This window comes from Hibiscus syriacus, unplaced genomic scaffold (assembly GCF_006381635.1).
Source record: "Hibiscus syriacus cultivar Baekdansim isolate YM2019G1 unplaced genomic scaffold, ASM638163v2 tig00111621_pilon, whole genome shotgun sequence".
Lineage (NCBI taxonomy): Eukaryota > Viridiplantae > Streptophyta > Magnoliopsida > Malvales > Malvaceae > Hibiscus > Hibiscus syriacus.
Window position 1 is genome coordinate 1,889,961 of NW_024063138.1, and position 144,179 is coordinate 2,034,139.

Sequence of the window (144,179 nt, forward strand, 5' to 3'; positions counted from 1 at the left end):
AGTGATTTTACCTTTTTAATTTCCAACACTAACTTTTTGGTTTATTTTCTTAAAAGCCCTTCTACTTTATGCGTTTTACATTTCGGTCACTAGTTCTCTATTTATTTTATTTCTTTAACTTTGTTCTATAATTTGTGATTATTTTAATTAAGTCATTTTTTATTATTTTAGCTTATTCAAATTTATTCACTGATTTTTACTTTTATTCATTTTAGCCACTATTTGTATTTTGTTTATTATTTAATTATAATTTAGATACGATATTTTGAGTTTATGCATTTTAGTTACTGATGGTTTATGATTTGGATTTTGTATTTATTTTTATTTCATTTTAGTCCCATTTCACTTTTTGTCTTATTTTTTAGAAATATTTTAATTTGAGTGCCTTACTTTAATAATTTCCATTTTGGTCTTGAACGAATAAAGTTGGTGTATTTACGATTGTAGTACTTGGATTGTGAAATATTCGTAATGGTTGCCTTTATTTTTGTTGATTGTATTTTTAATCCCTAAAGTCATCATTTTTTATTATTTTGGTCCATTATTTATATATTTTCTAATTTCTCAGTAGTTGTAATATTTTCAAATGTTATTTTACTCGAGGAATTTATAGGAACGCGCCTTAACTGACAAGGAGTGTGTTTCCAAGAATTGTTTGATCCAAATAATATATTTTATTTTCGAATGAATTTTTGTTTTAATATATTTAATATATGTATTTGATCTAAAAACTTGGGCAATATTATTTTGTATGGGAAATTCATGGAAGTGCCCCCTTAATTGACAATGAAGGTATTTTCGAGAATTGTTCGTGCAAAATAATACCCCTGGTATTTTTCTAAAAAAGATCATGATTTAAATGTATATTCAAATTTGCCAATTTCAATATTTAGATGACGCATAATTGTTTAGGTACCGATTTTGGGTTTTGTGTGGGTGTTAATCATTCCCCACACGTAATCGACTCCCGAACCCTTTTCAAAACGAATTTCTGGTTAATCGTAGATCAATTTTTATATATTAAAATTATTTTAAAATGTATTTTTAGGTATTCGATCTACTTAACCCAAAGGTCGATGGAGACTCCAAAAATATTTATTTGTTTTATTTTAAAACCTAACATTTTCCCAAGATTAAGTTGGACCGATCCCCACGATGAGTCCTAAAAAGCTCAAGGACCGTTTCGACAATTCCTACACGCTTTTTTTGTTCTAACCTAAGATATATATATGAATTGAAAAGTGAGATAGGTAAACGACTTAGGAAGTGGGATAGTTATAGTATTGGAGATAATTAAATTTAAATAAAATATAGAATTTATTTTATTTTAATTTAATGAAGTTGACCAACGACTTAGCAATTTTGGGTATTCGAAATATTAGGTACACGGGGTTTGGGTACCAAAATGTCAACCCGTGTCCCGACCCGTTAAGTTCAGTAGCTGTAAGTCGGATACCTGTAAAGCCTGAGTACTCTTATTTTCGGGTCACACGTACTCGGTTCATATATTTTTTAATTTTTTTAAATTATATTATTTAAAAAAAATCACATAGATAAAAAAAATTTAAAAATCTATAATACATAACCCACCATAAAGTTTAAAAAGTTCAAAGTACATAATTGAAAGATAAAACTTATTAAAAAAATAAGATAAAGAAATACAATTAAATTTAAAATATTTTGGAGTTAAAATAAATAATTGAAAAATTAATTTAGAATGTTAGGATGAAATAATTTAAAAAATTAAGAATTTAAAATGTTATGGTGAAATAATTTAAGAAATTAGTAATTTAGAATGTTGGAGTGAAATAATTTGAGAATTAGGAATAAATTTAATACAAAATTAAAATAAAAAATATATAAGAAGCCGGGTACCGGGTCAACGGGTACCCAATTAAGCATTATTCTATGACCTGGATCCAACCCCAAAAATCATAAAAAATAGCGGATTAGGTACCTAACCCGAAAGTTCATTTATTTTCACTATAAATACCCTATAATTTTAGATCGGGTCGATAGATCGATGGAGTGGGTCATCTCAGTCAAGTATTTTTGAACACACCTATTGAAAAGTAATGACAAGCCTATGATGGGAGGAAAAGCTCCCCAACCACTTATTTGCCAAACGGACTCGGTAAACTACCTAAGTAATCTTAATTGTCATCGTGTGGTAAGTAGAAACGAGATTTGCCTCCCCATCAGTTTTACAGACTTTCTCAAAATTAGACAGGGCTTAGATTAAAATTTAGCTACCTTTCAAACAAAGGTAGGATTGAGCGTTTGATCCATTTTAAGTACTAAAATCTAGTACATTTTAAGTACTAAAAAATTCTACAAACAAAAAAAATTCTCTTTGGGCTTATGTGTTGAGCTGCCTCTACATTAACCAATTAAATGGGCTAAGATGTCTATTACCTATTTACAACGAAATGCCTCTACTCCTTAATATCGTTGAGATATATCTGTCAGACGTTGAGAAGCCTCCACCTCAAACTTACAACTTATGGAAACTATTCAAAGGGTCTGAGAGTCTCCATTCTAGCAATAGGACTGATTTCAATGTGCCTTAACGAGCATTCGAATGCCACTTATTCTACCGAGAGACATTCCAACTCTTCGCTTTTATCAAGGAAAAGATGTCTCAATCACACTAGTAAAATTTTCTCAAACAATACTTGTTATATGTTATCACAGACTATGTTATCTCATTCAACCGATCAAAGACTTCGAGTTATCTGTGGACATCAATACGAATACCATTATTCTATCCAATTTTAATTTTGAACAAATTTACCAATTATTCAGATAACTAATCATAAATAAATTTTGCACTAACTTAGTACATAATAAATCGTCCGTTAGCAAAATTATAAAATATATAATTCTGTAATATAAAATAAAATATTATCAATAAAATAAGTGTAGACACTCGTTTTTGTCCGGGTTTTAATTACGTTATTACTACTACTACTATTATTATTATTATTATTATTATTATTATTATTATCATCATCATTATTATTATTATCTTAACAATACAATACATTTTTGTAGACCCAAATGGAGCCCAACCCAGATACAACCCGAAGCCCACTTAGCAGCCCACTAGGAACCCAAACTGGCCTAGGAACCAACCCGATCCGAAGCCCACTCAGTAGCCTAGATTATTTTCAAAACCCTAATCCAATCGTCGCCACCGTTAGCTAAAGTTGAATCATCCATCGTCGGCGACCTTTCGTCTTCAGACCGACGCGTGAGCTTCACCGGTCGCCTCCCCAGTCGCACACCACTGTCGTTGTCACCAAAACCTGTCGAACAGTGCACCAAATCTCATCTATAGTGCAAAATATCACCAAGTCAAAAAACCCCTAAAAATACCTATATCCCAAAAATCCTGGATTTTTCACCAACCCTAATTAGAGACCCATACCCTATCTCATCATATCTACCCAAAACAACCATAAATCAGGGCAACCACGATTAAAAGAAAGGAGATAGAGAACGGAGAAAGAAAAGAACATTCAGGGGAAAGAAAAATCAGAGAGAGAAAGCAAAAAGTAAAAAAGAAAGAAAGGGTTTTCGAGGGAGAGAAGGAAGATTCGAACGAAAAACAAAAGGGGAAATACATTTCAAAGAAATCTGAGAGGAGCAACATACCTTGAGGACCGAGCTGATTGACGGTCCAACAGCAAGGTCGAAGGCAAGAAAGTCGAATAGTCTCAGCCCCGATTCATCGGCATCGAAGCATTTTCTTCAAAATAGAAGCCTAGATCCATACTAAGGAGGTGGAGATGCTTCGATTGGTGGTCATCTCGCTCCCCTTTGTCGTTGGAAAGCGGCAGCAAACGGCGGTTTACGACGGTCGTCACGGTGGGACCTCACCGATTTTTGGAAACCCATGAACCCTGATGAGGCATTGAGAGAACTCTCCCAAAAATTTTTGGGGACAAAGGCAAATGAAGAGGAAGGACCAGTTTTATCATCGTTTTACTCATTTATATCATGCCTGGAACGACATCATTTTGAGAGGAGGGATGTGCGTTTTCAGCACTTGGGTTATTTGTAAGATAGGTCCCTATGGCTTGTAATCTTTCTATTTCGATAACCAATTCAACTTTATCTTTCTTTTACTTTGAGCTCATATCTTAGTTTATGTTATAATTTTGTCCCTGTTTACTTTCAAATCCTTTCATGGTCTTATTCAAGTTTGTGTCATTATATTTTAGTTCATTTACATTTCAACAATACATGTTTCGAATAGTTAATTTTAGTAATTGTTCCTTATTATTGTGATTTTTATTAAATTGTGATTGGTGGTATTATGATTTTATTTCTTTTCATTTTGGTCCTACCCGCCGTTTTGGATTTATTGCCATTTTAATACTCCTGTTATACACTGTTTGTAGAAAGATCCTGACATGCTTACTGTTGTTCATTTAAAATTATGTCTTCAATTTTTAAAATAAACATGAACAATTCTTTGGTGGTATTTTGTTCTATTAGGATTGTATGCATGATTTATAGTCCAAATTAAAGTTTTGTTATATCAACTGTTTATATTAGGGTTCATGATTTCATATGTATGTATATATATATATATATATATATATATATGAATCAATTAAATGTTGTTTGCCACATTTGTACTAAGTATATTTTATCCTTAGTATTTTTCTTTTACTTTGTGTATGTATTAAATCGTTTTTTTTATATTCCAAATCCTATTCAGTAAATTATTATTTCATGCTTCTTTGTTTGATCTAAGATGTATATTTTAATGTTACTCAAATTTATTTTCAAGAAAACCAATTTGTAGAATGGGCATTGCTTGATCAAAATACTGTGATTCGATACGACATTCGAACGATAAGTGAACTTGAAATTAATCAAATTTATTTTAATTCATTCTTTTATTTTAGTTTAATATCATTGTATGTTTTCTTAAATGATATGTCATGTTGTTTTATGAAATTACAAATAATTTTTGTTTGATTTGTTATCTTTGATAACAATGAAGAGTAAATATTCTTTTACGGATAAGAAATAGGCGAGATAGCTTTCCCGATGGAGAATTGTTAATCTTGAAATTTCTTTTCAAGTTAAAGAGTTTTTCCTAATAACTAATTCAAAACAAATTACTTAAACTTTAATAAATGGATCATATTTTAACTTTATGTTCGATGTACAATTTCCACCATTTATGACAACATGTAAGCGATTGACTACCAATTTTGGGCGCTGGGGGTGCATATCCTTTCCCATTAGTAACCGACTCCCGGACCCGTTAAGTCGAGTTTTTGGTAAACGCATACCAATTTTTGTCTTAAAAACGATTTTTCCTTAAAATTGTTTTAAAAGACGTTTTCAGGTATTCGACCTACCTAGTTCAAAGGTAGATGTCGACTCCTATTCTATTTAATTCAAATTAATTCCTAAATCGCCAACTTTTCAAATAAAGCCATAAATTTTTTAAAATAAACTTATTTGTTGTTTTTAAAAAATGGTTATGACAATAAGGTTAAGTGGTACGAATTTTTCTAAAGTTAGTACAAATATAATCAAAATTTATTCAAATCGTGAAATGAAGGTGGGTGGGATAATATGCTGTATTCACATCATAAAAAATAAAAAAAAATATTTAATGAATTAATATTTGATGCATTTGTAGAGTTATTTATTTATTTATTAAACGTTTGTTGAGATTATGATAATATATACTGTTAGTAAATAGACAAATCATCAAAAAATTTAATATAAATTCACTTAAATAACATAATGATATATCATCTATAATTTTAAATTAAATTCCCCTTAATTTTATTTTTTAATAAGTTGTCTTCTTACGTATTAATGATACATAAAATTATACTTTTTACACATTAAATATTAACTATGAATTTATTAATAAATTTATGTTGAAAACATTTTGACATTTTGATATAACAAATAAATATGTTAATTACTTTTTATAAATTTTAAGATTATATTCGATTCAATTATTCGAATATTACAAATATTACTCAAAGTTTTAAAATGTCAATTTTTACTCCTTACTTAATGAAAAATTGAGATTAATTCACACTAAAAATATTTTTGAAATAATTTTTACTAAGTGTTTCGAACTTTAATTGAGTCAAAAACCCAATTTCAAAATGGTAGTACCGATACTGCCTTAGCAGTATCGATACCGTGCCAACAGATTGCCAAAATGGTACCGATACCATGCACACGGTATTGATACCATGCACTATAGTAGTACCGATACTACCTATGTAGTACCGATACTACTCCTTTGGTTTTGACTTCAACTTTTAACAGAATATCAAAATGGTACCAATACCACGGTATGGTATCGATACTACTATATATAGTAGTATCGATACTCCTTGGACAATATTGATACCATTGGCTTCCAAAGGTCAAATTATTTGAATAAATAACAGGTAATATCAATACCCCTTAGTGGAGTACCGATACCAAGACACTCCCAGCAGCCATTTTGAGTGGAAAACATATCCCAACGACTCTATTGACTCCCACAACATCTCCAAACATTTAGAATTGATCTAAGGAGTATATAAACAAGTTTTGAAGCCATTGGTGAAAAAGAGAAACAATTGAGAAAGCCTTAAACATCAAGTTTGAGCAAAATCAAGTCAACAGTCATTCATATTCATTTTGCTTTCCAAAGAGCACTACTTGTGCTTATTTGTATTCAATTCTTGAGTGTTCTTATTTGTTCTTGAATTGTGCAAATAATCTTTCCTTGTGAGGCTTCTTATAAGTTTACAAATTTGTAATTTTCTCTTTGAGAGAGTGTCCCAAGAATTTGGGGTATAGTTCTTGAGGGATTTGTAAAGTTACTCTTTGTCCTCAAAAGAAAGACCAATTAGTGAATTTGTGAAAATCCTTAGTCTGGATAGCTAAGGTAGTGGGTGGACCTAGACTTTGGTTGAGAAAGTCGAACCACTCTAAATCGTTGTGCAAATTATTTCTATTTTTCTTTCAAGCTTCCACAAAATTTTTAATTGCCAATTCACCCCCTCTTGGCTATTTCATCCTATCGATTGACTCAACAATTGGTATAAGAGCTAGACTTATTTGAAGGTTTTACCACCTTTTGAGAAGATCTTAAAAGAATTCAATCGTTATCAAAGTCATCCATGGCATCTACTTCAAATTTTGAGTTCGTTCTTGATTCTCAGCCATCAACAAGCCTCCATACTTCAATGGAGCCAACTATTCCTATTGGAAGAATATGATGAAGTTTTTCATTCTAGCTAGTGATTTGGGAGCATGGAACATAATGATGAAAGGTTACTCTACTCCAACCCAAGATATGGAGATATGGAGTGATGAAGAGAAGAGAATGTTCCAACTCAATTCAAAGGCAATACATATTCTATTCTATGCACTTGGACCAGATGAATATGAAAGAGTATTATCTTGTTCAAATGCCAAGGAGATATGTGATAAGCTTCAAGTCGCGTATGAAGTAACTGATGAGGTAAGAGAAACCAAGATAAGTCTTCTTAATCATAGCTATTAAAATTTTAAGATAAAACCAGATGAAGACATCAAAGCTATGACAGATAGATTTTACGTAATTGTCAATGGTCTCAAGGGATTTGGAGAAATAATCCCTAATGAGAAACTTGTGAGGAAGATGATCTATTCTCTTCCAAAATCTTGGCAATCAAAGAAGACAACAATTATCAAAGCTAAAGACCTAAAGTCTTTAACTCTCTTCTTACTCATGAAATGATGGTTAAAGAAGAGGATGGTTAAAGAAGAGGAAGATCAAGAGAAGAAACACAATGCTAAGAAGAAAAAATATTGGTGTAGCTCTCAAATCCACCAAAGATGAGAGTGACTCTGATGATGACAATGAGGATGAAGAAATGTCAATGTTTTCCAAAAGACTCAGAAGATTAATGAAGTGAAATAGAGGAAGAAGATTCCAAAGAAATGAATGCTTCAAAAATGAGTCCAAGGAGAAGGACCCCATAATCTGTTAGGAATGCAAAAAGCCTGGGCATATTAAATTTGATTGCCCACAATTGAAGAAAAAGGGTCTTTCCAAGAAGAAATATCAAGCACAAGTGGCTACTTGGAGTAATGATGAATGATCCGATGAAGAGGAACAAGAAGTAGCTAACTTGTGTTTAATGACCATCGAGGAGGAATCTTAGGTAACCTCTAACTCATCTATGTTAGATGATTATTCTTTTGATGAGTTACAAGAGGCATATTATGAGTTAGCTTCGGAGTATGAGATCTTACTTTCAAAATACAAGAAAATATTTCAAAGCTGAAAAATGAAAAAGATCTCTTATCTAAGACCAACAGTGAACTCGAAAGTAAGTTAAAAAATATGCAAATCAAACTAGAAGAGTTTGAAAAGAAAAATTCTGATTTGCACAACTTACTTTCAAGAGTTAATGATGATTATCAAAAGAAACTTGATGATCTTAAAGTTTCTTTTAATAGAGTTGGAACAAACCGTTTTGAAAAAGGACAAAATTCAAATTCCAACTATGTTAGAAAGAACTTTAAAACTTACAATCATAGAGGTCCCCAAAGAACCTCAAATGGTAAGATCATTAAAAGTGTTTGGACCCAAGGGGACTAAGCTATTAGGGACTAATAAATATGGACCCAAAAGAATTTGGGTACCAAAAATAAAAAAATAATCTATGTTTGTAGGTGAAGGAGCATTGCTTCAAGGCACAAAACACAAGCTCAAATTCATGGTACATTGATAGTGGATGCTCAAGACATATGACCGGAGATAAGAGTCAGTTTTCAGAACTTAAAGACAAAAATGAAGGAGCAGTAACCTTTGGTGACAACTCAAAAGGTCACATAGAAGGTATATGTACTATTGGTAATACCTCTTCCATACTAATTGAAAATGTTTTGTATGTTAATGGGTTAAAGCATAATCTTTTGAGTATTAGTCAATTATTTGATAAAGGATACAATGTCTTATTTGAATCAAATGGGTGTAAAATTATTGACATTACATCTAATAAGATTATGCTTATTGGTCATAGAATATGGAACATATACATGGTGCATTTAGATAACATCAACATGACTAATTTATGCTTAGTAGCCAAAGATGAGCATGATTGTTAGTTATGGCATAGGAAACTTGAACATACTAATATAAGTGTTTTGCAAAGACTTGTTCAAGTCAATTTAGTAAGAGGTTTGCCAAAATTGAAATTTAATCATGATAAATCTGTGATGTATGTGCAAAAGGAAAACATAAAAGAACTTCCTTTAAACCTATTAATGATGTATCATCTAGTAGAGTATTACAATTGATTCATATAGATCTTTTTGGGCCAATTAGAACTACTAGCTTGGGTGGAAAAAACATGCTTTTATGTTGGTAGATGACTATTCTAGGTTTACTTGGGTTCTTTTCTTAAGTACTAAAGATGAAGCTTTAGAAAATTTTATTACTTTTTCAAAAGTAATCCAAAATGAAAAAGGTTACTCCATTTCAAGTGTTAGGAGTGATTATAGAACTGAATTTGAAAATCTTGGATTTAGTGATTTTTTTAATTCAAATGGAATTAGCCATAATTTTTCAGCACCTACAATCCCTCAACAAAATGGAGTTGTTGAGAGGAAAAATAGAATTTTAGAGAAAATGGCTAGAACCATGCTTTGTGAAAACAATTTGCCAAAATATTTTTGGGCGAAAGCCACAAATACTGCTTGTTATATGATTAATCGAGTAATGATTAGGCCTATTTTAAAGAAAACTCCATATGAACTTTTCAAAAATAAAAATCCTAACATTAGTTATTTTCATCCTTTTGGAAGCAAGTGTTTTGTTTTAAATAATAGAAAAGATAATCTTGCAAACTTAATGCTAAAAGTGATGAATTAATTTTTCTGGGTTATTCCTTAAATTCTAAAGCATATTGTGTGTTTAATAATAGAACTTTAGTGGTAGAAGAGTCTATCCATGTTGTTTTCGATGATAATCCCCTTCCGAGGAAGGATTCTTGTGTAAATGATGATGTAGCTATATTAAATTCAAATGACGTGGGAGAATCATCATCAATGGAAGAAGTGAAGGATGAGGAAACTCAAGATGCCTTCGAGAATCTAAGCATAGAGGAAAGGGAAGTCACATACCCAAGGGAGTACAACTATGTCAAGGATGGTGAGATTTTAGGTGATTCATCCAAAGGGGTAACTACTAGATATTCTCTTAGAAATATTTGTAATTATGTTTCATTTATCACATGCATAGAGCCTAAGAATGTTATAGAAGCATTAAACGATGAAAATTGGATTATGTCTATGCAAAATGAGTTAAATCAATTTGAGAGAAGTTAAGTATGGACATTAGTTGAAAGACCAAGTAATAAATCTACTATAGGTACTAGATGGGTATTTAGGAATAAACTAGATAAAAGTGGTAACATAGTGAGAAACAAGGTTAGACTTGTTGCTCAAGGGTATACTCAAGAAGAGGAATATATTTTGATGAAACATATGCTCCCGTAGCTAGGATGGAAGCAATTAGAATGTTATTGGAATTTTCGTGTTTTCATGAATTTAAATTATATCAATTGGATGTTAAAAGTGCATTTTTAAATGGTTTTATAAAAGAAGAAGTGTATGTGGAACAACCTCCTGGTTTTGAGGATTCAAAATTTCCTAATCATGTTTTCAAATTGACAAAAGCTTTACATGGTTTAAAGCAAGCTCCTAGAGCTTGGTATGAAAGATTGTCAAATTTTCTAATTGAAAAAGGTTTTTCAAAAGGGAAGGTTGACACTACATTGTTTATAAAACGAAAAGGTAAAGATTTATTAGTAGTTCAAATTTATGTTGATGATATAATTTTTGGTTCTACTAATGATGTGCTTTGCCAAGAATTTGCTAAGTTAATGCAAGGTGAATTTGAGATGAGCATGATGAGGGAGCTTTCATTTTTCTTGGGGCTCCAAATCAAGCAAAGAAAAGATGACATCTTTATCAATCAAGAAAAGTACATAAAAGATATGCGCAAGAAGTTTGGATTGGAAAATATAAAACCCCAAGCCACTCCTATGAGCTCATCTACAAAGCCTGACAAAGATGAATAAGGTAAATGTGTAGATGTTAAACTTTATAGGTCTATGACTGACTCTTTGCTTTATCTAACTGCAAGTATATCGGACATTATGTTTAGTGTTTGCTTATGTTCTAGATTTCAATCATGTCATAAGGAATCTCATCTACAAGCCATTAAGAGAATATTTAGATACCTTAAGGATACTCGTAGTATAAGACTTTAGTATTCTAGAGACTCCAGCTTTATCTTGCATGCCTTCTCGGATGCAGATTATGGAGGATGCAAATTAGATAGGAAAAACACCTCCAATACTTTTCAATTCATAAGAAACATGTTAATTTCTTTGTTTTCAAAGAAATAAAATAGTGTTGCATTATCTACCACTGAAGCGGAATACATTTCAATCGATAGTTGTTGTTTACAAGTTTTATGGATGAAACAACAACTTTTGGACTATGTAATTGAAGTAGGTACCATTCATATCAAATGTGAAAATACTAGTGCTATTTGTCTCACTAAAAATCCAATCCAACACTCTAGAACTAAGCACATTAAAATTTGACATCATTTCATTAGAGATCTTGTCTCAAAAGAAGATGTAGTTCTAGAATATGTAGATACTTTGCACCAATTAGTGGATATTTTTACAAAACCTTTAGATAAAGAAAGATTTTGGACACTTAGGAGAGAATTAGGTCTAACCAACCTACCTTGATTTTGTGTTTAAAATAATTTTAGCACTTTTACGAATAAAAGAAAAATGCATGCAAAAATGACATTTTTAATGTCTTCTATGCAAATAGTTAGGGGGAGTTTATGATTTTTCATGAGAATTAACAATATGTTCAAATTATTCTTAAGAATACATTTGATTGATTGAACATAATTAATTTTCTCAATTAGAGTTGCCTATACCACTACATTTAATAAATGTTGCATGCTATGTGTTTAATTGCAAAATTTTGACCATTTTGTGCACTTGGTATCGATACTACTCACATAGTATCGATACTTCTCTTGCTAGGTATCGATACTATTAGCCTAGTATCGATACTATTCTTATCGAGTATCAATATTGTTCATCCAGTACCGATAATACTTGAATAAGTATCGATACCATGATATCGATACTACTCAAAATACCTTGAAGTATCGATACTCCTCGAGGAGTACTGATACTACTAGTCGGTTTTAGGATATTTAACCCTAAAACTTCACATTTTTGCCAAATCCCAAAACTAAAACACTCAGCTGTATATTTCCTCTCAAAACCCCAAATCTTCTTTGCTTCAATCCAACGCTTAAAAAATTGGATTTTTATTGATCTTCAATTTCTAGACCTGCTAGAATCATTAAAATAGTGAAATCAACATCAAATTCCTTCTCAATCCTAAGTTTCAAGGTAAATTTTTTTAACACTATTTCATTGATTTTTGAATCTAGGACTAGATTTAGATAGTTTTAGTTTAAATTAGTGAATGGCATTTTGTAGATTGTAGTTTTACACTATAATCTACAATTAAATTTTTCAAAAACATCAAAATTTTTAAAAATAAAAAATGTTTTGTTTTGATTATATATATATATATATTGTTTTTTTTCACAAAAACTATATATACTATAGTTTTTTCAAAATTATTTTTAAAAAAATTGCCCATTATAGACTAGTTGTAGGATACCTTGAATTGAGGACTCATATTGAGTTTTAGAATTAATTATTTAATTGCATGTATACTATTCCGATTTCCCTAAAAATGTCTCATAAACGTCCTAGGTCATCTTTTAGTAATTCCAATAAACCACCAAACCCACCTCCAAATCCTCTTCCAAATCCTCCTCCCAATCCTCAAGAAATGATTATCCAAAATTCATGTTTTAACAAACCTAATCGTAGAAACCTCTACTCTAGGTACGTTAATCACTTCAAGTCTTATTCTATTAAGGATGATCGTCTCCCTTCGCGTAATGCTATGAAGAAAATGAACTTTAAATATCTCCCAATTCTCCAAGCTTTAAAATTCGACAACACCTTTAAAGTCAAACCCGTTGTCTATAACCAACTTGTTCATATTTTCTACTCCAATGCTGTGTGTGTCCAAAAAGAATCTCGTATTGCAACAAAAAATATTTGTTCCTATCTCTTGGGCGAATATATCACTATCGATTCTGATTCTATAGGCCGTGCCTTTGGACTATGAAGATAATCAGAGAGATTTTGTGCCATTACCATATGAAGTAAATAAAAGTTCTAGTGTCCTAGATTACCAAGAACGTTTTCTGCACTTAATGATTTCTTGGTGGTTTAGACCATCCGGAGGTAAATACTCCTCCTTCCATAGCATAGTCATATGATGGATACATTGTATACAAAACAATAAAAGAATTAATCACCCTCAAATTATCTTTGGAAAGTTAGTAGAAACCGTTAACAACGTATCCTCTAAACGAGTTGAATCCTTAGTCTACGGTTGTCTACTAAGTAACATGTTCATTAAAGTCGGTCTTAGGGTAGACCACGATGTAGCCATCCCTCTTAGTACTCAAATAGAATTTACCTCACTATGTAAATCGGGATGGAAAGGAGACAATGAAAATTGGGTTCGATCAACCAAGAAGACTCCCAGTGCTAGTTCTTCACGAGCAGCTCCGGCTCCGGCTCCTGAACTCGATGACGTATTACGGGATGTCGCTATCCTGTAAACCAAGTACTCGACGACGATTCTCCTAGTCAAGGTAGTGCAATGCCTCTATACTTTCAGTCGCTTATGGAGACATTGGACTTAAGGTTCGCATCCTTGGAGTCCCATTTAACTGCTATGGGAACTCAACTATTACAAAATCAACATGAAACTCGAGCTCAATACGAAGCAATGAATAATAGAATCAATGCAGTAGATGATAGGCTCGATGCACTTACCATATATATTACTTCCTTTAGAGCACATCAATCCAATCCCGACCCTCCTACGGATGAATGAACTCCCTACTTTGCTAGTGATTCTTAGGTTGATTTCTGTTTTTGAACCTTGAACATTGTTTAAACATTTTGATATTTTGGATTTGGTTGATTATGTTTTGGATAATTGAATGGTATTTTGAATTTGATTGAATAATTATGATGATTTAATTAGATTTTGCATTTATTCATCATTATGCATCATAGTACAATTATGACCATACCCAAATACATATTGAATATTGATAATGTTGACTAACCTCTCTTGGATTTCATGATATTCACAACTATATATATATCTTTTGGCTATCTTGTTTATAAGAGTATTTTTGATTTAACAAAAAGGGGGAGAAATGTTAAAGTAAGAGAGAGTAATTTTTCAAAGTAATTTTTCAAAAGAAAATCTTAAAATTTCTAAAATGTTTTGTTATATCAAAAAGGGGAGATTGTTGAAAATATTTTGATATTTCGATATAACAAATAAATATGTTAATTAATTTTTTATAAATTTTAAGATTATATTCGATTCAATTATTCGAATATTACAAATATTACTTAAAGTTTTAAAATGTCAATTTTTACTCCTTAATGAAAAATTGAGATTCACACTAAAAATATTTTTGAAATAATTTTTACTAAGTGTTTCGAACTTTAATCGAGTCAAAAACCCAATTTCAAAATGGTAGTACCGATACTGACTTAGCAGTATCGATACCCTGCCAACAGATTACCAAAATGGTACTGATACCATGCACATAGTATCGATACCATACACTATAGTAGTACTGATACTATCTATGTAATACCGATACTACTCCTTTGGTTTTGACTTCAACTTTTAACAGAATCTCAAAATGGTACTGATACCACGGTTTAGTATCGATACTACTATATATAGTAGTATCTATACTCCTTGGACGGTATCGATACCGTTGACTTCCAATGGTCAAATTATTTGAATATATAATAGGTAGTATCGATACCCCTTAGTGGAGTATCGATACCAAGACGCTCCCAGCAACTATTTTGAGTGGAAAACATATCCCAACGACTCTATTGACTCCCACAACATCTCCAAACGTTTCGAATTGATCTGAGGAGTACATAAACAAGTTTTGAAGCCAGTGGTGAAAAAGAGAAACAATTGAGAAAGACTTAAATATCAAGTTTGACCAAAATCAAGTCAACATTCATTCATTGTAACACTCCAACCCGTTCCCAACCCGAATACGAGTCTGAGGTGTCACATTGACTTTTCAAACTTTGACTCTTGACAAAATTCAAAGAAAATTTAAAACTTTCATTAAAATAAAAAACGGTTTATTTACATAATTGACCAAAATAGCCAAAATCTATCAGAGCATATTCAACTCAATTAATTAGTACATGCCAACTATATTCAAATTAACCAAACAGGTTTAAATTATCTATTTTCTGATCTAAAATTTTGTAAGGGAGATGCTGACCTGTCTTGCTCTTCTTCTCTTCCCTTCTCGCTTCTGTAACCTACGTGTGAAACAATCACATGCTAAGTCTATGACTTAGTGAGGCATTAAACTTATAAAGGAACTCTAAATGCTTAAACATGTATGAACATATCACTTCATGATGTCACACAATCATTATATATAATATAATGTACACATATACACATTATTTCCATCATTAATCTTATTCTATTATCCATATTATTTTCATTTATATCCTTTAATCATACCTTTTTATCAGCATATGACTCATTCAAACCATACACACATCATCATATCAATCATATAATACAGTTCATATCACTAAAACATATACTTCACAAGTACTATCTTAATTGTTATCTCTTTGTTTAGCCCATGTACACTTTTGAGAACTATAGATATGTGAGTCTATTGAGGTTGTGCACTATACAGTCACCACAACTCGTATGGGGTCCCACTAGGGGCTATGAGATTTGTCCCGAAGGATCACTATGAAATATCCCGAAGGATCACTGTATGTTCCGAAGGACCGTGTAAACCCTCGACTCTTGGCATGCCAACTATACCTCTAGTTCTCTTTACACATAACATGGGCATTAGTAATATATCATGTCATATATTCATATAATCACATAGCTCACTTTCACCTGTCTCTTATCTCTTGTGACCATATAATCACAATACTTTGTATCATATTCCACATATTCATATCACATAGTTCGAGTCACTTGCATGGTTTCTCATAATCATATATATCATATCTTATTCTTATATAATCTTGCATATCATCTATGTTCATTCACTTAATCTCTTATATTCATATATCACATATGCATATTATTCATTATATAAACATATATTCATACAAGTCATATCATTCCTACAACAACATATAATTCATAACAAACACATGTTCATGTTCATGAATTTATGCATAACACTATAGGAAATAGACTTGTCGCAAGTCTTATTTCCATTTTATATCATATACGATCTAATATGCACTCACCTTGGCCTCACTACGTTCCAATCCACTTATGAGTTCCTCCCTTTCAATCGAATCTTAACTTGATAATCATTCCAGAACTTGTTCATGTTCGATATCTACATAATCACACATTGATACATATCAATATCCAATTGATATACTCTAATATATAATTTTTTAGACCAAAAGAAAGGTCTATTTCTATTTCCCCTTTGAAGTGCATCGATGCATTCTACAGTGCATCGATGCATTCATTAACATGTGCATCGATGCAGTACCCATGCATCGATACACAAATCACCTTCGATGTTTTCATTTTAAGGGGATGCATCGATTCAGTCCTTATGCATCGATGCACTAATTGCATTCGATTTTTCCATTTTTAATAGGTGCATCGATACACTTTCTGTGCATCGATACACACTAAACAATTTTTGGAAATACCCTTGATGCATCGGTACACATTGAATGTGCATCGATGAACATAGCCCATAATTCATTTTTATGCCCGAAAATCCACTCTTTTCAGCTTAATAACTTCATATATCATCTCCTTTCTTATTCTTAACTTACATACTCATATTCAAACTCATTTCTATTCCTTAATCACCTCTTTAACATCAAAATCCTATTCTCCATATGTAATTCAAGAATTACACTAAATTTTCAACATGTTCCAAATTCAATTCTATTGCTTCTAACTTCTTAATTAGACCCTTGACAAGTCAAATTCATCCTTAGAACTTCAAAAACCTTTTTATAACAAAAGTTCATTTATAAACTCTTAATAGAAATTCCTTTCTAATTCTCTCTTCTTGGTATTTTAAACTTATATAAGCTTTCCTTAAGCTTATATAACCCCCAAAGACTCAAATCCAACTTAAAAATTTAAGAAATCAACAGCTAAATCAAACTTACCTTTGCTCTTGGCTTCCACGAGAAGAAGAGAACTCTAGAGAAATCTCTCCCTTTCCACGTGGTTCCCTTTTCTTATAAAGGAAGAATAAAAATCTTACTTGTCAATTGACCATTTTACCCTTTATTTCATTCTATAATTATTAAATAACATTCATCATATATTTGTAATAAATCATTGAACTATTCAATTATCATACTTTAATCACCAATTTCTAAAAATTTTCAATCTAGTCACTAACCCTATATTGAGGATGTTACAAATCTCTCATCCTTTTAAGAAAATTCGTCCTCGAATTTTCACTGAACATATTAATAAGAACATATCTTCTAATGTTCTCATGTTACCTTCTTTACTTAATCTTTCATTCCTTTAGTTCTTCAACTACCTTTTTCCCTTATATATTCATCTATTATCACTTATCATATAAACAATAACTAGTAACTTTAATCCATTTCTGTCTTTTCGCTCATTCCATTATGCATTTTCTTCTACTATTTCTGAAATTTCATATAATGTCACTAATCAAGTAAATAGTAACATCCATTTCTAATTACCTTATAACCTTAACCAAACTCTTTTTCCATCATCATTTAACCAATAACACGACCTTAAATCTTCTTTAAATATGATTCAACATACACCTTAAAGAATCTTTTCACATCACCTTGCACACTTTTTTTACTTCTATATCAAAATTATCATCTACACTTCCATATACCCTTTATCGTATCTGATCCTTTAATTCAATCCCTTTCATTTCTTTATTCCATTATTCCTTTATTTATTCCTTATACCCAAATCATATATTTCCTTTCATGTTCACATACTCTTGTCTTATCACCTATACTCATCTCTATGTATCAATCTTCATTGCATCCTCATAACTTTGATAACCCATTTACTTATATAGAATTTCATTCTTTATCAATTACTATACTTATATTTTACTTCCTTAAGGTTCCATCAAATACTTATCTCCTTTTTTTTACATCATAGTTATCTGATCAGAATACACAACTATATTCAGATTCACATAATAATCAATTAACTCACTTTATCTTTTCCTCCAATCTTATAACTCTATCACCTTTACTCTGACAACTAGTCAATAACATATGTTCAATCTAGGGCACAAGCCCTAGTCAACCAATCATATACATTCTTTCCAATTGAAATTATCTCAAAAATTAGTTTATTTAACTTATCAATTTCACCTCTATTCTCATACATCCTGTAATTTCTGTTTCTCAGACTCAACATTCTGACTTCCTTTGTCTTATAATCTGATCATCGATATACTTATTCTTAAACTCTTCTTATCAATCCTTAGCTTTACTCAAATATACAAATCCTTACTTTCTTTTCCTTTACTATACCACATTACTATGATCCAAATATACAACTGTGTCCAGGTCCATTTCATATTTGGTTATCATATCCTGACAATAACTTATAATCTTATAATCTTATAATTCCAGTATGTTTTATCACGTACTCTGGTTAGCCAACACTAATTCTTTCCGTCTTAACTGCAAACCCTTATCATATAAACACTCTTGCTTATACACAATACTATCCCTTCATTTTGAACTCATAAGCTCTGACTTTATACATTTTATACGTTTGTCACTGATACACTTATTCTTGAACTCTTCGACCAATTCTCACTGCATCATTTGATCTTTTAACGCTCTTATGGTGACACTTGTTCACCATATTCTATCTTATCCACGAAATAATAAAACTACTCCATATCACATTTCTGATTCAAAACAATGAAAACCTGTTATCACTATTCTAATATGATTTCAACTTTCTGCAATCGATCTTTGATCTTACGAGGCATTTCCTAATGTGTTCACTCTTCATCCTGTCTGGCCAGGGTAGGTAAATTGCTATTACAATCAGATTTAACTCTCACTTCATTTCAAAACTATTGCAATCATATTTCTACAATATCATACTATTCTTATTCTATTAGCAAGACAACATACTCCTTACACTATCAGATCAGAAGTTTTCACTTTTAGTTGGCATGTACACATTTGTAAACCTCATTTAACTTTAGTTTAAGCATAGAATCGGGTAAACCTTAGCTCTGATACCATTAAACGTAACAGCCCAACCCGAATACGAGTCTGAGGTGTCACATTAACTTTTCAAACTTTGACTCTTGACAAAATTCAAAGAAAATTTAAAACTTTCATTAAAATAAAAAACGGTTTATTTACATAATTTACCAAAATAACCAAAATCTATCAGAACATATTCAACTCAATAAATTAGTAGATGCTAACTATATTCAAATTAACCAAACACGTTTAAATCATCTATTTTCTGATCTGAAATTTTGTAAGGGAGATGCTGACATGTCTTGCTCTTCTTCGCTTCACTTCTCGCTTCTGTAACCTACGTGTGAAACAATCACACGCTAAGTCTATGACTTAGTGAGGCATTAAACTTATAAAGGAACTCTAAATGCTTAAACATGTATGAACATATCACTTCATGATGTCACACAATCATTATATATAATATAATGTACACATATACACATTATTTCCATCATTAATCTTATTCTATTATCCATATTATTATCATTTATATCCTTTAATCATACCTTTTTATCAGCATATGACTCATTCAAACCATACACACATCATCATATCAATCATATAATACAATTCATATCACTAAAACATATACTTCACAAGTACTATATTCATTGTTATCTCTTTGTTTAACCCATGTATACTTTTGAGAACTATAGATATGTGAGTCTATTGAGGTTGTGTACTATGCTATCACCACAGCTCGTATGGGGTCCCACTAGGGGTTATGAGATTTGTCCTGAAGGACCACTATGAAATATCCCGAAGGATCACTGTATGTCCCGAAGGACCGCGTAGACCCTCGACTCTTGGCATGCCAACTATACCTCTAGTTCTCTTTACACATAACATGGGAATTAGTAATATATCATGTCATATATTCATATAATCACATAGTTCACTTTCACTTGTCTCTTATCTCTTGTGACCATATAATCACAATACTTTGTATCATATTCCACATATTCATATCACATAGTTCGAGTCACTTGCATTGTTTCTCATAATCATATATATCATATCTTATTCTTATATAATTCTGCATATCATCTATGTTCATTCACTTAATCTCTTATATTCATATATCACATATGCATATTATTCATTATATAAACATATATTCATACAAGTCATATTATACCTACAACAACATATAATTCATAACAAACACATGTTCATGTTCATGAATTTATGCATAACACTATAGGAAATAGACTTGTCGCAAGTCTTATTTCCATTTTATATCATATACGATCTAATATGCACTCACCTTGGCCTCACTACGTTCCAATCCACTTATGATTTCCTCCATTTCGATCGAATCTTAACTTGATAATCATTCCAGAACTTGTTCATGTTCGATATCTACATAATCACACATTGATACATATCAATATCCAATTGATATACTCTAATCTATCATTTCTTAGACCAAAAGAAAGGTCTATTTCTATTTCCCCTTTGAAGTGCATCGATGCATTCTACAGTGCATCGATGCATTCTTTAAAATGTGCATCGATGCAGTACCCATGCATCGATACACAAATCACCTTTGATGTTTTCATTTTAAGGGGGTGCATCGATTCACTCCTTATGCATCGATGCACTAATTGCATTCGATGTTTCCATTTTTAATGGGTGCATCGATGCATTCCTGTGCATCGATACACACTAAACAATTTCTGGAAATACCCTTGATGCATCGGTAAACATTGAATGTGCATCGATGCACATAGCCCATAATTCATTTTTATGCCTGAAAATCCACTCTTTTCAGCTTAATAACTTCATATATCATATCCTTTCTTATTCTTAACTTACATACTCATATTCAAACTCATTTATATTCCTTAATCACCTCTTTAACATCAAAATCCTATTCTCCATATGTAATTCAAGAATTACACTAAATTTTCAACATGTTCCAAATTCAATTCTATTGCTTCTAACTTCTTAATTAGACACTTGACAAGTCAAATTCATCCTTAGAACTTCAAAAACCTTTTTATAACAAAAGTTCATTTATAAACTCTTAATAGAAATTCCTTTCTAATTCTCTCTTCTTGGTGTTTTAAACTTATATAAGCTTTCCTTAAGCTTATATAACCCCCAAAGACTCAAATCCAACTTAAAAATTTAAGAAATCAACAGCTAAATCAAACTTACCTTTGCTCTTGGCTTCCACGAGAAGAAGAAGAAAGGAGAAGAAGAGAACTCTGGAGAAATCTCTCCCTTTCCACGTGGTTCCCTTTTCTTTTAAAGGAAGAATAAAAATCTTACTTACCAATTGACCATTTTACCCTTTAATTCATTCCATAATTACTAAATAACCTTCATCATATATTTGCAATAAATCATTGAACTATTCAATTATCCTACTTAAATCACCAATTTCTGAAATTTTTCAATCTAGTCACTAACCCGATATTGAGGATGTTACATTCATATTCATTTTGCTGTCCAAAGAACACTACTTGTGCTTATTTGTATTCATTTCTTGAGTGTTCTTATTTGTTCTTGAATTGTGCAAACAATCTTTCCTTGTGAGGTTTCTTATAAGTTTGCAAATTTGTAATTTTCTCTTTGAGAGAGTGTCTCAAGAATTTGGGGTATAATTCTTGAGGGATTTGTAAGGTTACTCTTTGTCCTCAAAAGAAAGATAAATTAGTGAATTTGTGGAAATCCTTAGTGTGGATAGCTAAGGTAGTGGACCTAGACTTTGGTTGAGAAAGTCGAACCACTCTAAATCGTTGTGCAAATTATTTCTATTTTTCTGTCATGCTTCCACAAAATTTTTATTTGCCAATTCACCCCCTCTTGGTTATTTCATCCTATCGATTGACTCAACAATTTATTTATATTCCAAAAAATTAAAAAGGGAAATAAATAAAATAGAGTAAATTGCATATTTTATCACCCACTTATTCTCACGGTTTCGTTTTGAATACTCTATTATTTTTAAAATCAAACCTAATATTATATTTTTGTTTTGTTTGATCACCCATTGTTAAAAAATAAATAGAACTGTTAACATATAAATTCTTTTTATTTAATGTTTTTCAATGATGCCATAATAAATCTTTTTATTTTTTTCAATAAATATATAACATTATCTTGTGATGACAAATAATATTATTTTTTAATTTTTTAACGACAAATGAATAAAATAAAACCACGTAAATAAATAAATAATTACAAACGTAATTTACCCGATAAAATATTGTTACAAATTTCAAATAACAACCATAGAACTAAAATTATAGCAACAAATTTCCCACTAACCTCAATAAATAAGAGAAATAATAAATAAATCACATTTTCTCGTGAATAAGAAGCGCCAGGAGCGTTCCTTGTTGCTACTGCTGTGGGACTCTATGAGTCCACATTCATTGCCGCCCTCTATTTTCGGGTTCTCCTCTTGTCTTTGTCTTAAATAATCCGATTTAATTCGTGTCATATTTTTTGTGGATAAGTATTTGGAGAGGATTTTTTACATATAACGTCTCGATTTCAATATCTATTTAAACCATATTAAACTGATTACCACTTGAGTCAACACTGTTAGTCCTTGCCACCCTCTTTACCCACCACGATCTCGTTCTTTATAAAGTTGAAAATCATGTGCATGATTCCATTCCAGTGGAATGCAAAAATGAGGTCTCCTACTACACCAAAGCTTTCTCTATATTCATTTCCGAGTAAGGGGAAAGAACCGTTAGGAATGATAACACCGCCGATCCATGTCTCAGTTTCGATTCCATTCCAGTGGGAGGAAGCACCGGGCAAGCCAAGGCGGCCATATCGAAGTAGCGATAACGAAACCGATACAAGCAGTCGATCAAAACCGAACGCCGCGAGATGCTTGGAACTGCCTCCGAGGCTGTTAGCCGAGTCCAAAATTGCTAACATGCCATCTCCAACAACTTTCCTGGACGGGCCTGATGAGTGTTGGTTTGTGTCCAACTCCTTATCGTTTCGAAAAAGTGGGTCTTTGAGGAGCCTGGACAACAAGAGGGTCAATAAGGAGATACCTAAGTCTGGATCCACTAGGTGGGGGAGCTTTAAAAAATCTGGACGAGTTGTTCAGGGAAGTTTTAGCTCTTCGACTCCGGTTGCCGACGGTGGAGATACGGAGGTGAAGATCACAAGGATTAGCAAGAATGCCGGTTCTCTGAATCTATCTAAAGCTAGATCACATGTATTAGTATGTTTCAAAACCACCATTGACCATCATTTTTTGTTCAACTCCTCACCATCGTTAAGTATAGAACAAACAATTTATCATCTTCTTAATCTTCTTTGCTGTGTCAAACTTTCTGCTTTAGGTTTCTTAATTTTCTGGGAATTTTACACTCTTCACATTTATCTGCAGGCAAGCATTTATGAAAGCTTTAAGCAAGTGGTCCCATGGAGACGTAGGAATGAGAAAATGAAGTAAAAAGGCTTCCCACCGTCAGATCTGGGAGATCATTTGTTTAACTTTAGAGCACTTTTAAGTAATATTAAGGAATAATTTAGAGCTTTTCACATACTGTGATGATCTGATAGTTCACTTGACATATACCATTGAGAAGAAATTTAATCTCGACCATCTGCTTGATCAAGGCAAATTATCGCTATGGTGTTCATGTATATAAAATTATCTCTTGAGTACTAATTGAATATATTATATTTTATGTATGATACCCAAAAATCATGGTTTGGTCCAATTACAATTATTTACATTAATGTCTATATTGTTCTTGATTCAAAACATGATATGCGCTCAGTGGTATGCAGTCAATAATAGGGGGCAAGGGACTTCTTTCAGAAAATGTATTAACGTTTAATTAAAAAATTATTTTAATTTACATTCAGTTTTGGAGTATTGTAATTTAATATTTCAATTTTTAGAGTAAAAAATGTAAGTATACACCGAACATAAACGCAATAAAAAAATCGTTTATAAATACCTTCAGTTATTGCCTACACTCAGAGGCGGAACCAAGAATTTATTAAAATGGGGTTTAAGTATTTTCTATTTTTCTTAAATATAATTTTTTAATTGAGAGCATGGTAAATTTTTCTTTATTTTTTTTAAATTTCTATATTTAATATTAATTAATATTTATAACAATTGACGGGGCTAAGAGGAGGGTCCGCCCATGCTTATATCATATGTCAAAATCCGGGATATGGTTGCACCACCGTTCAATACGTCAAATCACCCTTAACCATAGCTAATAATCGTCAAGCAATCCAAATTTAGATGCACAAAAATTCGAACCGTCAAAGTTCTTATAAGAACTCAAAATCTCACTAGATGTTGTATTGGTTTCCAACTCCCTAAATATGGAAATGTTTTGGAATATGTTGATATTTAGGGATCTTGGTTAAACTTATATTTATAGTGTGGTTTTACCATAAAAACCACCTAAAACTATCCATGTCATAGAACGTGGAAGAATGTTAGTCCCACGAACAGCAGTTTAGCAATTCCACGAAGCAGCAATTTAATGCCACCAACGACTATACAGGATACAGCAGTTTAGGAAACTGTCAACCAACACAAACCCCATCGATGTTTGATTAAATATTTATTTTAGTTTTTATTATTTATTTTTAAAGCATTTTAGTCTCAAATGTCTTATTTTAAGATAAAAATATTCTTATTTTAAAGTGTTAATCGTTTGTTGACTAACAATTTTAATCTAAAAATTAGTTTTTTTCCCAAAATAAAATATTAAAAGTTAAAATATTCTAAACAAATAAAAATTAAAATGACTATTTAATAAACATAAATTTTTATCATTATACCTTAATTGTAATTACCTTCTTTGTTCTGTCGGTCAATTCCATATATGATAGTTTCTCGAGCATCTTTTGGTACTCTTTAGGGGACGGATGTAAGATTTCATATTAGAAGGAATGAATGTATAAAGAAATAAAAAATAAAAAATTTAAAATATATAAAAATATGAATTTTTTAGGAGGACAATCGCTCTCACCTATTTTCCTTTAGGTCCATCCGTGGTGCTCCCCCAACATGTCTTTCTGATTAGTTAGTCCAAGCTCCTAAAATTAGTAAAGAGAATGATGACATAAATTCTTCACATCTAGAATGGGTAATTAGAATTTAGGAACCACACATTTTGAAGAGTTTGGTCAGTTGGCATCATCAATCTCTGCTAATGCCAGCCATTAATATTCATGTGTTTTAATTGATGACGACGTTTTATAAATAATACAAAACTAAAATATATTTAGCTTCATCATGATCATGTCATGTTAACCAAACCCTCATCAGGGATGAGCCTAGAAGGAGACAGACGGTAACGATCGTCTCTTAAAAATTTCAAATTCTTATATATTTTATATATTTTTCTTTATATTTTTATTGAAAATATGTTTTCGCCCCCTAAAATTTTATATGTTCCCACTTAAAATTTTTATAAATTCAAGTCCTCTAACATGAAATTCTACGTCCGTCTCTTACATCAAGCAACATGGAATGTTTAATGTGAGAACCATATATAACTCTACTAAATGTAAACACAAGACACGTGCATGCATGGATATGAATATAACTTGACATTGTGGACGAGGGACTACAAGCTATGATTTGTGTGGTTAAAAAAATGTAAATAACGTAAAGAAGTAAATCTTGCATTAATTAGATAATAACTTTTTAAATTATTTAAATATGATCTTTTAAATTTGACTCGGAGTTTCAACTAAGTTACAAGGTCGATGTAACTTGATCCATTTATGACTCATCAAAGTTAAATTAAAAACCATTTCTATAGATTTTAACTCAACTAAATAATTTGTGAAAACTTAAAACATGCTTTTATTATTAATCACAGTAAAATATGGTAACACAATACCTCTTATAATATCATTATCTCGAATAAAACCCTAAACCAAGTTAAAAATCTTGTCGAATCAACTTATCTATAATTTGTTTGATGAAACAAAACTGCAGAACACCCGTAAGAAAAAGTTCGTAGATCGTGTAGTTTTCCTAATAGCAATGATGTTAGTTTTCATGGTAGTAGTGCAGGTTTATGTTTGGCATGATGAAACGAATGTGATGTTTTTATTGCGGTCTTATTCTAGTATGCATATTAATTTATTCACTTTTTTGGGTTCACTCATATGATGGGTGGTAGTGCGGTAGCTAATGACTGGTTGTTTACTCCAACTTTTAACATGGGGAAAACTCTGGTTTTAGTTGGACGTACGGGCAATGGCAAAAGTGCTACTGGCAATACCATTCTTGGAACAAAGTCCTTCAAATCAAGGACTAGCTCCTCTGGGGTAACTAGTGAGTCGAGGAGGGCAATTTTAGCCAAAAATCATCGAAAAAAATAAAAATATCCGATTTAACACCCTTTCTTGAATATTACTCGAAGTAGCACCCTTTCTGACGTATTAAGACGGAGGCGAATTGTGTGAAATGCACCTTGCTGAGGTGGAGGAAAGAAGCGTTGCAGGGGACGCTTTCCACGGGTTTTTGCCGATGTGACACCACGGTGGAAGGCTCGTTTCAATGGAGGCGTCTTTGAAGGCGCGTTGTGGTGCATGCTCTTTTTGATACCGATTTAAAGTTGGTTAACCGGATTAGGGTTTTTTAATGTTATAATGGTTTAGGAGTTTTTATGTTAAAGTGATTTAGGGATTTTTAGGTTGGAGTAATTTAGAGTTTTTTTAGGTTAAAGTGGTTTAGAGTTTTTTGTTTAAATGGTTTAAGGTTAGATCAAAATCAAAATCTTAATCACATGAACTAAACCCTAAATTGAAAAAAATAGAAGAAAGCCACATATTATAAAATAAAATAAAATCACATACATTGAAATATTAGTAAATACAATTACATAAGTAATGGTCAACAGTTAAGTGATGATAAAAGAGATGAACAATTTTTTTATTATGGCCTAGGTTTCTGCAATGCACATATTTTTTATGTTCTTTTGATGTCTCATGAATATCCATATTACAATGAATTCGAGTGGATTTTGGATGATTTGACTCCCTTAATAACAACATATCTGATATAATTATAAGCCAAGTCTGAATCTCATTTAGGTCTTTTTCACTAACTATGGGGGAAACTCAAATTCATATGCCTTGAATACTTGTAAAAGTTGGTATACAATATCAACATAACGTTTATAATCCAAAGGGAATGTGAGCAAGCTATTATGACATGAGAGCACGAATACTTTGGTGCTTGAAAAAAGCCACAATCACACCACATTTCTTATAGATTAACTCTGAAAAAGTTAGATTCGACATTCTTGTCACACGAAATAATTCACAGGTGCGAGAAAAATTCATTATTGTAATCACCATTTTTTTTACCATTATCTTTAAACCCAAACAAAGCCAGCCATGTGCACCACAACAACTGCCAAACTCATCCCCAACACTCCACGTCACCACCTTGCCCTGCTACCAAGAATCAACAGCCTCCTTACTCCATCAATAGCAAGAAATAACATTAGTTTTCCCTTTATTTTACATGTAATTTGGGTTACAAAAAACCAAGGAAACTGGTTGTAAAAAGGGCTTTTTTTTGCTCCCAACATATTCAAATACAAGCATGCTGAAGGTTTTTTCCTTCATCTTCATCTTTTATTTCTAGCATTTTTTTTCTTTTTCTTTGAACTAAAATAGTAGAGATGAGAGAGTCGTTTACCTGAGTTCATCACCGGAGTAGGGGTGCTGTCGCTGTCAGAGTTAGAGTTGGGGTCAGTTTGGCTCTTGGTTTTAACAATTTTAAAGGTTTGGCCTTAAATTAGGGCTTTAGGTTTTCGTAGAGGGTTTCTTTTGGGTTTATTTGGTTTAAATCTAGGGCCCAACCATCGCTGGTGGTTGTCAGAAGGTGTGGGTGGCTGATTCACTGTGGTTTGGGGCTTGAGAGTCTCCGCTCGAGCAAAGAAAAGAGAGAGATTGTTGTCGTTTCCTTTTTTACCTTAGGTTGCCTTCCCGGTTAGAGTTGGGAAGGATTGAAGTGAGGCGAGGCCATTGTTGGGAGTGGTGGCCATCCTTGGAGGTCTTTGGTCCTCAACGGTGGCGGCGGGCTCTTGGTTTCTCCGGGGTTACTGGTCGTATGGTAAGAGGGAATGGAAGAAAATGAGGAGAGAAAGGGGGCTGGGTTTAGGTTAGTTTAGTTTTTTAGGGTTAATATAATTAGGCTTAGGGTCAAATTGCTTCTAGGTCCCTCTACTATTGCCACATATTTTTGTTTTAGTCACATGTTGTGACTCTTTTGCAATTATTTCAATATTTATGGCCTAATTTTGTTATTTTACCAATTATGGTTGTTAGTATATTTCAGGTTGAGAAAATTCACATAGGTCATCGATGGTTTAATATGTTTTTATATTTTGGTCATCATTTTAAGGGAAAATCACACTTATGTTCCTCTATTTTTGCCTTGTTTTTGCATTATGGTCACCATGCATCTTTTTGTGTTGTTTATTGCTATAATGACCCCCTACTTTGCTTTATTTTAATTTGGTCATTGATTTATGCATTTTATATTTCTAATTAACTACTAGCTTTCATTTTATTGCATATTAACCATTAACTTTTATTTTATTGCACTCTAACCACTGTAATTTATTTATTTATTGTTTATAATATTCGATTCGATCTTGCGGTGACCCGATCCGGGGTATGACACACATTATTATGATCTAGACCTTACTAATTTCTAACACAAAACTTTTTTTTTGAATTGTTATACGACCTTGCGTGACCCGATATGGGGTACGACCCGCATTATTACAGTCCAGCTTCTATTAACAACTAACTTTCCTAACTTCTAACCGCTAATCACTAATCGCTTACGACCTTACGTCGACCCGCCCAGAGGTACGACTCACATTATTTATAGTCCGAGTTAAATATTAAAAATTAATGCTGACATTTTATTTTATTTCTCTTTCATTTTTGTTTTTTTTTTAATTTTATGCACATTTAAATTTCTACTCTTTTATTTATTTATTTAATTTCAGTCCTTAATTTCATTACTTTAATTTACTATTTTATTTACTTATTATTTACTTTTACCCTTCATTTTTAGTACTTTAATTTTAGTCATTTTATATTTTAATTGCGTGCAATATTTGTATCCTTTTAATTTAGTCCTTGATGTATCACTTTTTTTTAGATTTAGTTCATAATCTTTTAATTATTCGATTTATATTTAGTCATTAAATTAAGAGAATTCTTAAATTGGTCCTCACTTTTGTTCGATGTTTCAATTTAATTATTTGAATTGAAATACTGATTAAAATTAATTTAAGTTAATTTTAGAACCTCTACTTTAGCTAAATTTCAATCTAGTCCTCTTAATTTACGAAATAATTTGAGTCGGCCCTCGCCTAAATGCTCAAGGGACCATCTCGGTTATTCAAATCAATAATTGATTAAAAATAAAATAGGGTTAATATTAGAAACTACATTTCTAGGTTTGTGCCTTTAGATTCTTTAATTCTCATAATTTGACACTTTAGGATAGAGAAAGCCTTAATTTACCCTTAGCTTAATTAGGATGAATAAAAAAATTGTTTGGTTACATTTTATTTTTAAACCAAAGTCAATGTTCATTTATTAGAGAATTAATAGTATATCTCCCGCAAGTATGCTCAGGGGGTGACTGCTGGTGATTTTCGAAATAGGTCGACATCATTTTCAAAACCGCATCATGATTTCTAAAATATTAAGACAATGTCCGATTATTAGGAAAAATAGCTAATCTCCCATATTTATACTAGGGGCGAATGCTATTGGCATTAATAAACGAATACCCTTTTCAACTCTACATCCGTAATGATTTTTAAATTAAATAAAGTTCGAACTAAAAATTTTTGATTTTAAATATAGGGTAATTATCTAGGTACCAATCTTTGGGCGCTTGTGGGGGGTGCTAATCCTTCTCCACGCATAACCGACTCTCGAACCTGATTTCTGGATTTTTGCGAACCTTAAAACTTGGTATTTTGATAAAAATAAAATGTTTTTATTAAAATCACTTGATTTTTATGGTGCCCCATTCGCACCTTAAACGATTGGTGCCGACTCCTCACATTTCAAAATTCTTTCCAAAGAAAAAACCCAAAGTCAGTACTGGTCTTTCCCCGCCCGGGCAAAAAATGATGTCGGCAACTTGGAGACTTCTCTGGCGACTTTTATTTTTAAAACAACTTGATAGTCGAGCCACGAGTTGGTTACCCTATATTTAGGTTCCGAAAGTTTTGAGTTCGATCTTATTTAATTTGTAGTTCATTATGTTAGTTCAAAAGGAAAAAATTGTCTCTAGTTAATGCTTACACTTCAGTGAATATTTAAGATCGTTGCATATCATTGCCTTAAACCCGAGCTCAATCCCATTTTACCTAAGTAGGGAGAAACATCACACCTCATGAGAAGCATTGCGCTTGCTTGTGTGGGTTTGATAAAGTATCTCTGGAAAACATCCTAAGTTTCCTTTCGGATATCAGTTCCGAGATACGCTTTTAGCGGTGTGATCCCTTGAGCCGAATCTGATTCGTAAGTCTGTAATGGGCCAGAATCGGAGTCAACCTTTGCAGATTGTAAAGATGGCTTGGGAACCCTTTGCTAGAACCCATCTTCATGTAGAAAATTTAGTAAACCTACCCTGCTAGAGCCATGTGGATAACCTAGGAGAACTAGAACACATTCGGTTAGGACTATTAATTTCCTTTGTATGCTTTATTTTTCAGTCTCAAATTTGAGTCGTATTTAATTATTTTTTCTAAGATTACATTTCTTTAAATAATCATTTTAACTAACTTGAATATTTTTTGTATTGTTTCTACTAACCTGATTTCCTTTTGTCTTGTCTTGTGTTTTGTTGTATTTTTTCATGAACATGATGTATCCTTCAAAGGTATTGATCCCTGAAATAATTGATCTTTTATAAGGTTCTTGAAAAACAATGCCCATAACAATGCCTTTCACTATGTTCAATAGAATTTCAAAGATTCTCTATGTAAATCAAGTACCGTGAGAGAGTCTACCTATTAAGGAGACAAGCCAAACATCTATCTACTAGGGTAGCAAGTTGGACTCAAGAAGATTCGACGTTGAAGCCAATAGTTGAAGGTCACGAACCAGCTAAAAAAATTTATGAAAATAGGAGATGAAGTAGAAGCTTTGAAGATGATGCAATACCCAAACGCTCGCAGGAGCTAGACAACTTGAAGACAGACCAAGCTTTTATTTCCCCAGTGTACCGAGACATTGTCGGTTTCTTAAAATTTTTTCAATGAACATTTACTTTTGGGATCAATTCCTTGTTTCATTTGCATTTCGCATTTTGCACTCCCATTTTTACATGTGCATCTTTGTATCTTTGCATTAGTATATATACATTGTACATTACATGGTATACATTGCATCTCAACATGCATTAATCACGGATCCTGGGAGTAACTTGCAGAGAATCTTGTGATAAAAGTTTTATGGTAAAATGAAGTCACCCCATTCGTTCCTAGAAAAGAATTGAGAGTTATGGACGTGGTGTTAGCATTGTCTGAAGTTTGAGGCACATCATTGAGATCTGTGGGCTCCCAAAGAGCAATGTCCATAATTTAATTAACCCAAGATCATAAACCTTTAATAAAGAGACATCCTTGTGCGAACCGGAAAAATTCTTTTATCCACTGTGAAACCTTATTGTATTGGCTTTGTCCTGTTTGAACGTGTTTTTGTTCTTTCTTTATTTTCTCAATAAATATTTTTTTTGATTGAATTTATGTCGTTTACCAAGGTTATGAGCAATAAATCAAGTTTTATATTGTAATTCTTTGACTATAAAATGAGTTAAGGGTTTTTTAACTACTTCATTAATTATAGATCTTTGACAAGTGGCAAAATTAGACCTTCCATATCCCATCCAAATCTGAAAGAACCAATACTTGATTCTTTTCCCAAAATAACATATGCTTACTACTAAAAGACTGAACCTTGACATCACTTCCCCCTGAAACCATAAAGTCATGCCCTTATCCTCCCCGAGGCACCAAAATCTGTACTTTTACATTTCCATGCAGAAATAACCTTTCCATAACATTACCTTTCCAAAATTATGACTTTAAAGTCACATATTTCCCTTCCTGGACACAAGACTAGCATTCATTTCCCAACCTCAATAAAATCGGGAGGCTTAAAGTACAAGATGGTCATGTGTATGAGAATCATTCCTGTAAGAAAAACAATATGGAGTGTTACGGATCATGTTTTTACAAAAGAATTCGAATAATTGGGGTATACTAGGAGTAAGGTGAAGTAAAAATAAAGGAAATCATTGAAATAATTCTATCATGCATTAATTACATTGTTTTCATGTAAGTAAAGTTAATCTTGAATACTCGTCCCCCTGGGGATACTTCTTTTACAAGGAATTCTGTGTATGGGATGATGAACGACTTTGCTTCATTTATCATTTTTAAAAAATAAAAAGAAAAAATATATCCCTTATTGTCCCCATTTAAGCCTGAATTATTTTCGTCTGATTCAACCCTAACCAATGATCACCCTCCACACCGGGGGCAAGGTGAAAGAAATCTACTTGCAAGAATGAAAGCCATCAATCCAAATTTTGTTACTAAGGCAAGTCATGGTGAGAAACAAAAACATATTGCAAGGTAGACCAAATAAAAAGTGCTCGAAGGTCAAATCAAGTTGACAACACAGAAAAGAAAAGAAAATAAATCAAACACTTCAAGACGAGTGACTCAAATCAATTTGCCAGAAAATCATGGAACACCAAAGGAAAATAAAAGAAATTAAAAGACGCACAAGAAGATTTAAATCGAGCAATACAAGATTTTAGACAGCAGAACAAATTGATCATTGATTCAACCCCCTTAAACACTTATTTGAGCCTATTTATCCCTTTCTTTCATAAACGTGAGCCCTACCCTACGTTACGTGCCTGAAATATCCCTTCTAATCATACATGGATTTTTAAGTGGAGAGATTATCTTTAGATTTCATTGCACCCCTCAGGGTTAATTTTATTTGCAAAAAATTAGTTTTCTAAAATCTTTAATGCATGATAGGGAAAAATAACAGAAGGAGGGTTCAAGACGTAAAATTTTAGATGATATCTTGAAATCCAAAAGGAGAATTCGACTTAAAAACCTACAAAGGCAGCTCGAATATGAAGATTGTCAACCACTACACAGAAGGCGATCTTATACATCTTGATAAAGCACTGCACAACCCAAAGGCGCTCACGAGGGCTGGGAACTAGTGAACATTTCCAGAAGATAATAATAACAACTACTTCATCATATCAATCAAGGATGCAAGATTTCAACCAAAGAAGATAACCCAAAACACATTACCTCCCCAAATCAACCTGGAACACTTCACTTTTCCAAGTTAACCTAAGCCTTATATCAGCATTAATCTTTACACTTTTCAAATGTATATAATTTTTGAAGGATTAAAAGAGAAGTTGACTTATTTGATATTCAATGAACTCTTGATTTACAATTTTGTTTGATTGTGAGCCGGAAGAAAATGACAACACTTTTTAAATTTATTCAACATTTTTTTGTAAAGGAGAAAAAATACTTTCAAACAGGACAATCTCAAGTGAAAAAGGACCTTGAAGCTGGTGAGACTCATTTTGCCTCTGTCGGAGAAAAAGAACAAACGATGCCAGAATAATGAAGCATTTCTTGAAAGCAATAGTCCGAGAGATCATAAGGACTAGAGGATAGAACTTCTAGCACCTCCTTGTGACATTGTCAGTAATCCATCAAGAAGCAGATGATCGCCTTAGTTGAAAGTGGCACACATATCAGGTCACGACAAAGATTCAAGACATTTTTATTAGATGTATTGATCATTTCTTAAGTGTATATCTGATTGTGGCATCAAGAAGAGAAGCCCTCAAGCTATTCGATAAAATTGTTGAGTAATGACACAAGAATGAAACCATTTGATATTAAGATTTTGGTGCGAAAAGAGTCATGAATACCCACATAGGGGCATTAACCAAAACTAGATCTCACTGAGATAACAAGATTCAAATCAAACAGACATGGCGAATCACCCCCGTCGCTTAGAGTGCCAGGGTCAAAAGATGAAAATAAAAAGGGCTTACAGACCATTCATGCTTCAGTTAGAAGATTTGTCCTGAGAAACAAACTTGATTGAGCGGTCGAGTCAGGGACAAAAATTACGTCAAGGCCATGTACCTGGTCATAACAAAAATTCGAGAGAGAAACATTTCCTCCGAAATGAAGATAGAAAAAAAAGACCACAAGAAGATCAGGTTGATCCTCAGAAGATTACGAACCTAAGCTGGCTAGATGCTACATCGATATTGAGGCATGTTTAATGCAAAGATGATCAAGTGAAGGAAGACTGAGGTCTCCACTTTGATCTAGAAGAAGAATTGATGATCAATATTTTTGCATTCAAGAACCTCATGCATTACATATTTATACATATTTATTGCATTCACATTTCATGCATGAAGATAGATTTTACGGATTGTCCAAGGAAAGGATAGAGCGAAGAAATAGCATGATTCGAGCCTCAAATGGAGGAGATTTTGTTTGAAGTGGCTAAGCCTCAAGGATTGAGGAGCCTAATCGAGAAGAATTATTTTATTTATACGGGGGCACTTTACCCAAACAATGTGATGTTTTCAAATGAATTTGGAAATAAACTAAGCCTGATTTTCAAGGGTTTCTTGATGTTTTCAAATAAATTTTGGGAGAAACTAAGCCTGATTTTTAGGGTTTCTTGATGTTTTCAAATGGAGTTGGGAAGGAACTAAACCTGATTTTCAGGGGTTTTGTGATTATTTCTGATGAATTTCAAAAGAATCTAAGCCTAATTTTTATGGGTTTCTTGATGATAACTATAAATGATTTTCAAAGGTTTCTCGATGATGAGTTCTTTGGGCCTCGTAATGTACAATTCCATCATTCTGGTAATTTGCTATGCATAAATGTCAAATCCACAAGAAATGATGAATGCTTCCCGTACTAGTAGTTATGATGTTGAGCCGACAATATGTTCATAAGGGATTTCTATAAATTCTAATTTTACCCAATTTGAATGTTGTGTGCTATCTGCGCGAAGATTAAAAATAGATAACCGAGAAGTTCTCTTTCTGCTAAATAGGTAGTAGAACTTTGAAAAAATCAATGCAAAGCTTAGAGGGTTGAATTTGATGTTAGCAATTGAGTAAGAACCTTCAATTCCAGTTGTTTCTAAAGTTCTAACTACCATCCTTGGTATGGAGGTATCGTATTGACTGGTCAGAGAACGCGATTGTTCTGTCAGTTTCTATGGTGGTTAGTTCCAGACAGTGGCAATTGATTTTCTGTTAAAAGGTGACAGCGAATACACAGTCTCCAGAGCTTGAGATAATAGATTCTCTTTTCAAAACTTCATAGCCAAGATGAAAGCTCTATTGGATTTCTATACAAGTTAAGGAGAAACCAAATTTATTAGGAGCCAAAATTTATTGGAGCAAGATACACCCGTCCACAAGCAAAGATTAGCAAGAATGCACTCAAGTGCAACAGAAAAATGAGACAACCGAACCAGGAAAAGAATGAAGACTGCTCTAGCAATGAAGAATGCTCTTGCAACCATTCCTAAAGATCAAGAAAACATGCATTCATACATATTGAATGAATTTGAGTCTTTGCATAATATTTTTCATCAATTCGTATACATGATAAATTTTGATTTCCCTCTAATGAAGAGGAATGTAAAGTTTATCTTGAAAAACTATTTTATCCTTCCTAGGATTATTTTTCTAGAAAAATTGTTTGAGTCCTTCTTAAGATCATTTTTCTGGGATGTCGTTTGAGTCCTTCTTAGGATTGTTTCTCTAGAAGCCTTTTTAGAAATGCCTTTCTTCAACTTGATTTTTTTCGTATAGAGAAGTCAAGCATTTACCCGGAAGTGGACGGATCACTTCAATGCGAATGAACAGTGTCGTTTCTAGGAATTCAAAGAGTCAACAAATATTTCATTTCACGACTTCAGGAGGGAGAATATGATTTCATAAAAGAATCATTCCACATTTTTCATCATTGAAAGAAATGGATCTCATAAAAATTGAAGACTATAGGGTCATTACCTTCTGGTACTTTAAATACAAATCACTGACATATGATAATCTTTTGCATGTTTAAAACTCTTCAAAGAGAAGATAAACCATTTAACATTTCCAATGGAGAGTTCATAATGAGAAGAACTCATCCGATAGAGGGAGAAGAAGTTCATAATGAGAAGAACTTGTTCAACCTTTCTTCAATTCACAATATTTCGAATCAGCGATGCCTCACTTGAGGGATTAACATTTCCAATGGAGAGTTCATAATGAGAAGAACTCATCCGATATAGTGAGTAGAATTTCATAATGAGAAGAAATTGTTCAACCTTTGCTCAATTCACGGCATTTCGAATCAGTAACGCCTTACTTGAGGGATTAACATTTCCAATGAAGAGTTCATAATGAGAAGAACTCATCCGATAGAGGGAGAAAAAGTTCATAATGGGAAGAACTTATTCAACCTTTTATCGATTCACATCATTTTGAATCAGTAACGCCTCACTTGAGGGATTACCATTTACAATTGAGAGTTCATAATGAGAATAACTCATCTGATAAAGGGAGAAGAAGTTCGTAATGAGAAGAACTTGTTCAAACTTTGCTAGATCCACGACATTTCGATTCAGCATTTCCTCACTCGAGGGACCAACATTTCCAGTATAGAGCTCGTAATGAGAAGAACCTGTAGTTTGAAGAACAGGGATTGAGCTGAAAAATGGTACTTACTAACTTTGTTTCATTCTTGTTCCATAGTAATAAGCAAAGAGGGGTAGTTGTAATCACCATTTTTTACCATTATCTTTAAACCCAAACAAAGCTATCCACTTGCACCACAACAGCTGGAAAACTCATCCCCAACACTCCACGCTACCACCAACTTCCCTAACACTCCATGCCACCACCTTACCTTGCTACCACCAATCAACAACCTCCTCACTCCATCAACAACATCAGTTTTTTCCCTTTATTTTATATGTAATTTGGGTTATAAAAAACCCAAGGAAACATGTTGTAAAAAGGGCTTTTTTTTGCTCCCAACATATTCGAATACAAGCATGCTGAAGAATTTTCCTTCATGTTCATAATTTATTTCCAATATTTTTTTCTTTTTCTTCGAACTAAATTAGAAGAGAGGAGAGAGTCGTTTACCTAAGTTCATTACCAGAGTAGGGGTACCGTCGTCATTAGGGTTAGAGTCGGGGTTAGTTTGGCTCTCAATTTTCTCAATTTTAGAGGTTTGGCCCCAAATCAGAGCTTTAAGTTTTTATAGGGGTTCTTTTTGGGTTTATTTGGTTTAGATCTAGGGTCTGACCACTGCTGGTGGTGGTCGAAAGGTGTGGGTGGGTGATTCACTATGGTTTGGGGCTTGAAAGTCTCCAATCGAATAAAGAAAATAGAGGGGGTTGTGGTCGTTTTCTTTTTTACCTTAGGTCACATTCCCGGTCGGAGTTGGAAAGGATTAAAGTGAGTCGAAGCCACTGTTGGGAGTGGCGATCGTCATTGGAGGTCTTTGGTCCTCAACAGCGGTGGTGAGTTGTTGTTCTCTTTGTGGCGACCGCATGGTAAGAGGGAATGAAAGAGAATGAGGAGAGAAAGGGGGTTGGTTTAGGTTAATTTAGTTTTTAGGGTTAATATAATTAGGTTTATGGTCAATTTACTTCCAGATCACTCTACTCTTGACACATAATTGTGTTTCAGTCACCTGCTGTGACTCTTTCACAATTATTTCAATATTTATAGCCTAATTTTGTTATTTTACCTATTATGATTGTTAGTATATTTCAAGTTGAAAAAAGTACACATAGGTCATCTATGGTTTAATATGTTTTTATGTTTTGGTCATAATTTTAAGGGAAAATCATGCTTATGTCCCTCTATTTCTTCCTTGTTTTTGCATTATGGTCACCATGCATCTTTTTGTGTTGTTTATTGCTATTATGACCCCCTACTTTGCTTTATTTTAATTTGGTCACTGATTTATGCATTTTATATTTCTAATTAACTACTAGCTTTCATTTTATTGCATATTAACCATTAACTTTTATTTTATTGCACTCTAACCATTGTTATTTATTTATTTATTTATTGTTTCTAATATTCGATTCGATATTGAGGTGACCCAATCTGGGGTATAACCCATATTATTATGATCCTGACTTTACTAATTTCTATCTCTAACCTTTTTTATTATTTTGTTTGAATTATTATACGACCTTGCGGTGACCTGATCCGGGGTATGACCCGCATTATTACGGTCCAGACTCTATTAACAACTAACTTTTCTAACTTCTAACCGCTAACCACTAATCGCTAATTTTTATTTATTTACTTATTTATTTTATGTTAGAAATATCGTACGATCTTGTGACGACACGCCCTAGGGTATGACTCGCGTTGTTTACAGTCCGGGTTAAATATTAAAAATTAATGCTAACATTTTATTTTATTACTCTTTCATTTTTGTTATTTAATTTTATGCACATATAAATTTATATCCTTTGTTTTATTTATTTATTTAATTTTAGTCCTTAATTTCATTACTTTAATTTACTATTTTATCTATTTATTATTTATTTTTACCCTTCATTTTTAGTACTTTAATTTTAGTCATTTTATATTTTAATTGCATGTGATATTTGTATCCTTTTAATTTACTTCTTGATGGATAACTTTTTTTTAGATTTAGTCCATAATCTTTTAATTATTTGATTTTTATTTAGTCATTAAATTAAGAGAATTCTTAATTTCGCTTTTGCTCGAGGTTCCAATTTAATTATTCGAATTGCAATATTTATTAAATTAATTTAAGTTAATATTAGAACCTCTAGTTTAGTTAAGTTTCAATCTATTCCTCTTAATTTAGGGAATAATTTGAGTAGGCCCTCGCCTAAATGCTCAAGGGACCATCTTAGCTATTAGATTCAGTAATTGATTAAAAATCAAATAGGGTTAATTTTAGAACCTATATTTCTAGTTTTGTGCCTTTAGATTCTTTAATTCTCATAATTTGACACTTTAGGATAGAGAGTGCCTTAATTTACCCTTAGCTTAATTAGGATTAATAAAAAAAATTGTTTGGTTGCATTTTATTTTTAAACCAAAGACAATATTCATTTATTAGGGGAATTAATAGTATATCTCCCGCAAGTATGCTCAGAGGGAGACTATTGGTGATTTTCGAAATAGGTCGACATCATTTTCAAAACCACATCATGATTTCTAAAATATTAAGGTAATGTCCAATTATTAGGCACAATAGTTGATCTCTCGCATTTATGCTAGGGGGCAAATTATATTGGCATTAATAAACGAATACCCTTTTCAACTCTTCATCCCTAATGATTTTTAAATTAAATAAAGTTCGAACGCAAAATTTCTGATTTTAAATATAGGTTAATCAACTAGGTACTAAATTTTGGGTGCTTGTGGGGGTGCTAATCCTTTCCCACTCGTAACCGACTCCCAAACCTTATTTATGGAATTTTGCAGACCTTAAAACTTGGTATTTTGATAAAAATAAAATTTTCTATTAAAATCACCCTGTTTTTACGGTGTCCCAATCGCACCTTACACGATTGATGGTGACTCCTCACATTTCAAAATTCTTTTCAAAGAAAAACCTCCAACTCGGTACTAGTCTTTCCCCGCTCGGGTGAAAAATGGTGTCGACAGTTTGGCGACTTCACTGGGGACTTTTTTTTTAAAACAATTTGAGAGTCGAGCCATGAGTTGGTTACCCTATATTAGGTTTCAAAAATTTTGAGTTCGAGTTTATTTAATTAGCACTTCATTATGTTAATTCAAAAGGTAAAAAAGATTTTCTCTCTAGTTAATGCTTACAATTCTTTGAATATTTAAGATTGTTGAATATTTAATTAGTTAATCCAGTTTTCCTAAGTAGGGAGAAACATCACATCTCATGAGAAACATTGGGCTTCCTTGTGTGGGTCTGATAAAGTATCTATGGAAAGCATACTTAAGTTGTCTGTCCGGATATCAGTTTTGAGACACGCTTTTAGCAGTGTGATCCCCTGAACCGAATCCGATTTGCAAGTCTATAATGAGCCAAAATATTAGTCAACCTTGGCAGGTTGTAAAGATGGTTTGAGAACCCTTTGCTAAAACCCAACCTCATATAGAGAATTTAGTAAACCTACCCTACTAGAGCCATATGGATAACCTAAAAGAACTAGAACGCATGCGTTAGGACTATTAATTTCCTTTGTATGCTTTATTTTTCAGTCTCAACTTTGAGTCGTATTTAATTATTTTTGCTAAGATTACATTTCTTTAAATAATCATTTTAACTAACTTGAATCTTTTTTTGTCTTGTTTCTACTAACATGATTTCCTTTTGTCTTGTCTTGTGTTTTGTTTTATTATTTCATGAACATGACATATCCTTCAAAGGTATTGATCCCTGAAATAACTGATATTTTAGAAGGTTCTTGAAAAATAATGCCCACGGTAATGCCTTTCACTAGGTTCGATAGAATTTCAAAGATTCTCTACGTAAATCAAGTAGCGTGAGAGAGTATACCTATAAGGAGACAAGCCAGACATCTTCCTACTGGGGTAACAAGTTGGACTCAGGAAGATTCGATGATGAAGCCAACAGTTGAAGGTCACGAACCAGCTTGAAAACTTTCTGAAAGTAAGAGATGAAGTAGAAGCTTTGAAGATGATGCAATACCCAAACGCTCGTAGGAGCTAAATAACTTGAAGATGGACCAGGTTTCTTTTCCCTAGTGTACCGAGACATTGTCAGTTTCTCAAGAATTGTTCAAGGAATAGTTATTTTTGGGACCAATTCCTTGTTGCATTTGCATCTCGCATTTTGCACACCCATTTTTGCATATGCATCTTTTCATCTTTACATTAGCATATATACATTGTACATTACATGGTATACATTGCATCTCAACATGCATTAATCACGGATCCTGGGAGTAACTTGTTGAAAATCTTGTGATAAAAGTTTTAAGGTAAAATAAAGTCACCCAATTCATACCTAAAAAAGAATTGAGAGCTATGGACGTGGTGTTATCACTATCTGAAGTTCAAGGAACATCATTGAGATTTGTTGGACACCAAAGAGCAAGGTCCGAAATTTAATTAACCAGAAGCATAAACTTTAATAAAGAGACATCCTGGTGCGAACCAGGAAATTTTTTTCATCCACTGTGAAACCTTATGGTAATGGCTTTGTCCTGTTTGAACGTTTTTTTTTCTTTCTTTATTTTCTCAATAAATATTGTGTTGATTGAACTTATGTTGTTTTCCAAGGTTATGAGCAATAAATCAAGTATGCTCAGGGGGTGACTACTGGTGATTCCCGAAATAGGTCGACATCCTTTTCAAAACCGCATCATGATTTCTAAAATATTAAGGTAATGTTAGGTTATTAGGCCCAATAGTTGATCTTCTGCATTCTGATTGGGGGCGAAAACTATTGATATTAATAAACAAATACCCTTTTCAACTCTACATTTGTAATGATTTTTAAATTAAATAAAGTTTGAACTCAAAATTTCTGATTTTAAATATAGGGTAATAAACTAGGTACCAAATTTTGGGCGCTTGTGGGGGTGCAAATCCTTCCCCATGCGTAACGGACTCCTTAACCTAATTTTTGGATTTTTGCATTCCTTAAAACTTGGTGTTTTGATAAAAATAAAAAATTTATTAAAATCACATGATTTTTATGGTGTCCCAATCGCTCCTTGAACGATTAGTGACGACTCCTCATATTTCAATATTATTTTCAAAGAAAACTCCCCAAGTTGGCACTGGACTTTCCATGTCATGGCGAAAAACGGTGTCGACAGTTACTAATATCCCATTTGATGCTGCAACTTTTTCTGTAGATCAGCTACTAATCTTGGATGATAAAAATGGTTGTTTTGCATCCAAGTAAGAGATTGTCACCTAAGTTTCACAAATGCTTACCCAAACGAAAATACGTTTTTTGACCAAAATATTGATTTTTAAATGACACACACCCTTTAAGGTTGAATTGATAGACTCAACCAAGTTGGTTATCATATGACCATATCAATGCCCCCATCGTATGCATTTGTTCATATTTCCTTTTTTGATGTCTCAAATATACTTGTAGCCCTTTTTATTTTTTCCTAGCAATTCTTATAGAATAAATTCAAACCTTTGAGGTAAGATTTCATAACCTAAGCTATATGTAATAGTTAGTGTGAACTATAAATAAAAAAATGAAAATGACTGAGAAATGAGATTGAAAAAAATAACATGCCCATGAGTATGATTAATTGGCGTTCATCATTCTTCTTATATTTTTCATGGTAGTTTGTAGCAATATGTCGGATACTGTAACAATGTTGGACACGAAGGGGTTTCCACATTGGACATAAAGAGTCAATTACTGCTTTAAACCCAGTTCCTTGGTCTGAAAAGATGCAAATGCGTTCCCTCCTGACAACATGTAACCGTAAAATTTTCAAGAAAAAAGCCCAAGACTTTGTATATTCTCCTTCATAAAAGGCAAATGCAACGAGAAGAAAGTTATGGTTAACATCTTGACAATTACCAATAATAAAACTTGCTTGTATTTTTCATATAAGAATGTATCATCAATTTAGACCATCGATTTGCAGTATTTCACCGCACTAATGCACTGTGAGTAAGTCCAAAAAACACGATATAATTTACATCAATCTCGAACCCCTCGATCATTCTCGTACGCATGGCGAGTTTTGAGCTCATTGTAATATAAATCTCACTCGCCGTGAAGTTTTACAATGGTATTCTGTTTTTCATTCCATGCAATTTTGTAGTAGACGATGTACCCATATTATAATTGTATAGCAGAAATCAGCGTTGCAATAGTTATGTGTGTGCTTCCTTTGACCATGGGCATGATGGCTTGGCAAATAATGTTATAGTCCAAGTTTAGATGGTCTTGGTTGATCCCTCTTACACAACATGTATGAGGACTGTTGTATCTTGTTAGTTCTCATATGTTATTCTTCCTCTTTGATACACAAACAATCCAGTTGCATCTTGTTGAGTCAATCGAATGGATAAAATAGCCAAGAGAGGGTGAATTGGCAAATAAAAGTTTTAGTAGAAGCTCAAAGAGAAATTAGAAAAATGAACACAAGAATTTAGAGTGATTCAACTTTTTAAACCAAAGTCTTCTAATACCTTAGCTATCCACACTAAAATGTTTCACAAATTCACTAATTTGTAGCAACCTTTGAGGATAAGGTGTAATGTTAAAACTCCCTCAAGAATTATAACCCAAATTCTTGAGACACTTTCGTAAAGAGAAAAATACAAATTGCAAACTTATAAAAACCTCACTAGGAATGTGTTTGCATAATTCAAGAACACTTGAGAAAAAAAACAAATGAGTACAAAAATGTTCTTTAAAAGCAAAAAGAACATTGACTTGAATTTGGCTTTAACTGATTACTTTTTGTCTTTGTCTTTGATCTCTTGTCTTCACATATGACTTGGAATCTTGTTTTTATACTCCCTCTATTAATTCTATCCATTTGGGTTGTTGTGGGAGTTAATAGAGAATTTGGGAGGTAGTTTCCCGTAATAAATTCTGCCCAGGCACTTGCAGTATAGATACTTGGGCTTTGGGTATCGATACTCCATGCATTAAATACAAAATAAAAATATAACAGTTGGGAAGGAAAGTATCAATACTGGTATAAAGAGTATCGATACTACTGTTATAAGTAGTATCGATACCAAAAACAATATATTGTATTTTGACATTTTCAAAACCAAAAGGGCGATATCGATACTAGAATGAGACATATCGATATTACTGTTAAAAGTAGTATTAATACTGAAGTAGTATCGATAGTAAAATAATATTAAGTTTTTGTCAAACCTACATGCATTATCGGTACTATAATGTTATTTTAAGCATTAGCATCGATATTGTACCAATATTTTATGAGCATATATCGATATTGTTGTTGTAGTATCAATACTACTATGCTTAAAATGAGTTTTTGACTCGATTAAAGTTTGAAACCTTTAGGAAAAAATTATTTAAAAAATAATTCATGTATATGACTCAAATTTTCAATAGATTGAGGAATAAAATATAGTTTTTGACCTTAAAAAATTATATATTTGAATGACCGAATCAAATACAATCTTAAAATTTATTAAAAATATTGATCATCTTTTGGTATATTAAAGTATGTTAAAAAATCTCCCCTTTTTTGATATAACAAAACATTTAATAAAATTTAAGATTTTCTTGAAATACCCCCTTTTTGGTATATACATATTTTGTGTTATCTTTTGCAGATTATTTTTATCCCGACTTTTCAAAATGTCTCACAAACATCCTTGTTCCTCATCCTCTCGAGGTAATCTACCTCCGAGTCCTCCTTCTAATCCTAACCCACCTCCTAGTTAACAGACCATTATGAACTTTCGTTTCAATAATCCAAATCGTTAGAACCTTTATTAGAGGTATATCCAGCACTTTGAGGCCTATCCTTTTAGAGGTGGGTGTATTATGTCTTTTCCCGTTATGAACACCATTAATTTCAAATACATTCCCCTCCTTAAGGTTTGGGAGCTCAATAACACCTTTAAAGTTAAGCCCATTGTTTATCACCAACTTGTCTGTATTTTCTACTCTAATGCCGTTTGTATGCAAAATGAAGGTAAAGCTCATACCAAGAGTATTCACTCCTATCTTTTGGGGCAATACATTATCATTGATTCTGACACCATAGCCACTGCCCTTGGCATAGACAATGAAAAAGACTATGTTCCTTCCACCTTATAAGTAGGCAAAAGTGCTAATATCCTTGACATAATGAGAGATTCTTGCATTTGATTATCTCTTGGTGGTTTATTCCATCCAGTGGTAAATATTCCTCTTTTTGTAGTGTTGACATTTGGTGGCTTCACAAACAACAAAACAATAAACATTGCCAAAATTATTTTTAGTGAGTTAGTTGACACCTTTAACAATGTCCCTTTTAAGAGAATCAAGTCACTTGTCTATATTTGTATTCTGAGTCATATCTTTTTCAAAGTGGATCTCAAGGTAGAACTTGATTCATCTATCCCCTGACCATAAGTATTGATCTTAAATCTCTTCATAAGTCAGGTTGGGAACAAGTTGGAAATTCACGACAAAGAAAGAACAAAGGGCATCAAGGTGCGAGTTCTTCTAGAGTGACTACAACTCAGCCTCAAGATGATGACGTGATGCATGACATTGATGATGTGGTGAACCACGTTCCCGATGAGCCTCCTTGAGCTGGTGGTGAACATGATTCATCGATAATCAATGCCGTACATCACTTCATCATCTTGACAGTGAGTTGAAGCAGCTCTAGAAGAACTTACACCTTGTTGCCCTTTGTCTTTTTTTGCCACAAGTTTCCAACTTATTCCCAATATGACTTACGAAGAGATTTAAGATCAATAGTGGTGGTTAGGGGGATAATTGAATCAAGTTCTACCTTGAAACCCTTTTTGAAAAAGATATAACTCTGAATACAACCATAGACTTGTGACTCGATTCTCTTAGAAGTGACATTGCTAATGGTGTCAATTAACTCACCAAAAATAATTTGGACAAAGGTTATCCTTTTGTTGGTTTGGAAGCAGTGAAGCCACCAAATGTCAGCACTTTAGAGAGAAGAATATTTACCTCTAGATGGTCTAAATCACTAAAAGATAATCAAATACAAGAATGACTCATGATAGTCAAGGATACTAGCATTTTAACCTACTTTTAAGATGGAATGAACATAGTTTTTTTCATTGTCTATATCATGGTTATCTATACCAAGGGCAGTGGCTATGGTGTCAGAATCAATGATTATGTATTGTCCCAAAAGATATGAGTGGATACTCTAGGTATGGGGTTTAGCTTTGTTTTACATACAAATCACATTAGAGTAGAAAATATAGACAAGTTGGTGATAAACAACGGGCTTAACTTTAAAGGTATTATCGAGCTTTCAAGCCTTAAGGAGTGGAAGGTATTTGAAATTGATGGTGTTCATAGTGAGAAAGGAAGAAATACACTCACCTTTAATAGGATAAGACTCAAAGTGCTAAACTGATATATTGAAATAGGAGTTCAAAATGGTTTGTTCACTAGGAGGTGGGTTAGGATGGGAGGAGGATTTGGAGGTGGATTGGCTCGAGAGGATGAGGAATGAGGACATTTGTTAGACATTTTGAAAAGTTGTGATAAAAATGACTTTAAAAAAATAACACAAAATATGCATATGTATATACCAAAAAGGGGAGTATTTCAAGAAAATCTTAAAATTTCTTAAATATTTTATTATATAAAAAAGGATAGATTGTTGAAAATACATTGATATTTTGATATAGCAAAAAAATGATAAATATTTTTAATAAATTTTAAGATTATATTTGATTCGGTCATTCGAATACATAAATATTTTAAGTTGAAAAACTTTATTTTACTTCTCACTCTATTGAAAAATTGAGTCATATACTGAAATTATTTTTGAAATAATTTTCCTAAGAGTTTCGAGCTTCAATTGAGTCAAAAACTGATTTTAAACATAGTAGTACCGATTACTACAAGAACAATATCGATATTATTCCTGAAACATTGATACAATATCGATGCTAAAGCCTAAAATAACAAAGTAGTACCAATACTACTTGTATGTTTGACAAAAAAAATGCTATTTTTATACCGACACTACTTTTAACAGTAGTATTGATAGTTCTCATTATAGTGACGATATTGCCCATTTGGTTTTGAAAATGAAAAAAAATCAAGTATACTCTTCTGGTATCGATACTAGTCCAGTATCGATACTACTTATACTAGTATCGATACTCTCCTTCCCATTGACTATATTTTTGTATTTAATGTAGGGAGTATCACTACCCAAAGCTTGATTACATATACTACAAGCGTCTAGGAAACATTTATTGTGGGAAACTACCTCCCAACGACACTATTAACTCCCACAACAACCCAAATGGATAGAATTAATATAGGGAGTATAAAAACAATATTCAATGTCATATGTGAATCCAAGAGATCAAATAGAAAGCCAAAAAGCAATCAATTAAATCCAAATTCATGTCAACTTTCTTTTTGCTTTCAAAGAACACTTTTGTACTCATTTGTTGTTATTTCTCAAGTGTTCTTATTTTTTATTATAGTGATGTTTTTATAAGTTTGCAATTTTTAGTTTTCTCTTTGAGAGAGTATCTCAATAATTTGGGATATAATTATTGAAAGAGTTGTAAGGTTACACCTTATCCTCAAAGGTTGCTACAAATTAGTGAATTTGTGAAAATCTTTAGTGTAGATAGCTAAGGTAGTGGATGTAGACTTTCATTTAGAAAGTCGAACCGCTCTAAATTATTGTGTTCATTTTTCTAATTTCTCTTTAAACTTCCACCAAAATTTTTATTTACCAATTAACTAAATCCCTTTTGGTTATTTTATCTATTCGATTTACCCAACACATTCGTTATCACGTTGGACACAGTAGTAAACATACTTTTCGGTGGTAGATCGATTGACTCTATAGTGAACTAAATTACGAATATTGTAATTCTTAATTGCAATCATTGCTTCATCTTTGGATGTGAACTTCATTTCAATATATAACTCACCGTCATTGATTGATGAGTTAAATCCACAGTTTCCAACATTATACATATTCGAAAATTTTGGCTCGTACATTGTATCATAGTCAGCTTCATGCATATGTGTTTGATATTCGATTGGTTTTATTTATGGAAACTTCATCCACATCATCATCAAAGTCCATGTTAAATTGTGGTGATTCAGGATCAATGAATAATGTTGTCTCAGCACCATCTTCACTTGGCTCATGAATAGGTTTTTCTTGTGGGATGAGGGTTCATCTATCAGTCCAATGTTCAGGTCAAATAAGATGATAGATGAATGTGGTCCCCTTGAACTTGAAGGCATTATGTCATATGAGTTTTGAACATACTGTTGTGTCGAAGGCATCTTCATATTAAGGTCCAAGAAGTTAGTAGATAAATGTCTCCCCTAGAACTTGAAGGCATAATGCCATATGGGTATTGAGTAGACTATTGTGTCGATGGCATTTCCATGTTGAGATCAAAGAAGTTGACTGATGAATGCTTTCCCCTTGAACTGGAAGGGATGTTTCCATATGCAGGGGCACATGAATGTTGTTCTAAAGGGGAGCTATTTCATACCTATTACTTTGGAAAAAATGTTAAATTTAGTAATTTGTTAATAGAATGAAAAAAAATAATTGGATTTCATATCCAATTCTTTTTAGAATAGAGTACTAACATTTTGGATCCCCATTTTTTAATTTCTAAATCTGCCACTGGCCATATGGATTGTTCGTAAAGCAATCTAGGTAGAGATCGTAAGCAGTTTCTGATGAATATCTCCCATTTGAACTTGATGGCATATAAGCATGAGGTGGATTTGCCATTAATGACTTAAAATCATTATAGATTATTTGAGTTGAGCTGTAAACTCGATCAACTTGATGGGCCAACCTATAGTGAGAGCATAATGGCATATCATTAATCGTACAAACCTCAACAAATATGGCATAAATTTATGTAATCGCACGAGCTCGATCAAAAATGTTGTATATGTCAATAGAAAAAGTTCAATAGCAAATTTGTACTGAAATGAAGTTATCTTCTAATACTATCAACAAAAATTTTATGGAATTTTTTTGATTAACTCCTAAAGAGTGATGTTTCTCTGGAAGGTTAAGGGGATATAATGATCTGAGAGATACAACCTATTTTTTAAGAGATGAGTTTGAGAGTTTGAGGGTTTGAGAGCATTCTTTAGTTAATTATATGTGTATATCATATTTTTAGTCGAGGAATTATTCACGTAAACCTCTTCTTCGGGGACAATATGACATGAAAGAGATTCTCTAAAAAATATGTGAAATCACTTCTTCTGGGATGTATCTTCATTTTTTCTTAGATTTTTTCTGCATTTTTCAATCAATTATATGCATATATTATGTTCCCAGTTGGGCTCCTATTCACACCAACCCCTCATCTATTTGATGAAATGAAACAATATAACATGACAAAGATTATCTAAAAAAGGTGAAAACGCTTCTTGTGTGATGCGTCATCTCTTTTTGTCAAATTTTCTCTGCATTTTCATTCAATTATATGTAGATATTATGTTACCAGTCAACCTATTATTCACATTAACCCCTCATTTGTTTGATTCGATGAGTCATTGTGTTGTCACCGTTTTTTGCATGGGTGGGAAAAAACTAGAACGACATAGGGTTTTTTTTGAAAAGATTTTGAAATGTGAGGAGTCACGAACAACCATTGAAGGTGCGATTTGCACACCATAAAAATTGGGTGATTTTAATAAAATATTTTATTTTACCAAAATACTGAGTTTTGAGGTCTGTAAAAATCCATAAATTAGGCTCGGGAGTCGGTTGTGCGTAGGGAAGGGATAACACCCACACTACGCCCAGAAATTGGCACCTAGTTGATTACCCTATTTTAAAATTTGGAAAGTTTGAGTTCAAACTTTATTTAATCAAAAATTCACTATGGATGCACTGTTGAAAAGGATATTTGATTATTTAAGTCAATAATATTCACCCCCTAGCATGAATACAGGAGATCAATTATTACGCCCAATAATCGAACATTGCCCTGGAATTTTGGAAACATGACAGGGTTTTCAAAAAGGATGTCGACCTACTTTAGGAGTCACCAGTAGTCACCCTCTGAGCATAATGCGGAGGATACGCTATTAACTCTTTGGAAAATCAACATTGCTTTACTATTTTAAATCCAAATGCAAGCAAACAACTTTTTATTATACTTAATTATGCTAGGTGAGTTAATTAAGGATTCCCCTAACCTAAAGTGACAAATTATAAGAATTAAAGAATCTAGTGTATTAAACCTACAAAGTGTAGGCTCTAATATTAATCTTAATCATTTTTGGTAAATTATTGAATTGAACAACCAAAATGGAACCTCAAGCATAAGTGAAGACCAAATAGAAAATTCTCCTAGATTAAAGGGCTAAGTTTAAATTAGAACTAAAATGGAGGATTTAAACATTACCCTATTCGTTTTTAATCAATTATACAATTTGAATAATTAAATTGGAACCTTTACCAAGAGCGATGACCAAATTAAGAATTTTCGTAATTTAAAGACTAAATGTGAAATTAGGCCTAAGATGTAGGCTCTAATATTAATCATAAATAATTATTTGACCAATTATTGAATTGAATAATCGAAATGACCCTCCGGGAATATTAGATGCGGAAGCCAACCCAAATTATTCCCTAAATTAAAAGTTTAAGGACTAAAGTGTGATAAATCTAAGTTTATAGGTTTAAATCTAGAATATAAGGCTCTGATTATGGACTATATTAAAAAGAACCTAAATCTGAAGGATTTCATCTAAAATCAAGTATCAAAGCACTAAATTAAGCAAACTTGTAATCATAATTTAAAATAAAAATAAAAAAACCAAATTTATGAATCGAGTAAATGATAAAAACGTAATCAATGCAAAGAAGTAAGAAAAAGGTTAATTAAGATAAGGAGAAAATAAAATTAAACTAAATTAAAGTTAGCCAAATATAAGATAAACAATGAATGAGAAAGAAACCAAATAAACATGAATCAACCAAATCCTAAATGCTTAAATGGAAACTAAATTAAGGAAAGGAATTAATATGATGTGTTAACCGTCAAATTAAGAGAAAATGTGCAAAAATAAATAAAACAAGATCAATTAACTTTAAAACAATTTATGAAGTAATATACGGATGGAAAGCACTAAAAGACTAAAAATACAATATATTACAATGCAAACATATGGAAACAATCATATAAAAGAAATATTATAATAAATAACATTCCATGTAATTATCATAATTCTATTTAATTATAGATCCTATAATATAATTGTTTAGTGCATAGTATTAACGTTTATAACCTATTTCCATATACGTGATAATAATGTAATTAATAAATGAGTATTGATAAAACTAAATTAAAACAACGCTAAACATTAGACCGAAATCAAAGCAAATAAAAAAGGATCTAGTGACTTAAATATAAAAAAGGATAAAGTAGAAGGACTATAACATAGTTTTCCATTTTAACCTAGCATTTCAAAGAACAGAAGAACATGGGCAAATCCCTCGATGAGGAAATCAATTTTGAGATCTAAAAAATGAACGAAAGATTGAGGACTATTTTGTAAAAGGTAAACATTGAAGGATCTAAAGGAAAATAACACCAAAAGTTAGTATTAAAACCTAAAAACGGGAAATAATGAAATGAGGACATTAATTTTGAAATAAACTGAATTAAATTGAAATTGGTGACCAAAATTGAAGATAATGAAGCTTGCGATGGCCGCAGAGATGATTTGACCACCAGATACCAAAACGCACATGTATGGTCCAAAACAGTGCCATTTTGCTTTGGGTATAAATACCCTTTATCACTCTTTTTTTCCTTAATTTTCATTTGTACTCTCTCTCTACTCTAAAAAAACCTCTCCCTTATCTCTTCGATATCCATAGGTCGGTGAAGAGCACCGCGATCGACCACCACTTCGGTCAGTGCACCGCCGTCGTCTCCGGTGGTCGTTTGGGCCCAAAACCTCCAAGCCAGCTCACTTTGATATCAGGAATGCATATCGAGGGTCGATTTTACATTGTTCGACGCCTAGCTCCACAAAAATGATCGATAATATTTCTGCTCCCAACACTCTGATCTCATCCGGAAGCCGTTGGATTGGGCCGATTTTTCAATATGTTGTACCCCACGTTAGTATACACCTCCCCATCATTCGGATTGGCCAAAGAAGATCCCATCCACCGGTGAAGTTACGACTGAGGGGTTAAATACTCTATTTCTTTTCTTTTTTGTTTTTGGTTTTAAGTTTTTTTTAATATTCTTGATTTTTTTAACTCTCGAATCTCCTCTTTACTTTCTTTTTTTTCTTTTCAGATATGCCTAAATCTCTTTTTTCTATTCTCTGTCTTATTTTCTTTTGTAGTCGGTTTCCCCCTTGCATGATGCTTCTCTATTTGTTTATATGGTGGGGTCAAAAAATTGGTGAAACAGGGGACCACTCGGCAGAGAAATGATTTACCTAAAGTTGAGCAGTTACATCCCAGATTTCTTGGGATTTAGCAGATTTTTTAATGAGTTTGTCAGATTTGATTTGGTTTGGTTTTGGTTGATTGCAGGGATAATGATGGTACAGTGACTGGAATGGCTCAGCATGGCAGATGGTGGTGGCTCGTCTTTCGGCGGTGGGCGATTACGGCTAGGTTTCTGGTTAGGGTTAGGATGAGTTAGGGTTTAGGTTTGTATTGGGCTTGAGGTAATTGGGCCTGCTGGTTTGCTTATGTAATTTGGGCCCGGGTTATGTATTGGGTTGTTGGGTTTGGTTTGTAATAATGTAAATAAATAAATAATAATAAATGATAATAGTAATAATAAAGGGATCGGGTAAAAAATAGTGATTACAACTGCCCCTCTTTTCTCATTGCTGTGAAATGGAAACGGAGCAAATATATAAAAGACCAGTTTTTATTTGGCCCGTACTGTTGAAATTCTTGAGCTACAAGTTCTTCTCATCATGAACTCTTCACTTTCCTTGAATGAGTTCTTCTCATTATGAACTCTCCACTGGAAATGTTGATCCACCTCCTTCTGTGTTGAAATCAAGCGAAATGACGATACTGATCCAACTTTTTATATGATGTTATCGAGTAAAGTGTTGGTGCTGATCCAACTCATATATGATGAATTCGAGCGAAAAAGGTAATATTGATCTGATTCCTTATGCGATGGACGAGCGAAATGATGATGCTAATCCAACTATTTATGTGATGGACGAACAAAGTGTTGAACAAGTTCTTCTCATTGTGAACTTCTTCTCTCAGAAATGTTGACCCAACTCCTTATGTGATGGAATCAATCATAGCACTAATGCTAATCTAACTCCTTATATGATGGATGAGCCAAATTTGGTGTTGCTCCAACTCCTTATGTGATGGAATTAAGCTAAGGTTGAACAAGTTCTTCTCATTATGAACTTCTTCTCCCTTATAGGATGAGTTCTTCTCATTGCGAACACTTCCATTGGAAATGTTGATGCTGATCCAACTCCTTGTGTGATGGATAAGCCTAAGTTCTCATATTTTGCAAAAAAATCCTGAAATGAACCTTTGTAGACTCTTTGAATTCTTGTCAGATAATCAAATGCATGTGTATGCTCCTAATTTTGCAAATACCTAAATATGCATGCATGATACGATTTTTGTGTTTCGAGCTCTATGGTCTCGTAAATATTTGTTTTTTCTATCTTTGTTGAGTTCTTGTCTTTATTGGGTAAATCCTGGAAACGAAACTACTCACTCGCATTGAAGCGATCTGGACACTTTTTGGTAAATGGTTGACTTCTGTACATGAAAAAGTCAAGTTGAAGAAAGATATCACTGAAAAATTTAGAGGGAGACAATCCTAAGAAAGACTCAAATGAAATTCTAAAGAAATAATTCTAAGAATGACTCAAGTGAATTATAGAGAAACGATCCTAAAAAGGACAATAATTTTTCAAAATAGATTTTACAGGCATCCTCATGAAATGTAAATCAAAATTTATCATGTTTATAAAATGATGAAATGTATGATACAAAGGTGCAACTTCATGTCATATGTATGAATGCATGTTTTCTTGATCTGTGGTGGGAATAATTGCATGAGCAGTCTTCATTCTCTTCCTAGTTCAGCTGTGTTCATTCTCTGTCACACCTAAGTGCATTCTTACAAATCTTGACTTGTGAACGGGCGCATCTTGCCCTAGTAAATTTTGGCTCTTGATAGATTTGGCTTCTCCTGCCTTAAATTGTGTAGAAATCCAATAAAGCTTTCATCTTTGCCAGAAATTTTTAAAAATAGAATCCATCATTTCAAGCTTTAGAGACCGTGTACTCGCTGCTACCTTTTGATGAAAAATCAATAGCCAATATCTAGAAGTAACCACCCTAGAAACTAACAAAACATATGTGTTCCCTAACAAGTCCTACCATATATCTATGCCAAGGATGGTAATTGGAACCTTAGAAATAATCGGAAATGAAGGTGTTTGCTCAATTTCTAACATCGAATTCAACCCTCTAAGCTTTGCATTGATTTTTTCAAAGTTCTATCGTCCATTTAAAGAACTTCCCAGTTATCCACTTTTAATCTTGGTGCAGACAGAACATGACCTTCCAAATGATTGAAATTAGAATTTATAGAAACCCTTTATGAACTCAACATTGGCTCAGCCTCATAACTACTAGTACGAGAAGCATTCATGATTTCTTGTTGCTATGACATTAATGTATGAGCAATCACCAGAATAATGCAACTGTATGTTGCGAGGCCTGAAGGGCTCATCATCGAGAAACCTTTGAAAATTAAACTTGGCTTCTTAAAAAAATTCATTTATAGTTATTATCAAGAAACCCCTAAAAATTATGCTTAGTTTATTTAAAAATTCATTTGAAGACGTCAAGAAACCCCTAAAATCAAGCTTAGCTCCTTTCCAAATACATTTGTAAACATCAATAAACCCCTGAAAATCAGGCTTGCCTCATTTAAAATTCATTTGAAAACATCAAGAAACCCCTGAAAATCAGGCTTAAGCTTCTTTCAAAATTCATTTGAAAAATATCAAGAAACCCCTAAAAATTGGGCTTAGCTTTTTTAAAAATTCATTTTAAGAGATCAAGAAATCCCTAAAAATTAGGCTTATCTTCTTTAAAAATTCATTTAAAGACATCAAGAAACCCCTAAAAATTAGGCGTAGCTCCTTTAAAAAATTATTTGAGAATTGTTTGGGTAACGTGCCCCACATCAAAGTAATGATTCTTCTTGACTAGGCTCCTCATTTCTTGAGGCTCAACCACTTTGAACAAAATCCCCTCCATTCGAGGCTTGAATTATGTTATTTCCTCGCTCTCTTCTTTTCTTTGAACAATCTGTAAAAATATGCCTTGCTGCATGAAATGTGAATACAATGGATATGTATATAAATGTAATGCATGAGGTCCATGTATGCAGAAATGTTGATCATCAATTCTTCTTCTGGATTTAAAGTGGAGAACTCAATCTTCCTTCGCATGATAATTCTTGAATGAATCTTGCCTCAATGGCAACTTGTCAGCTTAAGCTTACATCTTCTGAGGAGTAATTTGATTATTTTATGCAATCAAGTCTTTTTTGTCTTTTATCTTTGGTCTCTTCATTACAGACTTAGAAGAAGTGCTCTTCTGTATTCAAGCATATGGTCTTGATGCCTCTTCTGGCTCTAATTCAATGGTTATATCAGAAATGTTTCAAGGTAAATTCTTCTTGTCCTCATTCTACCCTTGGCACTCCAAAGGATGAGGCTCATTCACCATGTTTGTTTGATTTGAATCTCATTATCTTAACGAGATTTGGTTTTGGTAACGCCCCAATGTAGTCATTCATGGCTCTCTTTGTTCAAAAATATCTTAATCTCGAATAGTCTCACTCTGGTGTCACTAAACAACAATTTTATGCCATCAACATAAGTGTTATCGAATAGTTTAAGGGCTTCTCATCATGGTGCCACAATCAAATGGACACTTAACAAGTGATCAATTCTTCTAACAGAAATATCTTTAATTTGCTATGAGCTGAGATATGTGCCCCTTTTGACTAAGGCGATTATATTCTTCTTGTTGGGTTACCGACAACGTCACAAGGATGTGTTAGAAGTTCTATCCTCTAGTCATTCTGATCTCTCAGACTATTTTGCTTTCAAGATTTTGAAATGTCTTCATTACTCTGGAATCATTTGTTATTCTTCTCCAATTGATGCAGAATGAGCCTCACTAGCTTCAAGGATCTTTCTCACTTGAGATTGTCCTGTTTGAAAACATTTTCTTCCTCTTTCAATTTTAAAAATGTGAAAAAAGTTTGATGAATAAGTTTTAAAAAATATTGCAATTTTTTTAGGCTCACAATAAAAACAAATTGTAACACAAGAGTTCATTGAATATCAAATAAGTCAACTTTTCTTTTAATCATTCAAAAATTATATACATTTGATAAGTGTAAAGATTAATGTTGATATAAGGCTTAGGCTGACTTGGGAAGGTAGATTGTTTTAGGTTAATTTGGGGACGTAATTTGTTTCAGGTTGGCTTCTTTGGTTAAGGTCTAGCTTTCTTGATTCTAGTGTTCATTGATCTGATAAGTAGTCGTTATGCTAATCTTCTAGAAATGTTCACTGGTTCCTAGCCCCTGTGAGCACCTTTGGGTTGTGCAGTGCTTTATCAAGAGATGTATAAGATCATCTTCTGTGCAGTAGTTGACAATCTTCATATTCGAGCTGCCTTTTCAGGTTTTCAACTCGAATTATCCTTTGGTTTTAAAATGTCATCTAAAATTTTACTCTTGAACTATCTTTTTTGTTATTTTCCCCTATCATGCATTAAAGATTTTAGAAAGCTATTTTTTTGCAAATAAAATTAACCCTGAGGGGTGGAATGAAATCTGAAGATAATCTTTTTACTTAGAAATCCATGTATGATTAGAAGGGAGTTTTCAGGCACGTAACGTAGGCCAGGGCTCACAGTTATGAAAGAAAGTGATAAATAGGCCCAAACAAGTGTTTAAGATTTATTGAACCAAATATCAATTCGTTCTGCTATCTTCAATCTTTTCTTGCTCGATTTGAATATGTTTGTGTATCTTTTATTTTCTTTTATTTTCCTTTTAATTTCCATGATCTTCTGGTGAATCGATTCTAGATCTTTGAACCATTTGTACTTGATCAACCTTATGACTTAAAGCTCGATGAGTCGATTGTCTTGAAATACTTGATCGATTTTCTTTCTTTTTATTTATTTCTTTTTTTTTCTTTTCTTTGTTCTCGACTTGATTTGATCTTTGAGCACCTCATATTTTGTCCACCTTACGATATCTTGTTATTTCACTTTATTTCACATGAGTTATTTCACTTTATTTCACATGTGGAGGGTGATCCTTGGTTAGCTTGAATCAGAAGAAAAATAATTCAAGCTCAAATGGGGGAAACAAGGGATATATTTTTTTATTTTTCTTTTTTGAAAGGATAAATAAAACAAAGACATTCATCATTTTATACACAGAAGTCCTTGTAAAAGAGTTATCCCCAGGAGGACGAGTATTCAGGATGAACTTTTATTCACATGAAAACAATGTCATTAATGCATGATAGAATTATTTTCTACTTCTTCTTCTTGCTACAAGTATCCCCCAATTATCCAAGCTTTTTTTTTCAAAAACTTGATCCCAAATGCCCTATATCCTTCTCTTGTATGAATGGTTCTAGTACACACGGAGACCTTGTACTTTATGCCTCCAGGTCCTATCAAGGTTGGAGATAAATGTTGGTTTTGTGTCTAGGAAGGGAAATGAGTGAATCTAAAGCCATCTATCTTAGAAAATGTGGTGTTAAGGAAAGATCAGCTCTGTCTGGGAAGGTAAAAGTACATGTTTGGTGGCCCGGGGAAAATAAGGGTATGATTTCAGAGCTTCAAAGGGAGGTGATGTCGATGTTCGATTTTTTTTGTAACGAGCACATGTAAGGAAACGAGTAAGGGTATTTGGATTTGGATGGAACATGAAAGTTTTAATCTTGTCACTTGTCAAAGATCTATAATTAGTGAAGTAGTAAAAGAACTTTTAATTCATTTGATATTCAAAGATTTACAAGATTAAAACTTGATTTATTGCTCATAACCTTAGAAAATGACATAAGTTTAATGATAAATCTATTTAAGAAAATAAAAAAGAACAAAACCACGTTCAAACAAGGAAATGTTACTGTAATAAGGCTTCATGGTGGATGTAAGAACTTTTTCCTGATTGGCACTAGAATGTCTCATTACACGTAAAGGTCAATACCCCTGGGTCGAACAAATTCTGGACCTTGCTCTTCGATGCCCCACATATCTAAATGATATACCCCAAACTTCATATATTATGATAACATTAGGTCCATGGCTCTCAATCCTTTTATAGGTACGAATGAGGTGACTTTAATTTACCTCAAAAACTTCTATCACAAGATTCTCTGCGAGTTACTCCCAGGATCCGTGATTAATGCACGTTACAATGCAATATATATTATGCAATGTATGATATATAGACGCCCATGCAAAGATGAAAATATGTACATACGAATGCAAAAATACAAAAATGGGAATGTAAAATGAGAGATGCAAATGCAACAAAGGAATTGCTCCCAAAAGTAATTGTTCCTTGAGAAATTTTGATAAACCGAAAATCTCTTGGTACACTGGGGAAGTGAAAATCTGGTCCATCTTCAAGTTGTCTATCTCCTGCGAGCATTTGGGTATTACATCGTCTTATATTAGATTTAAGCATATTGAAAATCTTCAAAGCTTCTACTTCATCTCCTACTTTCAGAAATTTATCGAGCTGGTTTGTGACCTTAAACTATTGGCTTCAACGTCGAATCTTCTTCAGTCCAACTCTTTACCTCATCATGTAAATGTTCGAATTGTCTCCTTAGCTGGTAGACTATCTCTTGATGCTACTTGATCTACGTAGAGAATCTTGGAAATTCTATCTAACCCAATAAAAGGAATTGTTGTGAGTATTATTTTTTAGGAACCTTATTTCAGGGATCAATACGTTTGAAGGATATATCATGTTCACGCAAAAATACAACAAAGTATAAGACAAGACAAAAGGAAGTCAAGTTAGTAGAAACAAGTTAGTTAAAATGATTATTCAAAGAAATGTAAGCTTAACAAAAATAATTAAATACGACTCAAAGCTGAGATTGAAAAATAAAGCGTACAAAGGAAATTAAGAGTCATAACCGCATGCGTTCTAGTTCACCTAGGTTATCCATATGGCTCTAGCGGGGTAAGTTTACTAAATTCTCTGCATGAAGTCTGGTTCTAGCAAAGGGTTCCCAAGCTATCCTTACAACCTAATCGGATTCAACTTAGGGGATCAAACCACTAAAAGTGTATCTCGAAACTGATATTCAGACAAACAATTTAGGATGCTTTCCAGAGGTAATTTGTCAGACCCACACGAGGAAGCTCAATGTTCCCCATGAGGTGTGATGCTTCTCCCTACTTAGGTAAATCGAGATTGAGCTCAGATTTAGAGCTATAATATGCAATAGTCCTAAATATTCACAGAAGTGTAAGCATTAGCCAGAGAGAAAAACTTTTTTTTGTTTGAAATAACATAATAAAACTGTAAATTAATAAATTCAATCTCAATTTCAAAATTCCAAATTTCGAGTAATCAACTCTTGGCTTGACTCTCGATTTGTTATAGAAAACAAAACATCCCCAATAGAGTTATCAAACTGTCGTCATCGTTTTCGCTCGGGTGGGAAAAAAACTAGTACGACTCAGGGTTTTTTTAAGATTTTGAAATTTGAGGAGTCACCGACAACCATGTAAGGTGCGATTAGAACACCATAAAAATCGAGTGATTTTAGCAAAACATTTTATTTTACCAAAATACTGAGTTTTATGGTCTGTGAAAATCCAAAAAATAGGATCAGGATTCGGTTCTATGTAGGGAAGGGTTAGCACCCCCCACAACGCCCAAAAATTGGTAACTAGTTGATTACCCTATTTTGAAATTTGGAAATTTTGAGTTCGAACTTTATTTAATCAAAAATTCACTATGGATGTGCAGTTGAAAAGGATGGTTGATTATTTAAGTCAATAATATTCACACCCTAGCATGAATCTGGGAGATCAATTATTATGCCCAATAATCGAACATTGCCGTGGAATTTTAGAAACATGACAGGGTTTTCGAAAAGGATGCCGACCTACTTCGGGAATCACCAGTAGTCACCCCCTGAGCATAATGCGAAGGATACACCATTAACTCCTTGGTAAATCAATATTGCTTTACTATTTTAAATCCAAATGCAAGCAAACAACTTTTTATTATACCTAATTATGCTAGGTGAGTTAATTAAGGCTTCCCATAACTTAAAGTGTTAAATTATGAGATTTAAAGAATCTAGGGGATTAAACCTAAAAGGTGTATGCTCTAATATTAATCCTAATCATTTTTAGTAAATTATTGAATTGAACAGCCAAACCAGAACCTCAAGCATAAGCGAAGATCAAATCAAAAATTCTCCTAGAATAAAGGACTAAGTTTAAATTAAACCTAAACTGGAGGCTCTAAACATTATCCTATTCGATTTTAATCAATTATGCAATTTAATTAAATTGGAACCTTGAGCAAAAACAATGACCAAATTAAGAATTTTCCTAATTCAAGGACTAAATGTGAAATTAGGCCTAAGATGGAGACTCTAATATTAATCATAATTAATTATTTGACCAATTATTGAATTGAATAATCAAAATGACGCTCCAGACATATTGGATGCGGAAGCCAACTTGAATTATTCCCTAAATTAAAAGTTTAAGGACTAAAGTGAGAGAAATCTAAGTCTATGGGTTTAAATCTAGAATCTAAGACTCTGATTATGGAATAAATTCAAAAGAACCTAAATCTGAGGGATTTCATCTAAAATCAAGTATCAAAGTACTAAATTAAGCAAACTTGTAATCGTAATTTAAAATAAAAATAAAAATAACCAAATTTATGAACCGAGTAAATGATAAAAACTTAATAAATGCAAAAAAGTAAAAAAAAATTAATTAACGTAAGGAGAAAATAAAATTAAACTAAATTAAAGTTAGCCAAATATAAGATAAACAATGAATGGGAAAGAAACCAAATAAACATGAATCAACCAAATCCTAAAAGCTTAAATGGAAACTAAAATAAGGAAATGAATTAATATGATGTGTGTAACGGTCAAATTAGTAGAAAATGTGCAAAAATAAATATAAAAAATCAATTAACTTTAAAACAATTTATGAAGTAATTTACGGATGGCAAACACTAAGAGACTAAAAGTATAATTGATTACAATGCAAACATATGGAAACAATCATATAAAAGAAATATTATAATAAATAACATTCCATGTAATTATCACAATTCTATTTAAAGTATAGATCCTATAGTATAATTGTTTAGTGCATAATACTTACGTTTATAACCTATTTCCATATACGTGACTATAATGTAATTAATATATCAGAATTGATAAAACTAAATTAAAACAACGCTAAACATTAGTCCGAAATTAAAGCAAATAAAAAAGGATCTAGTGACTTAAATGTAAAAACAATGGTAAAGTAGAGGGATTATAACATAGTTTTCCATTTAACCTAGCATATCAACGAAAAAAAGAACATGGGCAAATCCTGCGATGAGGACATAAATTTCAAGAACTAAAAAAATGAACGAAAGATTGGGGATTATTTTGTAAAAAGGCAAACATTGAAGGACCTGAAGGAAAATAACACCAAAAGTTAGTATTAAAACATAAAAATGGGAAATAATGAAATGAGGACATTAATTTTGAAATAAACTGAATTAAATTGAAATTTGTGATCAAAATGGAAGATAATGAAGCTTGCGATGGTCGCATATATGATTTGACCACCAGAAGCCAAATCACAGGTATTATCCAATGTCGTTTTGCTTTGGGTATAAATACCCTTTGTCACCCTTTTATCCTTCATTTTCATTTGTACTCTCTCTCTACTCTAAAAATAAGCTCTCATTTCTTTCTTCGTTGTCCAGAGGAAGGTGAAGAGCACCGCCGTCGACAACCACTCTAGTCACCGCACCGTTTCCGTCTCTAGTGGCCGTTTGGGCCCAAAACCTCCAGGTTGGCTCACTTCGACGTCAGGAATACAGATCGAGGCTCGGTTTTGCGTGGTTTGACGCTTAGCTCAACAAAAAAGATTGAGAACGGTTCGACTCCCAATGCTCCGATCTCCTCCGACAACCGTTAGATCGAGACAATTTTTCAATATGTTGTACCCCTCGTTACTAAACTCCTCCTCAATTGTCGGTGAAGTTCCGGACGAGGGGTAAAATGCTCTATTTCTTTCATTTTTTTTTATTTTGGTTTTTTTAAAATCTTTCTGATTTTTTTGAACTCTCGAATCTCCTCTTTACTTTCGTTTTTTTTCTTTTCGGATATGCCCAAATCCTTTTTTTATCTTCTTTGTCTTCTTTTTCTTTCTTAATTGAGTTCCCCCCCCCCCTTGCATGTTGCGTCTCAATTCGTTTATATGGTGGTTCTTGGGTCAAAAATTCGGTGAAATAGAAGACCACTCAGTAAGGAAATGATTTCCCTAAAGCCTAGCAGTTTCATACCAAATTTCTTGGGATTTTGCAGATTTTTTTAATGAGTTTGTCAGATTTGATTTGGTTGATTGCAGGGATGACGATAGAACAATGTCAGGAATGGCTCGACATGGATAACGATGGTGGCTTGCCTTTCGGCGGTGGACGACAACGGCTAGGTTTCTGGTTAGGGTTAGGTTGAGTTAGGGTTTAGGTTTATATTGGGCTTGGGATAATTGGGCCTGCTGGCTTGGTGATGTATTTGGCCCGTGTTATGTATTGGGCTGCTAGGTTTGGTTTGTAATAATGTAAATAATAATAATAATAATAAAAGGATCGGGTAAAAAATGGTGATTATACATTGTAACATGACAGATTTTTTAAAATAGGTGAAAATGCTTTTTGTGGGATGTACCTTCACGTTTTGTCAGATTTTCTATGTATTTTTCAATCAATTATATGTAGATATGATGTTCTTAGTCAGGGAACTATTAACGTCAACCTTCATTTGTTTGATGGGATGAGACATTTTGAAATGCCGAAGATTCTTTGAAATATGTGAAAACGCTTCTTGTAGGACACATCTTCCCCTTTTGTTAGATTTTCTTTCTCTGTATTTTTCAATCAATTATATAAAACATAAAGAAATATTAAAAACATTATAATTAATATGCATCTAAATATGTCTTCTTCTGGAATCTGTTACATGGGGTGGTGGTCATATATTTCAAAAAGGGTTTTTTCATATCAGTTGATCTTATTTTTCTTCAGTATCAACATCATCATCGACACTAGCTACATTTTCTTAATTACAAATGAATGACGTTGAAAGACGTCTATAAAATAACAAGCCTGAAGGCATGTCATTAACTATCCCACCGCCCAAAGAGAACTAAGAAAATTGTGAAAAAATTGACATTGATGTTTGTGATCAGTAAGAATGTGATGTTTGTGGAGGAGCAGTACCCACCATATAAGAATCATATAAAAAAAATGCTTGATCAATGAAAATAACCATATAAGATCCTCCAAGTGGTGTCAAAAAATATTGTAGATTCGGAATGTAACCCTACGGAATCGGTATGTATCCTTGTAGCAATGGCAATTGACCCGGCAGAGGTGGCCATATAAACTAATGTGCTTGGGATGTAACCCGGTGTGCTCATAACTGGTGGTGATGGTGGATGCAGTGATGGTTCTAGTGGTGCTCCTGATGATGAGCTGAAAGCGTCTACTCTACGTCCACGAGTCGACGGACGATGATATTATGGCAATGGATGCTTTTCTTGATGACAATGAATTGTCCCCATCGTGCTTCCTCAGAAAGTATGAATGACTTCATATTTTCGTTGAAACACTCAATATAGTAGTCCCTAACTGAAGAACCAGTTTCAAATATATACTGCTGAGGGGCATGAGTTTCTACCGATTCTCCCACATCACTATCCAGTCTCTGTGCTTCACCACCCAATTAACCTCTTTTTTGCCTCGTCTATTAATGTTATGCATACGATCAAGATTCATAGATGATTCATGAATATATTGTGTGAAACCAAACTGACGAAACACACAATCAATCGAATGACACTCAACAATAGCATAACATATAATAGGCACAACCACCACTCATACATTTATTAACACACTCAAGTGAGGTGGGATGCAATCTCTTATTTCATCGGTAGAATAGGGTAACCATTTGAACTAAAACAGAAATATGTATTTCTTATCAAAATAATATTCTAATTCATCGGAAAAAATAAAAATATTAAAATTTAAAGGTGTACCTCTAAAACAACTTTTTTATCAGGAGTAATCTAATATCTTCTAATTCATCAGGGATATCACGATGATTTTTTCTTGTTACTGACCACCTATTAAAAATAAAAATATTTAATTATTTAGTAAACAAAATTATTTATAAACAAATTCAGTATTGAAATTATCTTAATAATAATGGGAAAATAAATGGCTCATTCACAATTGGACATAAAAAAGACGTACGATACCACACCCAGGATTGGAGAATGAGACGGTCGCCAATAGCAATTTTACTATAATTTGTTGCCTGGCACATTTCTCTAAACAAAAATGTCAAAACTGCAGAGCCTCAACTCAATGTGTCGGCTACTTCCAAATCAATGAGGTGACACAACCACATATAATGAATTTGGTTGAGATATTTTATTAGGCATCAAGATCCCTCCTATGATTCGTAATATGTATGACCGAGCAAATGCTTTTGCCTCATCCTTGGAAGAATTTTTTTTCAACTCTTGAAAAGTTGATTTCAGTCATGATAACATTATTCGACTGCCATTGAAATCCATCGGGAAGCTCCAAGATACTCCATGCACAAAGAATGTCAATCACCATCCATCACACCACAAATATAAGTTCCATCTATCAAAAGTCCCAAATGCTTTAAAACATCCTCCAGGAAAATGGTGCACTCCCCACATGAAAGATGAATTGTTTGTCTCTGGTCTCCACCTCCCGATTAGTGCAGAAATAAAGGTGGGTTCAAGTTTACAGCCTACAACAATTTTGGCTATGTAACCAAATCTAGCCTCAGATAAATACCTCCTAATAAGATGCGGTGTGTTCATCTTAGTGTTACAAATAAACACTTCTAATATACGATCATTTCCTAATCAATAAACATTATACGAATTAAAATTTGAAATAATATTAAAAAAATTAAATTGAGAAAATATTTTAAAAAAAGTAAAATAACATTATTTAATATTTCCCTAATTAATAAACATTCTACTAATTAAAATTTGAAATATGATTAAAATTTTTAATTAATAAAATATTCAAATAACATAATTTAATATTTTTATCATATCGACAAAATGACTTGAGATATGATTTGCGTCCAATCACAATAACCTGCCTTTCATTTTATAATTGCAAAAAATAAAAAAATAGTAATTACAAATGATTAATAAAATAAAAAATATCCAATATATATATTTAAAAACCAAATAAAATTTATACGTTCAAAAAATTTTGACGAACCTACTTCAAGAAATTTCTAATAATAAAGTTGAGAGAAAGAAAAGATTTTTTGGTATAATTTATTTGAAGATAATGAGGGGTTTATATAGGTGGGGTTTAGGCGGGAGTAACGGGTGAGAGTTGGGTTGGATGAAAGGCACGTACCCTATAACGCTCCTTCTTACATGACACCACCTCAACTGGAAAGTGCATGTGTGGCATTTTCGTGTCACGTTAGAAGGCGCATTATAGGGGCACGCCTTCCATCCCGCCCACCTCCCGCCTATGGTTCCCACCTAAACCCCCTCTCCCTCCTCCAATATAAACCCTCCCCGTCTTCAAATAAATCACACAAAAATCTTATATTTTTCTCATCTTTCTTATTAGAAATTTCTTCAAGTAGATTTTCCAAAGAAATTGAATGTAAAAATTTTATTTTGTTTTAATATATTTATTGAATATTTTTTATTTTATTAATTATTTATAATTACTAATTTTTATTTTATTTTTTTGCAGTTATAAAATGAAAGGCAGGATACTACAATTGGATGCAAATCATATCTTGAGTCGTTTTGTTGATATGGTAAAAATATTAAATTATGTTATTTTAATTTTTTGAATATTTTGTTAATTGCAATTTTTAATATTATTTTAAATTTTAATTCATAAAATGTTTATTAATTAGGAAATATTAAATTATGTTATTTTAATTTTTTGAATATTTTTTAATTTAATATTTTTTAATATTATTTCAAATTTTAATTCGTAGAATGTTTATTAATTAGGGAAATTGTTGTATATTAGAAGTGTTTATTCGTAACACCAAGATAAACACACTGCATCGTATCTAGAGGTATTTATTTGAAGCTAGATTTGGTTACATAGCCAAAATTGTTGGAGGCTATAAACTTAAACCCACCCTTATTTCAGAGACACATTCTATCTTTCATGTGGGGAGTGCACCATTACCCTAAAGGATATTTCAATGCATTTAGGGCTTTCGATAGATGTAATTGTTATTTATGGTGTGATAGATGGTGATTGACATTTTTTGTGCATGAAATATCTTAGAGTATTTTTTGTGCATTTTTTGTGCTTGAAGTATTGAAATTACCTTAATAATAGCGAGAAGACAAATAGATAATTCAACTATTGATTAAAAAGTTGATTTAGAGGTACGCCTTTAAATTTTAATATATTTATTTAATTTTATTTATATAATTAAATTATTGACCGTGTGCTTCGTTAGTTTGGTTTCACACAATATATTCCTAGAGCACTTGTGAATCTCGATAGTATGTGTAACATTGATAGAAGAGGCAAAAAAGAGGTTAATTAGGTGGTAAAGCACAAATACTGGATAGTATTGTGGGAAAACCGATATCAACGCATGCCCCCTCAACACTATATGTTTGAAATTGGTTCTTCGGTTACAAGCGACTAGATTGAGTGGTTCAACGAAAACAAGAATTCATTCATACTTTCTGAAGAAGCAAGATGGGATAATTCATCATCGCCTAGAAAATTATCCACTATCACAATATCATCGTCTCCCGACTCATAGACGAAGAGCAAACACTTTTGACTCATCCTCAACAGCACCATTGGAACCATCATAGCATCCACTATCACCATCGATTATGACCACCCCGAGTTACATCCCAAGCTCTCTAGTTTACATGGCTACACCACCGGTTCAAATGCTACCGTTGCAAGGATACTTACCGAGCCTTCATGAATATATATCGAGCCCGCAGGATTACATTCTGAGCTCGAAGGGTTACATTCCGAGCCCGTAGGGCTTTATGATACTCATGGAGGATATTATATGGTTATGCTTATTAGTCTAGCATTTATTTCATATGTTTCTTATCTCGTTGGTGGTGCTCTTCCACAAGCACCTTCATCTTCTTATGGATCATAGACATTAATGTCAATTTTTCATAATTTTCGCATTTCTCTTTGAGCGATGAGATAGTTAATGATACACCTCCAGGCTCATTATTTTATAAAACCCTTTCATCATCATCCATTCGTAATCAAGAAAATGAATCTAATGTCGATGACAATACTGATATTGACGATGAGGAAAGTGACGAGGAAGAACAACTTATACAAAGAAACTCTCATCGAAATAGACAACCACCGCCCCGTATAACACATTCAAAAAGAAGGCATCATTAGATACGTATTAATTGTAATGTTTTTAATATTCCTTAATGTTTTATGTAGTTTTTTATATTTGTTCTTGTTTAATGGGAATATATATATATAGTTAGTTTTTTTTGTGCTAGAAATTTCTCCAACATGAGAACAGAATGTCTGCATATAATTGACTAGAAAATACAAAGAAAATTTGACAAAAAGTGAAGGCTTATCTCACAAGAAGCAGTTTCACCTTTTTCAGAAAATCTCTGGCTTGTCGTAATATCTCATCCCATCAAACAGATGAGGGGTTGGCATGAATAGTTCTTTAACTGAGAACATCATATCCACATATAATTTACTGAAAAATATAGAGAAAATTGACAAAAAGGGAAGGCGCATCCCACATAATATGCTTTCACCCATTTCAAATAATCTATGTCATTTCATAGTGGCTCATCCCATCAGATAGATGAGAGGTTGACGTGAATAATGACCCGACTGAGAACATCATATCTACATTTTAATGACTGAAAAATGTAGAAAAAATATGACAAAAAGGAAAGGTGTGTATCACAAGAAGCGTTTTCACCTTTTTCAGAGAATATTTTCCATTTCCCAATGTCTCATCCCATTAGACGAATGATGAATTAACGTGAATAGTAACCCGACAAGTAACATCATATATGCATAAAATTAACTGAAAAATATAAAAAATTTCTGACAAAAAGGGAAGACATGTCCCGCAAGAAGCGCGTTTACCCTTTTCAATGAATCTATGTCATGTCATACTATCTCATCCCATCAAATAGATGAAAGGTTGACGTAAATAGTGGCCGACTAGGAACATCATATATGCATTTAACTACCTAAAAAAGGTAAAGAAAATCTGACAAAAAATTAAGGTGCATTCCACAAGAAACACTTTCACATTTTTTAAAGAATCTCTATCATTCCATACTGTCTCATCCCATCAAATAAATTAGGGGTTAACGTGAATAGTTCCCCAATTAAAACATCATATCTGCATATAATTGACTGAAGAATGCTCTTGAGCTCTCAAACTCTCAAACCCTCACACTCTCAAATTTTAATATATTTATTTAATTTTATTTATATAATTAAATTATTGACCGTGTGCTTCGTCAGTTTGGTTTCACACAATATATTCCTAGAGCACTTGTGAATCTCGATAGTATGTGTAACATTGATAGAAGAGGCAAAAAAGAGGTTAATTAGGTGGTAAAGCACAAATACTGGATAGTATTGTTGGAAAACCGATATCAACGCATGCCCCCTCAACACTATATGTTTGAAATTGGTTCTTCGGTTACAAGCGACTAGATTGAGTGGTTCAACGAAAACAAGAATTCATTCATACTTTATGAAGAAGCAATATGGGATAATTCATCATCGCCTAGAAAATTATCCACTATCACAATATCATCGTCTCCCGACTCATAGACGAAGAGCAAACACTTTTGACTCATCCTCAACAGCACCATTGGAACCATCATAGCATCCACTATCACCATCGATTATGACCACCCCGAGTTACATCCCAAGCTCTCTAGTTTAAATGGCTACACCACCGGTTCAAATGCTACCGTTGCAAGGATACTTACCGAGCCTTCATGAATACATATCGAGCCCGCAGGATTACATTTTGAGCTCGAAGGGTTACATTCCGAGCCCGTAGGGCTTTATGATACTCATGGAGGATATTATATGGTTATGCTTATTAGTCTAGCATTTATTTCATATGTTTCTTATCTCGTTGGTGGTGCTCTTCCACAAGCACCTTCACCTTCTTATGGATCATAGACATTAATGTCAATTTTTCATAATTTTCGCATTTCTCTTTGAGCGATGAGATAGTTAATGATACACCTCCAGGCTCATTATTTTATAAAAGCCTTTCATCATCATCCATTCGTAATCAAGAAAATGAATCTAATGTCGATGACAATAATGATATTGACGATGAGGAAAGTGACGAGGAAGAACAACTTATACAAAGAAACTCTCATCGAAATAGACAACCATCGCCCCGTATAACACATTAAAAAAGAAGGCATCATTAGATACGTATTAATTGTAATGTTTTTAATATTCCTTCATGCTTTATGCAGTTTTTTATATTTGTTCTTGTTTAATGGGAATATATATATATAGTTAGTTGTTTTTGTGCTAGAAATTTCTCCAACATGAGAACAGGATGTCTGCATATAATTGACTAGAAAATACAAAGAAAATTTGACAAAAAGTGAAGGCTTATCTCACAAGAAGCAGTTTCACTTTTTTCAGAAAATCTCTGGCTTGTCGTAATGTCTCATCCCATCAAACAGATGAGGGGTTGGCATGAATAGTTCTTTAACTGAGAACATCATATCCACATATAATTTACTGAAAAATACAGAGAAAATTGACAAAAAGGGAAGGCGCATCCCACATAATACGCTTTCACCCATTTCAAATAATCTATGTCATTTCATAGTGGCTCATCCCATCAGATAGATGAGAGGTTGACGTGAATAATGACCCGACTGAGAACATCATATCTACATTTTAATGACTGAAAAATGTAGAAAAAAATATGACAAAAAGGAAAGGTGTGTATCACAAGAAGCGTTTTCACCTTTTTCAGAGAATATTTTCCATTTCCCAGTATCTCATCCCATTAGACGAATGATGAATTAACGTGAATAGTAACCCGACAAGTAACATCATATATGCATAAAATTAACTGAAAAATATAAAAAAATTCTGACAAAAAGGGAAGACATGTCCAGCAAGAAGCGCGTTTACCCTTTTCAATGAATCTATGTCATGTCATACTATCTCATCCCATCAAATAGATAAAAGTTTGACGTAAATAGTGGCCGACTAGGAACATCATATATGCATTTAACTACCTAAAAAAGGTAAAGAAAATCTGACAAAAAATTAAGGTGCATTCCACAAGAAACACTTTCACATTTTTTAAAGAATCTCTATCATTCCATACTGTCTCATCCCATCAAATAAATGAGGGGTTAACGTGAATAGTTCCCCAATTGAAACATCATATCTGCATATAATTGACTGAAGAATGCTCTTGATCTCTCAAACTCTCAAACCCTCACACTCTCAAACTATTAAACTCATTTCTTAGAAACGGGTCATAATTATGCTATTGTTTATTATGATGGACAAATTCAACAATATAAAAAATGAGTTATTTTTTAATAAGATCATTATATATCCTTAACCTTCAAGAGAAACATCACTCTTCAAGAGAAAATCTGACAAAAAGGGTAGGTTAGTCCCATCAATCAAATGAAGGGTTAACGTGAATAGTTCTCCAATTGGGAACATCATATATGCATATAATTGACTGAAGAATGTTCTCAAACTCTCAAACTCATCTCTCATAAAATAGATCGCATTTCTACTGTTGTTTATTATGATGGACAAATTCAGCAATCTAAAGGAGTTATTTTTAATTAGATCATTATATCCTTTTAACCTTCAAGAAAAACATCACTCTACAGGAGTTAAACACAAAAATTTCCTTAAAAATTCATGCTGGAAGTACTATAAGACTATCTTCACTTTAGTATAGATTTCCTACTAAATTTTTTCCATTGACATATACAACATTTGATCTCTCCGACGATGATGATGTTGCTATGATGGTTAATACTCATATGAAAAATTCACAAGCTATTACAGAAATGTATGCCACATTTGTTGATGTTCGTGTGATTCGTGGTATGTTATTATGGTCAGATGAAAAATTCACTTGCTATTACAGAAATGTATGCCACATTTGTTGAGATTCATGCAATTCATGGTATGTCATTATGCTCTCACTATGGGTTGCTCTTCAAGTTAACAGTCCAACTCAAATAATCTGTAATGATTTCACATCATTAATGACAAATCCACCTCTTGCTGGCATGCCATCAAGTTTAATGGGAATGCATTTATCAAAAACTACTTATGATCTCTACCCAGGTGGCTCCACAAACAACCCATATGGCAACATCCCTTCCAGTTTAAGGGGAAGGAATTAATCTGCCAACTTCTTCGACCTCAACATAGAAATGCCATTAACACAACAGTCAGCTCAATACTCATATGGCAATATGCCTTCAAGTTTTAGGGGGAACTGTCAACAAAGAAATGCATACAATAGGGTGTATCGATTTGGTCATATGGTAATCAACTTGGTTGAGGCTATCAATTCAACATGAAAGAGGGTGCGTCATTTACCAATCACTACTTTGGTTAAAATGACATATTTTCATTTGGGTAAGATTTTTACGAAGCTCGGGGGATAAGCTCTTACATGCATGCAAAATGACCATTTTTATCACCCAATATTTGTAGCATATCTACAAAAAAGAGTTGCAACATCAAATGGGATATTGGTAAATAATTTTTCTTGCACCTGAGAATTATTTCGTGTGACAGAAATGACACGACCTCTTCAAGGGATTGAATCTAACGCTTTCAAAGTTAATCTACAAGAAAGGTAGTTTGATTGTGGTTTTCTGAAGCACTAAAGTATTCATGCTCCCATGACATAGAAGCTTTCTCACATTCTTATTTGGACTTTAAAAGTTATATTGATTTCGTATATCAACTTTCATAAGTATTCAAGGTATATGCATTTGAGTTTCCCCTATAGGTAATGAAAAAGACTCAAATGAAATTTAGACTTTACTTATAATTATACCAAATCTATTGTTATTAAGGAAGTTAGGTCGTCCAAAATTCACTCGAATTCATTGTGATATAGATATTTGAGAGACATTAAAAATAACATAAAAGACGTGGACATTGCAAAAACCTAAGCCATAATAGGAAAAAGTGTCCATGTATTTTATCATCACTTAATCATTGACCATTATTTATGTAATCGTATTTTCTAATATTTCAATGTGTGTGCTTTTATTTTATTTTCTTTTACAAGATGTGACTTTCTTCTATTTTTTTGGGTTAAGGCTTTAATTCATGTGATTAACACTTTAATTTTAATTTAACCTTAAACCATTTTTAAAAAAAACTAAAACACTTTAACCTAAAAAACCCTAAACCACTTCAACCTAAAAACCTTAAACCATTATAAAATTAAAAAAACCTAAACTGATTAACCAACCCTAAACTAGTATCAAAAATCATGTGCCCTACAATACGCCTTCAAAGGCGCCTCCTTTGAAAGCACCTCCATGAAACACGCCTTCCACCGTGGTGCCACATCAACTAAAACCATGGAAAGAACGTCCCTATAATTCCCCTTAAAATTAAAAAACCTAAACTGATTAACCAACCCTAAACTAGTATCAAAAATCATGTGCCCTACAATACGCCTTCAAAGGCGCCTCCTTTGAAATGCACCTCCATTGAAACACGCCTTCCACCGTGGTGCCACATCAACTAAAACCCATGGAAAGAACGTCCCCTATAATTCCCCTTTCCTCCACCTCAACAAGGTGTGTTTCACACAATGCGCCTCCGCCTTAATCTGTCAGAAAAGGTGCTACTTCAGGCAATATTCGAGAAAGGGTGTTAAATCGGTCATTTTTATTATTGTTGATGATTTTTTGGTAAAATTGTCGTTACGGAGAGCACTGCTGAAAGATGGTCAAATTTTGAATGACATTGATACTCCCGGTATGGAGTTGTCGAGTATCAATTTTTTTACTTATATTTGATAGTAGTGTCAATTCTTTTTAATAGTACGAGTGATTACGAGATAGTATATGAACAAAGAGTACGCATAATTACAAATGCATTTAATATAAAGGACTAAATTAAACCTATCATTGCAGGATTGTTTGATTCTTCAGTTGGATATGAAATCAACGGAAAAGAAATTGGAAAATGTATATTTCTGGCCAATGATGGCATCCATGTAAATCTTGTGGTTTTTTCCTGTCGGGACTCGCTTTCCGAAGTAGTTGCATTGCATAAGTTGTTGCCTTTGTTTGGAAGCAAAATTGTTAACTACATAATTATAGTCTTTACAAGTTAGAATGCTCTATAAGACAATGAAACATTAGAAGATTATGTCAGTCCTAACATGCCACGACCATTACATGAACATAATGTAAAGTAGGGATGTGTGTCATTATATTCATGTGACATAAAGAGACAACTATTTGATACCAAAATGAAGAGGATGCTTCTTAAAAAGGTCGCTCCAAGCAAGAAATGCTTGAGCTTGAAGAGCTTGTGGAAAAATCGTATTAAGATCAAAATAAGTGAATTATTAAGATGGTATTTGTTAATTTGATGATGCATATTTTATCTGTTTTACATCTCAATTTTACAAGACTCAGACGATAGTGGGAAGAAGAACGAGCGTAATAAGGTTAAAATACAAGGTAAATTTTCCCAAAGGGCATCAAATGAGAAAATTTGCAAGCTTTTGGGGAATCTAGAAAAAAACACTAAGGAAGAAGTTCCACAGGAAAGAAGCCTAAAGCAAGTGTATCATTCTTTGACTTTGTTATTGACACAACTTTAAAAATTGCCACTCAAATTTCTAAAGCTATTGGTAATGTTGCAAGCCCAAAATTATTGACATGAATTAAACATGGTTAAGAGTGGAGTTTCAAAACAAAGGGGCAAATACATTTTGAAGATGACCAATTATGGGACATAGTTCCACAGGAAAGAAGCCTAAAGCAAGTGTATCATTCTTTGACTTTGTTATTGACACAACTTTCTAAAGCTATTGGTAATGTTGCAAGCCCAAAATTATTGACATGAATTAAACATGGTTAAGAGTGGAGTTTCAAAACAAAGGGGCAAATACATTTTGAAGATGACCAATTATGAGACATGATGGCCTATGTGTATTAAATAGTTGAAGAAAAAGTTGATTGAACATTGATGTTGAAATCAATGCAACTTTTATGTATATATATAATTATAATTTAAGAGATATATCTTTAGAATATTCTAGATTAATATAGAAATAGTAGATATCTAGAAATATCCATAAAATAATATAGATATTTTTATTATTATAATATTATGTATGGAATTATCTATTAGAAGAATCTAAGTATTTGCAATGTTAAATAACTATGATGTTAATACGTGTTAACAATCCAATGGCCACTAAAATCTATAAGGGTGAATTTTACAATTTTAATAAGAGGGAAAAAGAGGGAAGAGAGTGTCAAAATTTGAAAGTAAGAAAGCTTAGAGTTAGAGAAGAGAAAAATATTTTTAGAATAATAATTTAAGATATATTAAATGATAATATAGATGTTTTTGGTTACTCAAATCTAACATGTCCATAATGTTTCATTTTTAAAATAAGATTATGTTATTTAAATTTGTAATATTTTGATCATACTATATAACTGTTAGTTATATCCTATATAACATTTCTCTAGGAAAGAGAAAAATTACAGAAAAAGTTAAGATTCAAGAGAAAATTACAAAAAAAAATTAAATTTTATGACCATTAAAATAAAAATTAGTGGGTATATTACCCATTAATTATAACTAATTTTTGTTATAATATTTCAATTATAGTATGCTTTCGACTATTATTATTTAATATATCTTAAATTATTATTCTAAAAATATTTTTCGCCAGATGATCCCTTACGTTGTAGCTCGCCCCTAGAAGAAATCTTTGATTCTTGAAGTAAAGATTAATGGCAAACAAGAAAGAAGAGGAGTCGAAAGAAAATTCGAGTAAATCTCTAAATCAAATAGAAAGATTTAACTTTTAGTCAATTACCTATCACAATAAAAGGGATCAGACTATATTAGACTTTTTACTTTTAGTAAAAAAAACTCTATAACATTTAACTCTAAGAAAATGTTTATACTCGTACACAATTACCTATCACCAAGAATAGGACATTGAATCTTTAGTCTAATTTTTTTATCATTATTTTTTAATAGATTTTTTCAACGTTAATAATTGGAGAGAGACAAGAGCTAAACTCTTGTTTAATACCTACAAATGCACATAAATTTTGGTCCCAATAACAATCTAAACTCCACACTTTTTTACATGATATGTAAAAACTTCGTGTAAAGTAAGAGATAAAATCAATTATTCAGTATCAGATATTAATGCCTAAAATTATAGACACAAGTACATGTTTCATTAATTTCTTCGAAAAAATATAATAGATAGAAAGGATTGCAGTTTTTACAAGATAAAAGCACTAGAGTACTTTACATTCTCTTGTTTTCAGACTCTTCATTTGCTGACTACAACTGTGAGCATAAAAGCCCCTACAGAACATCCAATTACCAACATGAAACATTAAACTTATATAAACCAATTAACCGAAAAAATTTAATGCTTCCTATTACCCTATGTTTTTATTCAAGTCAATAATAGAAAAATAAACGAAAAATATATAAATGATATTGTATTTCTTTGTTTGGACATCTAAAAGGAGTAAGAATAAGGAAGGATTGGTCACAACCTTCATTTGGTTAAGCAGTAAAAAAGAAAGGAAATGATACTATTTTTTCCCAATCATAACCTTTCAAACTAAAAGCAAACTTATACCCACCTTTGCAAATTAATTAATTTAAATAATTTTAAAAATTAAAGAAAATTTTATTTCAAACCATTACTTTGTAATTAATACATAAAGTTAAAAAAATAAATTTGAATAAGTATTTTCGTTTTCTTATAACTTTAGAGTTTAGTCATTTTTCTTCATTTAAAAATTGTTTATAGATCCAAAAAATATTTTATCATAAATTTAAAAAATAATAGAAATTGATTTATTAATGAAGAAATTAATTTTTCATTTAGTTGTATAAAATCTAAATGCATGGTCAATAATTAAATTAAATATTAAAATAATTCTTTAGAAAATAGAAATATAATAATAAGGATATAAAGTCATTTTATATTTATAAAAATATAATAATAAAGATATAAAAGTCATTTTATATTTATAAAAATTCATGCATTTCCTTTCCTCTCAGTTTACACCAAACCCAATTTGAAATAACTAAAAAAATGGAATTAATGAAGTAGAATTTAGAATCCTTTTCTTTATTTTATTTTGATTAATATCCAAACAATGGAAAGGAAAGGAAAGTTAACTTGGAAAGGAAAGTTAACTTACTTTCCTTTCCCTCACTTCCCCTCCATCCAAACATAGAATTAATTTGCTGCCATGACTATGTCAACAGAATCAGCCACGGTAAATACCGGAATAATAATTGCAAGCATGATCTACTAGACATTTATAAGTAGCACAACACAAATTGAATCATTTAGTTAAGTCATAATTACAGTGATTGGAAGCCACATAGCTCCAAGTTGGACAAAGGCAGTTGTGACCCTTTATTAACAACTAGGTCAGTGTTGATAGGCCTATGCAACGACACTCCCCACTACTCTGTGTTGTCATATTGGCAAATCAAGATCTTAAACTATGACACGTTTATTGCATCAAAATAAGCTAATTTATCATGTTTTCACTTTACCTTCTCTCTCTCTAGACTAAAAAGCCGTGTTTGGGCTCGCTCTATTTCATCCATCAAAAGGTTGATTTCAGACTGCTTTGCTGCCCGATCTTCCTCTGTATTGTTAAAGATAGTGTAAGACAGAAGAAAGGCAGATAGCAATAAGGGAAAACGTAACCAAAAAAAGTGAATGAAATTTCTTCGAAAATTAATTGAGTCAAACAACAGAATTGTAAAACAGAACAACCAGGTCAGCCTATCACCAGATTGAGCACAAAGTTCAAACAACTGGCTTTGTGCAAGTTCGTGCAGTTTTTGCATATTTGATACACTTTCTTTAGCTTGCCGTAATTGATCTTGCAACGATTGCTCCCTTCATGTAGTAGAAAATTTATACATCGCCTAAAATAATAACAGAATTCAAAGAACAGGTTCATTAAGAGCTATTACACAGTACCATGCCAGTGGATGTATCGTCTTTCTTTGGTACCATACCAGGTTCAAAAAACTGATGTTTTGTTAGACCATTTGCATATACTTGCATAATTAATGTCACCAAAATACTACCCCCAAGATTGCTTTATTTGAATCCAAAAAAAATATATAATTATTGTTTGGTCCTTAGTGTTACTACCATCTCACAAAAAGAAATCATTGCCCATTGGTCGACATTAAAGAAACCCAATAAATTTAAAACAAAATTTAGGCAGGCATGCAACTGATAGAATGCAAATTTTAGAGGGATCTCCTTCTCAGAGGTACAATATATCAGAGCTAATACTTACAGAAATCAAAGCAAGAGCAGGATAAGGATCAGGAGCCTCATAAAGCTTTTGGTAGATGTTTAGAAAAGCATTCTCACCAAATTTGCTCTCTTGGTAAGATTATCAACTTCTTCTTGGTAACCCTTAAGTAATGAATTAAATAAACTTATTTTTTCCTCAGGTGAAGCTTTCTTGAAATCTGTTAAAGATGAGAAACAATGATTAAGGCATTTCTCTACATATAGTAAACTGTTAAATAAAAGAAAAATATAAGAGCTCATAATTTTCAACTAGTCTAAATTTCATAGAAATAAACAACCAAAATTAGGTTTTTCTGATTTTCTTTCTATAGATTATTAGATAGCATTTTTCTCTCGACCTTCTATTCTTACTTTGCTCAGAAACTGAAACTAAAATATGGAAAAGATATTAGCAGTTTTGCATTTGATAGGGATTTCTTTGATTAAAAAAAATATCAAACACTTTGGGGTTGTGGCACTCTAGTCTAGTTTCGACTAAATGTGCATAGAATAGAATGTCAACTCATCTGTGTTTGATATTAGAAAACATAGCATCTCAAGGCTACCCTGCATCCTTGTAGTATTTATGATTACTATACACACATGCCATACATGTAGGAGAAAACAATACCTCTTGTACGTTCAGCAAGCTACCGCCTATTTTTCTGGCTGTTTTCCTGATTTTCAGCTATTCTGAGTCCTTGTTCATCAAGCACACATTTCTCCTTTTCTAAATCAAATTCTGTGGATGGAAAAAACAAAAAGGAAATTAATACCCATCCCAAGAATAATTAGTTTCTACTTGATTATCCTAACAGAAAAAGAGGACGGCGAGTGCAACAACACAGCAAAACAAATAAAAAGTGAATTAAAGAGAGAGGTGCCATGGCTCGTAACCACCGAGCCATATACCCTTGCACCAACATTAACCATTGAGCTAAGCCCCGTTAACTGCCAACATACCACTGCCCAGAACGTCGAATCCTACGACCACAATGCTAATGCCCATCATTCTTTCACCCGAGAACTTCAATGTCGAACCACTCCTTAGTTATATCAACACTCCTTCGACCAACGCTCAACACTCGACTACTAAACCAACCATTGACCACAATCCTCGACAGCAAGCAAAGGCCAACACCCCCGCGTCTTCTCAAGCCAGAAATTATGCCTTACACCAAGACCCCAAATGAACCCATTGAAGACACTTACAATAAGCCAAGCTACCCCGAGATTAACACTGAAGCCTTCACTGCTTCAATGTGTTCATAGTCGAACCAACCATTAACCCCAAAACGTGCAAACGGCTACCCAAACCCAAAAAGAAACAAAGAATGTGATTAAAGAACCCAATGAGAGGAAGATCGAGAAAAGCATAAATGGGAACGATGGACTTTACCTTTCGACAACGATGACTCTTGGTGGCCAGAGGCTCCGTTCATCAATCCGAACGGTCAACAGGTAAGAAGCAACGCGATGATCAACATACTCCCACCACGGTTCGATCCAACGGTTCAATCTCACGTAATCGGAGGTAAAAGGAACAAGATTTTCATTTTGCCCCTTGTCTTTAATTTGAAATATGCGGCAGCTGTGCAAAGCGAATTTAGGGTACAAAAACCCTTTAAAACTAACCTATTTGTTTCATGCAACCCGCGAGCGTTTGGGATATAAAGGATTAATTCTTAATACAGTCATGCCATCTTTTAATACCATCTATTTTGGTCCTATGTGCATTTCATATATTTGGTCTGGAGGTTATGATTTATTTTTAATCTGGTCACTTAGGTAATTTGGGTCCTTCGAATTAAGGTTTCAGGTTTTTTTTATTAATTCAATTAGGTCCAAAATGCATACTTTTATTAGTAATTAGGCTTCACAAGTTTGATTTTTATTCAATTAAGTTTCTAGATGCATAATTCGATTTATAATTAGATCTTGCATTCTTGATTTTTCTAAAATAGGTCCTCAGGCATAATTTGTTTAAAGATTAAACCTTTTAATTCAGGTTTTATTCTAAAATAGGTTTTAAAGATTACACATTAAATTTGGATTAAAATTTGATTAATTTGGCATTAATCCCATGACTAGTTTCAGTTAGGTCTTAATTAGTGGATACTTGATTAATTTGGCTTTATTTATTAAATAGGTTCAATTTGATCCTTAATTGATATTTGATCTAAATTTATCTATTAATTCAATTTTTTTATAATTTGTAATTAATTAATAAAATTAACTTTGATTCTTTGTTAGTTTCCATGCCTAGTCATTTATTATTTTATTTTTCGTATGTGGTTACTAATTTTGTGCATTATTTGTTTTTTAAAAATTCGTTACAAGCAAATTATTTTTCTCTTTTAAAAAATTGAGACAATGTCACTTTGTTATGTCGACTAAACGAAGTAGTGTCTTAAGTGGCTGGATTGTGATCCTTTGGTTGTACATAATAAATTAATATCCTCCTTAAATGATGTGGGTCTCCTTTTTGAATGGGTGCAAACATAAATTGTTGCTTCCAAACGAGGTCCACTATATAGTTTTTAAAACATCGCATTCATATGTGAGACTAAAATTAGCTTAAATTTGTAAAAAAAAATAAACATAGTGTAATTTCTAAAGGTACCAATTTTTTAAAGCATTGCATTCATATGTTCTGAACTTTCTTAACATATTGACAACGCACACACGCACACTACAGACGTAGTTGCTCGAACTTATAAAAATAAATTTCACAAACATCCTTAAAATAATGACAAGTGTCATTACCGTTTTTTGCCCCGGTGGGGGAAAAGACCAGTACGACTTAGGTATGTTTTGGTAAAGATTTTAAAATGTGAGGAGTCGCCACCAATCATTTTAAGGTGTGATCGGGACACCATGAAAACCATGTAAGTTTAATAAAATATTTTTTATCTTATCAAAATACCAAGTTTAGGGCTCACAAAAACCAAAAAACAGGTTCGTGAGTCAGTTACACATGGGGAAGGATTAGCACCCCATAACGCCCAAAATCGGTACTAGTTGATTACCTTATATTTAAAATTGGAAATTTTAAGTTTGAACTTTATTTAATCGAAAATTCACTGGATGCATAATTGAAAAGGATGTTCGTTTATTTAAGCCAACAGTGTTCGCCCTCTAGCATGAATGTGGGAGATCAACTCTTATGCCCAATATCCGGACATTACCTTGATTTTAAGAAATCATGATGCAGTCTTGAAAAGGATGTCAACCTACTTCGGGAATCACTAGTAGTCACCCCTGAGCATACTTGTGGGAGATATACTATTAACTCCATAATAAGTGAACATTGCCTTAGGTTTTAAAAACTTGTGCAGTTAATCAATCTATTGTAAACTAATTTTACTAGGTGAGTTTATTAAAGGATTTCCTAACTTAAAGTGTCAATTTATGAAGATTTGAGAGCCTAAAGGTTTAGACCTAAAAATGGAGTCTCTAATATTAACCCTAATTGATTTTGCCTAATTATTTAATCGAATAATCGAGTTGGTCCTCCAAGCATATTAAATGAGGAAGATTATTTCCTAATTTAAGGACTAAAGTTTGAAAAGATTAAGGTTAAACTCTAATTATTAAACCTAATTAATTACCCTTTTTTTAATTGAATAATCGAAATGGGTCATCGTGCATCTAAATGCGAGAGCTAAAATCGAATTATTCCCTAAATCAGAGTCTATGTGTGGGAAATCTAAATCTAAGGTTTGATTTCAAAATCAAATAAATTAAGGAAAACATAAAATTTAAATAATATAAATTAAAAGCATCAAAATAAAATAAAAAGAAATTAACAAGCATGCATAATAGAAAATTTAAATGTACTAAAATTAACAATACAAATTTAATAAGAACTAATGAATAACTAAACAATTATAAAATTGAATTTATTATACCCAATTAATATTAAGTTAATCAATAAAAATTAATCTAGGGATTAAATTAAAACATGCAGAATAATTTAGGGGCTAAGTTAAAAATAACCATACGAGTTCAGAAAAAGAGACCAAATTAAAATAATTTAAAATTAAGCATGCAATTTCAGAAATAAAACACTAACCTAAACATAAAAATGAGGGTAAACTAAGGGGATCTAAAACCAATTTTCCATTTTTTGTAAGCCAAATATGCACTAATAAACACAAATGCAAAAATTACAAGATCAGACCAGTAGGATTAAAATAAAATTAAAACAATCACTACATGTGATCAAAATGCAAAAACACGCGTAAAATAGAGAGATTAAAGTGCAAATCTTCCTTTTGTAGCCATAATACACTCAATAAAAACAAAAATAGTGAAATAGCACTATTAGGACACTAAAATTAAAATAAGATAAACATGCACGAAATCAGTGACTATAATGTAAATTCAAGCGAAAATAAGGGGATCTCAACATAAATAACCCATAAATTTAAACCAAAATAATTAATTAAATGTAAAAATGTAAAATTACAACCTAAGTACATGAATTCGAACAAAATAATAAAAAAAAGATGAACAGGTGACCATATTGTGAAAACACGATAAACCTATAGGGACTACAACAAAATTTACCTTTAAACTTCTACTATAAAAGCCACTTTACCTTTTTTATTTGTTCATTTGTAACCTAACCCAAAAAGAACTCTCCATTTTTCTCTTAACTCTCTCTTTTCCTTTGCTCGACCGAGAGCCAAACCCCATCAAAATAACGCAGTCGGCCACCACCCACTGTGGCTAGAGTTACTAAAATTGAACCCCGAATGAATCTACACACTTTGATTTACTCACCTAGCCCCTAAACAAGACCTAAAATATCCTCAAAACCTACATGCAAGACCTAGATCTCAAGAGTCCTCTGACTCTTTGGCTACTCTCACCGGTGACCTAACCACGACGAACCGAGCCCCCAAGGAGAAGCTCTGTCTCCCTTCAAGTAACCCCTTTTACCCCATTTTTTATTATTTATATTTTTAGTTCGATTAGGAAAAAAACCTTCAAAAACAAAAAAAAAAACCTAGAATTTGTCTTAATTGGTATTGCAATGAAAAATGAGGAGAGATCTCCCTTTACATCTTTCTTTTCCCGGGTTTTATACCCAAGATTTTACAGATACAAATAATAATAATAAAATCTTAATCTGCTTGCTCCTCTGACTTCCATTGTGTATGATGATTTGCGTTTTTAATGCCCTAGATTTTTTTAGGTTTTGTTGAGATTTCTGATAATATTTGGTTCAGCTAGGCTTGACGGTTGCGACGACCGATGTGGTTAAACGTGGGACGAACTCGATCGGTGGCTGTGGGACTCAACTTTGCCAGTGACGATGGCAGTTAAAAATATATTAAGGTTAGGGTTAGATTAGGTTAGTTTAGGTGTTGGGCTAGGGTTTTAGTTTGGGCTCGGGTTTGGATGTTGGGTATTGGGTTTGTAATAAATAATAATAATAATATTTTATAATAAATAATAATAATAATTTATAATAAATAATAATAATAATATATAATAATAATAAATAATAATATAATGGTTGAAAAATGGTGACTAAAATTGCCCCTCTTGGCTCATTGCAGTTGTATTGGAATAGAGCAAAGACACAAAGCAACATTTTTCAACGTGACTACTGCTTGTCGAGCTGCAAGTTCTTCTCGTTATGAACTCTTCGTTGGGGATGTCAATCCACCTCTTTCTACGATGGATGATTGAACAAGTTAAACTTATTCTTTCAAAAATGTTGACCCAACTCCATCTGCGATCGTTGACTTAAGGTGATGTTGATCTAACTCTTTATATTATGGATAAGCCAAGGTCGGTGTTGTTCCAACTCCTTATGTGATGGAATTGAGCTAAAGTTGAATAAGTTCTTCTCATTATGAAATTTTTCTCCCTCATTGGATAAGTTCTTCTTATTACAAACCCTTCCATTGGAAATATTGATTCACCTTCTTCTATGATGGAATCGAGCTGAGGTTGAATAAGTTCTTCTCATTACGAACTTCTTCTCCCTTATCGGATAAGTTCTTCTCATTATAAACCCTTCTATTGGAAATGTTGATCCACCTCCTTCTATGATGGAATTGAGCTAAGGTTGAATAAGTTCTTCTTATTATGAACTTCTGAACCTTTCCATTGGAAATGTTGATCCACCTCCTTTTGTGATGGAATTGAGCGAAGGTTGAATAAGTTCTTCTCATTATGAACTTCTTCTCCCCTATCGGATGAGTTCTTCTCATTACAAACCCTTCCACAAAACTGTTTGGTTTATCCTCTCTTTGAATAATTTTACCTACAAAAGATCATCATATGTCATTGATATGTATTTGAAGTACCTAGAGGGTAATGAACATATGGTCCTTAATTCTTTGCTGAGATCCACTTTTTCAAAGATAAAAATGTAGACCGAATCTTTGCTAAAACTTGTCTTCTTTTGTACGAAATCATGAAATGAAATCTTTGTTTATTTTTTAATTCCTGTCAGATATTCAAAACTTGATGACAAATGAAAGTGTATGCTCTTATCTTACAAATGCCTAAATATGCACACATGATGTAATTTTCGTGTTTCGAGCTCTATGGTTTTGTAAATATTTGTTTTTCGATATTTTTCGAGTCCTTGTCTTTGTTAGGTCTTTTCCTGATCTATGATCCTGGCTTTCTTCACTTCTAAAATCAAGATTGATCTTTTAATATTCTATTATTGCTTCTGCCCAGAAGCGACCGGAGATATGCCTTGGAACGAACTGTGTTATTGTCATTTCATTATTAATTTTGTCATTCGAGTTATTGACATCTCTCATGTCACCTTTTTTACACCACTTACTTTAATGAGGATGAACATTTCCATGGTGGCTTGCCTTGGATTCCCTGCACTTTATAAGTTAATTCAAAATAATACCGAGAAATTACTTGTTTGAAACTAGGTTATGTTAGTCTGTTTGTGACATGAAGAAATGAATGATCTGAAGCTTGAAGTGATAATCATGAAATTTATTTATAAAAATATAGGTTTTTAAACAAAGTCATGGCAATCAAAAGAATTGAGTATAGACTCTAGAAACAAAAGACATATGTCCCGATGAGTTCTAGTACAAGTGTTCCTGAATCAGTCAATTTGACACTTTGAGGTGATCTGCTTTCTAGGTGATCTCAATGTCGCGAAGCTGTCTGTCTAACACCCTCAGACCGATGCGGGTGACCTAATCTGATCCGAGGTGTCATATTAGGGTCACCAGAGCGACCCACAGTAAAAAAAATCTAGGAAAAAATTAAAATTTTTGTTAAAACACGTAAAATCATAAAATAATTTATAAATAAAATACAAGTTCAGAAAACCATTCATATATCACAAACGGAATTAAAATCATACAAGTTTAAGACTCAGTATAAAAATCAAATGTGACCTATATACCCCTTAATTACACTTGTACCATACTCTTCAACCCAAGCCAAAGGAACTCCCATTACAGATGTCAATAGCTACACTGGATCAATTCTTTTAACCTGAAATGGAGAGTAAAAGAGTGAGATTTGGGAAGCTTAGTAATACATAACTACCAAGTGATGCTGAAGAACAAGCAGAAAATATGCAAACATAAAAATTTCCTTATTGATTCAGGCTTCTACAGGTTTTGTTGATGAGCTGAGGTTCCACTGATATTTGTTCAAGTAAAAGACATGAAGCTTCTAGTTTAAAGGAAACGTTCAGAGGACCAGATTCAGGAGATCATAATAGTGTGATCCCACAAAACTAGAATAAATAAAATCATATATTAAAAATAGTAGTACTTTATTTTAGAAACAAATTTTTAAAAATCATTGTAATATCCTCTATCCAAATACTTCATATACATTCCCCCAAAACTGCATCCATAAGGTCTTACCCTAAGAATAAAGCAAAAGAGCCACCCTAAGGGAGTACCTTGGGGCCTATGGGCCTACGTAAGGGCCACATTAGGCCCGTAAGGAATTACCAGCTTGATCAGAGTTAAACCTCCGTACTCTAGACTCCTACCCATACAATATCCAGTAGAAATCATATTTAGCAGTACCTTATAATATCAAAATCATGATCCAATAAAATATTGTAAAAGTGATTATGTAGTTATTTAAATCACATAAATTCCCTCCACCCATACACCATATGCAATTTTCCATAACTGCATCCATAAGGACATACCCTAGGCCCAAATGGACATAGAAGCCAACCTAATGGAATGCCTTGGGTCGTAAGAAATTACCAGCTTGATCAGAGCTGAACCACCACACTCGAGTATTCTACTCAAAACAGTATCTCAATAAAACAATTCATATATTAAGCAGTAATTTCCATGAATCCATAATCAACATAATCATATTTTCAGTGTAAACAAGTAACCAGATAATATATAAATCAAACAATCATAGTTCATAAACAATAATCCAGTAATTCAGTAAATTAGTAAGTTTAGAAAACATGTTTCAAAACAGATAAAACAATCATATAACACGTAGGGGACACACCAGAAGATTCAGTTATTTTTTGGAGAGATTTGATCGTTATTGAGAAGGGAAAACGTATAATTTCTATAGATTGATTGGATTTCAAGTACGTTGTCCCTATATAAAAAAGGTTGATTACTAACGGATCTAATAAAACATTTAGGAATTGATACTTTAGTACCATTTAGGATTAAAGTGCATCAGGAATATATTCAGGAACCTTACATCAGAAGAATTTAAAATTCATATATAACTAGAGCAATTCCATTGTTTAGGCAATCACGGGCATTTTGGACATTTGATTCTTGGAGATTTTTTAGTAATTTAACCTAATAATGGTTGGGCGATAATTTGCAATATTTAAGATTATATCGAATCATCAAACTTGAGTCAAGTTGTACTAATCAGATTCCAAAACTGCGATACTTGCCAATCATTTGGGTCAAGATACTTCACATATATTCCCTCCCCGGTACTGATTGCACTAGTTGAATGAACATCCTTTATAATCAACATCGTATAGATCTTCACAAGATGAACAATATTTCGGTGGTGTTTAATTTATTTATGAATTGCAACAATATCCAAAATGGTCGAGTACTTGGGTTGTGATTCACCTTAAATAGTGATACAACACTTAGGTTTATCGATGTTTCTAAAATTTACCAAGGACATCCACTTATTTTATGTCGTTAGGTTAATAGGCCGCTTCAATAATCGGGGTTACTTTGGTCATCTTAGAGTTTAAGGTATTCTGGTTCTTTTAGGGTTTAGGTTATTTAAGTCATTTGAACATTAGAGGTTATTTTAGTTGTTTCGTAGCTTCGAGGACATTTTGGTAATTCTGATCAATCCAAACATACGTACCTTTTCGAGTAATTTGGCCAGGTATGTTATTTCAGGGTTATTTTTCTTTTTTAGGGGCAAATCTTGGTCTTTTTACAATGCAAATGCATTTTTGTAATTTTACTTTATAGGGCTATTTTTGTCATTTTGATTTTGAAAGAATACTTAATAATTTAACAATAATTTGTCATATTCATGATTTATATTTAATTATCATGATTTTGGGTCCAATAAGGTTGAACATATCTTACTACCGTGATGCTCACTAATCATTCAGATTGATTTCTTTCAAAATATGCACTTCACAATACTGATTACACTAGTTGAACTAGTCACCATCATACCACCATTAGAATGAATCTAGATGAGGTGAACATGTATCCCAATGATATCAGTTATTTCTGTATTGCAATCGTATCCAGAGAAACCGACGAGCTTTGGTCATTTTCTAAGACTTTTAGAGTTAGTGTAATGCTTAGGTTTAAGGTATTTTTAGGGTTTATCTAAGTTCATTCACTCAATCGAAGTCGTTTTCACTATCAGAGGTAAATCATGTCATATTTGTAACATCCTAAAAATAGGGCAAGTGAATAAAATAAAAGCTTTTGAAATTTGGTTATCAAGTTAGGAAAATTGAAAAGTTCAGGGATTTAAAGTGAAATATTTTGGTATTGGATTAAATAGCAAGGAAGGAAATAATAAAGGGTAATGTGGTCTTTTCATTTAAAGGATATTTATCTCTTTATTAAGAGATAAACATATGGGGTGAGAGAGTTATCTGGAAGCTTATTTCTCTTGTCTTCTTCTTCTTCTTCTCGTTAACCTCATTTCAAAGGTGAGTTTAATCGTAGTTGTTTATTTCTTGAATTTGTAAGTTGGTTTTTGTTCTTTCGGTGTTATATAAGCTTAAAGAAAGCTTATACAAGATCAAAACAACAAGAAGAGAGAATTAGGAAGGGAATTGTAATAAGGGTGTAAAAATGAATTGTCAGAATGAAGAAGTTTTTGAAGTTTTATTGATAAATTTGACTTGTCATAAGAAGGATTAAGAAGTTTAAAGCATTAGAAATGAGTTTAGAACACATTGAAAGATTAGTAAAATTCTTAAATTCAAGAGTTATAGTGAAATATGGAAGATAATGAGGTATTATAGTGCTAAAAGATGGTTTAAGTATGTATAGTTGAGTTTAATAGCATGAAGGGAGTTAAATAAGGGGAGTTTAAGTGAAGTATTGGTAAATTTTGGGTTTAAGAAATATATTTTGGGTAGTAGTATCGGTACTAGTTGAGTAACTACCGATACTACAAGGCAAATTTTGGGATAATTATGCGTAGGGTATCGATACTGCATGAACAGTATCGATACCATAAGGAAGAAGAGTGATAAATCTTCATGAGGTATCGATACTGAAGTAAGAGTATCGATACCAGGGATATCAATACCAGGGGTATCAGTACCATTTTTGCAAGGAAATTATAGAATAGGAAATGGGTATCGATACCGTGGAAGGGTATCGATACTTCAAGCATAGAAGTATCGGTACTGTGCTTGTAGTATCGATACTACTTAAGTTGGAAAGTTGAAATTAGTGTTTTATTTAGTTTGCATTAATATGAATCTTTTCGAGTAATTCAAATCTCAATATTCATTGGATTGTATATTCGTGTAGATATCAATTGAAACCAAAGTTCGGACAGGCTGTCAGAGTAAGATTGATGAGAGAGAGTTAAGAGATTGGTATTGGCAAGTGAGACTCAGGTGAGTACAAGATATTAAGTTATGTTAGGGAATTAAGACTTGCGATGAGTCTAATTCTGATATTAGATTACATGTGTATCCGAATAAAAGCATGTAGTGATATGAGGTTTATGTGTACATGAGTATATGCATATGACAAGAGGATAAATGCATCTTTATATGTGATATATGTGAATGCATGTATGTGTGATAATTTATGTGATTATGAGCTATGTGTAATAATAAGTTATATGATTATATGATCATAATAGAGAAGACATAAGTTAAGAGATATGTGAAAGTAATATATGTGATTATATGTTTAGATGAATATAAGAATATGTGATATGAAGCCATGAGCTTATGTGCCTATGTGATATGAATGTGTATATGTGACAAATATAAATGATAATACCCATGTTATGTGACAAATATAAATGATAATGCTCATGTTATGTGATATGAGAGCTAGGGGTATAGTTAACATGAAAAGAGTCGAGGGTTCTATGTGGTCATTCGGGATATATATGTAATCATTTGAAACATATATGCGGTTCTTTAGAACACATATTTGGTCCTTTGGAATATGTATGTGATCCTTAAGGAGTGGTCTTTCGGGACATCTATATGGTCCTTTCAGGGGATATATGTGGTCCTTCGGGACATCTCTACGTGGTCCTTCGGGACAAAATCTATGTGCCCCTAGTGGGAATTTATACGAGTTGTGGTGACAACATATGTGCACAACCTCAATGTACTCAAATATCTTTAGTTCTCAAAAGTATACATGAGCTAAAAAAGAAATAAAACAAATATACTGAATGTGATATATAGATGATGTTGTGTGTGTATTATTGGGTTATTATATGATGATGATTACGAAAGATATGTATAAGAATATATAATTATAAGGACTAATGATAAGATTGGTAATAATGAAAATGATTGTACATGAGTATGTATGAATGTGTATATGATTTGGTATGATATTATAGTATTTAATGTACATGCATTCTTAAGTAGTGAGAGTTTCCATTATTCATTTATATGTCTCACTAAGTCTATGACTTACCGTGTGAGTGTTTCACACGTAGGATCCGAGAAGTTCCAAAGAGAAGATAGGCAGAGGAGACAGCATAACTTCAGCAAAGATCATATAAAAAAATTTACAGCAGGTTTCCCTGTTGTATGATATAATGTTGGCATGTATTTAAAGAATTAAATTGTATAAGCTCTGAATAGTTTTTGTAACCTTTTTGAGTTGATATATGTAAATTATTTCGTATGTTTAAATTTAATCTAAATTTTCCCCTATTTTATATAAGAAATGATTTAAAAAGTTGATGTGATATCTCCGACTCTTATTCGGGTCGGATACGGGTTGGGGGTGTTACAATATTTGTATATGAAGGACATTTTTGACATTTTACCGAGATCAATATAGGTTAAGAATAGTTAATATTTATTCCCAGCCCAATCATATTTATTTATGCATTAACCAATACCTAACTTGTACTATACAACATTCAATAGGTAGTAAAGTATTACCTCGATTTTTTAGTCACATCTATCGACCATTTAAACTCCATTCAATTTCCCTCAAACTTTAAGTCCACGACCCATTAAGTCTCAGATACATAACAAACGAATATATGTCAGAAATAGAACTTAATCGAAAAAGTAAATTGAATATGAAGATAAAACACTGAAAATTGGCTTGCCGAGTTTGAATTTGGCAAAACGGACATTGGATTTGGACTAAGGACATCGAAAAACATAAAATATGACTTCTTTGAAAATTTTGACTTTTTAGTCAAAGTTAACGGGTCAAAGTCAATTAGTCAAAGTCAACGGGTTGACTCAGACGAGTTGACTCGGATGAGTTGACTGGATCTGAGTTGACTGGATCTGAGTTGACTCAGGCGAGTTGACTCAGTTCAGACTGGTTTGACTGGACCGACGAAGAAGCCCTATTCTCACTGTCGGTGCGTGCGGCGATGACGGGGGCTATTTTCACCAGCCAATTACTCCAAATCCGACTACACATTCTAATAAATCAATTATCATCCCAAAATCACAACCAAACCACGCCAAAATTATAAAAAAAAATGATCGGTAACTTACCCCTAACGGCGATTGACGGCAGCGAGACGACGAGGGACCAATCTGACCGGGTGTTGGTCATAAGACATTAGTGAACGCAATGGTGAGAGCAATGAGGTGCGTTGGTCGCTTGATCAGTCGAAAATCAAAACAAATCAAGAAGGATTTGGGGTTTTCTTTTGAACAAATAAATGATGATTTGTGACAGACAGAGGCTCTACGCGGTACAATACTGATTGGGTTTTGGTCGCCAGTCGACGATGAACCGAAAAAGGGTGGTGGCGCAAGATGAGGTGGTCGGACGGTAGTGGATTGAGGCGATGAAGGGAGGGCACGACCGAGGCTAGGGATTTGGCTCTGTTTAATTTGTGGGGTTTTTGGCTGAACCAAAGTACCCTGGCCTAAATGGCTAGGGCATTAGGCAACTTACCGGGTTATATGGGTTCGAACCTCTACAACCACCAATTTCTTTTTTTTAATATTCGAAAAAAAGGGAAGTTTAGGGTTTACTCCCTAAACTTCCTACAACTTCTTCAAATAGCATGCAAGTTTTGAAAACTTGCAATTCAAGCCCCTAATTCTACCAAATTAATTTTTATATATTTTATTATTATATTGAGAGTGCGACAATTCCCCCCTCCTTAAAAGAATTTCTTCTTCAAAATTCACCTAAGTAAAAGAAATACAGAAACTGAGCTTTCATCACTTTTTCATTCTCCTAGGTATCTTTTAAAGGATTAAAATTCTTCTACTAACCCTTAACTAACTAATTATGCACATATCTCTTCTTTGTCAAAATTCAAGAATAACACTTGCTTACTTTAAGTGCAACATGCAAACATAATGTTTTCTTTTGTACGAGCAACATCGCCTCGAGATTTGCACTTTTACCAAGTATTCTAACATTTAGTTTAATCTCATTCAGGTTAAATCATTGAGGTATTAAGCTCATCACTTATTGGGTGTCAAACTCATAAAATTGGAACAATAATGATTCCAAAAATTCTTCAATTCAGTACATCAGTTTATAATTTAGGGGAGAAAACCTTATTATAGCTTGGACCAAAATTATATTCTTCAATCCACTTGGGTAGCGGTTCTTAATATCAAAAAATCACTTATAAAGTTTGGCTACAAGTTTATCATCACAAAACGTTTAGGGGGTAACAACTCAAATTCAGATCAGGAGTCAAGTCAAAATCCTTGAACAATTAATCTTCCATAATACTCGCGGGGTAACTTCCAAGATTATGATGAATATTGATATTATTCCTTTTTCGTATAGATTAAGTCATAACAGATAAGATACTTTGGTATACTTATTACAGAATGCTTAGTTGACATTAGAGTTCTAGCTTAGAAGAGTACGATCATAATCTAGAGGCATGTACATACCAGACATCCTATGACAGTTAATTGATCAATTTACCTAGAAGACTCAACTCAACCTAAGCTCTGAGACCACTAAATGTAACACCCTCAGACTGATACGGGTGACTCGAACTGATCTGAGGTGTCATATTAGAGCCATTGAAGCGACCCACAGTAAAAATCCAGGAAAAATTAAAATTTTTGTTGAAATGCATAAAATCATAAAACAATTTATAATTAAAATAGAAGTTCAGAAAACCATTCATTTATCATAAATGGAATTAAAATCATACAAGTTTCAGACTCAGTATAAAAATCAAATGTGACCTACATGCCCCTTAATTAAACTTGTACCGTACTATTCAACCAAGGCCAAAAGAACTCCCATTACAAATGTCGATAGATGTACTAGATCAATTCTTTTAACTTGAAATGGAGAGTAAAAGAGTAAGCTTTAGGAAGCTCAGTAATACATAACTACCATGTGATGCTAAAGGGCATGCAGATAATAGGCAATCATAAAATTTCCTTATTGATTCAGGCTTCTACAGGTTTTTGTGATGAGTTGAGGTTCCAATGATATTTGTTCAAGTAGAAGACATGAGGCTTTTAGTTTAAAGGAAATTTTCAGAGGACCAGGTTTAGGATATCAGAATAGTATGTCTAGTGTGTTCCCACGAAACCAAAATAAATAAAATCATAGATCAAAAATAGTAATACTTTATTTCAGTAAAACAAAATTTTAAAAATCATTATAATATCCTCCATCCGAATAATCCATATGCAGTCCCATAGAACTGCATTAATAAGGGCTTACCCTAAGCACAAAGAAAATGAGCATCCTAAGGGAGTACCTTAGGGCCAATGAGCCTACCCAAGAGTCACCTTAGGTCCGTAATGAATTACCAGCTTGATCAGAGCTAAACCTCCATACTCCAGACTCCTACCCATACAATATCTAGTAGAAATCAGATTTAGCAGTACCCTATAATATCAAAATCATGATCCAATAAAATATTGTAAAAATGATTATGTAGTTATTTAAATCACATGAATGCCCTCCACCCATACACCATATGTAGTTCCCCAGAACTGCATCCATAAGGACTTACTCTATGCCCAAATGGACATAAAAGCCAACCTAAGGGAATGTCTTGGGTCCGTAAGGAATTACCAACTTAATCAGAGCTGAACCTTCATACTCGAGTATCATACTCAAAATAGTATCTCAATAAAACAATTCACATAGTAAGCAGTTATTTCCATGAATCTATAATTAGAATAATCGTATTTTCAATGTAAACAAGTAACCAGATAATATATATATCAAATAGTCATAGTTCATAAACAGTAATCCAGTAATTCAGTAAATTAGTAAATTCAGAAAACACGATTCAAAACAGATAAACAATCATATAGCACGTAGGGAACACACCAGATGATTCAGTTATTTTTCGGAATGATTTGATCGTTTTCAATAAGGGAAAATATAGAATTTTTGTAGATTGATCGGATTTCAGATATGTTATCCCTATATAAAAAGGGTTCGATTACTAACAGATTTAATCAAATATTTAGGAATGTTATTTCAGTACCATTTAGGATTCAAGTGCATCAGGAAGGTATTCAAGAACCTTACATCAGAAGAATTTAAAATTCATATATAACTAGAGTAATTCTATTATTCAGGTAATCACATGCATTTTGGATATTTGATTCTTGTAGAATTCTTAGTAATTTAACCTAATAATGATTGGTCGATAATTTGCAATATTTAAGATTATATTGAATTATCATACTTGAGTCAAGTTGCACTAATCCGATTCCAACACTGTGATACTTGCCAATCATTTGGGTCAAGATACTTCACAAATATTCCCTCCCCGGTACTGATTGCACTAGTTGATTGAACCTCCTTTATAATCACCATCAAATAAATCTTCACAAGACGAACAATATTTCGGTGGTGTTTAATTTATTTATGAATTGCAACAATATCCAAAATGGTCGAGTACTTGGGTTGTGATTCACCTTAAATAGTGATACAACACTTAGGTTTATCGATGTTTCTAAAATTTACCAAGGACATCCACTTATTTTATGTCGTTAGGTTAATAGGTCGCTTCAATAATCGGGGTTACTTTGGTCATCTTAGAGTTCAAGGTATTCTGGTTCTTTTAGGGTTTAGGTTATTTAGGTCATTTGAACATTAGAGGTTATTTTAGTTGTTTCGTAGCTTCGATGACATTTTGGTAATTCTGATCAATCCAAACATACGTACCTTTTCGAGTAATTTGTCAGGTATGTGCAAATATCCATATTTCTTTTGCACTCATCTTGATCAAAGAATTCTATTTCACCATTGTTCATCATCTCCTTTAGTAATTCTTGGAATTCATGGCAACATTAAATGACATGGCCCTCTTCTTGGTTATAATCACAATATGCTTTACACCCAAAAGTCTTTAACTTGGGATTACCCTTGATCATCCCTGCTTTACACAGTCGTTCGAGCACCCAGCTAAGATGAGAATTGATTTCTAACACATCTTTCTTCAACCTCCTATTTTCCTCTTCACCAATCTTATTTACTCCTTGCTCTCCATGATTGGGCAGGGCATGAGTGTTTGTAGATGGTGCTTTGAATTCTTAGTCTCCTAAATTGATCAAATTATGCACAATCATCTTGAACGCTAAACAGTTCTCGATATTATGGCTGGCAATCCTTGAGTGATACTCGCAGTTAACGTTGGTATTATACCAACGAGGGTAAGGCAACTGGAGTGGAATTAACTTGTAGGGGTGTACTATGTCTTCTATCAACAGTGAGGCATATTTTTCGGAATACGATAATGGCACAGGTGAGAAGGCCATCATTGTAGCATCTTTCCTCGACCCTCTATTCTCATTGTGTTCATATTCTCTGTCCTATGCTGAGTGATTGTAACACTAACTGTGACATTTTTTATGGTAAGTGTTCGTATGATTCACCTCATTCTCTTTCTTCTTAAAATAGGGCTTCATAGACCCTTCTCCACCCTTGATCTTACCACTCTTTACGATATTTTCAATTAATTCACCTGAAATGACCAGATAAGAAAAACTCTTGGTGGCATTTCCTAACAGATGTCTGAGATACAAAGCCTTCAAGGTGTTCACGAAGGTAACGATGGCTTCCTTCTCCAGTAGTGGGGGTTGAACCTGGGTGGCTACATCACGCCACCTCTGGGCTTACTTCTTGAAAGTTTTCTTATTCTGCAGAGTCCATCAGTCATGGACCAAATCAGTGACATAGTGGTACTATTCAAAAAATTCTTTGGTTAAATCCCTTCATTATTTGATATGGGTTTTTGTTGGCTGGTTGTACCACTTCGCGGCAGATCTAGACAAGCTATCTTGAAAACATTGTATCAACAACTTCTTGTTTACGGTATAGCCAGCCATCATTCTACAATACATGGTGACGTGGGCAGATGGACAGGTGGTCCCATCATATTTTTCAAAGTAAGACACCTTGAACTTCGGTGGAAGGATAATGTCAAGAACTAGGCTTAGTTCCCTAGCGTCCATCCCATTAAACGGCTCAATTACCTCTACCGACCTTACCATTTCCTCTAGATTATTAAGCTGCTGGGTGAGCTCACTATTTACTTTCTCTTTTTCAACCAATTCATTAAGGTCGAGTGGTAACTCTTCTACACCCGATTCAACAAGCCTTGCTCTGGTCGTAGGTGGACAGTTCACTGGGAATGAAGGCTCTGTGTGGTGTTGTTGGTTAGCTAAACTCCAGGTCGAGTCTTCTATGGAGCTGGGGAGCAAACAGATACATGGACAAATGTAAAACCTGAAGGATGTAAGGGATCTGGTGTAAAACCTGATAGGTGTTGAGGGTTAGATGCGTAGCCTACTAAGTGAGACGGTTCAGGGCCAAAACCTGGTGGATGTAAGGGATCCTGATTGGATAGTGATGTGTGGTCAGTAGTAGCCTTTTCGGCAGTCAAATGCTTTTTGAATATGTCCTCTATCTTTTTCAGTAAGTCAAGTTGTGAACTTGCCATATCTGCTTCAATTTTACTCAGCATCTCTCTAATTTCTTCTTGCGTGTCTCGCTGATCTTGCTCTATTCGGGCTAGTCTCTCTTCTATTTTCTTAATCAACTTGTAAGTACCCTAAGGGTGTGAGGCGAAGTCCAGGATCACTACAAACGATCAAAAACCATATTTTATTATTTGGTGTCTTATTAAATGAATAAATGTTAGAATGTTATCCATTAAGACTTAAAGATTGGAAAAACATCAAAATGCTAGTGCAAAAGATATTGATTCCAGAATAACCATTTCATTCAAAAAGTTCTCAACAACGCACAACGCCTAAGCACTTAGGGAAAGAAAATACACCAACAGAGAAATACGTATAATATATAGTCATATCTCCTAACTTCTCAAGCTCCACCATCATCTCAATAATGTATCGCTCTTCTTCAGATTCTGGAACCACAAAGACTCTCAGTGCAGCAGCTTCTTCAGACAACTCAAATACTTGTTGAGCAATCTTGCTAGCCTGATCCACTGCCTTCTCAATCGCTTCATACTACATCTGAATGGTATCATTAGCTTGACACAGTGCAGTTCTAAGCTTTTGATTAGTTAAAGGTTGTCTCCCTTAGAGCTGTTGAATTCGTTCATTGCATCTTTGTATTGTAGCCTCCAACTCAGCAATCTTATTCTTCAAAGCTTTATTTTCTTTCCTAGGCATTTCTCGGGCTGATGAGTAAATCAACTCTCCTCCTTCCAAATCATATATTCTTTTCTTCAAGATTTCATTATCTCTTTGAAGAAAAATGACATTATTGTTGTAGGGATTCTGAGAAGCTTCCTCTAAGCTAATAAGTTGTTATTCAAATTGCTCAATTTGCGCTCGCCTTTGTTATAATTCTTGATTGGCCTTATCTCTTTGTTCCTTTAATCTCTGGACCTGTTGCATAGTTCGCTTCTTTTCTTCCTTGCTTCTTCTCGCACTTATTTGTACCCTATATAAATTCACTTTCAAAGCCTTAGTCGTATGATTCATACCCTTAGCCTTCATATTCTTTTCCAAGTCCCTGAAATCTCGATCTAGGGTATCAAAAGTCTATTGGATTCTCTTATTTTCTTTGGTTAATTGTTTTATGACCCTATCTTGCTTTACTAGCTCGAGTTCCCACATCATTTTCTTATATGAGAAACTTATTTGCTCTTTTTCTTTATCCACATTCATCAACTTGATTTCTTCTCTTAATAGATCAACTTCAGGTATAGCCTTCTTAATCGTTCATCTATGGTCAATCCATCTTCTAAATTTGGTTTCAGGGTATTATCATTGATTCTCCCCATCCTCCAAACCTCATAGGCCGATGTGAACATTGGTTCTATCATTTTGAAATTCAGGAAATAAGTTTTTTCCACGCATTGTATATCTTTGAGATTCAGTTTCTATAAATTGGGGTAGAAAAGGAAAACTCTGTCTCTTTCAGTCCAGGAGTAGCTGATATGAACTTTCAGACACCAAACTATCAAAGTACCATCAAATGAGTGTAGCCAATTGCCCCTCATAGTCTGTGTAACTTAACATAGTTGTCATTGACGCATTTGTACAACATGTCTTCCTTGGGCAGCCAATATGCTTTCCAGACTACTTCGGTATCTTTCATATTTTGTAGAGCCTCAATCCATTCTTTTCTTTTACGTGGTTCTGGAATCTTGCACTTGTCCATGAATTCTACCAATGGAGAGAAATTTGATTGATGTTTTCGAGCCCAACCCCTTTCGAATATCCAGGAATGGCTCCACCACCATACTATCAAGAGAGATACACAATAGTAAACTGGCCCCCGCCTGATCGCCTACACTTGTTTAAAGACATGAATATTTATGCTATGATGGCTGGTGCGAGATTTAGTTTCCTAACAATGACTTTGAGAAAGTCTATTATGGAAATATCGAAGTGAACTTCCTTTCTCGAGAAAACTACCAAACCATATACTGCGAGTGCAAACTGGTCTCTCTTTTTCTTGGATGTTGCTTGTTCATAGATCAAACTTTTTAGTTGAGCCCACGAGATCCCATTGTTCTGAATATACATTGCGATCTACTTTTTTGTCTCCCCAGTCAAAGTGACCATCATGGTTAGGAATCCTTTGGGTATGATTGCCTTAGTGTAAATGAATGCCTTTTTACGTTTGGTATGTTTAGCAGGGTAGAGGGTAGGGGTCATGTCTACTTTGCCAAAGGTTAAGCAACGATACGCGGGATTCCAAAATTTAGCCAAAGCTTGAACGAAAATTGTGTCCATCAGTACTCTTAATAACTCTACTATGTCTCCATTGACTTCTCTGAATAGCATTTTCTCAGTCTCATCCCAACTAGCTCAAATTCTTGACAACTTTTCCCAATGTGTTTGCTTGACACCAATAATCAACTTCTCTGGCATCACAGATTCTTCACCAGCTACAATACTATTTCCAAAGTGAACTTGTCCATATTCTGACCATGTCTGAACGTTTATCACATTCTTGACCCTATCAAAAGATAATGTTACCTCAAGCCCTTTTTACGATAACCAGATGATTCGGGAATCAATATATTCTATGTAATGTTATGAAATGAGAATGAAAATGATACATGCAAATAAGAAACAAAAGAGATACGTTAGTAAAGTTAAATTAATTCAAAGAATTCAAAGAATAACGAATAGTAATTAGTAAAGTTAAATTAATTCAAAGAATAATTAATGCTAATTATGGACATAAAACACACAAAGGAAATTAAAACCCTAACCGTATGCGTTCTAATTCTCTTAGGTTTTCCACATGGGTCTAGCAGGGTAGGTCTACTAAATTCTCTAGATGAGGTTTGGTTCTAGGAAATGGTTCCCAAGCTGTCCTTACAACCTAATAAGGTTAACAAGGACTCCGATTCTGGCCCATTATACACTTCCAAATCGGATTCAACCTAGGGGATCACACCACGAAAAGTGTATCTCGGAACTAATATCCGGACATGCAACTCGGGATTCTTTCCAGTGGTAGTTTGTCAGACCCACACAAGGAATCCCAATGCTCTCCATGAGGTGTGATGTTTCCCCATACTTAGGTAAACCGAGATTGAGCTCGGGTTTAGAGATATGATATGTAACAATCCTAAATAAATTCACAAAAGTGTAAGCATTAACCAGAGAGAAAATCTTTTCATTTTTTTAAATAACATAATGAACTATAAATTAAATAAATTCAAACTCAAAATTTCTAAATTCCAAATTTAGGGTAATCAACTTATGGTTCGACTCTCGATTTGTTTTATAAAACAAAATTTTCCCAGTAGAGTCGCCAACTATTCGTCACCGTTTTCCGCAAAGTTGTCGTCACCGTTTTTTGCTGGGGTGGGGAAAAGACCAGTACGACTTGGGTTTTTTTGTAAAGATTTTGAAATGTGAGGAGTCTCCACCAATCATTTTAAGGTACGATCGAGACACCATAGAAATGAGTAATTTTAATAAAACATTTTTTATTTTTATTAAAATACCAAGTTTAGGGTTTGCGAAAACCAAAAATAGATTCAGGAGTCAGTTAAGCGCGGGGAAGGATTAGCACCCCCACAGTGCCCAAATATTTGGTACCTAGTTGATTACCCTATATTTAAAATTGGAAATTATGATTTTAAACTTTATTTAATCGAAAATTCACTATGGATGTATAGTTGAAATGGATGTTCGTTTATTTAAACCAATAGCGTTCGTCCCTAGCATGAATACGGGAGATAAACTATTATGCCCAATAACCGGACATTGCATTGATTTTAAGAAATCATGATGCAGTCTTGAAAAGTATGTCGACCTACTTCGGGAATCACTAGTAGTTACCCCCTGAGCATACTTGCGGGAGATATACTATTAACTCCCTAATAAGTGAACATTACATTTGGTTTTAAAATTTTGTGTAGTCAATCAATCTATTGTAACCTAATTTTACTAGGTTAGTTTATTAAAGGATTTCCTAACTTAAAGTGTCAATTTATGAAGATTAGAGAGCCTAAGGTTTAGACCTAAAACTGAAGTCTCTAATATTAACCCTAATTGATTTTGCCCAATTATTTAATCGAATAATCAAGTTGGTCCTCCGAGCATATTAAATGTGGAAGCCAATTCAGATTATTTCTTAATTTAAAGACTAAGTGTAGTTCTATCTATAATGGAGGCTCTTATTAAAAAACCTAATTAATTATGATCAACTAATTATTAGTAGTTCAAGGACTAAAGTTTGAAAAGACTAAGGTTAAAACTCTAATTATTAAACCTAATTAATTACCCCTTTTTTAATCGAATAATCGAAATGAGCCCTAGAGTATCTAAATGCGAGAGCTAAAATCGAATTATTCCCTAAATTATAGTCTAGGTGTGGGAAATCTAAATCAAAGGTTTGATTTCAAAAATCAAATAAATTAAGGAAAACATTAAATTTAAATAATATAAATTAAAAGAATCAAAATAAAATAAAATGAAATTAACAAGCATACATAATAGAAAATTTAAATGTACTAAAATTAACAATATAAATTTAATAAGAACTAATTAATAGCTAAAAATATAAAAATGAATTTATTAAAACAAATTAATATTAAGTTAATCAATAAAAATTAATCTAGGGATTAAATTAAAACATGCAGAATAAATCAGGGGCTAAAAAATAACCATACAAGTTCAGAAAAGAGACCAAATTAAAATAATTTAAAATTATGCACGCAATTTCAGAAACAAAGCAGTGACCTAAACATATAAATGAGGCTAAACTAATGGATATAAGGGTGTGTTTGGTTGGGGGAATGTGAGATTCTCATGGGAATGGAATCCACATTCCCCCGTTTGGTTGGCCGGGAATGTCATTCCTGGTAATCTTACATTACCAATAGTAGATTTTTTGAGGTATATTACCAGTAATGTCATTACCTCCATTTCCTTAGGTATTGTTGGATTACCGGCGTTTTGGACTAAAATGCTCTTAAAAAATGTTTTCTTTCAAAAATATCTTTATTCTGTATTGAATAATAAAAATTCTACGAAGGTTAAATTACAAATTTATCCTTAAACTATTTTAGATTTACAAAATAAATCTTTAATTAAAATTTTATATGAAGTTCAGGGGTAAAATAAAACTTTACCCTTTCATTAAACCTTTTTATATTTTCAATTTTGTAAAAACAATTATATAAATTTTATGAATTTAAATTTTTTAAAGAAAATATATAAATATTTTCCAACTTGTTAAAAAAACAAATATATAATAAGGACAATTTGATCAAATATACATTCCAATAATCTTTTATTCATTTAACCAAACACAAATACGGTAATCTTACATTCCTGCTAAACCAACCAAACACAAAATACAACATTCCTAGTAATCATATTCCCTGGTAATCTTTTATTCCCACTGGTAATCTTACATTCCGTGAACCAAACGCACCATAAGAGAAATTTTCCTTTTTTTTATAAGCTAAATATGTACTAATAAACACAAATGCAAAAATTGCAGGATTAGACTAGTATGATTAAAATAAAATTAAAACAATCACTCCAGGTGACCAAAATGCAAAAACACGCATAACGTATAGGGATTAAAGTGCAATTCTTACTTTTTTAACCATAATACAATCAATAAAAACAAAAATGGCGAAATAGCACTTTTAGGACTTTAAAATTAAAATAAGATAAACAGGCATGAAATCAATGACCATAATGTAAATTCACACGTAAAGTAGGGGATCTCAACATAAATAACCCATAAATTTAAACAACATAAATGTAAAATTACAACCTAAGTACATGCATTCGAACATAATAATAAAAAAAGATGAACAAGCGACCATATTGTGAAAACACGATAAACTTATAATGACTACAACAAGATTTACCCCTAAACTTCTACTATAAAAGTCACTTTTCCTTTTTTTTCTTGTTCATTTGTAACCTAAACCAAAAAAACTCTCCCTTTTTCTCTCAACTCTCTCTTTTCCTCTGCTCGGTCGAGAGCCAAACCCCATCAAAATAACGTCGTCGGCCAACACCCACGATGGCCGAAGTTCCCAAAACCGAACCTTGAACGAACCTACGCATTCTGATCTGCTCACCTAGCCCCTAAACAAGACCTAAAATGTCCCCTAAACCTACATGCAATATCCTATATCTCAAGAGTCCTCTGACTCTTCGACTACTCTCACCAGCGACCTAACCCCGACGAACCGAGCCCCCAAGGAGAAGCTCTCTCTCCCTTCAGGCAACCCCTTTTACCCTCATTTTTATTATTTATTTTTTAGTTTGATTCATAAAAAACCTTCAAAAACAAAACAAAAAAATCAACCTTGAATTTTTCTTGCTTGATATTGCTCCGAAAAATGAGGAGATATCTCCCTTTACATTTTTCTTTTCCTGGGTTTTAATGCCACTATGTATGATGATTTGTGTTTTTAATGCCCTTAATTTTTTGGGGTTTTGTTGCGATTTCTGATGATATTTGGTTCGACTAGGCTTGACGGCGACTATGAGCGACGCGAGTGAACGTGGGACGGACTCAATCGACGACTGTGGAACTCAACTTTGACGGCGGTGGCGGCAGTTGAAAAATATATTAGGGTTAGGGTTAGATTAGGTTTGTTTAGGTGTTGGGCTAGGGTTTGGGTTTGAGTTTGGATGTTGGGCATTGAGTTTGTAATAAATAATAATAATAATAATAATAATAATAATAATAATAATAATAATAATAATTTATAATAAATAATAATAATAATAGTAATAATAATAATAATAATAATAATATAATGGTTAAAAAATGGTGACTAAAACAAGTGTTCAATTAAATTATAAGCATTTCACCGTAAGTTCTGAGAGCCTTCACCTCAACACTGAAAAATCACATGAATGACGTGAATAAGATCCTTTGCATATAAACATGTCGTAACTGTCTTTCGGGTTGGGCCCGGAATTGGGCTTCGACTTGGATTAAATGGATTGGAGTCGCCACCGACCACTTTAAAATAAATTTAGGTGGATCAGACAACATCTTACCTGATCTGCGTTTTACCAAAAACGTGTCGGGTTCGGGAGTCGGTTACGGTCAAGGAAGGATTAGCACCCTTGAGCCGCCCTTTCGGTACCGGTTAATTTGTCGGTTGTCTTTAATTGCAAAAATTAAGAATTTAAATTTAAATTTAAAAATTCGATTTGAACTGCTTACCTTTGATTGGTTGGATTTTCTCTAAAAAGGTAAAAATGTTAGATAACAAATAATAAATAAATAAATAAATAAATAAATAAAATAAAGTAAAATAAATCAAAAGAAAAAAAATGAAAATGAAAATAGATAAAAAAATATAAAAAATATAAAAAATATTAAAATGACAATAATAAAAAATAAAGATTAGTGAAATTAAGTAAAAAAATAAAATAAAAAAAATAAAAAAAATAAAAAAATAAAAAAATAAGATAGAAAATAAAAAAATAATAATAAAAGGGTTAAATTTAGAAAAAGATAAACAAAAAAAATGATTTACATTAGTGACCAAAATAAAACACGCATAAAATAATAAATCAAAATTAAAAATACTAAACTTCAATGACCAAAATGCAAATTATCAACAATATGTGCATGGTTCGAAAAGTCATAAAACATGAACTAGAAGAGACACAGGACCAAAACAAAATAAATATAAAATCAGATGCTTAAAATAAAAGAAGAATGATTTCATGATCTAAATAAGGAACCATACAAATTGAAAGGGCTATATGCACGAATATCCCTTTTTATAAATACCATGCGTAATAACCCCTTCTTAAAACATTGTTGTTTTGTGTCATGGTTCCCACTTGCCTGTAGCTCTTCCAATAATTTCACCAGTTAAAGCATCCTTTAGGATCCAGTCTCTTCTGGTTCTGATGCTTCCCCCACTTTGACACCATGTCTCGATTTCAACCACATCACTCTAAGCTGGGTATTTGTATATTTCTATGTGCGTTCGTGCGGTCACCCATATAAGATGCAATTTTCTCATGGTGGGGGTCGTAGCAAACAGATCTGAAGGAGAAAGGTCGGAATTCTTTCAAAGTTTCGTTTTTTATTTTCTTCTTTTTTCCTTTTCGTATCTTTCCCGATTTTTGTGTGTGGCTTTTCTCTTGTTCCTCCCAACTTATTTTTCTGAATCCTCTCTGATTATTTTCACTCTGTTCGAGACCCCTGAAATGTTTCTAATTTCTCTCTCGTATTTCCCCCCCCCCATTTGTGCGTATAGTTCCATGGATTTATAGTCGAAATAAATCCTATTTTAGGAGTTTTATTTCGAATAAAACACTAACGTGCGTGTTTGTTTTGCTATTGGTGGTTGATGAGTCCTCTAACACCACATCACCGGAAAAGGCGGGCTCTATTGACCGAGGGATCCGGCTGTGCAGCGTAAGGAAGGCTTGGTGGGTTGTTACGACGTAGGAGAGGGCACTAGGGTTCTGGAAACCCTAGTTGCTGCTGGTCACTCCAATTAGGTCTACGTGGTGGGCTTAGGACTGATGTTGCACTGTTGGGCCATTTTGTAATGGGTTGTGTAATGGACCTGTATACGTAAAAAAGTGAAATAAATAATAAATCATATGTTTATTATAATATATATATATATATATATATATATATATATATATAAAACACATAAATGGATGAAATGGGGTGTCTACAGCTGCCCCTCTTTGCTTATTATCGTGTAACGAAAATGGAGCAAAGATTAATAGACACAAATTTCATCCATATCGGATGTCCTCTGTCGTAGAGTTCAAATCCGCTGTTGAAACTAGTTTAAACCATGAAATGACTCCCTCATTGTGAGGTTAAGTCGAAACTGAAAATTCTGAGTACGACGTCATTCCTTGTAAAGTTGGGTCCATCTTGAAATGAAATTGAAGATGTGGTTCCAAACAGGAATGTTGCTTTTCGTTGCCAAATTGTAGTTAACTTTGGTCTTTTTCTCGATTTGAAGACCTTGGTTTGAAAATTCGACTGGAAAATATTTCTTTGACTCCACTATCTGGTTTACAAGCCCTCGAGCTGAATAAAATCGAACTCGAAAAGTCTTCGTTGACAGATAGCTTTTATATATTTAAGTTATACTGTCGGAAAGCGGTTTCTTGCCACTAAGACACGTCTAACCCGAGTCTTATTCTCGACTTGAAAGCCTCGATTGCAGCCGGACAGTAGTGAATAATGTGTCATCGAGCTGAATGGAATCGAACTCGATAATTTTATTAACAGATAGAGCTTCTTACTTTGGGCTATGTTGTAAATGATGTGCCGTTGAGCTGAGCGTAGTCGAACTCAAAGGTCTTTTGTTGGCAGACAACCCTCCTAGTCTTGAGTTATGCTGTAAATGATGTGCCTTGGAGCTGAGCGTAGTCGAACTCGAAGGACTTTGTTAAAAGATACTCATTCTTTGAGTTGGATATCCTTCGTCGTGAAGTTGAAATCCAATCTAAAGATGGATGATGCTTGTGTGCACGATTCCCTTCGTCGTGAAGTTGCTCTGGAACCGGGAAATTGTTTGTTGACAACCAGCCGTCCCTTCGTTTTGAAGTTGAACTTATGTTGTCTCGAGTCCAATATCCTTCTCTGTGAAGTTGAAATTGGCTCTGAAATTGGGAAATTGTTTATTGACAACCAGCGGTCCCTTCGTCGTGAAGTTGAACTTGCGTTGTCTGGAGTCCAATATCCTTCGCTGTGAAGTTGAAATTGGCTCTGAAATTGGGAAGTTGTTTATTGACAACCAGCAGTCCCTTCGTCGTGAAGTTGAACTTGCATTGTCTGGAGTCCAATATCCTTCGCTGTGAAATTGAAATTGGCTCTAAAATTGAGAAATTATTTATTGACAACCAGCGGTCCCTTCGTCGTGAAGTTGAACTTGCGTTGTCTGGAGTCCAATATCCTTTGTTGTGAAGTTGAAATTGGCTCTGAAATTGGAAAATTATTTATTGACAACTAGCGGTCCCTTCGTCGTGAAGTTGAACTTGCGTTGTCTGGAGTCCAATATCCTTCACTGTGAAGTTGAAATTGGCTCTGAAATTGGGAAATTATTTATTGACAACCAGCGGTCCCTTCGTCTTGAAGTTGAACTTGCGTTGTCTGGAGTCCAATATCCTTCGCTGTGAAGTTGAAATTGGCTCTGAAATTGAGAAGTTGTTTGTTGACAACCAGCGGTCCCTTCGTCGTGAAGTTGAACTTGCGTTGTCTGGAGTCAAACTGGATTTATTTTGAACTGGTTCTCGAACCTATCTGAAATTGGTTCTGAGATGTCAAGTCGGTTGAGGTGTAGCTTCTTACTGCTGAGTTAAGCAACCACTATCCTTCTTTGAAGGCGCTTGAAAATTGAGTATCCTTCATCCTGAAGTCAAAACTTGACTCTAAAAGCTGCAAAAACGTGTAGGCTAAAATGATGAATGTGATGCACCTAAGTATGTCTAAGATGCATGCAACATGAGTGAATTATGTGTTATCTCCTGGATGGAGTCTCGTGCTTTGTCTGCCAATCTGGTCTTTGAAATCGATCGTGCCCCATTCTCCTTTCGGGCATTGGTTGTACAGTCCTTTCAAATCTGAGACTGTTCTGTTTGAAAATGTTTTTCTCCTTTTTCTTGTTTCAGGAGAGAAAATGATAAAAATGCTGTAAAATATTATTCGCAATTGAATCAAATTGTAAACGTGAGTTCAAAAAATATCAATGGAATCAAAAGCTCTTTTATTGCTTTCAGAGTTACAGCTATTTGACAAATGTTCAAATGGATGAGTTGGCTTTAGGTTGGCCTCCTTTCTAAGGTTTCGGTAACCCAAAATGTCATATTTTTTTAAATATCGAAATATGCTTTGGCATTTCATTTGGGTGCGGATAAAATGACGCAACTAGCATGATCGATTACTAGACCTTTTATTTCAGTCCTCTGAAATCTTTCATTTGTTCAAGCTTTGTAGGCTCCTCTAATAAAGGCAGTGCAAAAAATATCGATCTAAAAAAAATGAAATTCTTGAGTGCCCGTGTGAATTTGACTATAACAGGTGTTCCTTAACTCCCTTAGTCCATCATTACCGAAAATTTCTTGCTTAGATAAATTTGATTTAATTTACCGTTATCTGGCTAGCTGAATCCATAAAGCCGGGGTGTTTAACCAATTGCTTTAGAGGGATAGCTTAATATTATAATCACTCTTATCAAGTTAACTGAAGGGTTCATCTCATCACAAGGTCTTCAGCCTGACAAGCGCAGTGGAGCAAACACCGAATTGCCAAGTGTCCGAGCAATGTCATGGTTTGAACGTAATCTATTCATAAGGCCAGGGCTTTCAAGTTTCCTCTATAACCAATTGCCTTAGTGGAATAGCTCAGCTTTACGGATTTAATTTCTTAAGATTGTCAAGGAGAAACTGTTATAGCCTAGGTGTTGGTTGAAAGTCAAAAATTTCATATTTAGAGTTCAATTTTCAAGCAACTGACCTAAACTGGATTCACCTACTCGACTCTTTCATTTGTAAAGATCATCATCGTCATTGAACGTCTTAAAAAAAAATAGTAATTGTCATATGCAAATGATGCCCCATGTTGTCCGCACCTTATAAAAGGAAAAGGTTGTATTGGTTAATTGTAAGAGCAGGGTACGGTGTTTGAGGGTATATTCTGGGTAAGGTCAAGGTCCTTGTTTTAAAACATGTTACTTTGTAAAAGATCTGTAACTTTGAATCATTCACAGAGTTTCTTAAATGATATTCAAAGAATTACAAGTTTTCAAATGTGATTCATTACTCGTCATCATTAAAGTAACATAAATTTATTCAAATGTTCTTATAAAAACTTGAAAAAGTGGAAAAAAGCAAGTTCAAACAGAATGCCTCAAATGATGAAATGATCTCCCTCACTTGGATGCCCCCAAGTTGTTTAAATCGATCCAGTTCTGGTTACGCATCTTTTGTACGACCCTCTTGAATGCGTAACAGTTCTCAATTGTGTGCCCTGGGACTCCGCCGTGATATTCACAATGCGCATTCCCATCATACCATTTGGGGTATGGGGGATTCATGGGCTCTACCGGGTATGGTGACACTATATGGATGTCAAGAAGTTGATGGTAAAGCTCTTTGTAGGTTATGGGAATAGGGTCGAAATATTCCCTTTCCCTCCTTGGTTCTCCGAAATCTTGTTTAGAAGTACCTGACGGTACAGTTGCAGTTGAGTTCGGTTTGGAGATTGTAACACCTTTACTAGCATGGTTAATGTTGTTACTCTCTCCATCTCGCTCTCGCATAGGAGGTTTCCTACTGGCCTCCCCATCCTTAATTTTGCCTTGCTTTATGACCGACTCAATCATTTCTCCGACCATAACCAAGTCTGAAAAGCTTCCTGATGTGATCGTAACTAGGTGTCCGAAGTACGGAGCCTTCAGGGTCTGTACGAAAAGTTTTCGGGTTTCTTTTTCATTCAACGGGGGATGAACTTGCACAGCCAAGTCCCTCCACTTTTGTGCGTATTGCCTGAAACTCTCGTTATGATTCTTTTCCATGCTTTATAGCATAACTCGATCTGGCCTTATGTCATTGACATGCTTGTATTGTTCCAGAAATGACTTGGCCAGGTCCTTCCAGGTCTTGATATTTGACCGGCTTAGCTGGTTGTACCACCGGATGGCTGAGCCCGACAGACTCTCCTGGAAGAAGTGAATCAGGAGTTGATCGTTTCCTCCATATCCTGTCATCTTTCGACATAACATGGTGATGTGAGCGGATGGGCAACTGTTCCCATCAAACTTCTCGAATTCAGGGGACTTGAATTTCGGAGGAAGAATTAAGTCTGGGACTAGACTGAGTTCTGCGGCATCGACTCCATGGTAGTCATAGTCTCCTTTGACTACCTTCATTTGGTCCTCCAATTGTTTGATTTTTTCCTCCATCTTCTTCGCTTTGTCCTCTTCATCCAAATCCGGTACATGGTAATAACCTGGATTGTTCTTAGGGTTAAATACAGAGGACGAGGGCTTTGCTTTTGCAGCAGATGAGTTCCCTCAAAGTTCTGGTAAGATTTCAGGTGAGATAACCACTTACGGGGTAGGCTGTATAGTTACCCTTTCCGGTGAACCTGCCCCAGGCGCACTGGTCTGTTGTAGGCCAACTAACTTGGCATCAACCAAGGACTCTTGGTTCTTTGTGATTGTTTCTAGAGTATTTCGACTATTTTGGTTTATCTTGTCTTCTAGCTCTTTCTGTAGTTTCAACATATTCTCCTCGATTTGTGTAATTCTGGCTTCCATCCTCTTCTTCTTCAAACGAGTGTTATGCGGATGGGGTGTGTCCAACGCTTGAGGCGGTGTATCCAGTATTTGCTCCCTTTGATGAGACATGTTTATGTTAGTTAATGTGAATGCAAAGAAAATAACAAAATGCAAAGAAAATAAAAAATGCAAAATGTATAAATGTATGATGCATGAAATGTCCGAGGCATTGATCCAAAAAATGTGCCTGTTATTCTGAATAACCCTTATTGGTGACAAAAGTGTTACGTCAGAAGAGACAAAAAACTTTTTTGATGGTACAAATCCTGCACAGCTTCTGACAAGTTGATTCGTCTTTTTCACCGGTTGAATATCCTGTCGAACCATTCCGGCTCTTTTGGCTAAACTTGTGCAGGTGATGAGCTGCTTTCCCCAAAAGGGGTCTCGAAGGACTGCATCTCCGACTTTCACTCTATGTCGAGCTTGTTCCAAACGAAAGTGCCATTGGAGCCCTCCACCCGAAGTTTATCGACTTGCTTCTAGAATTTATCCATAATGATCTCCAGCTTAGCTAGGGTTTCGCCATCTTGTTCTCGCAGTTTTCGAAAGGACTCTCCGGGTCAGTAACATTTTTCTCGTCTTGCCCCTGCAACCTTTGCCTTCGAGTGTTCTTTGACCACGGCTGGGCTTCTGAGCTTTTTATCTCTTTTTATTATAATCTTTTTGTCCATTAATGCAGATTATTCATGTTTAACAAACACATTTTTGGTGGATCAACACCTCGTTTTAAATGATGCGAATGATGAAAACAAAATGAAATAGAACAAAAAATAAAAGGGGTTAGTGAGGTAAATCAAAATAAAAAAATAAAAAGTCCTACCCCACATGATAATCTACCCGAACATGCTTAATATTCCTACACAGACATGATTTCTATCCCGCATGATAATTTCAAACAAATCCTAGCCGCATATTTGTCTAGTTCGCATGCTTTGAACAGAAAATAAAGCAGGAAACAAAGCATCCTAGGGTTTGGAATGAGGTCTTGGGGTGGGCTCTAATTCCCTGTACTCTCCCAGTTTAGGTTCTAAAAAAGGTACTCGAGTTCTCCTTGTTGGTGCCCCCTTGGGCTTGCCAGACCCTTAGTCCTAAGCCCATTACAAGCTTATGTGGACTAAGTTAAACTCGAGAGGAAACATTCCCTTATGCCCGCACGGTGAATAAATTCACACGAAGACATAAGGTATATGAATCCCGAAGGCTACTTGCTAGGCCCGCACGGTGAATACATTCACACGAAGGCGTCGCTTTCACCCCCACTTAAAAGGGTTCGGAGCTCGGGTATAGAGCCAGAGATGGAAACTTTTCAAAAATCTAAAATCATTGAAAAAAATGTTAGTACAACTATTTATTTCAAAAATAATCAAAGGTAAATAACTGGAATCGAATAAATAAATTTAAATTTAAATTTAAATTTACTATTTTTGCATAAAAAGACAACTGAAAATTAATTCTGGCCTGACTCACTTACCTTCCCCAGCGGAGTCGCCAAGCTGTCGTAACCGTCTTTCGGGTTGGGCCCGGAATTGGGCTTCGACTTGGATTAAATGGATTGGAGTCGCCACCGACCACTTTAAAATAAATTTAGGTGGATCGGACACCATCTTACCTGATCTGCGTTTTATCAGAAACGTGTCGGGTTCAGGAGTCGGTTACGGTCAAGGAAGGATTAGCACCCTTGAGCCGCCCTTTCGGTACCGGTTAATTTGTCGGTTGTCTTTAATTGCAAAAATTAAGAATTTAAATTTAAAAATTCGATTTGAACTTCTTACCTTTGATTGGTTGGATTTTCTCTAAAAAGGTAAAAATGTTAGATAACAAATAATAAATAAATAAATAAATAAAATAAAATAAAATAAAGTAAAATAAATCAAAAGAAAAAAAATGAAAATGAAAATAGATAAAAAAAATTAAAAAATATAAAAAATATTAAAATGACAATAATAAAAAATAAAGATTAGTGAAATTAAGTAAAAAAATAAAATAAAAGAATAAAAATAATAAATTAATAAAAAAACAAGATAGAAAATAAAAAAAAAATAATAAAAGGGTTAAATTTAGAAAAATATAAACAAAAAAAATTATTTACATTAGTGACCAAAATAAAACACGCATAAAATAATAAATCAAAATTAAAAATACTAAACTTCAATGACCAAAATGCAAATTATCAACAATATGTGCATGATTCGAAAAGTCATAAAACATGAACTAGAAGAGACACAGGACCAAAACGAAATAAATATAAAATCAGATGCTTAAAATAAAAGAAGAATGATTTCATGATCTAAATAAGGAACCATACAAATTGAAAGGGCTATATGCACGAATATCCCTTTTTACAAATACCATGCGCAGTAACCCCTTCTTAAAACATTGTCGTTTTGTGTCATGGTTCCCACTTGCCTGTAGCTCTTCCAATAATTTCACCAGTTAAAGCATCCTTTAGGATCTAGTCTCTTCTGGTTCTGATGCTTCCCCCACTTTGACACCATGTCTCGATTTCAACCACATCACTCTAAGCTGGGTATTTGTATATTTCTATGTGCGTTCGTGCGGTCACCCATATAAGATGCATTTTTCTCATGGTGGGGGTCGTAGCAAACACATCTGAAGGAGAAAGGTCGGAATTCTTTCAAAGTTTCGTTTTTTATTTTCTTCTTTTTTCCTTTTCGTATCTTTCCCGATTTTTGTGTGTGGCTTTTCTCTTGTTCCTCCCAACTTATTTTTCCGAATCCTCTCTGATTATTTTCACTCTGTTCGAGACCCCTAAAATGTTTCTAATTTCTCTCTCGTATTTTTCCCCCCATTTGTGTGTATAGTTCCATGGATATATAGTCGAAATAAATCCTATTTTAGGAGTTTTATTTCGAATAAAACACTAACGTGCGTGTTTGTTTTGCTGTTGGTGGTTGATGAGTCCTCTAACACCACATCACCGGAAAAGGCGGGCTCTGTTGACCGAGGGATCCGACTGTGTAGCGTGAGGAAGGCTTGGTGGGTTGTTACGACGTAGGAGAGGGCACTAGGGTTCTGGAAACCCTAGTTACTGCTGGTCACTCCAATTAGGTCTACGTGGTGGGCTTAGGGCTGATGTTGCACTGTTGGGCCATTTTGTAATGGGTTGTGTAATGGACCTGTACACGTAAAAAAGTGAAATAAATAATAAATCATATGTTTATTATATATATATATATATATATATATATATATATATATATATATATATATATATATATATATATATATATATAACACATAAATGGATGAAATGGGGTGTCTACAAAACAACATGAGCCTCTACATGGAAAATTTTCTATCATAGAGAATAATGAAGATTCCTCCTAGGGATATTTCGTTGAGGCCATCAAAAGAGTTACTTCTACCGACATCAACACTAGAGCATCAAAACAACTTTGAAAAATGCCAACATTTTCGCTATATCCCTCAAGCGCTAAGAACACATGAAGAACATACTGCATGGTAACTCCGCCTAAAGTTAAATCTTCAAACGTAAGTATCTACACGGGGATGTTTAAGAAAAGTCAACCTAATATAAAACTAAGGAAAATCATAATTGGATATGTTAATTTTGTTTTAACATTTCCGATGGAACGTTACCTAAAATGTTAATTTAGTTACCTAAGATGTTAACCCTTTTAACGTTTCCGGTTGCAACCGGAAATGTTATGGAGAAAGTAACATTTCCGGTTGCAATCGGAACCATTAAAAGATTAACATATTAGGTAGCGAAATTAAAATTTTAGGTAGAACTCTACCGGAAATATTAAAAAAGATATTAATATTTCTGGTTACGCATTTTTTTATCTTTATATTAGGCTGTCATACAGCAGAACCACCCATATCTACACACCATCAGCCTAACAGATTTATGGGTTTACACAAAGGGTCGAGATGTCTCCACTCCACTTTGACATGGAAATGCCTTCACCCACCGGACCTATTTGAAGGCACCAATTCACCTTCCTTTTGAAAGTAACCTTAACTATGTTACCAGCGTCCAAGTGGTAGAGTTAAAGTTTGTTCTACCGTATTGTGGATTTGGGATTTATGTGAGTCCCTAATAAAATTGGAGTTGTATGGAGTTCGCTTATCTAATTGAATGATAACAATAAAAAGTTCCTAACAGAAAAGGAAATATAATTTTTTTTAAAATACTTTTTTTTATTAATTTATGTATAAATGGACCGAATAAGATCCAACCGAATCCAATCAAATTAAACCATGGGGTTTCAGGGTCTGATCTGGTTTGGAATTTGATTTAGTTTGGTTCGATATGGTTTGGTCTAATCTAGACAGGTTTATTTGGTTCAACTCGGTCTAGTTCGGTTCAGTCTGGTTCAATTCCAATCCGGTTTGGTCCAATCTAGTTCGACCCAGTCCTGTTTTCTTAATTCTAGCTTGGTCCGATTTAGTTCAATTTGATTCGTTCAGTTTGATTAGGTCTGTTTCAGTTTGGTTCGGTCTAATTCGAGCTGTTCAAACCCGGTTCGGGCCAACATGTTTTTTTACTCTGTTTCGACACAGTTTTCAAGAAATTCACATGTTAGTCAACGTTTTTTCTGACAGTCAATGCACGTGTTTTCCACGACACGTTTTCACTCATTTTTTACTAGGTTTGAACATGTTTTTCCATGTTGGCCAACGCATTTTCGACGGTCAACGCACGTATTTTCCCCACGCAGTTTCAAATCGGTTTAAGTTTTTTAGTTTTACTTATTTATGAGATGCAATATATGAAAAATTCCAACATCTATATTTTATTTTATTTTAACTTTGAAATAAAATCTTTACGTTTTCAATCAGATTATACTCAGAGTTAGAGTTTATTGTTTAAAGTATACTGTTTTAATTAAGGTGTATACTGCTTTTAGGAAGTCTCTTATGAGTAGGAGTCCTAGTTATATTTAGTTAATGGTTTCATGTACAGTAGATCTTCTATTAGGAGCTACTAACTAAATGTATAAAATAAAGGGTTATGAACCCTATTTCAATATATCAGAAATAAGAGAATTGTTCAATCTTTTTCTTTCTCTTTGTTTTTTCACTTTTTCTATGTTTTCTGGCAGACTACCAAAAAAAAAACTTTAAGATAAATATATTATGATGTATGCAATGCTTTTTATGTGTCTTTGCCTTCCATTCTAAGTCAATATACCTAGCATGAATATATATACAAAAGGGCATGATTCAATTACAAGTGTAAAACTTTTAGTTTTACATCTTTTGAGGATCGTTGGATGAGAAAAAATCAAAGGTTGATATTAACAGTAGGAATGTGAAGATATTTAATGGAAAAAATAAACAAGGAGTTAATTCCAGCCTTTGATTTCCCCTCATCCAATGATCCTAAAAAAGTGTAAAACTAAAGTTTTTACATTAGGTGTAAGTGGATTCAAACCCCAAATATATAAACTTCAGACAAACATTTAATCATTGAAAAGAAAATAAGAAAAAAAACAAGAGCAGTAAGAAAAATAAAAGAATTGACAATAAAGAAATACAAATGTCGCTGTAGCACATGCCAGCATGAAACAAAGAAAATATTGATGGAAGGCCACTAAGAAAATAAGCAGCTATTATATAATGCATGATTTGGCCATACACAAAATGAAAGAAATTCAATAAATAATCAACTGTGACGAAGGAAAAATGTTGACCACAATATGAAAGTTAAATATCATGTAAGCTAGATAACAATTAAAAAAACTCTTTGAAACCGTGCATGTAAAATCATACTCACGTGAACCCGCTATAACTCAAGAAAATAACATTCAACATCTAAGTAAAGGTGTTCAAACGGTTAATTTGGTTACTGATTGAATTAAATTTTCATTAACCTAATTAATTAACTTTTTTAACCGTTAATCGAATCGATTTTTTTTTTTGAAAATATTAACCGAACCGAACAAAGTTCGGTTGTTTCGGCCGGTTAACCGAATTAAACGAATTTTTTATAAAATTTTTAATTAGATTAATTTGAATAAAATAGAAGTATTTTTTATTTGGGTTAAAATTTTAATTAGGTATTGATAATTTAATGAATTTAGTGTGGTTAAAAATAATTGGCTCTTAATTGTTAATGAGTTTGAGTTTAAAATATGTATTTAATATATATAATATATTTGATATCTAATAATTTCGTTTAATTAATCGGTTTCGAACCAAATTTACCATTAGTTGAATATTGAAAAAAATGTTAACCGTTCTCCGACTGAACTAATTGATGATTGACCGAATTAACTGAAATAATTCGATTCGATCGATTAATTCTATTAAAACAAAAAAATGAATACCCCTAAGTCCAAGAGCACTGAGAAGTCTAAATTTCCATTTATGCCCGTACAAACACATGGTGTGGCTTATATATACATATAATAATATAAAACACCTGAAAGATGCAATAAGAAAACTTACCCTCAATTGCCCCCATATTGTAACCAAGCATCTCTCTAACAGTACCGCTTCGTAAATATGTCTTTACATTCTAACCATTATAATAAAAAAAAAGGGTAGAGTACACTGTAATCACCATTTTTCAACTATTATATTATATTATATTATTATTATTATTATTATTATTATAAAATATATATTATGTACAACACCCAAACTCGGGCCCAAAACTAAAACCCTAAATATCTAACCTTGACCCTAACATTAAAACCTCTTATCAGCTACACTCGCCGCCAAAGTTGAGCCCCACAGCCGTCGATCAAGCTCGCCCCATGTCCAGCTGCGTCGATCGTCACCACCGTCAAACCTAGCCAAACAAATATGTCAGAGATCTCAACAAAACCCGAAAATTCTGGGGCATTAAAAACTCAAATCATCACAAACGGTGATGGCAGTAGATTAGGTTTCCTTTTGAAATTTTTTTATTTATATCTCTGTAAGGTTCGGGTATAAAATTCCGAGACAAAGCATGTAAGGGGACTTTTTTCCCCACTGATTTTCAAAGCAATACAAAACCAAAAAAATTAAGGTAAAAAAGCTTTCTTTTCTTTCCTTTTTTCTCAGTTTCGAATAAAAAATATATATATATTTACGAAACAAAATAAAAAAGAAAGGAAATCAAGTAGTTACCTAAGGGGAGAAACCGAAGGGTCGGTTCATCTCCACGGCGGTCGGAGATAAGGAAACCGAAGCGTCTAGAGAGTTTTTGGGGTACATAGAGGTTATATTTGGTGATTTTGACTTTAGATATGGTTTTAGGGGAGTAGATCGAAGTAAGTGGGGTCTTTTGGGTTCAGTTTTGGAGCTCCGGCCACCGCATGTAGTGGCCGAAGCGATGGTCGAGGCGGAGGCTGAGGGTTCGACGAGGTCGGTCGAGAGAGAAAGTTGAGAGACTTTTTTGGGTTTTTTATGAAATAGGTTAGAATGAAATAGAAAAAAAGAAAAAATGTGTTTTATAGAGGAGTTATAGGGTTATTCACATTTAAGTCCCCCAAGTTTAGTAGTGTTTTTTATTTTTGATAACCTGCGAGGACCAAATTTGTTATTTACCCCTTTTATGCTTGTTATGTATTGTTGGTATATTTTCTTTTTAGTCCCCATAATTTTAGCGTGTTTTTGCATTCTGGACACATATAATGACTATTTAATTTTTTTTGAAATCATGTCCTAATTGTGTGTTTTTCACATTTTTATTATTAATGCATATTTGGCTTAATAAAAATGGAAAATCACATTTTAATCCTTCTTATTTTAGCGTGTTTTTGCACTTAGGTCTTGAATTTATTTGTAGTTTTTCATGCTTAATTTTTAATTTATTTAATTTTAGTCCCTTATAATTACATGTTCAAATTATTTTTCTTTAATCCTCTATAATTTAATGTCAATTCAATTTAGTCCATGTATATTTAGTTTTTATTAAAATGCATGTTGGTTTGTTTATTTCTTTCTTGTTTTTAATTTATTTAATTGTTTGTTTGATATTTAAAATGCATGCCCCTTTTTATTTATTTAATTTAATTAGTTTTTTTTAGAATTTGTCCCTAGATTAGATCTTTAAACTTAAAATTTGATTTAGTAATTAGGGTCTCACCTTAGTTTTAATTAGGGAACAATTCGATTTTTAGTTTTCGCATAAAATGCCCTATTACTCGAGTCGATTGTTCGAATCCTTAAATTGTTATTCATCAATTAATTTTAAAGCTCACCTAATTTAATCTCTTAATTTTAATAGTTAATTAGGATAATTATTAGAGTATGTAGTTATTGGTTAGTTCTTAAACTTTAGGCATTATAGAATTTGACCTTAAACTTTAAAGTTTTACATTTAGGTCTCTGGACTTTAGTTTCCTTGTACATTAGTCCTTAAACTTTTAATTAGAAATTTGAAATTAACACAATTAAATAGGTTATTAACTAGAGCCTCCATTTTAAGTTAGATTTCAATCTAGACCCTTTAATTTAAGGAGTAATCTGAGTTGGCCCTTGCCTAAATGTTCAAGGGACCGTATCGATTATTCGATTTAATAACTGGTTAAAAATCAAGTAGGATTAATATTAGAGCCTACATATTTAAGTTTATGCCTCTAGGTTATTTAATTTTCATAATTTGAGACTTTAAGATAGAGAAAACCTTAATCTACCTTTAGTTTAATTAGGATTAATAATAAATTGTTTGATTGCATCTTATTTTAAAACCTAAGGCAATGTTCACTTATTAGGGAGTCAATATTACATCTCCGCAAGTATGCTCTGGGGGTGACTACTGGTGATTCCCGAAATAGGTCGACATCCTTTTCAAGACCGCATCATAATTTCTAAAATATCGAGGCAATGTCCGGTTATTGGGCACAATAGTTGATCTCCCACATTCATTCTAGGGGGCGAATGCTATTAGCTTCAATAAATGAATACCCTTTTCAACTTTTCATCCGTAAGGATTTTTTAAATTAGATAAAGTTCGAACTCAACATTTACAAATCTAAATATAGGATAATCAACTAGGTATCAAATTTTTAGGCGCTGTGGGAGTTTTAATCCTTCCCCATGCATAACTGACTCCCGAACCTATTTTCTGGTTTTCATAGACCCTAAACTTGATATTTTGATAAAAATAAAATGTTTTATTAAAATCACCCGATTTTTATGGTGTCCCGATCGCACCTTAAAATGATTGGTGCTGACTACTCACATTTTAAAACATTTTCAAAGAAAAACCCCTAAGTTGGTACTAGTTTTCCCCCACCGGGGTGAAAAATGGTGTCGACATACACAAATGGTCCCCCGACTATAGGATGATATTTTGTTGAGTCCCTTGACTATTAAAAGTTACAAAATGGTCATTTGATTATAGGGTGTTACTTTGTTGAGTCCCCCAACTATTAAAAGTTACAAAATGGTCACCCGACCATTTAGTATGTTTCAAACTCATCATTTTTCGTTAAAAATTAACACTAGTCTGAGCTGAATGTTAACTTGATGATTGAGATATGATAAAATTTGATCCTAGGATCTAAAAAACTATCATTTCTCATTCAACATGTCAACATCCAGCTCAGAATGTTGCTAATTTTTTGTAACTCTTAATAGTCGGAGACTCAACAAAGTAACACCATATAGTCAAATGACCATTTTGTAACTTTTATAGTCAAGAGACTTAACAAAGCATCACCCTATAGTAGAGGTACTATTTGTATACTTTACCCAATAAAAAATAATATTACGCAAATGAAAATAAAAAAACAATTTAGTTTTGTATAATCAAATATTACGCATTAAAATCACAACAATTTCTTTTCATGTAATCAATAGAATAGGGTTATGTCAATGATAATTGAATCATGGTAAATATTATGATTTTGAAGTAAAACTCAATCAAAGATGATGCATAAAAAATGACATGTGCGGTATAAAAAAAAAATAAAACAACTTACAATCAAAACCATTATATTCTTAAGGAAGAAAATACCATTTTATCAAGGTTAATAGCTTTGGTATAATATGCTTCTGTATTACACATTCAAATAAAAAAGATTTCTTAAAAATTAACGTTAATCATAAGGTGTAATTGAGCAATGTGTAGAAATGACAATATTTGGTTCTAGTTCCACATACATAGACCTGAATTAGAAGAGAATGGACTTCTGCATTATCATTTTTATTAGAGTATCCATCTTACAATTATTTCTTTTTATAATAAAGGTGAAACTTCTTATGTACATTGATTGGTTCAAGTAGTAAGCAGCTTGATATTGCTTAAACAATGTTTCGAGTTCGAGTCCTTGTGTATGTAGAAAATCCTTGTTGGGAAACTCACCCACCAAAATCAGGTGTGCGACGAGGGTCGGTCCGGATTTGTCAAGGCGAAACCTTGGAACCGGGAGGGCAACCAAAAAAAATTGAAACTTAAACCATAAGCTTAAGCCATGTTAAAAGCTGCTAACTGTCAACAAGATTTTGATTTTAAAATACAATTTTTAAGGAATTGAAATTCATAACCTTAATGCCATTGCAGAACATGATACTTAGCATTTAATTTGTATGGATTTAAACAAAATATAATGAGCTTAGTTTAGGAAGGATATTAAATTTTGTATCAACAGATATGTTTACTAACACATCAAAAATTTTATACAATTATCAGCACAATAGTTTTGCAAAAATAATCGACTGTTCAATGAACTTGGGCAAGGAATCATTTAAATCATGTGTTAAAAGCAAAACAAATTTAGCATTCCTTTCAACATACCTCAAACAAAAGGAGACAGTTCATGAATAAGAAGAAAATACAAACAAGAAAACTCACTTCCAATGGAGCATGTAAAAAATCCTAATAACCAAGCTGGCATGTAAGAAAATAACAAAAAGAGAAATAGAGAGACCTCACAATCGGGTTACTCTATAATACATAATCGTATTTAAGTAACAAGCAATAGTATGATACATACTACAGTAACGATAATTTAAACTTAAAACAGCGGGATCCCCTTTTTAAAACATTAAAAAAAATTAACGTGAATTAACTTTTCAAATTGAAGTGGGGACAGAGATACAATTCACAAGATTACATGGGTTGAATTTATAAAAGCAATTTGAATGTCCGTTTGCTACAGGTCTTTATCATTCAAATAATTGTAAAAAGTATAATTGGACAATGTGTAACCCCTACATTCAGTCTATGCGTTACAACTAGATCTACAGATTACATTATAATTTTTAAAACATTTTCGATAATTTAAACCGTATTATAAATCTAACAAAAAGAACACATAGTTAAAAGCGATAAAAATTTCATCGAGTAAATATCAATCCGTCAGTGACTGAATAAAATAAAATACATCGTAATTCGTATCGCAGTGAAAATCATAAACATAAGTATTTCAAAATAAGGGCACATGTCACCGTAAATAAAGAAGTTCAGAAGGCATAAACATTACAATAAAAAGTTCTGTATGAATGTGTCGATCCTCCAAGTGTCTGGTTAGGGGTGCCTATCCAAAGGTATCTGAAGGCGGTAAACTATTTGAAAAGGGTGAGCTAGGGAGCTCAGTGTGTTCCAATAGTGCAAATAAAACAAAATAAATAAAATAATCAATAAGTGTTTCAATAAGGTTTCGTAAAGGTCATCGATAAGTTGAATTTAAAACTTATAGTTACCCTCCTCCCGTACATCATAATGCAGTTTCACTAGAATTGCATCCATAAGGGCTGCCTTATACCCATTGTGTATAGGAGCCACCCTAAGGGAGTACCTTAGACCCCGAGAGCCTACTCAAGAAAGTTCTCGGGGCCTCGAGCCTACCCAAGGGTCACCTTAGATCTGTAAGGTACCAGCTTGATCAGAGATGAACCACCATACTCCAGTATCCTACCCAAAACAATATCTCAATAAAATAGTTTCTCGCAATAAACAGTCATTTCTATGAATCTGTAATCAGCGTAATTGTATTTCCAATGTAAACAAGTAACCAAATAATATATATATAACAGTATAGTTCATAAATAGTAATCTAGAAAGCTAGTAAATCAGTAATTTCATAAAATCACATTTTAAAACAAGTAAAACAGTTATATAGCACTGAAGGAACACACCTCATAAAATGGGGCCAGTCAGTGTGTTTACTGAGTATCTGCTTCACCACGCTCTGCAACAGTGCTCGAACCTAATTCATAATAAAAATGGGTTACTATCGAAGTAACATTTTTAATCTATGTAATCACAAGATTCACAGGTCATACGAGTAATCACTGGCTCACGAGGTCAAACAGATCGAGAGGAGTTGGGTCGAGCTGTCGAGGATAGGGAGAGTCTCGTGTAATATTTGATCAGTATCTAACCTTAATTTAATTATTCGTAACCAAATTACCTAAGTACATATGCATCCTCGAGTTTGACGGTCAATTCAGAGGCTTTCGTGTTCAAATTTGTCAAAAATAAAGTTCAGATTCGGACTCGAGACGTCGAAAAACATAAAATATGACTTTTTGAAAAATTTAACTTTTTTGGTCAAAGTCAACGGGTTGACTCGGACGAGTTGACTCAGTTTAGGTTAACTCAGTTCAGACTGGTTTGACTATGTCGAAACGGTTTTTTCCTTAAATGTGAAATTTTGAAAACCACATTAATTTTTAATTTACCTCTTTCAACTGATTTTTAATTTAAAAACAAATGCGATTTAAAAAACTCTCGTTTCAAAAAATTTTGGATTTCCTTTACGATTGAAAAAATACGGTTCAAAGAGTCGCCACCAATATTTGATTAGGGTGTGATTGGGCACCCAAAAATGTTTTCTATTTTAAATAAAAATTAATTTTAATTAAAACAACAAATTAAGGTTTGCGTTACCAAAATTCGAGTTCGGGAGTCGGTTACGTGCAGGGAAGGATTAGCACCCCCACAACGCTCTAAAACGGTACCTAGTCGATTAATTAATGTCTTTGCAATGAACTTTACACATTCGAATTTAATTTGATTTTTGAACCCATAAAACAAAGATGTAAATTTAAAAACATTCAAAAGCACTCAAATAAATTAAATTAAAATTACTGAGTCATTTTAGAAAGATAAAGAATGTTCGATTATTTACAAATATCGAGACCAGATCTTAAAAGCTATAACAACCTTTCCTCGATAAATTTAAATAGCCGAACATTTCTTTTTCTTCCATTCCCAAATTTTAAAGTGATGGATCAATTTTTAGGCGTCACTGATGGGATACACTTTTATTTTAAAATCGTTAAAAACTGACCTCGAATGCGTTATAACAACCCACTTAAAGTGATTTTAAATTAAAAGGGTATTACCCTTAATCCAATTATGTAATAATGTCGAGTTATGCACATGAGGATATCATACATATTATGCAACATGATGTTAAAGAAAAACCTATGTCGAAACGAACATACAAATAAACGAATGCAAACACCTAAAAACCTATCACATTATGAAATTAATTATTCAATATGACTAAATGCCAAAAGAACCTAGGATTACAAATTTTCAAGGAAATTAGTGATTTTTTCGAATATTTCAAGATTATTAAGTCTATCATATTCATATTTACATGCAGCAAGTGTTCTCATTCTAAATTAATTAACAACTTCAACTAATACTTATCTCGTTAAAAGAAACAATTACTTAAATTAGGGTGCACTTACACGACATATGGATACATACAATAAGAACTCATTCATAAAAATAAAAAACTTACTGCCAATAACTCAAGCTTAAATTTAAATATTGCCATAAAGGACGAAAATAGCAAAACACTAAAAATTTTAACCAAAATACAAATAGATTAATACATTAATCAAGTCTACCATAGGATTAAATTACAAATTAACTAAAAGTCACGAGCTAAACACGGAAACAAACAAAAATGAAAAATAGCATAAGCTGAGGACCAAAATAAAATGCGCATAAAATAAATGAACCAAATTAAAAAGGCAGAAAAGGCTGACTCAAGGACCAAAATAGAATAGGTTAAAAACCACTGGACCTCACACGAGATTACCCCCCCACAGACTCAGGAACGACGTCGTTCTACACCCTAAAGGAACGACGCCGTTTTGGCGTTCTAATATATGGGATTTTAGGGGTAAAAACTTCTAACCCTAATTCATTTTTTCTAAGCCTCTCCTTCTCCCCTCAATCGTTTTCTCTCATCCCTCTCCCTTCCCCGCTCATTCGAGACCCTAGCAGAACCCAAGGAATCTGTGGCCACCGCCGCTAACGGCTCTGACGAGGAGCCACACCGGCGTGAAACCTACCCCGTAAACGACTATAAACCCCCAAGCTTCGAATCTCCCACCACAAAAGCTTAAAACCCAGGTTAAAACAACCAAGACCCTTAATTTTCACAACTAAAGGCTTTCTCAAACCTAGATCTACGGTGGTAAGGCGTTTACCTTCGGAAAAACGGCGGCTTTACTCCGATGGATAAGGTTTATCGCTATCAAGGGTAAGAATCTCCTTTTTTTTTCTTGAATGCTCTCGGTTTTCTGATTACTCGATCTTTTTTTGGTTATTGATCACTGTTTTTGTGTTGGATATTTTTTTGTTTCTGCGTGTATTTCTCTCGTGATGGTTGTTGATAGTTTCTAGTTCACTCCATCCTCTCTGGTTATTGGTTCGTCGTTGATCTTTTGTTTTTATATTTTCTCACTGATGGTGGCCGACCTTTGTGTTCTCGATGATGATATATATTTTTTTCATTTTTATGCTTTTGTGGCCTTCGACCATTGCTGCCAAGAGTCTTCCCAGACAAAACTTTCAACGAAAGATAAACTTATTGTTCTCTCACCGTTTCCTACTGATTTCTCTTAAGACTTCACCTCTAACTTACGGATGATAGCTACTCAAGGAAACCTAACACCCCAACTAAACACTAAGTGATGGCTATAATACAAATAGAGAGAAGAATCGAACAAGGTAATGTAACTAACACGTCTTTCCTGTATTTTCACTTGTTTAGAAATAAAAACACTCATAAAAATTACTAGAAATTGAAATAAAGAGAGAATATACCAAAATAATTGCTCCTTGCTTGTTATTGCTTTCCTGAAAAACAACAATCCAACCTCTGTTACAATGCTTGATCTTTTAATATGGAAAATGTTGTTTACACTGATTTTTTCTGTTCTATCGTGTGAAAAAAAATGGTCTATCCTTCTTCCCCTAATTCTCTCTGATGCTCGATCATTTTCTTTTCCTTTTGTACCCCCTCTTTTTCAGTGGATAATCCCATTAAAAACTGACCCTCATCTTCTTTATAGTTTCTTTCTGATAGATTAAGAAAACTAAAATCCGTTTTTGTTAACTCCCGATAATTGCTTTTAGTTTTCCAGTAAGTATTCACGTGGACTTGATTTGGGCCTTCAATTGCTCTGCTTCGGGTCTACTCTGACTTGGCCTCAGACAAATCGAGTATCTACAGCTGCCCCTCTTTGCTCATTGTCGTATAACGAGAATAGAGAAAAGATAAAAAGATGATTGTATTTATTCGATCATGAGAACTTCAAAAGGTTAAACCACTCACTGTTACTTCGAGATAAATTAGACTTGAAAAATCTTCTAATGACAAGTCCGCTCCCCATTCTTTCAAGGAGTATAAGACTCGAACAATCTTCAACAAACGGGTCCACTCGTTATTCCTTGAGAGAGTATAGGACTTGACAATCTTCAACAAATGAGTCCGCTCTCTATTCCTTGAGAGAGTATAGGTCTCGAACAATTTTCAACAAACGGGTCCGCTCTTTATTTCTTCAGAGTGTATAGGACTCGAACAATTTTCAACAAACGGGTACGCTCCCTATTCTATCAGAGAGTATAGAACTCGAACAATCTTCATAAAATAGGTCTGCTCTCTATTCCTTCAGAGAGTATAGAACTCGAACAATCTTCATAAAGCAGGTCCGCTCTCTATTCCTTCAGAGAGTATAGAACTCGAACAATCTTCAACAAATGGGTCCGCTCCCTATTCCATCAGAGAGTATAGAACTCGAACAATCTTCAACAAACGAGTCCGCTCCCTATTCTATTAGAGAGTATAGGACTTGATCTTCATAAAATAAGTTTGCTTCACTACTCTTCCGTAAAGGCTTATAGATGATTTGCTTCACTACTCTTCCGTGAAGGCTTAAGATTAAATTGTTTCGAAGGTCAAACCTAAAAATCAAACATTATCAATCATGAACATATGCATGAAAATATTATATTCCAAAATTTAGAATTTGAGAAAATTTCTAAAAACCCATCTCCATCATGAAAACTTGTCTGGAAACCATTAGATATGTGAATCTGCTTTGGCTCAGTTTTCGTATAAACATCATTCTTGTCAAGATCTCAAAACTAGTTATCTTTATCTCAATGCTTCAATATCTTCAATCTTCAACTATCTTTGGGAAACCTGTAAATGCTTAAGTCATCATGCAATTATGAATGCAATGATCCTATTCATGTCTAAAATGTATGCACTTATGTAGTTTGATGTGTTTTCTTCTTCAAAGGAACTCTATCTCCTTTTAATCTCAATGGAACTCAGCTTCATCTTGGGTACAAAACATTTAACCAGTTCACCCCAGTTAACAATCTCAATTCCATATCTCTCGGTTTAACAGTACCTTGACTTATTTCTTTCTTGAAACCCGCTAGTACCCATGACCAACTCCTTGATCAATGACAATCTCTTTGGGTCTTCTTATCATGCTGAGATTTTCTATGAATTCCAAGATTTTAGTTTCCCATAACCACACAAGCTTACATGTTAAAACCATCATCAACTTCAGAATACCTGCATTTTCCAAAACCTTTTGCACAATAATGCAAAATGATCTTATGTACTTCAAGTTAAGCTATATGTTTTAACTTTTCAAAATTAGATGTTTGCAAAAGGGAAATTAACAAGAAAAGACATTTCTTTATTTATATAATGCAGTGAATTTTTAGGTAAGCACATGGCAAACTTTTAATTGGAAAAAGTAAACGAACAAAAGAGTAGGCGTCTTCAAATATCAATAATGTAAATGCTTTTGAACTAACACGCCGTTAGAATGTCTCGAGTGTAGCTTCTGTCAAAAGGATCTCCAAAATTGTGATGATGCTTAAGAGTGTGGTGCTACTTCTAAACTCCCAAATCTTCCATCATTGGATGCCCTAAACCAGTATTGAATCTCATGTGCATTCAATTTCTCTCCTGGTTGTTTTCATCGAGACTCATTAATCTTTAGTCTCAACCATGATCGCCAACTGTCATTGTTACTATCTATATCAGGAGCTCTTTCCACTTTCAAAATCAATTCAGAACCTCCACCATGAACGAATTCTGAATTTAAACAAAATTCAAGTCGCCCTTTGCGGGTTTTCAACTTGAGACCTCCTTTGGTTTCAAGACACCCTTTTCGAGTTTTCATCTTGAACCCCCCTTTTATTTTTCTCTATTTTTTTCATTTTTCATTTTTCATTTTTCATTTTTCATTTTTCATTTTTCATTTTTCATTTTTCTCTTTCTTCTTTTTCATTTTTTATTTTTTCATTTTTTCATTTTTCCCATTTTCTATTTTTCTATTTTTCTCTTTTTTTCTTTTTCATTTTTTTCATTATTTTTCTTTTTCCATTTTCATTTTTTCATCATTTTTCTTCAAGCGAAATATCTCTTAAAAGTGTCGGAATTTACTGGATAGGGTAATTCTGATCCGTCCATTTCGGTTAAGACTAGAGCTCCCCCAGAAAAAGCTTTCTTGACAACCTAAGGTCCTTCCCAATTGGGCGTCCATTTTCCTCGAAAATCCTTTTGAACAGGCAAAATCCTTTTAAGCACCGAATCTCCCTCATGGAATTCTCGAAGGCGAACTTTCTTACCATGTGCCCGTATCATACGTTTTTGGTACATCTGACCATGAAAAATAGCTTTCAATCTCTTTTCTTCAATCAAATTCAATTGGTCAAACCTAGCCTGTACCCATTCTACCTTATTGAGCTTCACCTATGACAAAATCCGAAGTGAGGGAATTTCCACCTCAATAGGTAAGACAGCTTCCATCCCATAAACCAAAGAAAATGGAGTTGCCCAGTTGAAGTCCGTACTAAAGTTTGATAAGAAAACAGAGCAAATGGTAACTTCTCATGTTAATCTTTATAGGTCTCGGTCATCTTCTCTATGAGCCTTTTGATGTTCTTATTAGCCGCCTCTACTGCTCCATTCATCTTTGGGCGATAAGTGGTGGAATTATGATGCTTTATTTTGAACTGTTTACAGATCGAGTCCATCATCTTATTGTTTAAATTCAATGCATTATCGGAGATAATCCTCTCTGGTAAACCATATCTACAAATGATCTCTTTCTTTAAGAATTTGCATATTGTCGACTGGGTAACATTTGCATAAGAAGCTGCTTCTACCCATTTGGTGAAGTAATCTATGGCTACCTGAATGAAGCGATGACCATTTGAAGCTTTGGGCAAAATTTGTCCAATAACATCCATGCCCCACATTGAGAATGGCCACGGAGTTGTCATTACATGCAAAGGATGAGAAGGAGTATGTATCTTATCTCCATAAATCTGACATTTGTGACATTTTCGGGCATAATTGATACAGTTTGTTTCCATAGTTGACCAATAATACCCAAATCTCATAATTTGCCTAGCCATAGCATGCCCATTAGCATGGGTACCACATATTGCCTCATACACTTCTTCAAGAATCAACTTGGCTTCTTTCATGTCAACACACCTTAACAAGACCTGATCCAGACTTTTCTTTTATAGAGTCTCACCATCAAGCACATACCCTGATGCCATTCTTCTAATGGTTCTCTTATCATTCTGAGTGGCCTGTTCCGGATAACTCTGATACCTTATATATTATAAGATATCATAATACCAGGGGTTTCCATCTTCTTCCTCTTCAATATTAAAACAATGGGTTGGATACTCATAAGCTTTCATTTCAATGGGCATCATATTTGAATGCTCGTTCATCTTAAATACCGCTGCCAGTATGGCCAAGGCATCTGCCATTTGATTATCTTCTCTGGGGAGGTAATTTAAAGTTACTTCTTCAAATTATTCAACAAGTTCCATAACCAACTTACGATATTCTACAAGCTTGGGATCTTTTGTCTCCCATTCTCCCCTGAGTTGGTAGATTACCAAAGCTGAATCCCCATACACCTTGAGCATTTTTACTTTGCATTCAACGGTAGCTCTAAGATCCAGAACACAAGCTTCATACTCGGCCATATTGTTTGTACACTCAAAATTAAGTCGACTGGTAAAAGTATAATGTTCTCCCTCTGGTGAGACCAAAATTGCCCCGATTCCATGTTCCATGGCATTTGAAGCACCATCGAAGTTCAACTTCCAATATTTACTAGTGGATGCCACTGCTTCTTCTACCGAAATACACATTAAATCCTCATCTGGGAAATCAAAGATCAACGACTCATATTCTTCTGAAGCCCTGCTTGCAATGAATTTCGCTATAGCACTTCCTTTAATTATCGTCTGGTTTACATACTGGATGTCAAATTCGGACAATAGGATCTGCCAACGAGCTAATCTTCCAGATAATGCAGGCACACCCATTAGATATTTCAAGGGATCAAGCTTGGATATAAGCCAAGTAGTATGATACAACATATATTGCCTAAGCCTTCGGGTAGCCCATACTAAAGCGCAGCACAACTTTTCAATAGGTGAGTATCTAGTCTCACATTCAGTGAACTTCTTACTGAGATAATAGATAGCCCTTTCTTTCTTCTCAATTTGGTCACGTTTCCCCAGCACACACCCCATTAAATTTTCATAAATCGATAAATACAAAATCAATGGTTTGCCTGAGATGGGTGGCGCCAAGATTGGAGTACTCGACAAATATATTTTCACTGCTTCAAAAGCTCTTTGAAAATCCTCACTTCATTCCCCTGATTTATTCTTGCGAAGAAGGCAGAATATGGGATCACACTTTTTCGTCAGCTGTGAAATAAACCGAGCTATATAATTCAATCTCCCCAAAAATCCTCTGACTTCTTTTTGTGTTCGTGGGGCTGGCAAGTCTTGAATAGATTTTACTTTATCTGGGTCTATTTCAATTCCTTTTTGGCTTATTACGAAACCCAACAACTTCCCAGATGTCACCCCAAAAGTACATTTATTTGGGTTGAGTTTTAGTTGGCATCTTCTTAGTCTTTTAAAGAGTTTTCTCAAATTCCCAATATGTTCTTCCTCTGTCTTAGCTTTGACAATCATATCATCGACATAAAATTCTATTTGTTTATGCATCATGTCGTGAAATAACGTGACCATGGCCCTTTGATATATTGCCGCTGCGTTCTTTAGTTCAAACGACATTACTTTATAACAAAACATTCCCCACATGGTAACGAATGTCATTTTTTCCATATCTTTAGGGTTTATCTTAATTTGATTATAGCCAGAGAAACTATCCATAAAAGAGAACAAAGAATTTCCAACAGTATTATCCACTAGAGTGTCTATATGTGGCAAAGGAAAATTATCCTTTGGACTAGCTCGGTTGAGATCTCTGTAGTCAACACACATTCGAATTTTTCCATCCTTCTTCGATACTGGGACGATATTTGCTACCCAATAAGGATATTTAGCCACTTTAAGAAACCCGGCATCAAATTGTTTCTTCACTTCCTCTTTAATCTTGAGTAGCATCTCAGGTCTCATTCTTCTCAATTTTTGTTGTACCTGCTTACATTCAGGCTTTATTGGCAGTTTTTGAACAACAAACTCTGTATCTAAACCCGACATATCTTCGTATGACCAAGCAAACACATCCTTGTATTCTTGAAGCAATTTTATCAAATCTTGTCGACCTCCAACTGACAGAGTGGTACCAATCTTTACTTCTCTCTTATCCTCATCTGTCCCCAAATTCAAAATCTCAGTTGACTCTTTATGAGGTAGAATCTGCTTATCTTCATTCTCCACCATTTTCAGCAATTCAGAAGGTAGTTCACATCCATCATCATCATCACAATCCTCGATTTCCCCTTGAAATATAGGCTTCTCGAAATTAATCTCTGAGTCAGGGTCATTAGCATTCATATTATTGATATCTGAGCTCCTGAAAAAATAATGAAAGAGAAGATATATATACATATATACATACGGGGGGATCTTTTCCCATATAAATAAATAGAAAGGAATAAATACATACATATATACAACAAAGAATGAATGAAAAAATGCATGGGAGAATGTTTGTCATTTGGAACTAACAGAATGCATCTTTTATTGAAAGCAAGAAAAAACAAACAGCTTAACCCTTTACATAAAATCACCTATTACCCCAGGGTATGAACAACAGGGAGAAAGTTTCAGTGCATTACTCTGTAACAGATTTGTAAACTACAGGCAGTTCTTCCGTGGTCCAATTGTTCAACACGAAGCTCGGTGGTACAGGATAGATGCCCATAGCTCTCATTTCCTCAAACTTATAATCAATTATAACATTAATTCCTAAATCTCCCAAGGCATTCTCAACCATCATCTCATTAGTCCTTGAATTCCCTTGAAACATATGCCCCCAGATATGAAAATGTTGCTCAACGGCGAGAATGTCATGGGTTCCCAGCTAAGGTCTTCACCAGCCAATCTGGCATTTCTCATTTCCTGACCCTTCTTAATTCCCCTTAGTTTATCCCTTGAAGTTGGCTGATACCCCAAACCAAATCGATCTCTTTTAGTAATAGGGCCTATTGGATTCACCGATCCTTGTAACTGTCAACCTAACCCCTTTTCAACTTTCGCTCCTCTTCCAAGAATCAATTTAAGCCCCATCTTGGTATAGTTTGACAATCGAGGCTTTAGTATCTTCCTGCCTTCGGCCACAAATGTGGTATTGACAAACTCCAACGATCTGAAAGAATACTCAACTGCTTGCTCATTAACTTTAATATACAAAGCAGTAGTAGAAATAGAAGCAACAATGTCCTCTTCAGCGTGAATACATACCAACCTTCCATCAATCACAAATTTCAGTCTCTGGTGCAATGTGGACGAAACTGCACCGGCCTGATGAATCCAAGGCCTTCCCAACAAACAATTGTACGTAGGCATAATGTCCATTACGAGAAATTCCACTTCATAAGTTGCTGGACTAATAGTCAGAGGAACATCAATCTTGCCCAACACTTCTCTTTTAGTCCCATCGAAAGCTTGAACCACACTTTGACAGGTTCTCATAAGCGTACTATCTAATAGAAGCTTCTTTAGAGTCACTAAGGGCATCACATTCAAAGACGAACCATTATCAACCAAAACCTGGGACAACACATGCCCTTTACACTTAACTGTGATGTGCAGAGCCTTCTGACTACCAATCATCCCAGAAGGGATCTCATCCTCAGAAAAAGATAAAAAATTATCAGCTTGTATAATGGAAACTAACCGTTCTAACCTTTCAATGGGCAACTCTTTCGAAACAAAAGTCTGGTTCAAAACCTTTAAAAGAGCATTTCTATGGGCCTCTGAACTCAAAAGTAATGATAAAATAGAAATACGGGCATGCAGCTTGTGTAACTGTTCAACAACACTGTACTCACTATGATTCAGAAACTTCAAAAATTCTACTGCTTCACTCTCGGTTACTGGTTCATTGATAACATGCTCATCTTCTTTTATCTGAACATCAACCTTTTTTCCCTTTATCAACCACAACCTTCTTCTCAGACTCTTTAGGTGGATTAAGAGAATAACACCTACCACTTCTGGTAAAGTGTCCCACCTCATCTACTTCCTCATTCTCTTTTGTTACATCTCCCATCTGGCAATCATATCTCCAAGGCACTTATTTATTATCCCGATATGGGAATGGAGATGGAGGTGTAATAACCACTTTCGGAGCTACCTTTTCAGGCAATCGATTCTTGGGAGTAATGATTAGGGGACAACTAGCATTGTAAACCCCTTTAGATGATCCTTCTCTTTAAAGAACTCAATTTCTTTACTGTCCATCATGTCTTGTACCAAAGATAGGAAGTCAGGACATTGTTGAATATTGTGTCCTTCACTGTTATGATACTGGCATACCTCTCCACTGTTAAACTGTTCACCCCATCAAACTGGGCTTTAACAATCCTACCTTAAGCATATGAAACCACACCCAACTCATGGGTGATACCACCTCACTAACCTTATAATTCTTTTTCTTTTTTCTTCAGTAATTGTGTTAACTCCTGCCCTTGCATGGCTTGGCAACGGATTCTGAGCTATATTCAGCTGGTCACTATCACCAAAGTTGATGACATTTCTCGTTCTCAAAGCTTGTACAACCTTCTTAAACGCAGTACAATTCTCAATGGAATGCCCGAGATTCCCCGTATGGTACTCACACTGAGCACTAGCATCATACTATTTGGGAAAAGGAGGTTGCATTGGTGTCACGTGATACGATAAAACCACATACCGATCATACAAAATTTGAAACAATTCCTTATAAGTCATCGGGATGGGGTCAAATTGAGGCCTCTCTCTCCTCTGGTCCCTTGCCCCTTGTCTATTGTCATTTTGTGTTGACGACCCTGCTCCTTGAGGACGGGAAACATTGATGTTATTATAATCGTACTGCCTCACATTACTAACTTCGTTTTCCTTTTTCCTCGTTAGTGGCCTCTTACTAGACTCTCCTCCCTCAAGCATTCCACTCTTAACTGCCATTTCAATCATTTCTCCCACCGTAACTACATCAGAAAAACTTCGATAAGGATTGCCGATAAGATGCGAGAAAAAATGAGCCCTTAAGGTATTGACAAAAAGTATATTTGTTTCCTCCTCTTCCAATGGTGGATGGACTTGCACCGCTACATCTCTCCATCTTTGAGCATACTTTCTAAAACTCTCGTTAGACTTCTTTTCCATTCCTTGAAACATCATCCTGTTGGGCCTAACATCTTTCACATGTTTGTATTGCTCAAGAAAGGACTTGGCTAAGTCTTTCCACGATTTAATATTAGCTCTACTCAGCTGCTAATACTCAGCTGGTTATACCACCGGATTGCCGAACCAGTTAAGCTTTCCTGAAAGCAATGTACCAACAATTGATCGTCCCCTATGTATCCGGTCATCTTCCTACAGAACATCGTGATATGCGTAGAGGGACACCTGGTACCATCAAACTTCTTAAAGTCATGAACCTTGAACTTTAGAGGCAAAACTAAATCCGAAACTAGACTTAATTCTTTGTGTCGAATCCATAGACACTGGTATCTTCCTTCATGGCTCTGATTTCTCTTTCTAACTGTTTCTATTTCTCTTCCAGCAGATTATTTTGGTCCTTCTTGGCTTCTTCATCAAGGTTCAGAACTTGATGATATTGATGTTCTTCTTGATACGAACCAGATCCAGGCTGTATGTTAACAGAAGCACCGATTGGATTAATGTGCACCTTCCCGACATGAACAGGTGTCACTTGAACGTTCTGAGATTGTTCTGGGGTGAACCCTGGATAATAAAGTGGGTCCTCAGTTACAGCTCCTGGCACAGGGCTCTTCCCATATTCTAGATTTCTTCCTTCCAACATACTCGCAAACTTGGTAAACATCTCCTTCTGGGCATTCATTATATCTTCTTGCATTTTATTCATATTCTCTTGTAACTCCAGCTGAGTTTTCTCAAGTTGAGCAATTTTATCATCCATGACCTTCTTTCGGGTATTATAGGGATGCTTGGAAGTTCCCATTATTACTCTGTCACACAGTCCTTTTATTAATGTTGATGTTTATTAATGAATTTGAAATATATGATTATGAATGAATAAAATCAATGCAAAAATTTAAATGCATTAAAAATGTATATGCAAAATGCAGGGTGCTGATCCTATAACGACTCCTTAGAACAACTCTTTATATTAGAACGACGTTCAATTACAAAGTTGGAACATATCACAAATAAATCTTCACCATCTCTCCTATTTGTTGTACATGTGCTAGCAGCTCCACAATCTTCTGGTTTTTTTCAGCCTCGGGATCCAGTTCTTCAGTCACATCAGAAGCTTCCTCAGATAGAATGACTATATATTGAGCTATTCTCCGCGCGTGTCCTAGGTAACAAGCAATAAGGTCCTCTCTTTGCTTAACTCTCGCCTGAGCTCGCTTGCATCGAAAATGCCACTGTATATCCCCCTCATAAGGAACTATCAATAGCTCACTTGCTTGCCTCTGAAAATTTTGAACCATGGCTTCAAGCTCACTCACTTATTGTTTCAGACTCTCAACTTCCCCATGGCTTGAGCTACCTTCCCTGCTTCGGTATTGTCATAATACAGTCTCTAAACTTTAAACCTTCTACTTCAAGTTCTCATTCTGGGCTTGACTCTCTTGTAACCGCTGCTCTAAAGAATCCTTTTCCTTCGATAAAATCTTAACTTGGTGTCTTCTTTGCTTGAGCTCTTCTTAACTCTCTCCAGCTATTCTTTTGAGGCTCGCCACCTCTTGCCTTAATTCGACAGACTTACTCGAGCTAGAACCTGTCTGAGCTTTTACCATTAGCTGATAAGTTGACTGAAGATCGTCAAAGTCTAGCCGAAGTTGCTTCTCCACTTGTTCAATTCGATCTGATCTACTCTTCTGAATGTCAATCTCCAATCCCTTTTGATACACTTCATCTTCCAGCTTCTGCAAAGTCATTCTCCATTGTCTATGATATGCTTCGAAATCGCGCTTAGCTAACTCTAATAGAGATGGCACCATTCTCAACTGTTCTTCCACAGGCTGAATGTTTTCAGGATTCACCATCGGGATGTTATCGTTTACTCGACCGCTTCTCCACTGCTCGTACTCTTGAGATAACTCAAGATCATAGGTGAACAGATTTACATGACGAGTTTGCTTCCAGGCCTCAGCAACCCCTTTAACTTTACCCTTATACTGATCTCCTTTGAATGCAAAATCTGACCCTACCAAGTCCCATATGGCTGGAATGAACTGCCTTGACCCATACTGTCTGGAAACTAGTAGTGGTGTATACCCAACAGAACCCCATATACCGAGCAAAGGAACCCAATCTCGTTCTCCACATCGGTAAAGTATATCCGAAGAGACATTCCACAAAGCTCACCACAAAATATCACCGTCCCTGATATCCTTGAAGATGACCATCCATTTTTCTTCAGTGAAGCCCCCAGGCCATTCTTTAGAAAGAAAATCCTTCAAAGGCGAAACCCCATCTAGAAATACTCGTCCTGGTACCCTTTCAACATGTTTGAAATGACTTAGAATCTACACAAGCAACAAAGGTGCACACCCTATAAAGCGTCATTCTCCTTCGCGCCTACAAGAACTCAAAGACTGAAACGTCTCAGATAGAATGGTTAGAACAGGATCCACATACTTGTCTAATCTTTCAAACAGGTCAACGACTGATACGTCTACATATTCTAACACCTTTGGAAAAATAACGAGCCCATAAATCCCTAAAGCAAACAAGTCAAGCTTCTTTCTCTTATCAGGGTGATGATCAATTACTTCTTTCAAAGTAGCCCAAGAGATACACTCACTGTCTCCCTTCTTCTTAATGTTTCTAACTACCCAATCTTCACTCATTCCGGTCATCAATAGTAATTTCTTCTTAAATGAAGGAGTGACTGGCAGCTTGGCATATACTCTATCCATCTGGGACCTAGAACAACGGATCAAAGCTTGATACTCCTCTATTGTTGGTGTCAGATCCACCCTACCAAATGTGAAACAGCTATAAGCCGGATTCCAGAACTGCGCCAATGCTCTAAACAAATTTCGGTCAATAGGAACATCCAGAAGATAAGGTATATCGCCGTACAACTGATAAAACATCTCCTTATCGGCTGCTTTCCATCTTCCCCACACATCTCTTAGCTCACTCAGATCATTCTGACGTACATTGATGTGAGTATAATCAAATAACTCCGACATGTATCCAGGCATCACACTATCCCCGTTGGTCAATTGGGACTGTTCCGACCACCTCAGAATATTTGCATTGTCCTCAACCTCTCTCTGAATCATTCGTTCCATATTACTGGCCTTCTATTTGGACATCGATCCTAAATCAACACCATGTAATGGACATTGCAATACAAAATAGAAAAGAAATAAAGCAAAGACAACAAAAGATCAGTTAGTAAACATAAAGCTATTAAGTCGGGATAATAATTTGTTCAAGAATCCTACCCACACATACTAGCTACCCAATCATGCTTTATCAGATCCTACCCAACATGATATCTACCCCCATGCTTTGTTATTCACAAAAAGAAATCCTAACCGTATGATATCTAATTCTCACGCTTGTTCAAAAAATAAACCTAACCACATGATATCTAGTTCGCATGCATTTATTCAAAAAACGAAAATAAATAACTCAAAAAAGATTTTCCTTGTGTACCCTCCTCACGGGATTCTTAAGGTCTGGGTTAGGATCCACCTAAGTTCAGGCTCTATGTTCACTATATGCTGGGTTTGGTTCTAAAGTAATAGGTTCTCGAATTGTCCTTATCGGTGCCCCCTTGGGCTGCCGAACCCTCAATCTTGGCCCATTACAGGCTTTAGGGGATCGAGTTCAATTTCGAGGGAACACACCTCCTTATGTCCATGCGGAGGTGATTACCATCACGAGGACCATAAGGCGTGAGCTCCAGGAGCGATCCACTATCCCATGAGGAGGTGAAAACCACACGAGGGCATAGTCCCTCACTCTTACTTAAATAGGATGGAGCGGGGTTTTATCTTATGTCATGAAAATGAAGTTGTGTAGTGTGTGAGGAAAAGCGGAAAAACACACACAATAAAAACAGTCAAAATTTCCTAAATTCACATAATTAATCTGGAATCATTAGCAAACAAATCAGTACAACTATTTAATTGTTAATCGAATTAAATCAAAATACAAACAAAACTTATTAAAAATCAAATAAGCGATCAAAAATTAAATTAAAACGAATTTATAATTTTCAATTGCAAAGACAATTAATTAATCGACTACCGGCCTGACTCTCTAAAACTGTCCCCAGCAGAGTCGCCAAGATGTCGAAATGGTTTTTTCCTTAAATGTGAAATTTTGAAAACCATATTAATTTTTAACTTACCTCTTTCAACTGATTTTTAATTTAAAAACAATTGCGATTTAAAAAACTCTCGTTTCGAAAAATTTTGGATTTCCTTTACGATCGAAAAAAATATGATTCAAAGAGTCGCCACCAATCTTTGATTAGGGTGTGATTGGGCACCCAAAAATGTTTGTTATTTTAAATAAAAATTAATTTTAATCAAGACAAAAAATTAAGGTCTGTGTTACCAAAATCTGAGTTCGGGAGTCAGTTACGTGCAGGGAAGGATTAGCACCCCCACAACGCCCTAAAACGGTACCTAGTTGATTAATTAATGTCTTTGCAATGAACTTTACACATTCGAATTTAATTTGATTTTTGATCTCATAAAACAAAGATGTAAATTTAAAAACATTCAAAAGCACTCCAATAAATTAAATTAAAATTACCGAGTTATTTTAGAAAGATAGAATGTTCGATTATTTACAAATATCGAGACCAATCTTAAAAGTTATAACAACCTTTTCTTGATAAATTAAAATAGCCTAACATTTCTTTTTCTTCCATTCCCAAATTTTAAAGTGATGGATCAATTTTTAGGCGTCAGTGATATGATACACTTTTATTTTAAAATCGTTAAAAGCAGACCTCGAATGCATTATGACAACCCACTTAAAGCGATTTTAAATTAAAAGGGTATTACCCTTAATCCAATTATGTAATAATGTCGAGTTATGCACATGAGGATATCATACATATTATGCAACATGATGTTAAAGAAAAACCTATGTCGAAACGAACATACAAATAAACGAATGCAAACACCTAAAAACCTATCACATTATGAAATTAATTATTCAATATGACTAAATGCCAAAAGAACCTAGGATTACAAATTTTCAAGGAAATTAGTGATTTTTTCGAATATTTCAAGATTATTAAGTCTATCATATTCATATTTACATGCAGCAAGTGTTCTCATTCTAAATTAATTAACAACTTCAACTAATACTTATCTCGTTAAAAGAAACAATTACTTAAATTAGAGTGCACTTACACGACATATGGATACATACAATAAGAACTCATTCATAAAAATAAAAAACTTACTGCTAATAACTCAAGCTTAAATTTAAATATTGCCATAAAGGACGAAAATAGCAAAACACTAAAATTTTTAACCAAAATACAAGTAGATTAATACATTAATCAAGTCTACCATATGATTAAATTATAAAGTAACTAAAAGTCACGAGCTAAACACGGAAACAAACAAAAATGAAAAATAACATAAGTTGAGCACCAAAATAAAATGTGCATAAATAAAGGAACCAAATTAAAAGAGCAGAAAAGGTTGACTCAAGGACCAAAATAGAATAAGTTAAAAACCACTGGACCTCACACGAGATTACCCCCCCACAGACTCAGGAATGACGTCGTTCTACACCCCAAAGGAACGACGCCGTTTTAGCGTTCTAATATATGGGATTTTAGGGGTAAAAATTTCTAACCCTAATTCATTTTTTCTAAGCCTCTCATTCTCCTCTCAGTAGTTTTATCTCATCTCTCTCCCTTCCTCGCTCATTCGAGACCCTAGCAGAACCCAAGGCCTCAGTGGCTACCGTCGCTAACGGCTCCGACGAGGAGCCACACCGGCGTGAAACCTACCCCGAAAACGACTATAAACCCCCAAGCTTCGAATCTCCCACCACAGAAACTTAAAACCCAGGTTAAAACAACCAAGACCCTTACTTTTCACAACTAAAGGCTTTCTCAAACATAGATCTATGGTGGTAAGGCATTTACCTTCGGAAAAACAGCGGCTTTACTCCGATGGACAAGGTTTTGACGCTATCAAGGGTAAGAATCTCCTTTTTTTCTTGAATGCTCTCGGTTTTCTGATGACTCGATCTTTTTTTTGGTTATTGGTCACTGTTTTTGTGTTGGATATTTTTTTGTTTCTGCGTGTATTTCTCTCGTGATGGTTGTTGATAGTTTCTAGTTCACTCTGTAACATCCTCAATATCGGGTTAGTGATCAGATTGTAAAGTTTCAGAATTTGGTGACTAAAGTAGAAGAATGAAATAGTTCAATGATTTATTTGGGAATATTTCCAGAATGTTGTTAGTAATTATTAAAGGAATTAAGGGCAAAGTGGTCATTTATCATAAAAGATATTTTTTTTATCTCTTTAAGAAGAGATAAACACGTGGGAGGGGAAGGAGTATCTGGAAAACTCTTCTTGAGTTTAATTTCAGCTATTTAATTCTTGGATTTATAAGTTGATTTTGATTCTTTGAGTATTATATAAGCTTAAGGAAAGCTTATATAAGCTTTAAACATCAAGAATAGAGAATTAAAAAGGAAATTATATAAAGGGTATAGAAATGGACTTTTGTTATTGAAAGGTTTTTGAAGTTCTAAAGTTGGATTTGACTTGTCAAGGGTCTAATTAAGAAGTTAGAAACAATTGAATGGAATTTGGAACTTGTTAGAAATTGAGTATGATTCTTGAATTTCATAAGAAAGATAGGATTTTGATGTTAAAGATGATTTACATGGATATAAGTTGGTTTAAGTAATGATAGTTGAGTTTAATGACATATTAGAGGCTTAAAATAGAAGAATTAAGGGAAGAGTTGATGATTTTCATGCTAAAATGCAAATTCTGGGCAAGGTGTATCGATGCATATTCAATGTGCATCGATGCACTCTTTAAAGAAGAAACATCGAATGCAATTGGTGCATCGATGCATAAGGAGTGCATCGATGCATCCTCTTAAAATGAAAACATCGAAGGTAATTTGTGTATCGATGCATGGGTAGTGCATCGATGCACATGTTAAAGATTGTATCGATGCACTGTAGACTGCATCGATGCACTTCAAGGGGAAATTGAAATAGACATTTCTTTTAGTCTAAGAAATGATAGATTAGAGTATATCAATTGGATACTGATATGTATCAATATGTGATTATGTAGATATCGAACACGAACAAGTTCCAGAACGATCATCAAGTTAAGATTCGATCGAAAGAAATGAAAAAATCACAAAAGTGGATTGGAACTTAGTAAGGCTCAGGTGAGTGCATATTAATTCTTTTATGGTGCTAAATGGGAACAAGACTTGTGACAAGTCTATTTCCTATGTTGAATGCATGAATATATGATTATATACATATATACATGACATAAATTGTATGTATGCATGATTATATGTGTTAACATGCTTTTGAATGTAATGATATGAGAAGTAGGTGCTATGTGATGTATATATATGAGCCATATGACAGGATATATGTGAACATGAGAAAACAAAGTATAAGATATAAGCTATGTAATCTTATGAGAATATGAAAAGAAGCTATGTGACTACATGTATCTGTGAAAGAAGCTATGAGCTTATATGACGTGATATGAAAGTGTACATGTGAATATGTGACATGATAGATTGCTAATGCCCATGTTATGTGTAAAGAGAGCTTGAGGTATAGTTGGCATGCCAAGAGTCGAGGGTTCTATGTGGTCATTCGGAACATATATGTATTCTTTGAAACATTTACAGGGTCTTATAAGACACATATGTGATCCATTAAAATATGTATATGGTTTTTAAGGAGTGGTCCTTCGGGACAAATACAGTACATAGGTTCTTTGGGACAAATCTCATAGCCCCTAGTGGGACCCCCATACGAGCTGTGGTGACAGCATAGTCCACAACCTCAATAGACTCACATATCTACAGTTCTCACATATGTACATGGTCCTTCTGGTTATTGGTTCGTCGTTGATCTTTTGTTTTTATATTTTCTCACTGATGGTGGTCGACCTTTGTGTTCTCGATGATGATATATATTTTTTTCATTTCTATGCTTTTGTGGCCTTCGACCATCGCTGCCAAGAGTCTTCCCCAGACGAAAATTTCAACGACAGGTAAACTTACTGTTCTCTCACCGTTTCCTACTGATTTCTCTTAAGACTTCACCTCTAACTTACGGATGATAGCTACTCAAGGAAACCTAACGCCCCAACTAAACGCTAAGTGATGGCTACAATACAAATAAAGAGAAGAATTAAACAAGGTAATGTAACTAACAAGTCTTTCCAGTATTTTCACTTGTTTAGAAATAAAAATACTCATAAAAATTACTAGAAATTGAAATAAAAAGAGAATATACCAAAAGAATTGCTCCTTGCTTGTTATTGCTTTCCTGAAAAACAACAATCCAACCTCTGTTGCAATGCTTGATCTTTTAATATGGAAAATGATGTTTACACTGTTTTTTATGTTCTATCGTGTGAAAAAAAATGGTTTATCCTTCTTCCCCTAATGCTCTCTGATGCTCGATCGTTTTCTTTTCCTTTTGTCCCCCTCTTTTTCAGTGGTTAATCCCATTAAAAACTGACCCCCACCTCCTTTACAGTTTCTTTCTGATAGATTAAGAAAACTAAAATCCTTTTTTGTTAACTCCCGATAACTGCTTTTAGTTTTCCAGGGAGTATTCACGTGGGCTTGAGTTGGGCCTTTAATTGCTCTGCTTCGGGTCTGCTCTGACTTGGCCTCGGACAAATCAAGTATCTACAGACTAGATTGGTTTGGTCTTACTAAATCGATTCCAGAAGCCTCATGGATCAGCGAAGGAGCCCCACGCATATTGTCGACGTGTTGCGGCACGTGCGGCAACGACGAGGGTTGTTTTGATCGGTTGATTCTTCCCTAAACAACTATGCACTCTAATTTAGCAAAAATCAATCCAATTTCACAATAGCACTCGTCAAACTCGACGGAAAATGATTCGAAACTTACCCTTAATGACGGTCGGTGGCGACGCATCGACAAGGGCCACTGACCAACAAGGAGTGAAACCGACCGGGTTTCAGTCATACAACGCTGACAAGCTACTGAAAATGATGTTGAAGCAAGCCGATGGTTTGATTGGCGGTAATCAAAGGAAAAAGGTGGTGCGATTTAGGGATTTTTTTTCGGGGCTTCCTCGGCTTAATCGCGACAATCGATGGCTATTTTCGGTGAGTGGATAAGGTGGTTTTGGTCTGAGTGTGGTGGCAGTTCAAATGGAGGTGGCAACAGCGGCTATATTGGTCAGATAATGGGGAATTTAGGGTAGAGAGGGCTGACGGGGGAATTAGGGATTAGGTTTTCAATTTTAGGATTTTGGGCTGATGGGAGGTGCTAATTCGGTCTGACTGGGCCACTTCGGTCTGACTAGACCGATTCTAGAAGCCTCCTTGACCGACGAAGGAGCCCCACATGCATTGTTGGCGAGTGGCGATACGTACGGCGACGGCAAGGGTCGTTTTGACTGGTCGATTCTTACCTGAACAACTATGCACTCAAATTTAGCAAAAAATTAATCCAATTTCGCAATAACACTCGCTAAACTCGACGAAAAATTATTCGAAACTTACCCCTAACGACGATCGGCAGCGACGCGTCGACAAGGAGTGAAACTGATCAGGTTTCTGTCACACGACGTCGGCAAAGCTACTAGAAACGATGGTAAAACAAGCCGATAGCTAGATCATCGGTAATAGAAGGAAAAAAGAAGGCGCAATTTGGGGATTTTTTTACGGGCTTCCTCGGTTTAATCACGACAATCGGTGACCATTCTCGGTGAGGGGATAAGGGTGTTTTGGTCGAAGTGTGTAGCGATTCAAATGGAGGTGGCAGCGGCGGCTTTGGTGGTTGGATGGTGAGGAATTCGAGGTGAAGAGGGTCGACGGGGGTATTAGTGATTACGTTTTCAATTTAGGGATTTTGGGATTTAAATCCCGAGCCTTAAGAGTTAACATTTATATTTACCTAAAAAATAAACAATAGTGCCTAGCCTAAATGGCTAAAGCATGGGTAGCCTTACCAATGGTTAGGGGTTTGAATCTTTGCAACCACCTAACC

The 144,179-nt window shown here is 33.8% G+C and overlaps 2 protein-coding genes and 1 long non-coding RNA gene across 4 annotated transcripts; 2 read left to right on the forward strand and 1 right to left on the reverse strand.

The window, feature by feature from the left end:
* The first annotated feature begins 23,173 nt into the window (after window positions 1-23,173).
* LOC120165896 lies at window positions 23,174-24,158 on the forward strand. Its single transcript, XM_039175328.1, has 2 exons — window positions 23,174-23,733; window positions 23,902-24,158. The coding sequence occupies exons 1-2, from the start codon at window positions 23,182-23,184 to the stop codon at window positions 23,965-23,967; spliced, it is 618 nt and encodes a 205-aa protein (XP_039031259.1). The 5' UTR covers window positions 23,174-23,181; the 3' UTR covers window positions 23,968-24,158.
* A 2,511-nt stretch (window positions 24,159-26,669) lies between these two features.
* Window positions 26,670-74,203, forward strand: LOC120166033 (immune-associated nucleotide-binding protein 9-like). Its single transcript, XM_039175427.1, is given in 4 exon segments — window positions 26,670-26,839; window positions 47,171-47,187; window positions 73,714-73,758; window positions 73,917-74,203. Coding segments are annotated over 4 exon segments (519 nt in total).
* A 3,098-nt stretch (window positions 74,204-77,301) lies between these two features.
* On the reverse strand, window positions 77,302-79,915 carry LOC120165988. Of its 2 annotated transcripts, XR_005519883.1 has the most exons (4): window positions 79,734-79,915; window positions 78,966-79,076; window positions 77,814-78,513; window positions 77,302-77,666 (listed from the first exon to the last, which is right to left on the reverse strand). It is a non-coding gene; the product is annotated as an uncharacterized LOC120165988 (long non-coding RNA). The 2 variants fall into 2 exon arrangements; XR_005519881.1 differs by having other exon boundaries at window positions 77,302-78,513.
* Between the last annotated feature and the right edge of the window lie 64,264 nt (window positions 79,916-144,179).

Coding starts and splice junctions, on each gene's coding strand:
- LOC120165896 (XM_039175328.1), top strand. CDS start 23,182: ATGAGGTCTCCTACTACACCAAAGCTTTCTCTATATTCATTTCCGAGT. Junction 23,734..23,901: donor AAGCTAGATCACATGTATTA/GTATGTTTCAAA, acceptor ATTTATCTGCAG/GCAAGCATTTATGAAAGCTT.